General features: G+C 40.0%; 2 protein-coding genes across 14 annotated transcripts; one reads left to right on the forward strand and one right to left on the reverse strand.

Annotated features, from left to right (window-relative positions):
- Positions 1 to 36466: 36466 nt before the first annotated feature.
- On the forward strand, positions 36467 to 87062 carry CEP162 (centrosomal protein 162). Of its 6 annotated transcripts, XM_042803156.1 has the most exons (31): positions 36467 to 36638; positions 37638 to 37726; positions 38579 to 38669; positions 43694 to 43832; positions 47372 to 47482; positions 49570 to 49719; positions 52481 to 52633; positions 52898 to 53084; positions 54026 to 54075; positions 56232 to 56299; positions 57283 to 57313; positions 57703 to 57825; positions 58499 to 58690; positions 58858 to 58939; positions 59787 to 60051; positions 61232 to 61499; positions 63223 to 63365; positions 64181 to 64408; positions 65082 to 65219; positions 66130 to 66242; positions 66722 to 66827; positions 68494 to 68620; positions 69521 to 69684; positions 71190 to 71294; positions 72343 to 72567; positions 73727 to 74397; positions 75256 to 75397; positions 77952 to 78050; positions 81584 to 81718; positions 83883 to 84105; positions 84687 to 87062. In XM_042803156.1, exons 3-30 carry the CDS (start codon positions 38610 to 38612, stop codon positions 84099 to 84101), a joined length of 4494 nt encoding a protein of 1497 aa, XP_042659090.1. In that variant the 5' UTR covers positions 36467 to 36638; positions 37638 to 37726; positions 38579 to 38609; the 3' UTR covers positions 84102 to 84105; positions 84687 to 87062. The 6 variants fall into 6 exon arrangements, with proteins under 6 accessions (XP_042659090.1, XP_042659088.1, XP_042659091.1 ...); XM_042803154.1 differs by having other exon boundaries at positions 83883 to 87062; XM_042803157.1 differs by having other exon boundaries at positions 49573 to 49719; positions 83883 to 87062.
- Positions 87063 to 91076: 4014 nt separating this feature from the next.
- MRAP2 (melanocortin 2 receptor accessory protein 2) lies at positions 91077 to 113248 on the reverse strand. Of its 8 annotated transcripts, XM_042803164.1 has the most exons (10): positions 113084 to 113127; positions 110407 to 110493; positions 108282 to 108372; positions 107341 to 107443; positions 106190 to 106316; positions 104527 to 105713; positions 103485 to 103589; positions 102151 to 102300; positions 96873 to 96972; positions 91077 to 91647 (listed from the first exon to the last, which is right to left on the reverse strand). In XM_042803164.1, the coding sequence occupies exons 8-10, from the start codon at positions 102278 to 102280 to the stop codon at positions 91254 to 91256; spliced, it is 624 nt and encodes a 207-aa protein (XP_042659098.1). In that variant the 5' UTR covers positions 102281 to 102300; positions 103485 to 103589; positions 104527 to 105713; positions 106190 to 106316; positions 107341 to 107443; positions 108282 to 108372; positions 110407 to 110493; positions 113084 to 113127; the 3' UTR covers positions 91077 to 91253. The 8 variants fall into 8 exon arrangements, with proteins under 8 accessions (XP_042659098.1, XP_042659093.1, XP_042659097.1 ...); XM_042803159.1 differs by lacking the exon at positions 104527 to 105713; XM_042803163.1 differs by lacking the exons at positions 104527 to 105713; positions 106190 to 106316.
- Between the last annotated feature and the right edge of the window lie 28172 nt (positions 113249 to 141420).

Here is a 141420-nt window from a genome sequence, read left to right on the forward strand (position 1 = left end):
TCTCAGGCTACATGTAGCAAATGCTGTCTCCTTTCTGCAAGAGCCCTTTCTCTAAATTACTTTCTAGTCTTCAACAGGTTTTACCCCCTTTTTTGTTCACTTCCTTTCTTCCTTCAGTAAATTATCTTTCCCTGCTGAACTGACTGGTCTTGACTTTCCATTCAGCTTCACTTCCACCTTGAGCTTTCTGCACTCATTATGCTCTGCCACCCCTTGTCTTTGGCTGGGGGGCTCCTCTCACCTTTGCTGTCCCCTGTTCAGGGTCACGGGAGGCAATCTCTGAGCAGTGCCGATTTCTCCACATCCGCTCTTTTGCTGTTTCACATCCCAACCCGCCTCCTTTCCAGAGCAAGGGATAGAAAAACAAAGTAACAAATCATTTTCTTGACTTGGGGGTTTATGCATTGAACCCTCTTTGGTCCTGGCACCCTTCATCCTCCTTTATCTTATCCATAGCTCCTCCTTATGCCATTTCAGAAGTGAAATAAAATATGCATCATAAAATGCATATTTCCCTTGCTTTCTGCTTTTGCCAGCTTCCTTGCTCTTAGAATTTGAAGCGCCTGTGCTCTCTTTTAATGTCTGAATCTCATTTTTCTTGATTTCCCTCTTGGCTTCAAAATTTTTGGGTGTGCTGTCTCCTGTTTGCCTATGTGATGTATCTTACAGACACTGCTCACCCCTCCAAAGATAAACCACTAGTACAAGTACAGAGCAAACAACTGAGATGAATGAATACCTGGGCAGCCATGATCAAGTGAAAAAACTGGTCATTTTAGAAAAATAATACCATGCACTTTTAAAAAGCATTTGGGGTAAAAAAAAAAAACAACACTTTGCTTTTTACATAACTGTTCTTTCCAAAGACAGCTGCAAAGGACAGCTGCAAAGATAGTGGGGCTTTTTTTGTTTGTTTCCCTGGCTCAGATGGTAGATTCATGTGGTAACTTGAAAAAAGTTCATCTTGGCTTTAGATACATTCAGTTGTCCCCTACTGTTATACCCAGAGATAAGCTAGTAACGCAAGCACAGCTCTGAACACAGGTGGAGTCTGAACATAAATCAGACTGTGCCCAATGGTCCCAATACCATCTCTCCCCCATCTCAAGGTCCCATTGGCATCCCCAACACAGGCAATGCATGGGGTTTAAATAAAATGAGGAGGGTCACAGCCAGCCATGGATATTTCAAATACCTGTTCATATTGCCTTGTCCAAGATCATTGTCTTTCATAATCGCCATCATGTGTTACTACGTGCAATGTGACTGAAAGATAGCTTTACATCCTTTTGCTGTTTGCTTATCCTGCATCCCAGTATACAGAGCAGGAGTCTCTCACAGCTCTGAAAGTTGGGACCAAAGTGTCCACAAAGAAGCACAAACAGTAGCCTGGACTAATTTTCACTAGCAATAGTATTTTAGTCCTGTGTTTTGTGATGGGAAGTAGCTAAAACCAATTCTCCTGCTGTATTTTCCCTGCTGCAACTGTGTCTCTTCCTTTAACTGTAGTTTGGTTAAAGCAAAAGTAGACTAAATCGCATTGTAAAATAACATTTCTCTATTTTTTCCTCAAATGTAGCAATATCATTATTATTATTGTTGTTGTTGCAGAAAAAATATACAGTATTTAATTCTTACAAAGGTTAACATGAAATTCAATCTATGTACATAATTTGTCTCAGATTGTTTCACACACTACTGCCAATACTGCTTTGGGTTTTTTTCACGTGTTTCTTCATTTTGTTTTTAACACTCCCTAATCCCCAAATTGCCATAAGGAAAATTGCACAATTCTGTGTACTCAAGGAAATTTGACAATGTTACTTCACAAACAACATTTCTATTTTGAAGCTAGAATGAAGCAATTCTGAATGGATGGCAGGACTAAGTTGTAAAATGAAAGATAGTGTTGCAAACTTCACAGCACCATTATAAATCAGGATTTTTCAATATCTATGTCACATGATCACCACGGTTCCCTATTTCCTCAACAAATTAAGAATATCCATCAAGCTGTGAATCTTTCCACTGAAAGGGAGGAATGTCTCCAGGCTCAGTAAATACATATTCAGTTACAGAAATACAGCGATATCAAGAAGGTCCTGTGCATAAATAGAGATTAAAAGTATCTTACGTAGTTTCGTAATTTTACACAGTATCACACAGACAAAAGAAGATATTCCTGTGAAGTTAAAGGACTTGAACTTAGCATCACTCAGAGAAGAGTTCATTCAGATGGGGGACTGGGGCCTTGGGGTGCCATCAAAATGTTCATAACGGCTATGATGAAGTGCACTACTCATTCTTGCTAGAGTGCTCCATTAGACAGGGATTTTCATGGGTTAAACAATTCTGGGGGACCAGGCAAACATATCTATGCAGATCTCCATCTGCCTCTCATGGTCATCACCTTCTAGATTTCAGCAGAACTGTTTTCTTTCTGCATCAAACCATCAAAGGAGGCCAAACACAGTCAGGGAATCCATTAGAAACCTCAAACCTTGGTCCAACCTGCTAAATATTTATTGAATTTGGAAAAAATGTGAGACAAATTTAGACGGAACTTGGGCTGATTTATTGTGTTTGGCAAAACATGGTTGTTTCGTATGATTATGACTCTCAAACCAGACAAAGCTAAGTGGTTTCTTTTGAATGAAACTAAAGCTTAAGTCAAAGCTGGAGAGACATTACTGGAACAAAAGTTGTTGGGGTTTTTGTCCTTTTTTTTTTTTTTTTTTTTTTACAGGAACAAAAGTTATTTTGGTTTGGTTCCTTTTTCATCTTGAGCCAAACTCCATAAAATATTTTATCTGCAGCTTTAGTCTGCCTGCACATATACAAATGGAAAATCATGCTGATTTTAATTTTTTCCTGATCTTATTTACCTATCATCTTCACCAGAACGCAGGAAGTTCTCATAGTCTTCTCCAGGTGGATTTCTTCACAACAAATAGATTCTTACAGGACAGAGAACTCTTTTTGCCTAAAATATACAGAGACTCTCAACCAAAAGGAGAGAAATTCTCATGGTTTTATTGGAGAGGTTAAAACAAATTACTATTCCAAATGTTAAATTACAGGGAATAGGCAAGTGAAAGCAACAATAAAATTGCAACAGAAAGATGCAGGAAAGAGAGGCTAATTTTGCTATTCTGGAAAATTCCTGTGCTTTGCAAATTTTATAACACTTCCTTATATCATCACCATCATCATTATTATTTGGAATCATTAAGTGGAGTGTTTTTTTCCCAGACAGAAGACTTTTGGAGAATGAAAGCTGCAAACAGTTATCTCATAATTTCATTGATATTTTTACATAGACTTAATTTTCCTTAGTGAAATAATTCATTTGAAAAAAAAAATTCTTATCTTCAAGATAATGCAGATACATAGCCAACTCCTCACAAAAACAGATATTAAACAACAAAATGTAAAAAACTCAGGCAGGTAACAACACATTTTTTCCTCATATGTTTATACAAAATCATTTCCTTTCAGGTTTGAATTACAAAATTCACTAAATCAAACACAATTTTTGCTTTGAATTGCAGAAGTTTTCCTTGACAGAAGAATGCATTTAATTTAATTTGCAATGCAGTTGGTTGATGTTGGAGTAAATATAGCAGCAGTTGTACTACAATTTTTCTTAAGACAGAATTAAAATATATTTAGTATTTTCATCACTGGAGAGTAAAGTAGAACATTTTGGTATCACAGTGGCCACGTAAAGCATAATGCAATGTAGTTATGAGTTCATTTACACATAATCTCTAGCAACTGAAGGTAGAATCAGGGCCTTTTGGGTGTCATTCAGGAAAATCCAAGGATGATATTTAACCCCGAGAAAAATGCAAAAGGAGGGCACAGAGTACTTTAGCGCAGGACACAAGCAAAGGTGAGAAATAAGGTTTAATAATATATAGTGTTTTTATATAGATAATAAGACTATCTAGAAATGCAATGGGAAATACTTAGGAGAAAGGTTGTGAGAGACATGCACCTTGAAGCTTCATCCTGGGATTGATTATCCCTCTAACACCCCATAACCAAAGCATGCCCTTTGTGGGGTCAGACCACTTGCGTACAAGCTGGCTGTGCTCCCCAAGCCCTCCTGTGCTCCCCTCCAAGGTGGATGGGGGACACCAGCCAGGCACACCGCAGGGGCAGGGGGTGACAGCAGCTGCTCCGTACTGACGAATTAAAGACAACGGTATGGGAGTAGGGCTGTGAGAAGGACAATGTAAATCAAAATCCTGCGAAGTTTCAGGACGGCAGATGCAAGAACTGGATCTGCTCTGCGGGCAGCTGCTGGCTGAGACCTAGCCCAGCCGGGGTCTCCCCATCGCCTTGCCCGCTGCCTTGTGCGATGCCGTGCTGCTCAGCCTGAGCGACATTTCACAGCCTGGCCTTTCGCAGGGTCTCCCCAGATTAAGTGTTTGCAGAATAGCACAGCAGAAGAGTAAAGCAGGGCGATTTTTACACTCCACCACCAGCACATCTAAAATAACGCCCACTCCCACTGTGGCAGGAGAAAACAGCTAGCTATAATTAAGCTGCTGAAGTACAGCGCTTTCATTCATTAAAAACAATTCTTTGATTTTAGCGCACAACACAAAACACCCACAGACCACAGGAAATCTCTAGGCTAATTCTCCTGCCCTTTCACCTCTCACACATTCGAGCTTTCTGCTTTCTTCCTCCTGTCCATCTGCTTTAATCATTAGCAAAAGCCTTGTGCAACAGCCCTAGCAAGTAAAGTCAGCTGTCATCAGAGCATATTTAAACTCTGACTGTTAGTTTCCACTAAATCAGCTCTATGCCCACAGGCCTCATTAAGCACAAAGAAGGGCAGTGGTGCAGGTCCCAAAAAGCTCTAGGGGGAACCAGCCTTTCCCAGAGAAAATTGTGGTCCATGCAGTCCTTGGACCAAGTTTATCCTTTCTTGAGTTTTCTGATAGATTTGAAGTGGAAAAGTGATCAGCGCAGAAAACAGTTGCTGTGTGACTGGTGCACGGGGGCTAGGTCTGAGGATGGTGGATTTGCATTGTAGGCATTCAAATGCCAAAATATACTATTATTTGGAGGGTAAAACAAATGCAGCTCTTGACAGTGATCTAATAAGTTAAGTACAGAGGACTGCAGCACAAGACCTGGAGAGGGAATGATTTTGCTCAGGAAGTGAGCTCCCTTTTCTTAACATGCTTGCCTTCCCATAGAGCAATGACTGGAGAAAGAGAATGAAGTCAACGGCAGGGGAAGGTGTTGATGTCTGACCAGGAGAGGTTCATGGGCAAAGAAGTTTGGAAAAGTCACAGTGCTTGCCCTTGAAAGCAGCAACTGCATTCTTAATAAAGCAAATAAAATGAAGATGCAGTCCTGTGTTATGAAAACATTTACACACTCGGATTATCTCTGCTGAAGAATAGCGTATGAAATTCAGAGATGCAATTGAAACTACCAGGTTAGAGCAAAAAAACAACTGGCAACAGGTAATCGGGCAAGCTGAAGGGATATCAGGGCACTTTAGTTTCCATTGTCTTAGAAGAAGCCTTGGGGTTTTTGTATGCGCTCCTATGTGTACATACACTATTTCCTTTGTATGTATGCTATCCTTGAGAGTGTTAAATCAACCATTAGGTAGACCTAGAGACCAACACATCAATGGAATAAAGTGAAAGAAAATATTGAGGCATTGGTCCTGGATATTCATTTTACATGTACACATCTTTGGACCAGATCTTCAACTGGTGTGAAATCTATGTTAGAATTAGAGCGAATACAAAGAGACAACCAGGACAATCATACATAGAATCACAGAATCACAGAACTATTTTGGTTGGAAGGGACCATCTAGCCCACCTCCCTGCAATAAGCAGGGACATCTTCATTTAGATCAGGTTGCTCAGAGCCCCATCCAACCTGACCTTGAATGTTTCCAGAGATGGAGCTTCTATAACCTCTCTGGGCAACCTCTTCCAGTGTTTCACCACCTTCATCGCAAAAGATGTCTTCCTTATATCTAATCTGAATCTACCCTCTTTTCATTTAAAACCATTACCCTTTGTCCTATCGCTACATGCCCTACTAAAAAGTCTGTTATCAACTTTCTTATAAGCCCCCTTTAAGTACTGTCAGGCCGCTATAAGGTCTCCCCAGAGCCTTCGCGTCTCCAGGCTGAACCACCCCAACTCTCTCAGCCTGGCCTCATAGAAGAGGTGTTACTTTGCTGTGGTCATTTCTGTGACCCTCCTCTGGACCTGCTCCAACAGGTCCATGTGATTCCTGTGCTGAGGACTCCAAAGCTGAACACAGCACTGCAGATGGGGTCTCATGAGAGTGGAGTAGAGGGGGAGGACGCCCTCCCTTGATCTGCTGACCACACTTCTTCTGGTGCAGCCAAGGATACAGTTGACTTTCTGGGCTGCGAGCACACATTGTTGGCTCATATTCAGTTTTCCATTTACCAGTACTCCCAAGTCCTTCTCTGCAGGGCTGCCGTCCATCCCCCAGCCTGTACAGATACTGGGGCTTGCCCTGACCCACGTGCTGGGCCTTGCACTTGTCCCTGTTGAACCTCATGAGGTTCACATAAGCCCAGTTCCTGAGCTTTCCCAGGTCCCTCTGAATGACATTCTTGTCCCTCAGTTGTGTCAACTGCAGCACTCAGTTTACACAGCACCTGCCATTCAAGGTTAGGTGTCCTCAGTTTGGAAAAATGGCAGCAGAAAACTGACATTACAGAACGACTAACAGTATTGTAAGTGGCATGGCAAAGAGGAATAAGAAATCATTATTTACTGTTTGGAGGTAGCTGCACTGTCTTTGAACCTACCCTTTGACCTGTGAAACCTGTGAAATTTTCAGATGCTTAAAATGCCTGTACAGAAGTAGTTTTTAATGCTGCATGCAGTTAAGTTATGGAAACCAAAAAGAATCAGACAGGTTTATGAGAGGTAGGTCTATTTCAGGTTATTAATCATAGTGGATGTCAGTGTAGGGCATCACTAAGTCACTTATTTCTAGAGGCTGGGAACATGGGTGAAGCTCTACATGCCTAGCATTAGTATTCTATCACTTCATGCCTGCTGCCAAGAACCATTAGAAACAAGATACTGGGTTTGAGTGATCTTCAGCTTTTCACAACAACAAGAACATGTTTATGTTCTCCAGAGAGCTTAACAACTCATAGGACATCTTGCCAGATATTGAATTTAAACATTAAAGTTATAGACTGAAACACTACAAAGCAAACAAATGAATAAGCAGTGAAAACTCCTGTTCCCATCGCGGGATTGCCAAATTATCACCTGGTATCTTGAATAATGTTTTTAATCTCCAGCGTACTTTAGTTATTAGCTGGTGGAAGGATGGCAAGTCTACAGAGGAAATTACCCTGAGCTTCAAAAAAATAAGGTATGCTTCCTTTAGAGTCAGGTTACCCTGACTATACACTCTATAAATGGTTATATTTAATGAAATAAGTTTGAATGTTTCAACAGAGCTGAATCACTAGCATTAATATAAGCGTAATTAAAGTTATTTCAACACCTTTGTTCTGAAACTGCATCTTAGCAGGTCAGTTTCAAATGTGTATTCAGGACAGAAGTTTCATCAAGTTAAAAAAAAAAAAAATCTGTGCTGAGGATGGCCCTAGAGGCAGATCCAGAGGGTGCAGCTACACTCAGAGCTCCTGAGTTTGGGCTCCAGGTTCCTGCTCTCCTCCTCCCTCCAGAGGAGCCTGGAGCTCTCAGTGGTTAGAGAGCGAGGAAGTGCCTTGGACCAGCCTCCCAACTAAGGCACCCTTCCACATGTCTGCTGAAATGAATCTGGCTGTTTTCCGCCTTCTTACACCTCTCTAAATGGCCACATTTTAAAATACACACATACACAGCGCACACGAGAACATTTCACATTTGGTTTTTGCAATGTAATGGTTTTGCTTGCTTTGTTATGGTTTCTTGCACCAGATGTAGGAATGCTGAGACATATGGAAAAGAAAATCAGCTACAGCAAGAGTAAGCTACCAGTCATTGTTGCAGGTTCCTTGGAGATAGGTGAATAAGATTAAAGACAACATCAACCACTGCCAGAATGATTTAGAGAACCATTAGTGTTTCCTTCTTCCTTATCAACTCCTTCTGCCCAAAACAGTGTAATGCTGGGCCGTGCTTGCTTGGTTTTTCAAAGGAAGCAATTCCAGAAAAAAATCCTATGTTGATAGTCAGTAATAAAAGATCCTGTTGTGAATGTTGCAAGATTATAGCAATTTAAAGAAATGTAAACCTCTTCACAGCCTGGTTTGGGTCTTTTCACCGAACACTTGAGGGGGGTTAAACTGACCTCTTAAAAGCAGTCCAGCCTTAGAGATGTTACACAGGACAAACATCAGAGGGTAAAGTTTTAAAACCTCTCCATACTGATGGAAAACTTGGACATAGGATGGAAGAGCTAGTGAGGATCTGCTTACTCCTGGTTTACGTGCTAGCACAGTGCCCTCCACTCCACCCCAGTCTTACTAAATGTCATCAGTTCCTCACCCCTGTCTGCCTGGGAGCCTCAGCTGAGACAACATGGACACGCTTGAACTAGCTTTAATCTCACCAGCCTGCAGAGCTGTGGCTGGGCACTGGCTTAGGCACGGTAGCGGCTGGAGGGAGCTGCATGGGGTGCAGAAGGTACCCACAGCCCTGACATCTGCCCTGCTCAGCTGCTGCTGCCCCTCAGGGGAAGACATGTGGGCACACAGCCCTGGTCCTCCTCCTCCTCTTCCTCCATGCAGCAACGGCGCCGAGTCACGCTGCTGAGAAGCTCGGAGGTGGAACGACATGCGCAAGCGGCCGTGGCGGTGCAGAGAGCAAGACGGCTGGCTGCCTGCAGGCTTAGCCAGCCTCTCCGCTGGGTTTCACAGCCCCGGCCACTGGCTTCCTCCCAGTAACTCAGCCACCTTGCTTAAAAGTAGCTTAAATATGCCTGCACCGCACCAGAGTTCCAGCTGCACTCACTGTCCCAACCACATCACTCTTGGCTCTGGAGATAACCCACTGCCTGCGTGGTCATGCACAGAAAACTCTAGTTTTCAAAAGTGTTGACTCGACCCTTCAAGCAGGCATTAGGATCACTTACAGAAGCATATAGAATACTTTGTTTCAGTGCTCACTGGTCTGTTTGTGTGTTTACCAACTGGAGGGGGTTGTAGCATGCAATTTTGCCAAGGCAAAAAGGTGTTCCAAGAAGAGCAGCAGCAGCTGTAAGCAGGCTCTGGGAATTAAATAATGGCATCTTATAAAACCTCACAAATTGAGCCAATAAGTGTGCAATAAGTCAGTTTTGAAATTACTGTCTTATATCAAGTTTCTCTAATAAAAGTCAAATTTGTGCTTAGAAAAGCTTAAAGCCCATATGTAGGAAAACTTTATAACTCTAATGGGAGCCATGATAGAGCAGCATGTTAGTAAATACATGTGTAAGCAGCACAGTACAAAGAGAAAAGTAGCAATATGTTAATTATCTCCCTCCTGTATTATTTTTGGTTGTCACTGTGTATGCAACTGCAGCAAAACACATGCACGTTCCTGACAGCTGCTCTGTTCCGTGAGGAATAAAATGGCAGGAAGACTGGTAATGTGAAAGAGAGAAAACAGAGGCTTTTCTTCTATAAAAATTCATTACATGTCCATCCAGAGATAGATATAACCTTTTTATGTTCTCAGTGACTGATTCAGAGGCAACTTTTTTAAAAGAGATATATGGGTTGGAAAAGAAAGCTGTCTAATGCTGGAGAACTAGTCTGTAGGGACAGGCTCCTTATTAACAGCCATAGGTTCTCACTTAGCTTGGAAGGGTTGCAAACGGTTGTGCCAGCATTGACAGAGAGGTAGTCTCTCACATCCCGGAGGCCTTATGGCCTCTGGCAGGCTCACCCAGCGAGTGTGGAGCCAGCCTGGAATCCAGTTCTCCACCAGACAAAAGGTGAGCAAGGCTGCTGCTGCTTTTCAGGTGTGAGACTTGGACACCGTGCAAAAGACACGTCCTGTCACTGGAGAGGTTCCAGACATGCCGTGTGGAGCACCGCTGAGTAATGGCAACTCAACCAGTGGCTACCTGCATTTGCCAAATGGGCAAACTTTCCATTACCCTAAATAAAAGTGGGCAAACTCTTCTTGCTTGCATTTTTCCTTAGCCATAGTACAAAGCAGCACCACTCTGTCCTGTCTATATGAGGTAGCCACTGCTCTGCTGGTTAAGGTATAATAACTAAAGTTCAGCTGAAGTGAGCCTGGCAAGGTCTTTAAGGACAGATACTGGTCCTCTCATTTCAGTTTTTAAAGAAAAATAAGCATCGAATAATAGAGCGCCAAGATAAAGGACACTTTAGGCCTTTTTCCACTGAAAGCGCATACCTTTAAATAGGAAAGGTGGAAAAACAAAGGAGCAAACAGCTTGACAAGGTGGTTTCACATGCTGAGTTAATCCAGGAAATTATGGGATAAAAAGAGCACATCACACATGCATTCATCCCTGCATCCTCCAAACCTCACCAATCTATCCCACCACAGAATCACATTCTCATCTAGAAGACATTAATCACAATGGGGCAAATAAATAGAAATGTTTACAAAGTTACCAAAAAACTACTCTGGCCAATTCACAAAGGTGTGGGTGACTAAAGTGGAGATACTGAATAAAAAGAGTGTCAGAGTACCTAACTCCAAAAGGACATTCAAGACTACAGGTCTTGGTGGGTCCAAAGTTAATAACCTAAGTTCCACAGTAGGATGAATCTTTAAGATATAACTCTCTTTTCACCATTTCTTAGTTTATATGACTCCAGTTCAGCCTTTTGGATTTTTTGGTTTCTGTTCTTAGGCACTTGATCTGTACACTGCACTGCATAAGCACCAATCCTAATAACTTTAAAAGATAATGTCTAAAACGTGGTAATTACAATGCCTGCTTCTTTTTATGGAGCTAGACTTGGGATTAATGTAGTAGACCAGGTCACCTGTTTAACTTTCTTTTAATCGCTTTGAGTTGTTAGACAAGGCCACTTCAAAGATTTCCTTTGCCTTTGAGAACAAAAAAAAAAATGTAGCTTCTATAACCTTTCCTTATCACCAGGTCTCCTTGAGACCTACTGTTCTTAAGATTACGGCATGCGGTGTTTTTAGAAATAGAAAAATTATATCCTTTTCCTGTGATATGGTGACTAAAACTGTATAAACAAGCATTTCGGATAGCAATGTATAAACAACACTGCAGGTCATCCCAGTGTGCAAATATAACAGGAATCCAAAATTTCCTGGGCCACAGTGAGGGTGTGAGGTAACTCCTCAAATACAGAGGATCTCGACTTGGAGGCCACAAAAATCACTTCACTTGTTGTGTTCATAACTTTGTTCATCACAAGAGTATGCAAGCATGGCAGCCTCTTACCTTAGCATGGTACCTGTTATAGATGGCTGGTTTTCTGGACAAGAGTTGTGTATATGGCAGCAGTTCGTTTTGCTTGTGCTTTTCCTTTTGTGTTTTGCTTTTTGGGTACACAGAAAGGTTAGAAGTGTTGGAGAGAATGGGTCATGTATGCACACCCAGCTTGTCAGTCAGGTGTGGATGGTCCTCCTTTCTCGTAATAGGTTATTCCATGGATACAGATGGTCCCTGTCTCTGCCAGAGTCTTCAAGGTGAAGACAGGCAGCCATTCACAGTCTTCCTTCCCAGACCTCTTAGCCAGTTCTCTGGAAAACCTGAGCTCAGGTCCTGTCTTGTTTTGAAAACAAGCATCAACACCTTGAACTTGAGTCATAACTCAGGAGAAAAACAGTTGTCTTGCTCACCCTTCAGAGGGAAGAGCTGCCAAGAGCTCCTTGGTCCAGATTTCGGGAAGCCTGATTCCATGTAAATCCCTGTCCTTAGGGTTTCCTGTGGCTGACTCTAGGCCTTCAGGCATCCAAAGCAATACAAAAACACTAAAAAAGGGGTTTTAGAGGCCAGTGAATCTGACTGAATCTAGGCCTGTAGGTTTTCACTCCTAAAGGTGTTTTTTTCCCCATGTTTTATTTTAAAATATAACCAAGATGGGCAAGAGGTATTCCAGTTGAGAGCAAATTACACAACAATCTGCTGCAAATAGCCTGAGCTAGAACACATGAGTTTAACAGGGCTTTCAACTCTAGCACTCTGGATCCAGCTGCCAGTCCTCAATTCTAGCTGCAACACAGGGTGGAAAGCTGCAGCCTCAATTGAATGCAATAAGAGGAGCATCCAGAGGTATTTTTGTCAGATGTTATGAGAAGGGCTAAGGTAAACAGAGTCCCAAAATCCAGTACCTGAAATAGCAACTCTTGCCTGCACCTTCACAACACTTTATCTCTGACGTTGCAGATTTTTCACTCATCCTCTTGATTTTTCATATGTGTGTATGTATACTACAAAGTGAAAGAAGGTTCTGGAGCAAATAGTACAGTTTAGTTACATATAATAATTCATCCAAATCCATAAAGCTGTAGTAGAATTTAAGCTGAATTCTGTTAGTACAATAAATACAGAGAATTTTCAAAATTACTTGTATTTTTCCATTAAAATATTACAGTCTATCTCTAGCTTTTGAAGCTCTTTTGCCTTTGAGATGATAAGGCTCCACAAATGTGTAACCACGACTTTTTTTCCTAGAATTTCACAACATGCTCTGCTCCTAAATTAGAAAACATCATTGTCTCCATACTTGATGATATTCTGGGGAATACGAAGTAACCTCTTTTATGGACTAGGACAGAGGGACATTGGAACAGCATGTGCAGGAAGTCACAGTGTGACCACTGGGGATATGGTGAGATGCAAAAAACTCACATTTCTACTTACAGTGCTATCTGGGAAACAATTTCCCAATAATATAAGAAGATATATGGATAGTCTGACCTATTTTTTTGTAGAGACTCACTGCAGCTGAGTATTTCCTGTACTGACCTGGATCCAATATCATAGAACCTAATAAATCAGTTAATATTTCAGGTAACTAAAATATTAAAAGATGCCTTACAGATTTAAAATTTTTCTGCACATCATACTCCAGCTTAACAAAGGCAATGTGAAACATGTAAAAATTCCCCTCCTTTATTAATTTTTCATTCTTTTTCCTTTTTTTTTTTTTTTTTTACTTGAAAGCTATCCAACTAAGCGAGGGGAAGCCATGACCTTAGAAAGCACTTTTCTCTTTACCAGAGTGTTCAGAGACAATGTGTGTGGCACATTTAAGTGATACATAATCCCCAGTTCTTCCCCTCAGTCTCTAAGGAATAAAGACAGAATCTCTTGTTGTGGTAAGAACTATTCCCCAGAATACAGATTTCATCTATTCGGTTCATCTAATGCTGTTCAGTTATTAAACATCCTGTTTAGTTCTGATCTTTCCCCAAATATGGACTTTTCCTCTGCGATTTCACTCAAGAATCCAAATTTTCATTTGTGTCCCATAAGTTCCATGGTGACCCCTCAGTTCCACCTATGTATGGAGACTCCATATAACCACCCCAGGAATAAATATACTTGGAACAGACCCAACTTCTTTCACTTTGTTGGGTTCTGCTGACCATGATTTAACTGCACAGGCATCATGATGCTTATCCCAGGAGAATCTGTCCATTAAAAATGAAGAAAAAAAAATATATGGAAGCCTTCCTATTGTTTTCCCAAAACAAAAGAATCTCAGTTTCATAAAGCCAAGGCTTTTGTATTAATCAGAGAAACCATTGGTCTTTGCCAGCCACTACATTTCTTGAAAGTTCAAGGAGCTGAAAGAGTTAATTCAATGTGCTCTCTTAGAAAGAGCCTAGTAGTAGACAAGGGTTGGCTGAAGGCATTTTCCTGTACTCACGGTTTTGGTTAATTTTATACACAACAACTAGGCTGACACGCTATTATGGAAAAGGTCATAATTCATTCCAGTCCATTTGCAAGCCAGGAATTCTAGGATTTGTATAAGTCTTTTGTAAAATGGCCAATTTCATGTAGAGCATGCAAACACTCAGAATTGCAACTGTCAGGAGACAAAATTCACCAACAGCCAAATGGCATTAAACTCAAAAACATTTCAGTTACTCTCTTCTGTACTAGATAAGCACAAAATGAAACTTTGCAAAAAATGGTTGTGACACCAAAATAGTATTTTGTCATTGATCCATAGGTATGAATTCAACCCAAAATCCAAAAAACTCAAGGATTTGCATTTTTTCATGAACCTCTGATGGATGCTTCTATGCTTTTCAAGTTATCATGACTCTCCCAGCCGTGTAGAGAAACATGCAAACTACAAGTCTTGGTGTAGCCATAGCTAACATCCTAGTTACTGAATTTAGTCTTTTTTTTTGGCATTTGGAAATATTCTATAATCAGGCTGTAATTTGAATGCTCATTTATTTAATGTAGAGTAATTTCATTTTCAGATTACAGACTGGACGCACAGTATTCACTGCAAGTATTGAGCAAAATCCAAGATTTGAGGTAAGATTTCAGGTCATTATTGGTATGGCAGTAGACAAAGACATAACTTTGTGTTTCCATGCTGAAATTGAACTATATAATGTCATTATGCTTACACATATCCCTAATGCTAGAAGTTATGTAGTTAAGCTTGCAGCTGGATCAAGGAACGTGTCACAGGAGAAACAGCAAAATGCTCTTTGGCACTGCTTTTACTTTGTAATAAAGAATAAAAGAGGGGTTAATTTCACTTAGTTAGTGAAATTGATTCTTTTTTTTTTTTTTTGCATAAATGTGGACCTGACAACATCAGGTTATGAACATATCAGGTTTGTGAACACGTTTTTTATGAATACATTTTAGTTTTAGCAAATTACTTATATATTGGGAAATGTTAAAAAAAATCCAACCAAATGCTAACTGTCCACAATTATATTTTATAAAAAATATTTTTATGTTTCCTAACTAAAATAGGAGATTTCATTCCAAAATATCCTTCCATTTTGATTTTTAAACAAAAGTTTAAAAAGTCCTCAGACCTATATGTGCCCCCAATGTTTTAGGATTTTAGCTGTGCTATCCACCAAAAATCTCTGAATGTTTTAGGTTTCGGTTAACTTGATTTTCGCCCTGAAGTGCACACAAATCAGCCATCCTGGAGGAGCTCAACAGAACAACAAAACAGTCACAAACTTCAGTCTGAAATTAGCCCAAATTTCAGTCCCCCTCCATGCCGAAATCAGGGTGGGAGCTGCCCACGGGCTGGTGGTGGTACCTTCCCGCGGGGAGGCAGCCCCTCGGCTGGCCGGCGCACGTGGCCGGGGGCCGGAACCCCTTCACCCACCCGATATTAATCCACTGCCGCATGTGAGTCAGAGCCCGAAGACTCCCCGGGGCAGAATTGCCATTTCATAGCAACATTTCTCAGTGCACTCTACACTTGGCCAAGTCAAGCAGCTGCGATCCTACGTTAGACATTTGGCAGGCAGGTTGATCCTGCAATTTGTTGAGCACACGTTGCAGCCCTTTAATGTAGTCCATTAAACAAACCTTGATGCATGTGAGCAGGCCTCAGATTCAGTGGGAATACTGCTGCAATCGAGAGATTTTGGTTTCCAGAGTCCCATCCTGGCCAGTACATGGGACTTGTGCCATTGAATTCCATCAGTTTGGGGGGGATACTCTTGGATCAAGTTGATTCTGTAACGACATGGAGGAAAAAATGCTTTTATGTGTCATGTGTGATTTAACCTGGCATTATTGTTGTGCTACAGAAAAGTATTTTGAATGCAAAATCTGCATTTTCACTTTGTAATGTTACAGTTACAGTCTTTGCAAGTGTCTGCTTTAATCCACTATGAAAGTGGGGGTAAAACTGAAATTACTTGAATTAAAGGTGTCACATGCTTACAAAGGCTTAAAATGCCTTTTTTCTCCTAACTCCACACAAGACACATTGCTCCTGGCTAACCCTGTGAATCCAGGGAACAAAAAGCCACTTCACACAGTCTGGGTCATCTGTATAGTGAAATATCCAGAGGAATTAGGTCTGGGGAAATGCTCTGATTTGTAGTTGTTTGAAGGCAGGACAAGTTAATAGTGTCACTGGTAAAGATAATCCAAGGAATTTCAGAGATAAACAGGAGCTGAAATGTCCCTGGTTTAATGGATAGCTGATGTTACACCTTGTTGGTTTTTTTTTAAAGTCTGTGCTTATAAAGGCTGTCAACAGCAATTGATATAGTGGACTTGAGCCTCCTCATATTCACCAGACAATCCTGTTCTTACCCAACTATCATATATTCTTTGACTTACAGCTACTTTTCAATGTATGCTGCTACACGTCAGTGCTGACCTACCTCAATTTCAGTGCATGTGGCTATTGCTGTTCCCAGAGCACTGATAGCTGGCTGGAGGCTCTACCATGGAGCATAAGAAAAGGTCACTACTGAAATAGCTTTCCAACTACAGGCCCTGTCTGCAGGGGCAGATGCATCTTCTCACACACACCCTGCATCCCTCTGCAGTCGGGGAGCTCCAGGAGGAGCAGACAGATCTACCTGTAAGGAGAAACATTTAAAAAAAGCATAGATACAGCCCTGATAGGAGAGAGACAGGGAAATAAAAGAGCACTGGAATAAGCCTTGCTCATTACAAGGGTCTGGAAGCCAGTCTGGGCGATTTTTTTCCTCTGACCTGTAAATGCCTCTTTGAAAAGAAGACATAGAAGCCATTTAGGAAAAGTGTATTTTAAGGAAGCGGTTAAAAGAAAAGAATATGGAGGCAGAGCCAGCCAGTCACTCCAGGCAAAGGAGACCGTATTTATCAAAGTTGTTTTAATAGCAGAAAAAAACATAACTATGTTGGTCAAGTAATTTCTTCCTGCTGAAGACGGCAAAAATATTAATTGAACAACTTGACAAAAAACTCTGGCTATTATTTAGTCAGCTGTAGTTGAAGCCTAATTTATGTCTGTTTCCATCCTCATTGTTATGAGAGTATCCCTCAGGAGCTAACAGTGTGAGATAGTACAAAAATGCTTTTATTTTATTTTATTGCCTACACCCAAATGCTTGCTAATTGTACTAGGTTTTCTCAACATGACAAGAGGAGGACATGCTGAATTTTAATAGCAAAAATTATTTAAGAAACAAAAAGTCTAATTTCCCTCAATTCTCAACCTCTTGGACACCAGCAAATAACCGAATAGAAAAATGTCACCCAAAAAGTATTCATGACCCAGCTAGTGCATTTACTGGCTTTAATGAGATGACAAAGTACCTAGAATCCAGCTGTCTACAGCAAATCTTCCAGGCCATCAAGGTGGGGGTATTTCCAAGCCATTAAACTAGTCTAGTATCCATACGGCAGGCTTCGAGATCCTCACCCAAAGCATCCCTACAACCTCCTCTTTGCACGTACACACAAGGCATGCACGTAGTTTTTAAAATGCCCGGAAAAGTAACCTCGGTATGAAACAAAGAATGCGACAAAGCCAGCAGGTGTTTGGGGACACTGGAGTAGTTCCTCCCTTTATTCTTTTGCTTTTTCCTTCTGCTGTTATCCTCCCTCTCCTCCCGGCAGCAGCCCATTCTGTGCTCAGTCCTTAGCCATGCTATCCCTCTGCCACAGCCCTCCCATCCCCATACATCCCTGTACTTTCCCCTACGTCGCCGTGCATTGCCATACGTCCTGTGGCAACCAGCAGTGCCAGCAAATACTCAGCAGCTGGCTGTGGCCTGCCCACCCAAAAGGAGAGGGAGCAATTGAAATATCCTCTCCAGGATTTCCCTTAAGCATCGCCATCAGGAAACTTGCTACTGACAAAGTCACTGTGCTGGCCCCAGGAATCAAGCACCGGCCCGAAGAGCAGGGGCTGTCGCTGTAGCCCAAACACAACTTATTGTAATCCCTTGCTGCCTCCTGTGCTTATACAGTACAGACCTTCTTGGGTTACAAGACACTTTGAAGATCTCACCTTCTCCCATTACTTGTCTTTTACATAAAATGTCCACAGATGTGTGTCTGCTAGTGTGTCGGTGGACTGCGGTTAATAATTTATAAGCCAATACTTCCTATTGGGCATATTGTTTAATGTAGGGGGGTATGGCAGAGGGAGCAGGCTGCCTTGCTGCAGGAGCACCCTCTGCTGACTCCCACGCGGGGCAGCAGCCCTGAGGCGGGGTGATGGCTGCCATGGGGGCCTGCTGGAGGCCAGCCCCCGGCTGCAGGGACGCTGCACATCAGCTTCACCAGGACTGTGGTGACTTAAACCCCTCACTCTGCAGCAAATAGCAAGGCTTAATGTCCCAGTAAAGCACAAATGAAGAGGACTGTAATGGAAATACTCTGATGCATAATCCTTGGGAACCCCATGCAATGCACCCCCAACTCGTGAAGCATCACCTGCAGAAAGCCCAGTGTTTTTTCTCTGTGCATGCTCCAGCAATTACACTGAAAAGACTGCTCTTGAGCCAAAGCCACGAGGAAATGGTCTAGACAGCTACACCTGAAAAATAGGCACAGGAGTAGAGCACAGGAGAGGATGTGAGCAGATAAATTTGCAATGTCAAAGATAACTCTCTGCAGGTGGGACTGATGCAGGTGGGACCAGCAGTAACAGCCTGAGAAGAAGGGTCTTCCCTGGGAGTGTGCACTGCATGGACCTTCTTCAACACCCTTCCCAACACTGAAGGTTCTGGAGCTGGAAATGCCAGTAACAGTGGTGAGAACAGTCGAACAGCATCTTCCTGCAGGGACGTGTGGACTAGATCATCATAAATAAACATGTGGCATAGCTAGCAATGGCTGCTCAATAAAGAACCATTGTGTAGATCAAGAGCACTGGTGGCAAGTGGTTGTCCTTCCTACTCATACTATATCCTTCTCTATGAACAGCAAATCTATTTATTATTTCACTTTTTAAAAATACTTTTTAAAGTTTCTAAACACTTTTAAAGTATTTGCTAATTAGTGAGCTAGTGGTTCTTCACATCATCAGGAATCCTTGAGAGATTTTAAAATGATGATTAATTTCAGATTCCCAAAATGCAGTAAGTGGTATAAATGTTACAGAAAAGCTTTCCAGGGCACTGTGCAATTTCAGCTTGCTTTCAATTTTGCTTATGTCTTAGGTCATTTTTATTACCAGAAAAGTGATTACAAAACCAAAACGTTCATTGCTCTCTAGACATACCTTTACTGACCTGAGGAAGAGTTTGTCTGCTGAAAGCTTGTCTGCTTTTTCAGACTAGTGTTATAAAAGATATTGCCTCCCCCTGCAAACCTTTCCTCATTGACTGATCAAAATGTTGCAAATGTTAGTTCCAGCAGTGTTTTATCGTTCAGATTAGAAGGGCAGATTTAAAAACCTACCGTAGAGGCATGTCCTTATTTAGCTAGAAACCAAACTGGCATCCTCTTGCCTGAAACTTTTGGCTGCTTATCTTCAGTCTGTGGCACAGGAGCCCATTTTTACACCAGCATGAAACATAGATGGCTGTTGGAGGCTCTGCGCTAAACACCCTTCATGGCAGGACAGAGGCCAAGGCCTCCGTGTCCTTTCACCACGCACCAAAAATCCCATCTGGGCTATTTTTCCCTCCACACTGGTGCTTGTGAGCCCCAGACTGCCCTTTCCTACTGTCCTCGTGTTGGGGATGCTGCCGGTTGATGCACAGCGAGAGGTGTCACCGGGCAGCCTGGGCAAGCGGTGGGACACATGGAAGCTGCTGTGTTGATACTCACGCAGAAGACTGTCATAGACTCCTTCACACCCACAGCACGAGTCCTCACCTGAGCTAAGCTTAGGCTGGCTACCTGTCTTCACAGGCTGCTGCACCCTCAGGAACGCCCACAGGAACTGCTGTTACCAAATTTCATTACTCTGCTTTCTTGGATTATCATACAGCATAGAATTCGTCTTGGTGGTCTGCTGTTAACAGGGCAGGGATACAGGCAGAGGTGGTCTTGTGGTAAAAGATGTGTTCTTCCCCGTTCACTCACCCAGGAGGAACCAACACCTTCACAGGGGCAGACCTGAACCATTGCAAGGGCTGACAGTAAACCAAGACTAACCCCTCTCAGAGACACTCTGCGTGTTATACTGTCACGGAGATTCAATTTATTGAGCCCTGTTTCTGTATATCAAGACATTTCATATTTTTAAAGGAGGTAGAAAAAATACAGACAGCCTCCTTCTGCCAAAACGTACCTGGTAAGAGATCCTGGGCTATATTTAGTTGGAAAAATGTTCTGAATGAACTGGGCTTTGGATTTTACTTCCAATTCTGTTAGAGTTATTGCATCAAAACTACACACACCATCTCTCTTCCACAGCTATGTAAGCATCTTGATTTCCTCTCAGTGACCTCACTTTGTCTCTTTTCCTTTTCATATGTGTGCTTCGCTCTTCCGTTCAATAGGGAGGAGGAGTTTCCTCCAGATAGTCATTCATGACACTGACCAAAGTTTGGTTCTGCAAAGTACCAGCCTTAAGCTGTCGGCTGTAATGTCACAGGGTGGACCATGCTTCTGTGAAAAGGCCGAGCCTTTGGGGTTTTCATTACACCCTCATTTCCATGTGACAACAGAGAAAAGATTGTCAGTAGCAATCTTGGGGATCTTGAACGTCACTGAGTTGCAGATATCTGCACATAGCGACTTCCAGGCTGTTCTTTTAGTTGACCGCTTTTAGCACAGCCTTGGGCCAAGGAAATCCTCGAGCAAAATCAGTGGAAGTTCTTTTCACTGGAAACCAGGTGTTTCTTCCTGGGAGATGCCATGTTTTTCTGCCACATATAGGGTTGAGTTTTGTCTTCCAGGTGCATCCTTACCTCACAGGCTCATCCTCTGTATTTTTACCATCTTTTGGATCAGCAACAGCTTGCTGTTATGTGTGTGCTTGATATTCATCCTCATTGTGGCAGTCAGTCATCCAGTATGGATAAAGAGCAGGTTTTAACTATATGTTGTTTCACTAGTGCTCGTTACAAAGCAGCATCTAACAAACTCCCTGGCTCACTCAGCCCAGCATCCACAGAGAGTAAGGCACATGCCGTCTGACAGAGCAACCACCTTGGAATATCAGTAAGTGGATTTGTTATGAAGGTCTTTTATTTAGGAAGAGGAGCAAAATGTTAAGAAGTGCCAAGATTTTTCTTTTGTGTATAAATCCCCTCACTTTTTATTTCAGGGGTCATGCACTGCTGAGGTATGTGGTAAGGAAATAGCATCCTGAACTTGCCTTATACTGAAAAATGAAACAGATCTTCAATATTCCATGGAGAAGAGGGTGTGCATCGTTTCTTGAGAATAAGCCCTTTGTGTCTCTATTATTTTTACAATGCACTTTAATGACCTGAAAGCATGTGTGTGCCTTCTTAAATCATCACATACAAAACTACATTTTGACTGTAAAGTATGTATTAAGAATCTTATAGAAGAAGTTATGCCATGTGTGAGGTTTTTTCTGTTTCCAAAGATAGGATGAGTTTTGCCCATATTACAAGGACAAGCTTCAAAAATGAAAAAAATAAAGTGGGAAGGGGAAGGTATTTTTTTTAGAATAAATCGTACCCCTAGACACCAGTGTTAGAAAAGTCACCCTTACCAGATGGCTAATACAGACAAGGGAAAATAGCCAACTTGATTTCAAATGTGAGAGTGATTTTTAAAATGAATGATAGAAACTACTTCAGATTCATTATTTTAAGCAGGGAAACTCATGTGTTTAGCTTATGGGTCTGGTTTGAATAAAAGTTTGTCTTTCTTGAATAGAAATCATATGTGATTCCAGGCAGTGGCCTGGACCATTTGCTAATACTAATTGTTGCTGGTTGAAAGTAGGGTAGAAGATTGTTAAAGTCTTCCCTGGCAGTAACTTGATCTGTGGAAATGTACTTTACAGGAACTGTGATGAGGTTTACAGCTGGCAGAAGCTTGTGATAGGATGGCCACATGACTTTACATCTCCTTTTTAATAACGGAATAACAGTTCACAAAAGACAAGTTTGGTAAGTAAAGGATGGCAGAGATTGTATAAACTGAAACAGTGATACATATTTTTATAAACATTTCACATTTTGAAAGATACTCGATGATGTGGCTATTTTGAAATAATATTATCACAATATGCTGAAGTAAAGCTGGCAAGTTAGAAATCCAGGAGCTGAGGCCAGATAGGCTGTTGAAGTTCTCACACGAAGCATCAGTGGTGAAAAAAAAAAAAGTGTCAGATCATAATCCTATCAGTTTTCCCTCACCCAGTCTCAAGTGAAACCTGGTCAGTTGGTAAATACTTCATTTGCTGATAAAGAAGAGCTCTAACCTTAGTTATATAGATAAATGTGTTTATTCTGCATAATTTACACATTAGCACTGGTATCTTGGTAAATTCCAGAGTGAAACCTTATCTTCTGTTTCTGAAATGCCAGGGTTACACTATTTTCAACCTTCAGCCATAACCCATAGTGCAGTGTTGTTACTCACATTCACATCCAAGCTGGCTGCAACTTACTGCTGTGTGAAACACCTTGGCCATGATTCAGATGCCCAACAATAGGTCTCAGCGCCCTTCGAAATGCCCTGACATGTCCGAGACATCCTTGATGGGATGGCAGATGTGGTGCACAACCCACCACACCCCACATCCCTGCGTCCCCTTCCAGAGTGGCAGCCAGCTGCCTCGGGGAGACATCCCACGGCATTGCAAACAGAGCCAGACACCAAAGGTTGAAGAACTGAATCAAGTCCCCTACGTGCGTGGTGTAAGCCTGCTCAGATACCTCAGGATCAGGCGCTACAGGGACCCATAACAGAGCTCTGGCTAGGGAGCAGAAAGGAGCTATGGCTTGGATGCCCAGGCAGGATGCCATGGCTCCTTCCCCATGGGGAGCACGCCCGAGTTGTAAGAAAAGCTTGGACTTGGTCAAAGGGATGAGTGGCATTTGGTTGGTGTTCATACTGACGACATGTCACTTGTGAGTTCCTCCAGAAGAATTTCAGCCTGCAGTTCCAGTCAGAGAATCGCACACTTATTTTCATTGCACATCCAATCAGTATCAACGTGTTTTCTGAAGCTTTGTCATGCTCGGCTAGACAGAAAGTATTCTTTTCACTAATATTTGTATTGTTTCACATCTGGTTCATCATAATTCTCATGCTATTGTCAGTGGAATTGCTCTGCCATTTCCTTTCATGATGTGCTTGATGACTGCTCTGGAAAACAGTTTATTTACAGGTTCAAGAAGATGCCATTGGGTGTATTTTCCATTTGGCAAACTACAAAAGTAACATTCACAGTTATAAACACCTGCATAGACTAACATGTATGTCGTATAACTTTCTTCACAGAGAGTTATACAGTGTAAATATCATGTAAACAGCTTTCCATAAGTCACAATGAATGCAGAAAAAAACTGAGACTCAAAGAAATACGAAATAGAGAAGTGCAAAATTTTTTAAACCTTTTAATTTCCATTCCTTCCAAGTCCCAGTTATAGTAACTTCACATTTTGTCCAGTGACTCTCTTTTGGGAATAGTGTACTTGTTTTATATTCTATTGAAAAATCCCAAACCTTCACAACCACTGATTATTTTTATTCATTATTTTACTACTCTATTTGCAGAGTAGCATCTGGCTGTGAAAATGCTCTGTGTTGTGCCCTGTTCTGTGTGTCCCTATAAGAAGTTTCAGCTCTACTTTGGGGAAAGCTGAGCTCCTCGGTTCCGCAGCCAAGGCTGGCATGAAGTCCTTTCACCTGTTGCTCGTTCTCACCTCAGCACCCTCTGACATTTTTTAGGCAGCACAAAGTCCTTTCCCTAAACACAGCTAATCAGTTTTCCAAGCTGTTGCTCAGCTGGAGAGCAGATATATAAATTTTAGAATTAATATTCTTGACACTAAAATGTGGGCTTCAGTCATGCCATTGTCTGGTCTAACTCTTGCTTTTGCTTGGCAGTTCATTTTGGGATTCTTGGCAACCTCTTGTGACAATGATAACCTTACAAATATAGTTCTAAAAGAAGACTCTTCTAATTTCTTCACAGTTGTCAGGTGGAAATAAAGGTAGAAGTTTGGAATGTACAAGAATGTCAATATTTCCATTGTTCTGGTGTGTTTTGAGCAGTGTATTGCAGCACCAAGTATGACTTTCATGGACAAGCACACAATGCTACCCATATAAATATTATATTTGGGTACGTAGTGGCCACTTGTGTATAGACTGAAGATTCCATCACTGTGGAGTTTCCAGAATATTGTAACAAACTCACAGCTGCCCACAGCAAAAATACCTGGGAGAAAGCTCAGCTCTTACACACATAAACTTGGTATTACAGACTGAAACCTGTCTCCTGTCTGTATATCTCTCAAGAGGAATGGAGATGGCTGTGGGACAGACCTTCTCTTCTCTGATTCAAAGACCAATGCAACATCCCACTTGCTTTTCTGGCCCTCGTGTTCCTGAGGAAATCAGATTTTCATTCCCTGCCCCTTGTATGCCCTTCAGTCCTCTTCCAGTGGAGGGCACGAGGGAACCAGGCACAAAAGGTGCAACAAAAATAATTTTGCTGCCTGTGGGTGGGTGGATCCTTACCCTTTAGTCCTCTCCTGCCTCTGATCCTGCACATTTCTAGAAGGTGCAAAGCAGCTCCAGTGGTGTGGAGAAGTAGATCACAGGACCAGCAATTCATAGCTGTTCACTATGGACAAGGCTGCACCATGGACCCCTGGGCAGATTCTTGGAAAGGGCTTATTTAACTTAACTGGGTCTCCAGAACTGCCAAGGTTATGCAGAAGACCACTGAGGCCACCGAAAAAGGAGAATAAGATCGATTGAAGCCACCTGAGACCCACACTTTCTAAGCCATGCCTCAGAGTTTCTGCACGTGTCAACCTTTCACAGGCAGTTTGGTGCAAACGCAGAGCAAATGTTGTTGGCTTTTGCCAGGAATAAGCTTAAGAGAACAGCACAGACAAAGGCTAAGAAAAGCTTTCACAAAAAGCACAGAAAACAGGAATTAATGGAATCTCTTCCCCAGCTGTAATTCGCGTGTGTTTTAAATACTATTAACACAGATAAAAACAAATTCTCAGATAGTTTCTGTAATAGCAAAAGCGGTTGTTATTACAACAGGTTATGATTCAATGTTTCATTTTCTTTTATGCATTATAACTTATGTCCAGCCATCTTTTAGCTGGCTCTGTCACCAAGTCCTGACTCCCTGTTAAGCCTCAATCTCTGGCACTCATAACTAAAGCAACAAGACCGAGTCCTTAAACTTATCCACTAAATGTGTTGGCTCTGAGAGCTTTTTCCAGAGTTATGTCAACCCTCCACTTATCACTTATCTTCCTACCTTCTGCAAGTGCCTCTATTCACAACACTTTGTACATAGCCTGGGACTTTCAGAGACCATCATGCAACATATTAAAAACATTCTAATCTGCTGCTTCACACATAACCCCTCAATCACAGCTCGTACTGATTCCAACCATCAGGCTCATAATCTCTGTAGCACATTAGCCAAAAAAAAAAGAAAAAAAAAAAAAGGAAAAAAAAAAATCCATTTTCATTCTATCTTATCCACAACATGTGCAAATATTACCTCATCCATCCTTGAGCTGGCTCCAGAGATTAACCCAAAGCTGACATGATAGATGTCTAATTTAAAAAATAGTCCATTTCCTGGCAGTTGATTTTATTGTCAGTTTTGTTTTAAACTTCAGCTTTGGGTGTGACATTGCTACCAGAATTTCATATTTTTAAATATCATTTCACTTTCAAAGGCTGAAGCCAAGGATGATGTCATGTGTGCTAGTAGCTTAGCACATATCTGCAGTGGGAGCTGGGAGATTAAAAAGAAAATTTTCCTTGCTGAAACAAGAGCAGGACACACAGGAAAAAGATTTTTGTAGGAAAGCAACGTGACAATATTTAATCTTCTGATTAGGTAGAGCATTACACGAGTCTCTTTAATTGAGGGAACGTCACTTAAGCAGTTTACTAGGCAGGAAGTGGCTGCTGATGCCTGTGGAAAGCAGGCTGCATAAGGTTTGAAGCAGCACCCTTTGAAGTGAATGGAAAGAGTTTTACTGAGCTCAGCGGAGGTACTCTGCATTTGTACTAATGCAATTCCGAGTACAATTTGACCCATGGGGATGAAGGGCACCAGCTAAATGAAAAAATAGCATGAATCCTTTGTTTATGTTACAGAAAAGCTCATATTGTATGCAATATTACTAAGAAATAAAATATCCTTTGCAGTGAAACAGTTTGTTCTTCCTAATCCAGTATTATTGTTACGCATGTGTTAAATCATAGGATACACATGGTTGTAAAAGCTGATTTATTAACTAACTAAAAATCAGAGGCATCCACCCAAGCGCCACCCAGCATCTGCTGGGACTAATGTCCCTCAAAAACGTCCCATATGTCAAAGAAGGGTATAGGCTCAGAAAAACACTAATCCCAGCTGGTCAAAAGGAGCAAAAGAAAAACAGGTTTTGCTTTATAGACTACAGTATTTTGTTTGTTTTCATTAAACACTCTTACTGATTTTAAACATCTGTATTTGTTAACTTGTTTAGTTCTTTCAAACTTAAGAGTACAAACAGTGCCATATGTGCTGACTGCTGGCATTTCTGTTCCCCGTGTTAACACTTGACTCCAGAGCCAGGCTTATCTCTGACAACTTGGTAAACACGGCTCACGATGAAATTTGAACTATGAGAGGTAGTTTGCTGCTTAGAGGAGGCAGAAGGGACACGTGGAAACCTCTCTCTTAAAACCTACGGCAGTGCCTGCGGCTCAGCTGAAGCAAAGCTGACATACGGGGGGACTGCATGTGGCCAGCTCCACTGTCTCTGGTCGTTAGCTTTCTCATCGTTTGCGTTTGCCGGTTGGAGTCCAAGCAGGCAGGTGGAAGGGTAAACTCCAGTGGCTTGAACATCCCACTGTTGTATTATCATGGAGGATGGTTTAAAATGAAAGGAGCAGCTTCCCGTGGTTGCACGAAGCAAGTCTACTTGCCACGAGTCACAGCTGGTCAACAGGAAGATTAAGTGATTTGGCTTCGACGTATCAGTACTTTCACAGAGATGAAATAGAATGCAACCAAGGGCTCTTTAATCTAGCAGAGGATGGTCTCACAAGTGGAAGGCTCAAGCCAAACAGATATAGCTGATGAATTAGATGGGTCTTTAACAAAAGGAGTAATCATTATTACTGACTAGAACCAGTTACTAGGGAAAGCGACAACTTTATGGCTGCTTTCCTAGAGGGCAGGTCACAGCCAAACAAGTTACCAGTCCCAGTCCCACAATACTTCCAATGGACAGATTAGGCTACATCATGTGCAGTCACCTTCACCCTGTATACCCCAGGAACCCACCAAGCTATGGATATGTCACTCACACTCCTCAGAAGTGTAGGGAAATGCCAGTCATGCTTCTTCTTCTACTGTGGGACCAACTGAGAATAAAATCCCTTAAATTCTACTGATTTTTGGCAATTTGAGCAGCTATGCTCAGAAAAAAACAGACTCATTTAAGGCATTTCCCATAGAGTGCCCCCATTTTGAATATTCAAGCCACTTTTTGTAACCATTAATATAATTTCAGGCCAATTCCTTTTTTCAGAATATTTTGACTTCAACTCTTTTTTTTCCTATGATCAACTTGTTATGTCTAATTCCAATTTGTAATATATGTCTCCTTGAAAGGTGTACAACCTTGGAACCTGGTCTGGAATTAGCCAACCTAATTTTTGGCACCCATGTTTCCTGCAGAATAGTTAATACAAATGGGGACCTCTCAATCAATGATTCTTATCAATGAAATATCTCAAGAAATCTGGCTTTACTCTCCTGTGTGTGGACTGTGGTATGTATACATTTCTGAAATCCGGGGCAGGTGCCTGAGAATGCTACCGCAAATAAAATACACAGGGGGGTCTAATTCATATCATTTCACATCCCCTTCAGAATTTGCACCTCTTTCCATGTTCAACTATTGGGTGTTTTTTATTGTTTATTACGTTTTGAACTCGACACTGTGAAGATCAAATAAGCAGCCAGTCATCAATTAACTTTCCAAAGCAAATACTTCAATATTCACAACACATATGCTTTGCAGGCATAAATGTTGCGGGGGGTGTTGTGTTGGGGTGTGTGTGCACATGCAGAAGGAACTGGGGAATTGGGCTGCTCAGTTGACACACAAATTTCCAAACGTGGATTATACACTGTTCTTGTACCTCTTTACCCCACAACATCTCTTTCTCTCCAAATGCAGGCAAAATACACACACGCGCGCGCTCACCTTTCATATAAAATTGGGCCTGGCTCTTGCTGTGAATGTAATTTTCTTCTGCTCAGTGGCTCTGCTACGGTCTTCTGTGAGTGGTCTGAAGGGGCCACCAGGTAAGGAGAATTTTGGCCCACCATCTTTTAAACCTCATCATATGTTAGGGCCAGAAGCAGCAATACCTTCTCATTGTAAATTGTGCCTGTTATTGTAATTTATCAGGATCAAACAGTTGCTGGCAGCCCTTTCCATAGGATCTTGTTGCAGTGTCTATATCAGCATCAGGCAAAATCAAACATGGCTTGCGAACAGAGGTTTAGCGATAAATAAATCACTCAGGGAGCTTTTGAGAAACAAGTCTTCACACACACCAATATTATGGTACTTGTCTTTATTTCTCTTCCAGCTTTCTTTTCTTTTATTTTCTTTTTTTAATTTGATTCACAGTGTTCGGATGACATGTGTTTTGCCTTATTCAGCCATTTGGAATACAGGTGCATGACTGTGTTTTTGATGGAGTGTTGCTATTCTGGAGCACTCCATCCAAAACACAATCCCACACATGTAATCCAAACTGCCGAAGATGAGTCAACCATCTTCCCGTTGCCATGATAATTAGACATTTTTTTTCATTCAAAGTTGCATAGTCTTTATTATTAGTTGCAGATGCCATGCTTGAACAATATTGTTGAATCTTAAAAGGCTTTCACACCGGGCTATTTTATCCCTCAGAGGGGAGGAAATTAACAAAAAGCCCAAGCTTATACAAACTTAAATTAAATCAAATCAAATATTATTACACTGCAAGAAAACAGTGACACCTAAATACCTTTAGTATACATGTAAAAATTGTAGCTTAATATTCTATTAAGTAAATACAGCAGCTCAGCAGGGAAGGTTTGTCATAATTAAGGGATTCGTGGAACAGCAGCTTCGTCTTACTAATCCACGCAGGCCACACATCTAAGTGTCTTTTCTTTGAAAACGTTTCAGTCTCTTATCACATTAAGAAAATGACCACTTCCCAGAAGCCTGTAACAACAAAGAACCTCACTAGGTTTTAAGTCCTTAAGCTAGGTATTATTTTCCAGACAAACTCTCGCAAAAGGCAGTTTTCACAAGTCTTAATATACACTGCCTGAACCCTGGGACTGCTGGTGTTTATTTCTGGTACCTTAAGAGCTAATAGGCGATTAGTGGGGTAGAGATGGAGAGCAAGAAAAGACACGGGAAAGCAGGTGTCACAGTCCTTCGAGGCTAAGCCTTAGGGACTATTGTAGTCCTTCGACAAGCTGATCTCTTGGTGGCAGTTTTGGTACTAGGTGGGTGGCAGACAGACACCAAATGTTCATCTGCTGGAAATCTCTAAGTAATGACAGGTCATATCCCTACCTAAAGCACTGTTTACAAAAGAAAAAACAAAATAAATAAATCTTTTGCCTGTCCACTTTTGAGAGTTTCACAGTGATGAGGTTTTCCTTTCCATGGAACCTATCTGGCTGGCTTTTGTTTTCTGCACACAGAACGTCAGTTCAGATTATCTTTATTTCCAGGTATGAAAAAATAAACCAAAAAGGAGGCCATGGGCTGACTCCAGCAAGGTTGCTTTGCCTGGTGGAGAGTGAGACCTCCCTGTCACACACCACCAGCACAAGGCAACATGCTGTAAATGTGTTGTAGGTGAGGGATCTGTGTCCAGCCAAAATGGCCCCAAACAGTGCTGGGGATGTGGCAGTAGAGAAGGAGACCTCAGATTTCTCTGACTTCCCATCCCCTAGCTCTGTACTAACAGCATGTGTACAATCAGCATGGGACCAGGCCCTGCATCTCCACGAGCGAGAGGATGACGAGTGAGACAGATACATTAAATCGACAAACACATGAACTTGCTTCACACAGAGAACAGACTTGAAATACCCACGGTGTCCTCCATCATCGATACCAGTTAATACATCCCAGGGTTTTTGTTATTATGCGTGGAACTGAGTTCTGAGGGATTTATTCCTTCACTGGCCAAAGACAAAAAAAGGTATCCACATGTACTCATCTATTTTTTGTCCATTCACTGGGGGAAAAGGGCTTGCTACATATTCACCTGGGCAGTCCACGGAGCAGGCAGTGGAGCAGAACTTGTATAGACAACAATTCCTGGCAAGTATCTGATTTTGGCCCCTCAGCTTCTAAAACCCAATGCTCATTTCCCTGTGTGGGAATGGAAGACTGAACCTCACAGCATGATTTCAAAGAAAATAGAGAATGTGGGGTAGATTATTTTAGGATTAAATTATAATGAGAAAAAAAGCTTGAGGAAAAAGGTAATTGGGATAAATTTCACACTCCAGGTCTCCTGTCCAAATGTACACTGTAACTACCTTTAGCCTGCTGAAAATGTCATAGAAATACCACTAACAAGCCACTTGGTTCACAGGAATACTGTTTATAGCAGACATGAAGTCAGGAAAACTGTGAAATACATTATTGGTTAAAAAGTTAAATCAAACTCCTGGCAAATAAATTAACAGTCATTTCAAATTTTCTTTCTAAAAATGTAGGCTAGTATACGGTAAAGCAAGTGATCCGTTCACAAAGCAATGACCTTTCAAGCCAGGAGACAATCGTGTCCAATAACTAACGGCTCAATTAAATTATTACCTCAGCATCATAATGACAACAAGCCTTTTGCCAGAAGCTGCAAAGAGTCGAGTAGACCCTGCCAATCAAGCTGGAACTCCGGTGCTTACAGCTCTACTGCTCTATTTCAGTGCAAAGAGCCTGTGCGAGCGTGCTGAACGCCCTCAGCCGGGCATGGGAGGCTGAACCACTGGAGCAATGAAAACTGGTACTGGAATGGCATTAGCTATCACACACGGATGCAGGGGCCGCTACGCCCCACGCCTGCCCCAGGGCAGACAGACCTAGAGTTAGCAGGGAAATGCCAGCAGTTACACACAGGTTAAAAAGCAGGTTGGAAGGACTGTTCTCATATACCTCTACACAAGGAACGAGCGCCCCGTTCCTCAGCCACAGCCACCACTGGTGTGGGGCACACTGAGCAGTGGGCTTCAAACAGGCAATGCTCCTGGCCCCTAGGAGAGACAAACCTCAGTACTGCGGATGCATAGCAACTTTGAAAACACTCTGACTGGTTTTCCTGAGAAGATGCACAAATCTTTCTTTTTAACTCTTCAGCAGAGATTCCAACCCAAAATAAGCATCCTGCACTGAAAGTACGGAAGCATGATCTTTGGCCAAGTGGGTGTTCCAGGTTCCCACCACTCCAATAACAGATCATTTTTAAATCAACCCCCCAAAAACCTGAAGACCTCCCAGTTGCACTAAACACAAGAGTTCAGTCATTTTTCAGCCAGTAGGATAAAATGTGATGTTATGACTAGTTGTTTTTCAGGGAGAAATCTCCTGTGACAATCCTAAAGCTACCTTACTTACAGAGGAAAATGCTGAACATTGCAAATTATCACTTAAGATCTTATGCTGTTCTTGTATCGACAAATGTAATCACACTTGCCATACTGCACTTTTTCGGATACTTATCTGCAGAGAAATGATGTTCCCCTAAATTAGCTTTTTAAGATAAACACACATGCATGTGCTGTTTATTGTACTTTAAAAATGCAAAAAAAAAAAAAAAAAAAAAAAAAAAGTTGAGCCCAGAGAAAATTCTTCAAACTGCATTTGGAGAGTGACCTAAGATGTGGGAAAGTTGTCTATTGCTTATGTTATTTTTTCACCCACTTTTGAGTGCTTTGAGGCTACATTTCCCCTGAGTTATGACAGATATTGCCACCCACCTTAGTTCTTCCTGCCTCTGCCCTAACAGAACCTCTTTGTTGTTTTATCTAATCAGATTCAGAGGCCCTGCTAGAGTTGGCTCTTTCAGACTGTTCAAAGCGGTTATATTTCTTATTTCCCAGGCTTCAGAAGAACTAAAAATAACTAAGTGAAAATCTGAAATGCAAAGCTAATATTCTTGCCAGTGTTAAGCAGATATGCTGTGAGGATTAACAAGATATTTTACAGATCTGAAAAATTGGAATAAACCAGAACACTTAATTTTTCTTTGCTGAGTTTTCTGAGTTTAATCTTTCCTAAGCCACTAAGAATTTTTTACAAAAATATTTACCTTAATTTTTTCTGAACTGAAGATATGTGGTGTGTCTTCATGCAAAGCAAAAAATTTGTTATAAAACTTCCTGTATACGAAAGAGAATATTCATGACAGATGAGGGTTTGCAGTTCAAATAACTTTGGGGTGAAAGAGACCCAAGTTGTTTCTCCAGTCCCCGTGGAGAGTAGGAATCATAGGTGTTTTGCCTGATCCCAAGTACGAAGAATTTTCACTGGCAGAGAAGGACCTGCAGTAGGCATAGGGCAGGTTCATTAGGCGAGTTCAAATGTGCTATGGTTGGTCACACCAGCCATCTTAGTATCTATCTTTGCACAAAAATTTTCCCAGGATTTGTCAAAAGCTAAAGCTCTCAACAGGAGGGATCCTGCTCCACTGACTCGATTACACAGTAGAGCAATGTTTCCCAACAAGTTTATAGAGAATAGGGAAATGGTAGAAAAATCAGTGTTAAATGTTGGCAGATGCACTTTTAAGCTGAGGGAGTGAGAAGCAGCTATTATTATTGACTGCAAACATTCGCCCTCTCGAAGGAACTTTTAACTGCCGGCAGTAGCAGTTTTCTCTATGATGGGGAAGAGTTTACTCCTGCAGCCAGCAATTACAGCAACTTTGCACTCCCCCTCTTACAGAGGAACCAAAATTTTGGCAGAACAGGGCACAGCACTGAGGCAATTAAGCATTTACACAGATGAGCCAAAGGGAGGATTCGTTTTGAAAAAGCCTGAGAAATGGTGCGTGTCTGCTAACTTCCAGAAACCGGGAAATGGCCAGCAACGTGACAGCCCAGCTTCTAAACCTGCAGCTCTGTTGAAGGGACAAAAGCATGAAGCAGAAATAAGATTAGTGACTGGTCTAAGCCTCTGGAACAATTTGAAACACAATGCAGAATTTATTTCTCAGCCCATGGAGAAACTACGTGACGGAAAAGAGCCGGCGGGTGAGATGCTAAACTGAGTTCAGGCTAGCTACCGTAAGGCAGTCAACGATAAATCTGGCCCTCGGCATCTGAGGACTATGGTTAATCAGTGGCAGAACAAAAAAAGACCTGCAGTGAAACAAAAGTATTAAAAATAGTCTTTTAAATTTAAATTAGGTGAACTACTTTGTAACTAATTACAATTTAACAATCCCAGACTACTGTTTTCTCTTGCACAGTTCCACACTTTTCCGTTTTCTGTGCAACTTGTACTTTTATGGAAGGCTTTTCCTTTTTCTGATGCCTATATGGGAAAGGGAGTTTTATTGCATAGTCATGTAAGGAAGTATTATCACAGTGGGCACGCACAGAGAATGCAGTTTTAACTTCTTAATTCACCACTGTTTGTTTGCTTTTCATTCAGTATGAAACTGTTAACCTTTAAAAAAACATAACCAAGAATATGGCTAAATATTTATTATCATAATCTCATATTTCACATATTTGCAAGTTCAGTACTGAAATACTATCTAATGCAATGCCTCAGCCAAAGTGGATGTGGCAGACTTTTTGTTTCTTTTTTATTTGATGTCTTTTTCTCCATTGACATTTATGGATGATACGAATCTCAAATTAGACGTGCAAAAACAAAAGTATGGATATTTTATCCCTTTTAATTTTACCATTAATTGCTTGAAATTATATACTAACACATTAAGCCTTATATTTTAGCAACCTGGAGAAAAAAAAAAAACGCGTTAATTGTACACATGCCACACATTTAAATGAGAAGCCCATGACTACATTGGCAAAATCTGGTTTGAGAGTCAAGGAAAGCTTCCCACCCATGCCAGCAGAGCCAGAATTTTACCTTATAATTTGAGGCTCTGTCCAGCAGGATCTATTTCAGAATTTGTGACCATTCTTCTGCCTTATTAGCATTGCTGCCCAAATTGCCACGTTCCCAGATGAAATTCATGGCTAGTCCTGCTCTCCATTTTTTAAGCTCTGCTGTTAAGAGCTCTTGAGAAAACTGCTCCAACTGGTTGGCATTAGAAGGAAATGAAAATCTTTTAAGTGGCTATTGTGCATGTTATTTGAATGCACTGGATGACATTTCAACACCAGGCAATGCCTCCTCTCCACCACAGTCATCAAGAGTGGTTTGGGTTTTTTTCCCTTCCCATATGGGCACTGAGGTTTCCAAGAGCATTGATCCCTCTGCACATTTTTCTATACTTTGTACAAGCCTCTTTGAACATATTTCTGCAAACAGAAAGGCTTCAATGTGCAACAGTTTTTTAGCAGCTTGCAGGACTGAGCCCTTGATGTGATTATTTGATTATATATGAAGTAACTCTCATGATCAACGAATGATGTCACGGCTATCACTTTGAAGTGAACAGCAAAATTTGCATTGGCTTAAATCTGAGCAGGATCAAGGCATGCAGCCTCAGACTGACATCCCTTAATTAACTTCCATATTTCTCTTTAAATGCTCATGCCTCACTTCATGCTTTTTCATGAGACAAGAGAAAAGAACAAACACTGGAAACCGATGTTTTCACCAGCAGCAGGCTGTCACGCTTAACAAATGATTCTAGTATCTTAGTTTATGTGGCCATTCTGTCCTTGATCAGCTCCCACATTTCCCATAGACAGCAGCAGAAGTTGCACACAAAGACAAAATAAACGGCCCATACTTTGCAAATGGGAATGCAATACCCCATCTGCAGACAAAAGGCCCGATTGATTGAAAGAAGTGCTGCAGTACCTTCAGCAAAGCAATTCCTATAGACCTGGGTGGAAAATACAGAGCCTGTATCCCTTTGCTTCTTTGAATTTAAACTATAATTTATACTTGCATTAAAAAATCTGGGATACATAAAGGCCATATTGGAAGCACGGTCTTATCTTTCAAGCTAACAGGAAATGAGAGACAGTAATGGGATTTTAACTAGTTTCTCACTTGCGATGAGTATCCAACACTCACCGAAGAAAACTTCCTTTCAAAATCTTTTCATTCCAAGTCTGCTCAGCAGAGAATCAAAACGTGTGTGTGTGAACAATGTTCATTTGTATTCTTAAGCGAGCTTGTTTTATTTTGCCATTTACTAAATGCTGGCGTAAAAATTCCTAAAGCAACGTGACTCTCACAACAAACACAACTGACAGACCCTAGCTGGAGAGCACATGCAAGCACAGACTGCAATTGTTCTGTGGTTATTTGAGAGACAGTGGTCAGGGAAACAGGGGTCATTAATTTCTCTGCATATTTTAAACATTTCCAGAGATGTGCTAAAATGTATTAAAAGCACAGCAGCCGTCATCTGAGGCCGAAACGTTAGAAAAGCCTTAGAAGGGGATTTCTGTGGGAGAGAAAGAAGGGATGGTCTGGTCTTGACCTTTGCATTAGGGAAAGTAACGCACTTTTAACTCTTTCCACCTCGCTTTTCCAGAAGGTCGGCTGAACGACTTCTGGCGAAGCGCATCCCTCAGAAGCCTGAGGAGGAGGTCTTGGCCGCAGGTGGCAAGAGCCCCACACCCTCCGCCAACAGGAACACGGGTGGCGGCCCTCCGCACCGGCCTGCCCCCGCCACCGAATTTAGCTCACTGAATTAAGTTAACTGAACTCAGCCGCCGTTCCCCCCGCCCCACCCGCGGGCTCCCGCGCAGCTCCTGGAGGGCAGACGACACAAACAACCCGCGAAGCCCCGTCCCGTCCGTCCGCTCCCGCCGGCACCCCGGGGCGGGGGATGTCCCCGAGCCCTGCGCGGGGGGACACCCCCCCCCCCGTCCCCACACACACCCCGCGGGTGACAGCCGGGGGCAGGTGCGCGGGCAGGCCTCTCGCTGGCTCGGCGGGTGGCAGCCGGGGCCCGCTGCGTTATCCTGCCGTGACCTCTCATGGTGAAAGCGGTGAGCGGCTGAGCGGCGGCAGCAGCGGCGGCGGCCATTCCCGCCCCCCCCCGCCCTCAGCCAGCGTTGTCCGCCCGCCGCCCAGCAGGGGGCGCCGCCGCCTCACGTCACCGCGTACGTCACGCCGAGCCCGCGGCGGGGCGACCTTTGCCACGGTAGTAATGGCCGCCGGGGAACCGTTCCCGCCCGTCACGTGTCCTCCACGCGCGGCGGCGGCGGCGGGGGAAAGCCCGGCGGAGCTGGCGGCGTCACGTGACGCGTCACCCCGCCGTTCGGTTTTGGCGGGCGGTACGGTGGCCGGGAGGGTTTCCTAGGCAACCGCGCCGCCAGCCAGGGAGGCGGCCATGGCCGAGAGGGGCCCGGCGCGGCCCAGGTACGCTCCCGGCGCCCCGAGGCAGCGCAGCGCTCGGCTCCGAGCCGCTTCTCTTCCCGGCCCCCGCCGCTCTCCGGGACGCCCCCCCTCTCCGGGCGGCGGGAGCCGAGCCCGGCCCGCCGGCAGCCCCTCTTCCCCCTCCTCCTGCCGGCCGCCCGTCTCCGGGCGTCTCCCCCACGCAGCCCGGGGCCGTCGCAGCCTTCCGCCGGCGCTCGCTGGGCCCGGGACGGGAGAGGACGGGGCCGGAGGAGAGCGGCGGTGTCGCGGCTGGGGTTGGGAGGAGCACGGCCCGCCGGCCCCAGAACTGCTGCCGTGCGCCAGCTCTGCCGGTGCTTCGGGGGGAGCCGGAGGAGGATCAGGGCACGGCTGGTCCTAGCGCTGGGTTGATTAAAAGATCACGCGAAATGTGTTGGGCTGTTTAAGCTTCCCTTCATCCCTGTGGTTTAGCCATACCTTCCCCAAACCTCAGTTTTCGGCACTGTGTTAGAGCATATATCCCAGCAAGTGACTTTGTTTTATGTAAAAAGTCATTTGTGAGCCTCCAACTCCAAAGGTATGGCAGTAAAATACATTTGCTGAGGGTAATGTTTGCCTGTGATCTTCTGTTATGGAAATGGTCTGACATTTGTCCTTTTGAAAAATAAAGTTTTATATTGTTAGTTTTTATAAAAGCTGTAATTATAAAGTAGGCAGAAGTGCAGATAATGTCAGAAGAATCAGTTTTTTTTTTCTGGTATGGCTGGATTTAAGTATTCTCCACTTGCTGAAATTGACACAGCTAGGAAACTGTTAAAGCATCTATTGTTTAGCATCTAGTGTTTGATGTGAAAGTATAGAAGGATACTGGATTATGTGTGTTGTGAGAGGTAATATTCTTAATGTTTTTACCATGTTTTCAGAGATACTGTCCAAGTGCTTACATAAGGATATCTTATTCAATTCAAAGTCTGGGCGGTCTGCTATAACTTTTTTTTTTTTTTTTTTTTTTTTTTTTTTTAGCTGCCAAAGTGTCGGGTGGTCTATGGATGAATAAGGAGTGAAAGCAGGAAGCAGTTGTCACAACTCGCCTGTCAAAATCAATTTACTAGGTAGGTAACAGTCCTGTGTACTGAGAGGGCTACATATTGGGAGAAGTTTTATTTCATGGTAAAAGCATTTCTGCAAATGTTTAGCCCTTTTATGTTTACATAGCACTTCTCAGCCTGGAAGATGCTAGGGTAGTTTAATGCTGCTGTACATATGCAGTTTTGAAGGTAGCCATATGTGTTGAGCAGTGGCGTATACAAAAGCTTTGTAGCGTTTTGAGTGTGGGGCATATTTTATACCTGGTAAGTCAACACAGACTTTTGGGACTGGGAGGGGGGCAAGTGCCATTGGCTTTCTGTGTCAGGGCAGATCAAACCAAGTGTCATCCTCTAATCTTAAAAGACTTTCATGTATTTATTGTTTATTGAGCCCTAAGTACAGCAGAGATGATGAAACAAAACTTATAATGCCAGATGTCTCCAGTTTTGAAGAAGAAACATAGAAAGGAATTAAAAGCCCTTAAAGTGGATGGGAAGTATCACTGCAATAGATTCTCGTTTGATCATTGACACAGTGCTTAATTGTGGGTAGCTAAGAGGGCTGTCTTTTGAAGAAATATATAAAGAAGGTGTACAGAATCATATTTATCACTCAGAGTTTAAATGCTGGAAGTGTTGTTTTGGAAATGAGTATTTTGATTATAAAGAATTTGGGTAATTCAGGTATGTTCGCATTAATTGTTTCATTCACTAAATAGTTTAGATTTGGGTGGGAGGAATGAGATTTGGCATCTCTTGAGATTTTTTTTTTTTCTTTGCTTATAGCTCTCTATAAAAGCAGTAAATCACCAGGCTACCTCTAATTTCAGAATGATTCTCAGTAACTTAATTTTAAATCTTACCTTTTAAACACAGTTGTTTGGAAGGTAACATCCAGTTGCAGATTATGGCTCATCGATTTTCAAAAGAAGAATTAGATGAGCAGTTTGAAGAGTTTCTGAAAGAGGTATGTTTCAGAGCAAGGTTTCTCTACTAAAATACGGGGGAGAAATTGAGTATGGAAGAGGATGAATTGGAAGATACATCTGTGCTTCTTTTCTCGTATAATTCACATAGCTGTCATATATGGGTCTTTGCAAGGTCTTAACTTCATTGCTAAACTTAATTCATACAATTTTGCTGTATTGAAATAAAGATAACAGTTTTGTGATTAAATAAATATTTTGTCTCTGCTAGGTTGTATCTTCAGAAAGAACCCTTGCTTATTGATCTTTGTTTCAAGTTAATTGTGTTTGTTATTTAGTAGCAGAAGCTTCAAATTGAAAATGAGATAAAAACTTTTCCTGCATGGTGGGCACAAGTTACTTTTTAAGAATTTCCTTATTTTTCTGTGCAACACCTAATTTCACTGATTTCTGTTTAAAAATTCTTATATTAATCCTAACAAAATTAAGTATCTAGTGATTAGAAAGTTTTAATTTGATTTCTTTTATTCCTCATGATTCTTGATGATTTTGGGTGCAGGCAAAATCATGCAAGTCTATGGGTTATGACTTAAGCTGACAATTATTGGACATGGTCAAAATGCCCTAACTTGGTATGGTTTTTTTCACTGTGTATAGACCTGTAATTTCAGAATTTGCCCTCTGGTCAGTCAGACACACAGTGTGGTAACCCTAAGATATAATACCACATACATAAGGCCTTTACTATATTCTGTTACTGTATATAAGTGTAGCTAATGATGGCAGTGAATATTCTTGGGGTCTCTGTTATATGCAAGGTATGCTTAATTTTTTTTTTTTTTTGATGTAGAGCCTTTTTTTTATTAATTGTGGAAAATGTAGGAGCTGGATTCTGTAAAAATTGGATTTTGTACTGTGTACTGTAGCAAAGATTGTTGTAACCAGAGGCTTCTTATTCAAGATTTTAGCTCTTCCAGGTAGGTCTGTAACTGTTGTGACCGTGCAGCTTGTGAGGTGTTTTTACAGATACAGAATAAATGTAGCTTCACTGAACAGTGCTAAATTGAGAGAATAGAAAACCAAAATGCCATCTGAAAATTAGGATTCAAAGATAACTTAAAGGTAGATTTTGGCCTCTAATTTGATGATGTAATTGAGTTAACATTCTTGAATTCACTGAAATGATTAGTTAGTAAAAATAGAAAATTAACTTCTGACAGAAATGCAGAGCCTGTTATTGTTATGAGGGCAGTTGCTCTGTTGAAGAGAAGGGAGGTTTATTATTTTATTTATTTTGAGCATCTGTCAAAACTGCATATGATTGCTTCTAGTATTCTGTTCCTGATTTGATATGCTCTTCTTGCTCTTCAGCTATTGCCCCCATTGAGAATGCTGAAGTTAGAAAAAAAAATCAAAATAGCTGTAGTGAATTATTCTAAATGGTATTTGGCATGTTCCTGAGAATGTAACTTTTAACACCTCATGTCGTAATTGTGTTTTATTGTTTCAAACTAAAACTGTTTGTAAAATGCTTAAGAAAGCTTAAAAACATATACTGCAAATCCAGTCATTAAAATATGCATTGGTTTATGTTTTGCCAGCTAAACACAATGCAAATAACAATGACATGATCTACCCTCTGTTACTTTATATGCATGTACCTTCTATTATGTCCCTCCCTTTGCTTTTGTTTTTTATAAAAAAGTGTGCAGCTTTTTAATGTTAGAAAGATGAGAAACTGGTATGCTCCATTGTTTGAAATCACTGTGTAGGTGATGTTTGTGTTGACAGTATGAGAGGGGGCAGGCAGGAAATAGCAAAAACTGTTTCTTGGTAGTTTGAGGAAGACTTACTATTGTTTAAGCAAATCTTTCAGAGAAGAAATGGAGCAGGATGTTTTTCCCTTCATAGTGAAACTGCCTTTGTTTATGGAGGGTGTGAGTATATGCATGTTTGAGATTAAAACATAAAGTTAAAATAAAGACTGCTTATACAGTTGGATAATGCAGGTCTAATATGAGGATTAAACTAAAGATTTTTGGCATAAGCACTGAACTTTAAAAGCTACCAGTGAAGAGGATTTTCTAGGCTTTTACCATTATACAGAAGGAAACACAGATGCATAGTAGCAATTACTGCAGGATAGGACTTTTAATGATTCCTCTGCCTGGTCACACTAATTCCCATCCCTTTGCCAGAACAGCCTGTTGTCATCCACGATTCTTCTCTTCCTCCTCCATTGTCTGAGTGCTTGTGATCCTTCCACTCCCCACCACCAGTATCTTGCTTTAGCGGCTTTCCCCTATTGTCACTTTAATTTCCCTTAAGCATCATCCGTCATATTGCTATAGCTCCTACGTTTTCAGTGTTGGCTATGAAGTTCCCTTGGGACGTGCAACACGAGGAGCTCTTTCTAACACACAGCGCTTCAGTTAATTGTCTTTTTGATGACACTTCAAGCAAAGCAGAGCTATGAAAAAGCCATTGTCTGCTTCTAGTCTTCTAGGTTGAGTTTTCTTGTATTTGATATTCATGGACAGCTGAGAAGGAAGATTTTCAAAAGGAAAGGCTATACCATCTTTATTAGAAAAACTGTAGAATAGTACGTGAAGAGTGACACTACACATTAAATCATTTTTGAAAAAACATTTTCATTTTTATTAAATGATCAAATATATCAAAATACTATTTTGTACTAAAATTATAATTTGGAGTAGACTTGCTTTTTTGAAAAAGACTTGTTTCATGAAATAATTAGGACCACTGATTGTTAAAGTCTGAGTGTCTTAGATTCAATCCTGTATTACCTACCTACTTTATTTATTAAGTTCCTTCATGTGTGTAGGAGGTGGTAAGCTGATTATGTGCCGTGTAGTTGTCCCAGTTCTTATAACTGACTCTTTCAGCTTTTATTTAAGTTGATATTAAACAACCGACGCTTTTTGTAATTAGTGTGTGTGTGTGTGTGTGTGCCTGTGCTCCTGAAAAGTTGACAGGCTGATAGAGGAGGGGAAGGAAGAAATGAGTGCCGCTTACTGGCACTGAAAAGCCATTACTGGTCCAAAAAGTTTAAATTAACAAAGAAAATCTGTAAGTTTTGCTGTTAAGACAACTGACATGTTGGGAAAAATGCGCTAGTATTTTTGTGTCAGCATTTCTTTTCCAGCTGCTGCAACTTTACTGTCTGCAGTTGACAAGATGGCTGGACGTAGAAAGTTTCCAGAACTTGAAGACAACCTGTGGGAGTTTCAGTTTCTTTAGTTACAGTACTCTAAGGAGTATGAGCATCATTGAAGTTCTGCTTGCAGAGTAGAGGGTACTGTTAATTGTAAAAAAACCAGCAAGTGGTAACAGAGCTTGCATCAAGCACCTGTCGGTATTTCTAGCTAGGAGGAGACAATCTGACCTTCGGGGACATGGCACTGGTACTTCTGTTGTGACTAGTGTAAGGAAGCTGTTATTTATAGGAAATTTATTAAAAATGTAAAGCTGTTTTCTTCTCTGTCACTGAGCCAGCTTAAAGAAATTGCAATACATACTGTTGTCTAGCAGTTTCGTAATTTTTTAAAATTGTATTATATTAAAGTGCAAAGCTCAGAGCACTTATATTTTCTTTCTGAGACTGTATGATAGGCATTTATTTTTCTCAAGTGAAACTGTAAGCTCTAAAGATCTTATTGGTTAGAATCATAATAATATTATTTTCTCATATTTTTTTTTCTTAAATGATAGTTTTGGATAATTGACATTTGATTTCTGGATGTTCTTGTTAGGCAAATAGGAATTGAAGCATTAGATACATAGTAAGGTAGCTTTTCATAGTAGTGCCTTTTTATGCAGTTGGAATCAGACAGTGGACTGCAGAGATTTGTTTTAATGAAATACCCTCTTGTATTTTATATATTAAGTACCCACAATCCTGTTGCCTTTACTATTCTGTGTATACTATCACATTTTATTATCTGTGACTATTACAAAAGTAAAGCTTTTGAATTTTTCCCAAATGATACATCTCATATGTGAATGGTTTTTACGCTTTATGGCTTTTGCTAACTCTATTTGCTGTGTTCTTTAAGACACTTTAGGATAATTGGTTTCAACAATTATGGCTAAAAAATTAGGTAATTATAAAAAGTATGGCACTCCCCTTAACCCCATGTTTACAAAGTTTAAGCACAAAGAATACCTAGCGCATAAGATGGCAGTGCACTAGCTTAATGAATATAGTTTCTTGTTCAGTGTCTGGATAGCTAACTGGCTGCTGTAAGCCACAAAGAGCTTTATTAAAGGAAAAGAGCAGAGATTAGGGTTTCTTTCTAAAAAAAAAAAAAAAAGCTGCATCACATCAAAAAAGTGCTGTTGTCTTATGAGGTTTTTGTAGGTCTTTTCCTTTGTTACTCTTCAATAAGTTGAATTCATAGACTGTTCAAACACGTAGACTTTTTTTTTCTCCATTGATTTAAGCCATCAATGAAAATTGACATGGATGGCTAACACATATGAAAGCTTAATACACAAAGTTGGGTAGGAATGGCTCTGGCATTACTATTAATTTCCATGAACACAAAGTATAAAATCAGTTTCTGAAATCTGATTTTCTGGGAGCTAGAATGTTGCTTGTGAAGGTTTGTTTTCTGAATATTAATAAAGTTGTTTATGTACAAAACAAGGTCAAGGCAAAACTGTTTCTGCTGTACTTCATTATCTTCAGGGATGTAGTCAGGATTTTGGTTCTTATGTGTTGTAACTAATTGAAAAATTGCTGATTATGCTCTTCATTTGAATATATACTAAGCTTTTGACTACTTTTTTAACTACATATACTCTACTAACTTTTAGCATATATAAATTCTGGCAGTGGGGTTGTTATAATATGTGGTATTATGCCACATGAATATAGTTATTGTTTCTTACTCAGCTTTGTCATGCATATACAAAAAAGGCAGACAGTGGGGGAATAAAGGGAGGCATCTGAACTTAGAAGTCCAGAATTCAGTGGCTGAAAGACAGTTAAACAATGTGAAAATGTAAAAGCTGTCCTTAATCTTGTATGCAATTGACTCAGTCTCTTTCAGATGATTCACTTGGAAATTCAAAGAAAAAATCCAGCATTCTTGAGACATTGGGACAGCCCAGGAAAAAAGAGACTAAGAAAAAGGATTCAGTGCCGTGGTGGATATCTGAGGAAGATTCAGATGATGGTGGTAAATTAGTTTTGAAATTTTTTGGCCACAGGGGGTCAGGCTAGTTCTTTCTCATATTTCATATGGGCCTGGTTTCAGATTAAGGTAATGCCACTCAAATGCTTTAGAACATTACAATACAAGTTTGTAAAGTATAAAACTCAAATTAATTGTTTGGGTTTTTTTTTTTTTTTTTTGAAAGGGAATATGTTCAAGGTTTTTGTCCTGTCGCTTTCAAGTTATTAAAACTTATGAAGAGAAAACACATTATAAATAGTAAGATAATTAGAAAATGTAATTTATAAATTCTACTGAAATATTTTTAGGTGTGTTTTGTAACTGACCTGTTCCTTATACTAGCTTTTTATAGATTTCTGTTTTCAAAACTGGAGAGGAAAAAGACCAATTTTTGTAATCTTATTCTAATTGCAACATTTTTAATAGGTTGGGGAAGCACAGAACTCTTCGACAACAACTGATTCAAAGATACATGTCTGTTAGTATTCTCAGCATTTCTGTTGCCAAGAACCATGGCTCAAGGGGAGAGAAGGGCTGTGATGACATGATTGCTAGTTCAGTATTGATTTGGTCACATAGTTCTGAAAGAAAATATATTATTGCTTGCAAGCTTTCCACGTCTAAGTTTTGCATTTTTTCATTGTTTCCATATTGGGTAGTAAAGCTTATGAGTAGTTAGTTTCTACAGAGTCATTGCTTCTTGTTCTTGTAGGAATTGGTGGCTTCTTATTTTCATGATTTGTGTAACTTACAACTGGAGCTTAAGGGAAAGTTTCAGAAATCTGTTTTTCTTATTACAGAGTTAAGATACTGCTGGTAGTCTCTGATTTGAAGCATAGCTCTATCCTGTCAGTGTTGTCATCGTCAAATCTTAGTCAGCACTTGTGCCATTTAGGCATAACCTTAATAGGTGTTGTCTGGACTGCGTATTTGTCTCTGGCCTTTTAAGGTATTGCTGGAAAACTCAGATGGATATGAGAGTTCCTATCAGGTATTTATGAGATATTATGATTTCCTTACAGCTTTTCAAAAAACAGAAGGGCAAGGTGTTCTTTCTAGGCAAAGTGTGAGAATTATGTGATTGGTATGACCTCATTTTTCTACATACTGTCAAAGAAAATTTTCAGGTTACTTTAGAAGTTCAGCATTCCTACATGTTTTTCCTGATATGCTTTAGTCATCCCATAAAGCACTTTGTTTCTCATGCTACTTAAACCAAAACTCACTGGAATAGGTTCTTAAAAGGCAGGGTGATTACAAATTTTAGAGCAGTGCTTGTATGAGTTAAGTTCAATGCAAAGCAGAATCAGAAGAAATAATGTGCTTATATCAAGTTGTTTCCATCCAAACCAATTCCATCACTTTTTAAAAGTAAGAATATCTTATCAGCTGTGTAGTTTGACTAGAGGTAAAGCTATTAAAACTGAAATGTGCTTGATCTGCAGTTTATTGACAGAAAAAGAGAGTTCTGGTAAACTTTTTAAGGTTTTTTGTAAAAAAAAAAAGCTTCTCCTTTAAAAGGAAAACACGCAGGTGACCCTACTCAGTTTTGTCTGTATGGAATCCATTTACTTGCAAAAGAAGCTAGCCTGTTCATATTCATACTCTTGATGAGGGGCTGGATTTTTTCAGAGGGAGTTGAAAGTAATCTGTGTGTACTGCTTTCTGAGTCGAAGCTCCAACACGTCTTGGTGGTTGGACATAATAAAACTGAGAATACAAGAACGTGGGGCAGATATGCTAGATCTGTGCGCTGAGTTCTTCCCCAAGCACCATTTTTGCCAGCCAGATCATTAGTTTTATTTCATCTACACCTCTGTCACCTCTCTCTGGATAGAATTCCGTGCTTGTGGGATATATGCAGTAAGCCATATCCCACCTAGTACTTTAATATTGCCAAGCAGAGAGGCCTTTAAGTTTTTACTGGAGGGCTTTCCAGGTTCTGTCTGGGAAAGAAGAGGATAGCTCAGTGGCATGAAGCAGAGCTCCGAGTTGTATTTTCCCATGAGGAAAGGGCTGTATTTGTCACACTGGACACTCACAAATGGTAGCAGTTGCATTAACAGATACTGTGATAGATCAGGAACTGTGTAGCACAGAAGCAATCTATACTGTGATGAATGCCATTCTAACTAAATTCTAGTTGTAGTGCAGCTAACTTCGAGTCAAGAGATCCATCTGCAGAGGCCAGCTGGACTACCTTCAGTATAAACTGAGTTTTCTCCTGCAGTTGCAAACGTAGATAACTTCTATGTGGCTCTAACTGAGAATGATGAATCCCACACATAAAGGGAGATTTATACATGTGTGTACACACTGCAAACTATGCTGTGATTTTAGTTCATGTAGATATACTTGCAGTGTTTTAAAATGACAGATCAGGTGGCTGTAAGGACTTCAGTGTGGATAGGCTTCTAGAACTGCTCCTTTTTTCCTCTGTGTGTGTCTCTGTCTTGCATTCTTCCAAGTACTTTGTCAAATACAATTTTGCGAGATCTGATATACTTCAGGAGGTGTATGTTGCGTACTGTTGCTCAGATGTATTAATAATGGATAAAGTTACAGCATCATTGTAATGTAAGTTACTGCACAGGGCAACTGGGAAGCTGATGATTTAGATTTGTAGCTTTTTGTAAAATAATTGTCCTATGGAAAAAAATAATAATGTTGCTGTGATGGTAACAAATATGGAAATAAGCTGAATTTAATTTCAGAGAAGTGTAATGTTGGCATGCTTTGAAATTTTGTGGAGATCCTTGTGTATTCTTCCAGGCTTGAACCTCCACTTGATTGCAGACAGGACTTTATTAACAGACTGTCAGCTAATACAATTATTTTTAAAGTGTTTTTTCATCATAAATTAAATTTATGTGAATATATAAGTCTTACTTTCACCCACAGTGCAGCACTGAATTACAAATACATGCTCCATATGTAAGGATTGATATGTTTGGGATGCACTATATAGAGATATTGTTATATTAATAAAATACAGAGTCTGGCTAATTAGCTTGAGTAATGCACCAAGTTGATAAGTTGTTTCCAGTTTGAGGTTTTCAATTTTAGTTACTTCAGTATCTATATCATGCTTTCTTGAAAGACACAAAGAGAGATGGCTGGAAGACTAAATATATGCTGTGCATTTATTTGTTGTCTGATTGTTTTGTTCCAAGGCATCTTGTTACAGAAGTGCCAGGTAGAGATTTAAACTAATAGCCTATTTTCACTTGGTTTTATAGATTAATGGTAAACAGCATAGACCATTTCTGTTCATTTGGCTGAGAGGTATAAAGTACATTTTAAATAACTCAATTTGGTATTCTAGGCACGTTTGAACTCTCTGTTCTTCAGCTTTAAACTGAAATGTGCAAATTGTGATGCAAGATACTGTCTTCCATATTTGATCGGTTAAAGACCTACCTCTAACTAATGTCCTTCCTACTTGCTTTTGTCATTTAAATGATAAAAAGAAATTGGATAATAAGAATTCCTGTCCTGTCTTGCTTGCCTGTCTGTTCTTGCTGTTTGTCTTACTTCTCAAGATTTTCAAACAAGATTTATAAAGCTGAGAAAAGAGAAGAAACTGATGGAAAGCCATGTTGAAATAGTGGAAAACAGTGAACAAAAGAGTCCCCATTCAGATTCTCAGTCTGGTATTTGATTAAATATGTTTTATTTATTCTGTATCAGCTTTGTATTACTAGTGCATTTCCTATAAAAAATCCTTTGCAAATTGTCCATTTGACCATAGTGTTCTCACTGAAAGCCAGCTGCCACTTACTTAATTTGTCATTTCTAGAAGAAACTAATAACTGAGTGGACTTTTGCTCAATTGTTGCTACGTCATACATCACTAGCTATAGTGACATCATACATCACTACCTATAGCACAGTCAGTATTGAATGTAAGCCAATGGAGGCATGGGAAATAACTTGGAAAATCTAACCAAAAGTCAGTATGGTTAGTAAACAGAAAATCTCTTGCACTTTCTGTATTTCATACTCAAGAAATATTAATATTCACTGTTCTACTTGTTTAATTTCAAAGACTGCAGTCAGATAAGTTTTCTACTTATTTTCTATTGATGTGATTTTTTTTTTTTTTTTTTTTTTTTTTTTTTCCTTCCCCTCTGCTGACCAGTAGGCTGCTCTGTGCATGCTGCCCCTGGAATGTAAACAGTACAGTTGGTATAATAATGACAAACTAAATTGTTTAATCTTCAGGATTATTGTAGTCACTTTTTATACTATCTGAAGAGAAACTCTAAAGAATAATTAAGATTTATAAACATTGATCCATGAAATACTTTTGTGTAAATGACAATAGCAGTTAATTTGTGAGTACTCATTTAAATGTGACGTTGGTCTAAATCAAGCAGGTTAAAAATATTTTGGAGAGCCATAACAAAGAAGTATGTGGCACTTGGTCCTTAGATTATGTTGGTGATCTACTATGTAGCCAGTAGAACATTTCCCTATGTTAGATTTCTGGAGAGTATAATCTGCCCTGTTTTCATAAGCCTCATTTGAATAGAATAGCTATAAAGCATCTCGGTCTGGAAGATAAACACTAAAACTGAATCTATTTCTTGAATTAACATAATACTTGAAATGTGAGCAATAGGAGGACTTTGGTAGTTATTTCAAATTACTGATTTAAAAGGCATCAGGTGTTTGCATTATTTACAATGGAAGGCATGCTGTCAGCACTTTTAGTTTCCCAGTACACATGGGAGAATATAGATCTAGAGAAGTGATGCCTCATTAGAGAACTTGGACATCAGTCGAGGGGATAAAGGACCCATGCATTGTATCAGAATGGATTTCATGCTGTTTCTCTTTTTGCACTGCACCTGCCCTATGCTCACCAGCTTCCTTTAGTCATCTTAGACATTTCGGAGTTGTGTTAGCTTCTGGTCACATATCTCCGTAGTCCTGTCTCTAAATAGCAGAAGGATTTGACCCGATTCTCTAGACTAGTGTTGTGCTCTCTTGTGTCAAGGTAAATGCAAAAGACCTGTAACAGAGTTTTCTCTAAATTAGCCAATTTAGAAGCCCCCTCCACCTTGACAATTTGAACAAGGAAAAGTCTAATACAGCGTGTCTGGCTAGCCTAAGGTATATAAAGTGTGCAGCGTGACTATCATCTAAGTAGCATGAGAGAGCACAGTTTTCAGCGTAGCTACTGGTATCTAAAACTTAATTCTACTAATGTGAATGGAAGGTATTTGGTTGTATTTGCTGCTAAACACGTCCTCACAAGGGTTTGAGAAAACAACATTCAGATCTTGTACCTGACAGTGATAAAGGCAGTAGTGATTCACATTTATGTACCTATGTTTTTCCACTTTGAAGCGATCTAGATGCTTTCTTTCAAAACTTGTAGTACAAAACTTCTTTTATTATTGAAGTAGTTATACTAGTTTTTTTTGTTTTCAGGTAATATATTGAGCTCCTAGAATGGTGTATTTGAATGCAAGGTATATATGGAGCAAGAAGGAATTTCCCTATTTTAAAGATTAAGAAAAAGAGGGGAAAAAAGTTTTATTCTCAGAAGTTACAAGTATTAAATTTAATTCTTAGTTATGGCTAGAAAATTTTAGATAATTCAATATACAAGGAACTGAACTGCATTATTTTTTCAGAAGTGTGATTTTGAATTTTCCTTACGTCTTGTTTTTCTCTTTATTCCCTGTCCATTATGTATAAAAACTTATAAATGTTTGTGTACGCTTAAAAGTAGTTCCCCCTAAACCTTCTTCCAGTGCATCTCACAGCAAGGCTTTGTCTAAATTCAGAAAGCTGGAAAAATTTCATAAGGACAAGAAAGATTCATACTTAAACAAAGAAGAAGGAAGCCTCACTTCTGACAGTCCAGACAATTCTGAGGGTAACAAATTTATTGTATTTTATGTGATATTGAAAAGGTAAAGTGGCTCAGTTCTGACAGTCCTGGTCAGATTAAGGAGAAAAGAAGTTACTTTTTAAATACAAGTTTGTCGTTGTCTGTAGGTTTGAGTCCTGTGTATTTATGTTTTTAAACTCTTCTCTGCAAGTGTGGTCATTAGAAATACTTTTCTAAGCAAAACTGAGGTTCTTATTTTAATTAATTGCAAGTGGCAGGACTTTAAAAAATAATACTGTATATCATTAGCTTTACAAAATATTGCATGTGAAGATATGAGTACTGAAATCTTTGGAGTTCAAGAAAACTGCAGCTTCAAGAAGTTTTTACGAAAAGTAACAAATACCCCAAAAAATAAATCATGCTCACAAGCCCCACAGAAATCAGTAGGACTATTCAAAGACCCAAAAAACAAAGTGAAAAGAGACTTTGAAATCCATCCATGTTGATATTTTTTCCAAGTTTGATAGGTTTCTCACAAGGGCAAGTAAAAGTTTAGGGCAAGTAAAAAAGACATTCTTGGCTTCATTAGCAGTATTCCCTGTACTCAGGGGAGTGTGTCTGGGAATTGTAAGTGGTTGAGTTGCAAAGCTCAATTTGATTTTCAGATTATTGCGCGAGGTGCTTTTTTTAAAAAGCTCTGTTCTGGTTTGAACTGGCAAAATACTTCAAAAATACTAGAGAGTTTACATAAATCCCATGAAGCCTTCAAGGTCAATGTAAGTGTGTTCAGAAAGTTCATTGAGTTTGAGATGATTTAAATAAAACAACTTGGGGAAAATATTTTTCTCTAAAATTTTGTTCTGGTAAATGTTCTGGTTGTCTTTTTATTGAAGTGTGTTACCTTCTCCTTTCTTGTAAATCTTACATAGGAGGAGAGTGACAGTTTAGCTTTGATTCAGCTAACATACTCTCATTGAAGAAATAGGGTGTTGGAGGTGTGCTGAGGTTATTGTTAATCTAAAGCTCTGCAAAAAACTTGTGATCCAGCTGCAAACAGACTCCTTTTTGCTGTTTTGATAACTAGAATAGAGAGCTATCTGGGTAAATTACTTCAAATTATTGCATTTAGCTACCAGAGAAATGAACTGTTCATACTTTTTCACTTCTGTTCAGCACTTGGAGTTTTACATTTTACGCTTTTCAATGTAGTAGCAAAATGTATTTATTTAGACATTAACTTTGTATACAGGTAAGTGGAGCTTGACCTTTAGTCAATGTCTGACATTTATTTGTTGCATGCAGGCCACCTCAGTCAGAGCTCTGTGTCAAGAATGGAGCTGAAGTTAGATACAGGAATGGGGAAGTCATTCTCAAGATGTAGCATCTTATGCATTTAGCCTCCCCCCAAAAATGTACAGTGGGACTTTGTAATTGAAATTAAGAAGAAAACCCAAACAAACAAAAAAAAAAAAAACCCAAAGCAAAACCAAAACTGTTCTGCTTCTTAACAGGAAAGCTTTTATAATCAGAATGCTTGTGCTAAGGGCTGCCCAGTATGGAAGGAAAAGGTGTTCAGACTTACTTTCCCCACCCTGCCTCACCCTGGGTATGTTTTCAGTACTGAAGGGAGAGGTTTCTCCATTGTCATGATGTAGGCAAGTATGGCATTTCTTAAAAGGGACTTGGTTGGACCTTTGTAGGGGACAGAGTAACAGCCGAGGCACTTGATCAGCATGTGGAAGACTGGTTCAATGTTCTTAATGTGAAGGGTTATTGTTATACACATCTCCTGCAGGAAATGAGCTGCTGTCAGTGTCTTCACACCCCTCCGGTATGTTCAGTACAAGGACACAGCTACAGTCATTTGGCCAGGCAGAACAAAAAATTCTGAGTTTATTTTACCATCTGGACATTCATGTTGGAAAAGATGGACATGATTTTTATTCCCTTCTGGGAGAACTGTTAAATCATTTCATGTCATTGGATAAAATGCATAAGCAGCTTTTCTCTTAGCCCTTTTCCTAAGAGAACCTCAAGAATCTAAATATAAATATATGTGTGTGTGCTAAGGGCAGGCAGAAGGGACCTGGTACTGCTTTTTAACTAGTAATGTACTGCAATATTTGGCTTCTAGTTTTCCATAAGGAAGTAGATAAGGCAGCGTTCTGTCTGAGAGGAGAATTCACACATAAAGTTGGTAAGGCTCTCACAACAATGAAATTACAGTAAGGAGAGCAACTGCATGTTGTAGTTGCATAAACATACCGATGGAAGAACTGGGTGTTCATCAGTGATCTTTAAGTAACTTTGGTTACTATTTTTTTCCTTAAAGCATTTAATTTGCAACAAATGAAATAAATGTAGCTGCTAAGCCAATGGCTACAATTTCCAAAAATCTGTGGTGCTTTCTCTGGGTTAGTAGATCAAACAAAATGAACAGGCTTTTAACAAAGAAATGTTAATTTCTATCTAGGGTTTGCGTGTGTGATTGTCTTCCATGAATAACACTACAGTAAGACAGTTTTTACAGTTGTTGTATTTGCCCCATGCTGAACTTTAGGCTTGTGTGCAAATATGAAGGATAGGAAGACAATGTATATAATAGCCTAATTAACTCTAATTAAACAAGATTTACGTATCTCATAATAGAAATGGAAGTTAGATTAATGTAATGTGTGAGACTGTATCTTTGCAGTTGCAACAGCAGATTAAAGTTGGTGGTGCTACAAGATGACTAAAAGACTGAAGCGTCATACAAATAGCTTTTAGAGAATAGTCAATAATATTGCAACTTTTTTCCTAGGACTGCTTGGAGCCAGTGGAAGCTTTGTCAAGATACAGAACACTTCACAGCCTATGGGAGAAAGTTATGAGAATATGCATGTGGAAAAGATGCAGCTTCAGAAAAGTAACGGGGCTGCTGTGTCTTTAAGTAGAGACAGCCTAGAGACAAATGGTGAGAACTGAGAGCGCAACCATTTCATGAAGTTAGCTAGATCTAAATAAATTGCTATTACAAGCAGTTTACCTTAATTCATTGCAAACTGGGATTCTTCACTTCTGTCAGCTGCATCTCAAAAACTGAAGGCTCCTAGTACTTGTTTGTGATGATTTGATACTGTTAATATTTTATGAGTCTGTCTATAGTTGTTGTTAACTATTATGACTATTCTTTGTGGCAATACAGCACAGACAGTTTATTCTTTGTTTTGAAATTTAGATTTAGTTTTAGCTTCTGGGCCTAATCACAGTATCATGGGAGTTGGATTGGATACCTTGGAAGAACAAGAAGAAAAAGAGATCTTCTTTGCCAAACTTGAACGAGAAGCTTCCTCTACCATTGATTATTCAAGATTAAATAAAGAGCTGGATTCCAATGATTCTGTCATATTAGCACCATTTGTACGGTAATTTAGAGGGAAGAAAAGTTGTGGACTGTATTAGTAGGCACATGTGACTTGGGTATGGCCACTGAGATTTTGTGGGTATGATTTCAATCAGTTTGTTGTATATTTGTTGTGGTTTGGTTTTTTTAGAAGACAAGAATAGAAATGAGCTTAATAAATAAAAAAAAAAAAAAAAAGAGTAAGCTGAGAGCATGACTTGGTGATGAGTGGACATAGCTACACAGTCATGTGCACAACTCTGTAGTAACAAGGTGAATTAACATTCTTAATTGTAAAGTGCAACTAAATGAAGAGTCAGCAACTAATAATAACAGGGAAGTAGATCAGAAAAGATTCTGTGTCCCCTTAGACAAGATGTTACAAATGAATTTGGGGGAAAGATCAAAATCTTCATAGACTACTGCAATCCATTTATAATCAGTTATATGAAAAGTAGGTTCAAACATATGTGAGAGAAATGGATCAAGGGGCAATTCAGGCTGCTGTTGCTAAAAATGCTGCCTGCAAAAGAAACTTACAGTATGAAAATAGTTGGAGGGTCAGAATTCTGGAGAGTTTCAGGTATGGACAAAACTTTAACCTTAAAGGGGAAAGAAGGGAGTTCTTTTTACTTGCTAATGCAGAATGAGAAGGTCAGAACAGGAAGCAAACCTGATGAAAAAAATTTCTTTGAGAAGCTAGTGCAAATGTTGGAGAGAATGCATAAAGGGACTGATTTTTAAGAGCTAGATTGAGAATTTTAAATATGGACAGTTGTAGAAGCTTAAATATTTATTTTAATAATTGCTGACATTTATCTGCCTTTCTTACTTATGTTTTGATACAATGGACAAATTCATTTTATTGCTAATTGTGAGAAGAATCAAAATTTGGAGTTAGGACAAAAAAGCATGCTTATTTGCTGTCCAAGAAGAAAGTAAATTTTTCATTTTGTTTCTCAGAAATGAAAAAAATGAAAAAGAAGAAGAATCTGCACATGAAGAGAAATCTGGTAATGCCATCTTCCTAAATCATTTCAAAATTCCTACCTTATCTTTTGCTTTGTTTTTTTAAGTGCTGTGTGTTTAGTAAGAATTGAGAACCTCATTAAATGGAATAACAGAAATGAAAGCTGTGGATTAGTGCTTCAGTTGAAATTCAAAGTCTTCAGAAAACATCACAGCAGGGTGTCAGAGGATAGTGTAGGATCTTCACGTTTCTAGTGGGATGTAATTTTAAGGTCTAGAAAGAGGAAACTATACTTGCAGTCTCATAGATTTTGCTGTACTTTGTGTTGCCTTTGGACCTAGTCATAAAACTTGACTCTTACTCAGTTTCTGATTCACAGGACACTCCAGCATCCTCCCTGAACTTTTTTGTTCTGAGTAATATGTAAACCAATTGACTTATGTTCCCATATTACTCTGACCATTGTGGGTAAAGCTTTTCTTTATCTGAAAGATAATGTAATTTTCATATTAATGGTTTACATTTATCTGTAGTTCCCACATCAGCCTTTTAGGCTGCCTTTGCATTATGACTGTGCAGCTGTTGTTCAGACAGAGGAGTTTAGGCATTTGCTTTCAGTTTTGCGTTTTTGTTTTTTGATTTTTAATCTATTGTGACCTAAAAGACAAACAGAAAAGAAAAAAACACCAACCAACTATGAATCAAGAAATGAAACAAAATGACCCAGATGTTGATATATGTCTTAATGTTCAAATTACTCCAGTGATTTGACTGTCATCTGTATTTTTGTACCATCTTTTCATGTCTGAGTTTAATCTCTGTAATCGGCAGTATTAATCGTAGCTGATATTTTTCCCAAAATTTCCATGCTAAGCTCCTTCCATCTTGCTTATTTGTCTTTCACTTGTCATCTCTATTTCACTCTTCATTGCTAGCATATGATAAACAGTGTATTCCTGTAATTTAATCAACAGATTGTATTTTTAAATTTATGCATATTTAGCTGAACTTCTAGGAGGTCCTGTTGTCAGGCCTGAATTTCCCAGACATAAAGAGTGTGTATTTGTAAACTTTAATCACAGGAAATCTTTTCTCTTTGAAAGCTTGATTACTCTGTAGATGGCAACAGATCATGATTGTTGTAGCAGAAATGCTACAGCAGTTTTGTTGCCTTTTCTTAACAGAGGTTGAAATTACCTAATTGTTGCGGTCAGTTTTAGGAAACTGAAACTTCTGATTTTTAAGAAAACAGTTTCTATGGAATACCTGGAAGGACTAATCTGTGTGTTGTGCGTGGTTTGGTTTAGTCTTCATCAAACTGCTATTTCATTAAAAAGTTAATGTAGTAGTGGATAATATGTTTGCAGGAATAGTATAAGCACTCTGTGTGTCTTAAGTCAGTATGAGAAAGCTATTTTCAACTAATCAGACTTCTCATGGTTCAAAACCAAAGAGAATGCTGAAACAGTGACTTTTCATAGAGTTGTTTTTATGTATGAGTGTGTTAGACTGTGTGTCAGTGGTATTGGTAACAAAACACAGAAAGAACACATTATAACCCAGTGTTTTGCAGAGCTTCTAGATTCAAGCATTGCAGGTAATGCAGATACTGAAGCCCGTAGCCACAGGAGCTGAGTGGGGGAGATAGAGCAACAGGGAATCAGAACTTGTGGAAGGATCTAGGTAACTGAAGGAAAAGCATTTAGCTTGCTTGTAAAATTCATTCTCTGACACACTTGTGTTTTTAAATAATGCTTACTCTTGAGAGTGGCTGTCAGGCCACCAAAGCAGGTCAGAGGAGGCAGAATTACAGATTCTGAGCCTTAAAATTGCTGAAGTTATCAAGGTGGATGTACGGAGTGCTTTTGTCTGCTAGGGGGGCAATTGCATCATTTCACCCCTAAGTGAGAGAAAGTGACTGGATGAAAGGCATCAATTCAAGTATGCCTTGAGGAGAGGGAGGCAAAGTATATCTGATCATAAAACAAACTTCCTTTGGATTTAGAGATACTATGTGTGACTTTTACTGTAGTTTTAGTACCACACCCAGTCTCAAAACCTTTCTGTTGCCTCTGTGAAAAGAGTAATAGTGGTAGTAGCTGTTCTTAGATGAGAGATTGGAGAAAAGGAAGTAGCTTTCGCTTACTGTTTTATCTTTTTTGAATATTCATTCTGTTTGACGTTTATTTTGCTCTTCAGGCAGCTACAGTGAAGATTTTGAAGAAGAAACAGATGCTAATCCTGCTTTTAAAACTGAGGGAAGTCAGGTGAGTCAGAATATCATGTCAGGAGTTGATTTAAGTCCCCAGGAACAAGTTTAACTTACCAAATGTTTATATTACTTGCATGAATTGTAAGAACTCTGCAATGTATAACTGTAAATATAGTAAAACTTTATATAGTAGCTACTCTCTGAAAGAAAAGAATATAGTGGTCCTGGGACTATATTGTTCTATTAAGGATATACACTTTCCTGTGATAAATTACTGAAAGGATTAAGTTCTTCACAGGGTTTCCTTCTTACTCCTTCTTTGAATTAACAACTGTGGGTGGGCATGCACAAATGATGATCTTAGGTTGGAGCCTCTGCCTCAGAATAGGTAGTGATTAATCTCTCTCTTGGAGCTATTATAGTGGTGTCTGCACCAAGTGACGCAGAGTGAGGGAAGTAGTTCTGTACAGAGAAGCAGTTTGGACAGAGGACCCAAAATCTATGCTCTATGAGCTTTTGGGGGTATTACTGTTGACTAGCTTAGTTAGGCCTTTTGATACGGAGCATATGTGTCTGGCACACATGTTCTGATTTGTTTTTGTATGAAAGGAGTCTATAGAGCGCCACGTGTTCATCCAGAATAGATAAATGGCTTTTTAAAAATTATTTTTAAGTAAGTTTATTAGGGTAATATTTCTAATAAATGTTTGTAAAGAACAAGTAGAACAGAAGTGTAATGTACTTACTGCTACATTATTTTCTTTTCTCAAATTACAATATAAGAGAACCAGGGAGGTGCAAAAATATTATTCCCTTTATGTGAAGCAGCGCTTAGTTCCCGGTCACTTGTGAGTACAGGATGTTGAGGATCTTTTGGCATCCTAAGGAGAGTTTTAGAGAAGTGCATATTCTTGGAGCACCAAGAACTGCTTATTTCTAAGTTCTAAGAACAGTTATTGGTTTTGGACTGACTTTTAAAGGTTCTATTTTTCCCCCTGAAATTTGAACAGTAATATTTTGTTTCTTTCTTTTTGTTAGGAAGTAGCAAACACTGGCATGCTGGCTAAAGGTAAAACATAAGTTTTGATCAGTAGGAGAATACAAATTGTAACTTTTTGCAATTTTCTTATCTGATTTTTACTATTTTGATATTTTTCACCTGATTTTATTGTGTTCTACTGGAAGTCTGTTGGTCTGAAATGGTTAAAAGTTAGTCTGCATGTTAGCACTTCAGAGTGATCATCAGTGTAATTTTTTATTTTCCTGCATCTAGTCAGTACTCAGATTTTGATGCTTGCAATCAGAGTTAATCAGTTTACCACTACTGGCATTAGAATAATCTGTATAGCATTTTTTGCATGCTTAGTACATCAAGATAAGCTTTGGTATACTTCTAATTCCCGTGTAGACAGTATAATTAAGAGAATTGTGTTTTCTTTAACATCATCTTGGTTTTAGTTGTATTACTTGATTCACAAGATTCAACTACAGAGCTTCAAACGGCTGTTGAAGCATCAGATGTAGCTCTAGATGAACGTTATCTGCCTGAAGAAGTCAGTGGAATTGAAATGAATGAAGAAGGTAAGGGTTGCTTTAAAAAAAACAACAGCCAAACACACAGCAAAACTCAACCCCCAAAATATTATTTTAGTAGAATAGGTGGCTCTGATATCTTCATTTGTTCTTAGGTTGTCAGTAAACATGAAGGCCTTGGCTTTTAGTAACAAATCTTGAAAGGATGAGGAAATATTTCAGGAAAAAAATCATGTTTCTGCTAAAAAGACCTTTTTACACTGGGTTATTGTAAAGTTGCTTTTGACATTGTGGTTTGATTTATAAATACCATCTCCGTTATTCATCATTGTTAAAATTCTTCTTTGACTGCATTGAACAGAATTATGAAATACATTCTCTCATTAAACTTTGTACAAACAGTGTATACCACTGACATCCGGAGTATGGCTCTGATGGCATCTGTTAAAGTAGTTATGTCATACTGTTAGTTTTAGTACTGATAAAATATTGAGGTGGGGAGAGAGGCATGAAAACTGTGGATGAGGCTGTTTAGCATGTACTAATTAACTTGGCAACTGTTTATAGTAAAAATGAAATTTTGAAATATTTTTTTCATAACTGAAATCACTGTTCTCACTGCGTAATAGACCAAGCCAGTAACTGAAATACAGGCTCCAGTGAGATGTTTCCCAAAACAGAAAACCTTGTAGTGTCTCTTATGAGCCTGCATTTTTCACAGGGACTTCCCATGGACAAACCACCAGTGACATGGAAGCATTACATCAAGCATACCATCATATTGATCAGTCTTTGGGAGACACTGATGAGCAAAAACTGCACGATTCTGCAATGGCAGTCTCAGAATGCTTAGTGCAAGGGGGTTCACAAAATAATGACATCTGTTCAAAAAACATGTCAACTATTGAATCAGGTAAATACCTCAAAGGTAGGCATGTGTTTTACAAGCATGTAAAATGAGTGAACTGGTAACATCTTTTAATACTGCATTTATGAAACATTTATAAATCTTGTCCTTTTTACAATACTTTTTCTACATTTTGGGTTTTATTTTTTAATTTATTTTTTTGCACTGATTAGATTTACCTACTGTGGAAGAATTGATGAAACCAATTAGAGGACATTCATATAATATCAGAAATTTTGAAGTGGAGCCTGAAAGGTATTTCAGAATGCATTGTAAGAATTGTAATAAGTCCATTAACTATTTGTGAAAATCAGCTTACTAAATAACTCATCTGTCTTTTTCCCTGATTAAATACTGAAATTTCATTATGTCTTGACACTGGCATTATGGCATTTGCAGTGAATTGTAAAATGAATATACAGGTTTAATTGGTTTAGACCAGGGATTCCCAAACTTCGCTTGAGTGATAAGCAGCAACATTTGCCAAATCATTTGGAGGAGTGTTCCTCACTCTCACAGCTACCACAGCTACGATCTCTGCTTTCCTAGTCTTCTCTTTCCCCTCCTGCATACGTGGATTTCAGCCCACATCCTATGCTAGCTCTCCAACCTCCATAATCTAAGATCAAATCCTGTTTTTCTGCTTACTCTCATAATTCTTACTGACCTGTGTTCCATACCTCCTTCTGGTTTCCTCCAGCTGTTATGTCTAGAGCAGAAAGAACAGGCCCCGGAACTGTCCGAAATAGGTTAAGCTTAGCAAATGAGTTTTGGGAGCCTATTGTGTAGCTGCACCCAGCAGGAATTACCATTCATTGTTTTATTAGCATAAATTGCGTGCTTGCAGGTGTTCATCTTGTGGCCGAGTTTGGTACCTCCACAAAAACAGTCACTGCTGGGAAATTGCTCTTGTTCCACAGCGTGGGAGTAAATCTGTGTAACTAAATCTGCAAGATTGTTCTTAAAAGGAGCCTAGTGGCTCTTTCAAATTCAAGCAGTCTTTACAGCTGATACCTAAAGGAAAAATGATCTACTTTTTCCAGACTGATAGAAAAGCAGAAGGCAAAAGTATTTTATATATGACTATTTCTTTTTCTTGTAGTCCTGTGAAACTGGTAGGCAGCACAGCAAATGACCTCATCAGCCACTCGCCCTTTAAAGAGCACAAGAATAATACAGTTTGGGAGGCAAACTTACTTGAAAAATTTAACAGAGAAGAGAGCGTCTTTCTACAGACAGCTGTGAATGATGGTAGCTTTCAGAGGGTGACCGAGAAAGAAATTCAGATGGGTGAATTACAACCTGATGTACTAAGAGAAAAAATAGTACAAGACTCTCTGCTCTCACAAGACAGCAAAACTACACAAGTAAGTAATATCAACCAGATTTTATTATATGGAAATACATTTAAAATATGTGTATTTTTAGACTGCCTGTCACTTGGTTATGCTCGTGATGTTTAGAAATTGAGAGTCTGTTGCTGTTTTCTTGAAACTCATGTTACCATTGCTATTGCTAGAGGTAGCCAAATCCAGTAAACTTTGAGACCAGCGGGATTCTTCCTGTCCCAGCCCAATACGTGCAGGGCTGCTGCGGTTCCATATCCACAGCTCAAGACAGTAGCAAGTCTGAGCACGTGTTCCCACTGAGGGAACATGTATAAATACACACAGGCTCAGAATAGAAAGCATACCCACAGAGAGGACAGGTGGAAATACCGTACAGTAAGAATACAGGAGAGACTGCAATGATCAATGTAGGGCTTAGACAGGTGTACTGACCAGCAACCTGGTCATGGTACCAGCTGCTTTAATCTTATTTTCCTCTCTATTTCCCACACCTGTTCCTAGTTGATCCACCTTAACGTCTCCCTTTATTTAGTTTTTGTCCTTTCCTTAAACTTCCTCTAAGTTTTACATATTCTCACAATCCCCTCAAACATTCCATAACAAGATTTACACAATCCCAGATCTTCTTCCTGCATCCCCAAATTCTCTTCTTTTTGCGTCCCCTAAATTAGCCCTGCATGCCTTTAGTCAATCACCTCTTTGGCCTGCAAGGTGTTGCAGGGAGAGAGATTGGTTGGCTGATTCATCCTGGTGGATTTCCCACCAGGGCCAGCAGACAAAGCTTTCTCATTTGCTGGTCTTAGGAGTTGTGTGCTCTGGTTTTGATCATCAAGCTTAGTAGGGTTCTTCTGCCTGCCAGTGTTCCTCTCTTCATCTCTGGGTTTCTGTGTTCACTGTGATTAGCCTGTAGTCATGAGCTACCTGCTTGGGTAAGCTAAAGATCCTGTAATGTAATACAGCTTCCCAGAACAATTAAACGGAGCCAATACAAAGTACTTGCACTAGGTATACTTCTGAAGGAATAAAATTCTGCAAAATGGCATACTATTAATTTAGTTTAAAATAATGCTTCCTGTCACCCCAGGTCTTACAGCGGTGTAATTCTGTTAACTGGTTCTGTGTTCCTTTAGTAGTGAAAGCTACCTCCAGATTGTACTAGAACCTAAAACTTGTTTTAAACAAATGTGTTCTATCACAGGCTCTTCAGTCTTGTTCCTTGAAGAATGAAAGATCAGAATCAATGACAACTAAACCAACGTTATACAAGAATATCAGAAGTCCAGCACCTTTACATAAAAAGAAATCTTCATATAGTCCTCACGGAGTGGTTAAAAGTTCTGGGTATGGGAAACCCACTTCACTGTCAAAACAGTCTTTCCCAGTTAGTGAAAAGAAAATGCCAAAAGAAGCTTTCAAAAAGACCAGTGTGAAAGCCAAAAAATCTGCAGATAGAGCAAGACCTAAAGGTAATTCTGTCATAAGAGGTCTGAGTTTTAAGAGCCAGAGAGCTTTGCTCTTCATGCTTCACATTAAAAAGAAGAAAAAAAAAATTATTTCAAAATGTTGTAGAAAAAATCTAAACCCAAATACAGAAAAAATTCACTACTTAATTGTATAAGCATGAAGTTGCTGGAAGAGAGACTTAAATAAAGGTTTGCAGTGTAGTTTTGTTTCATTTCCACTCACATATACCACCACTGTTTGAGGCTTATCTGTTGTTCACCAGTAGGACCAAACAGGAGAAGAAGCTGGTGTTCAAAAGTGAATATCTACAAGTTACGTTTTTCATTACAGTAAATGCAAAGATTTGCTGGCCCACTGACTTCTTTGTGTGATGCCAAATTTCTGTTCTCAGCTTCTTTTTATCTTTGCTTTCCTAGAGTACAAAGAAAGCACTAAAAAGGACATATGTTCTGTTCATGTTTCTTGTAGCACTAAGGGAAGGGGAATACCAATGCAGTCCTGTGAAAACTGAGTTACAAGTAAAGGACTGGACTTACTTGTTTTGAGGTGAAGCCTGAGGAGTTTCATGAGATAATTCATCTTAGTGTCTTTGCAGACAATGTTTGCTATCTCTGAGGCATTGGAAAATAACTAGTTTTTTTATATAATAACTGGATGCCCAGGTTTTAGCACACTTCTAGCATATAATGCTTTTAAAAACCCTGCAGGTAGTGTTGGGAAAAGCAGTTTAGGATTACATTGCCCATCTTAGGGAGATGCTTCAGTGGCAGCTGTCAAACTAAGGGCCCTTAGCTCCTCAGTGCCTCGCTGTAGCACTCCCGGGAGAAGAGGAGGGTGTACAGCCAGATAGAGGTGGTGAAGTGAATGGCGAGTCCAGGGAAAATGAGGCCACCAGCCTCATTCAAACACGTTCTTCCCTCCCTAGCTGTAACCATTCTCCATAGCAATTTCAGGTGATTTCAGAAGTTAATCTCACTGGGAGGTATTCTGCAGGGACCTCTAAAGCTAGGAAGAGAATGGCATTGAATCAAACAGTATCCTAATCGTTAGTGCCAAGGGAGCACCTTTGCGAGGGGACAGTGTGAGAAATGTGAAAAGTCTTAAAATTGGACAGTGATCATTGCTGGCTTGTTTTCAGGTATAACATTCCTAAGCAGGAGCTCTTATCTTAAATTGCTATAGGCAGAAATTAAACGGCAGTTGTAGGTACTGTCTGTATTTCAGAAGACTAGGATGTGAATAGTTCCATGTATGGTAGTTACTCTCTAGGGGGAACTTCCCTCATTTTTAATTGTCAGGCAGGTTGCTACTTGATGCAACAAATAAATGTTGCATGTGTTTGTATGCTGTCTGCACTCCAAAGACCATTTTGAAAATTGCTGTGTCTTCACCATAGCTTGAAATATGTTGTTTCTGTATACTTAGGTAACTGGCCACTTCTTGAGCAGAGAACTGAAGTTACCCAGCTACTTGTTTCAGTTGTTCCCTTGGGTTTTGTATTTTCTTGTCATCAGTTCCTTACTTGAAAAAAAAAAAATTAAACATTTTACATAATGATTTTACATAATGTCTCATTGCTCTCGAGTTTATATATTTAATTCAAAATTCAGGTTGTATTTAATTTATACACCTAAGGGGTGGATCATGTGAATAGATATATTTTTTTTAAAGGACATTAAATTCTGAATTTAATTTTGCTCTGTTTTACTTCCTGCCTAAATGAAGAAGCCTTGTTTGCTACTAGGATAATAAGATCTGCAACAAATGAACCAACTTTGAAGGAGAGTATTAACAGAGTTATGCCTCACCAATCAGTTGTTAATAATCTTGGACACCAGGCTGTGGATTATTGCAGGCAGTATCAGCATGTAAGTAATAATCAATGATGCTCCTAATTATAGTATGTACAAATTGGCTTGCAAGCCTTTTTTATCAAGACTTTTAATAGTTATCATAAAATTGGCAAATCCTGAAATATTGAATAAAGACTTTCCTTTAGTCAGATTTTGCTTTTAAAATATGCAAGTTTTAATCATACTGCTTTTCAGTTGCTTGGATAATTCTATTGCTTGGATGGTTCTGTATACTTAAAGTTGGAACGCTTATTAATTTCTAAAAAATACTATTTTGTGGTACAAAAGGGGAAAATTTTAAATAAAACTTTTAAGTAAAAGTATTCTGTTATGAATGTTAAATAGTGCTACTGTTTGGGGTTTTTTTTCTGTTTGCATTGCATCGAATATTTAATTTTTGAATTAAACTGAATATTTAACATCTTCTGACTGTTCCAAGATGACTAAATTTGTAGTACTATGACGGATTTTACTTCTTCCTTATCAAATGTATAAAAAATTATTCATTGAATACCTAAATCATTACTGCTTTTCAAAAAGATTCATAATAGAATAATTCTGGTAGCTGTGTAGTGGCTCTCATATGAGAGGTGTTTGCTTCTTGTTGGTTTTTGGCTTGTTTTCCTCATACATATTTTGGAAATGAGAAAGTAGCTCATTAAAGTAAATGCAGGATGTTTTGCTGTTAGAATGTTGGGGGTTTTTTTCTTGTCAAGTGCATTATATGGTTGCTGAAAGCCAGACAAGCCAGTTAAATAAAATTGATAAGCAGAAATTTTGATAAACAGTCCAGTCAGTATAATGTTTCCCTGCATTTTTCTCTTCGCTAGGATTTATCATTTTCTCCTATCAAAAGTTGTGATAGGGAACTATATCTGCTAAAACGATTACAAGTTGCAGAGGATGACCTGAACTCAGCTCGTGATTTGATTCAACAGCTAACCAGCACGGTTTCAGAAAAAGAGAAAGAAATAGAGACAAAGATAGTAGAATTGAAAACACAGCATGAAAAAGAGCTTTCTCAGTTGGGTCAGGAAAACTATGTACTTCAGAGTAAGGTACTTTATCATCTTGTATCCCATTGCTACAGAACAGATGAAACATTGCTTCTGAAAATTAAATTATTTTACATGAATTGTTAATGAGCAGAAAATCCAGATTTACACACACACTGCTAGTTTGTAAGTGCGTACCCGCTGTTACATTTATTGCCCATAAGACATGATTTTTTTTTTTTTACAGAGATAAACTATGTCATCCTGATTCCTTTAGTTTGTTATTTTGAGAGTCCTGTGGCAGGTTTTTTTGCAAAGATTTAACTCACTCTTAGGTTAGAAAAAAATGAGTAAGAGATGAAGAGGTACCACTTGTTATAGATAAGTACTATATGTTGAGATATTGGGCTGGGGGGCGGGGTTGATGCATTTTTCAATGCTGTGTTCTGTCTATGAGCATATTCCTGGGGTTATTCCACTATACCCTCCTGTTTAGATACATAGGAACAGAAGAGGGAGGTTAAAACTTTGTTAACTTTTCCCAAACTTTTTATAACTTGTACCTGTTTTGTAATGCTTCTGTAAAAAAACAATAATAAGATTGGCTCATTGGTCTGTTTTCATATCTTAATGAAAATACTGATTTATTTATATTATAAAAGTGTAGTCTTGTGGATAATTCCATATTGTTAACAAAACTTTCTTATTAATAGCATGTCTTTTTTCTTCCTGAAAGTTAAGAAGTATGGAAGAGCTGACTCAAGAAAAGAGATGGACCCATCATACAGCAACAACTCCTGTCACTGAAGAAAAACTAGCACAAATAAAAAAAGAAATTGAAGATCAAGAGGTTATTATTCAAGGTTATCAACAGGTATACCTCACAGCATATTGAGCTGTGTTCTAGACAGTTTCAGAAACAAAATTTTGTAATGGTTACTACTTTTATGTTGAAAACAGTTGTCTTGCTATCTAAAAATTGCATGAAATTTAGGTGTAAAGGGCAAACCTGTATTACACGTTTAAAAAGTATTTCAGACATGTATAGTTTGGGCTAAGTTTTTCCACAATTCCATGTAACTTCTAAATTGTAAAAATATGCTGACATGGCAGCTGAGAATGGGGAAAATACTTTATGGCCAATAAAGGACTACAAACTTTTTTCCCCAAATGTAGTAGAAAACTAGTATTTTTAAACAATATTAGAAATCTGAAGGGTTCTGTTTTTAAGATGTTTTTCACAGGATCTATGTAAATGTTATTAGTGTGCCTGATTTTTTTTATCACTTACTTAGATGTAGAAATAGATAATGCAAGCTTAATAATATTTTTGAATGCTTGCAGCTGTAATTTGAAATAGGTTAGTTTAACTAGCTTCCAGCTGGTGCACAGCAGCATTTCTTGGTGTAGGCACAATGTCTTGCCAGTATGGCTGTGAGCATCCCGAATTGGTGACGGTGTGTGTCTGCAGGACTGGAGCATGGGCAGGCTGAGCTCTGATGTATCAGCACCCATCCTCGTGTGGGATTTTCGAATATAGTCGGGATGGCTTTGCAGAGGAACTCGCCTCGGTTCTCCAGAGTGAGCAGACACTTGAACATGATTGTAGAGGCCACTTTAGCATAAAGATAATGAAAGTAGATATTTTAGAAACCTAGTAATAAGATCTTTAGTCCTTGCTTCTGTTGTTTCAGTAGGCTAACTATGCAAGTTGTAGACAGTTGGTTTAGAACTAGATAAAAATACTTTATGAACGTTCTTTATCTTTGTCTGTCCCAACTTAGGAAAATGAGAAGTTATACAAACAAATGAAAGAGCTACAAATCCAAAACAAAAAAAATGAGGAACGAATGTTTAAGGAAAATCAGTGTTTAATGTCTGAAATAATAGCCTTAAGGTAGGCTCATTTAAACATCTGACCTAAAATCTCTGGTGTTTTCAACTGTGTTTATTATTTTATTTATGAAGAATCACTGTGGAGTCCATCAGGTGCATGTTTTCCAGTGTTTCTTGGGTTTGTGATTTTGTTTTTTCTTTTGAGAATTTCTTTGTGTTGATTATGGGTACTTAGTCTTCTTGCTGATGTTGCAGACCTGTGAGAAGACTAGAGTATTTCATCTGGAGAATATTTCAGTGTTAAAATTCAAATACTGTTATTCTTATCAGAATGTATAGTACATGTACTACACTCGGTATTAGAGCTCTGCTCATGTGTCGAAATATATGTACTGCATAGTTGCTTCTTTCTTTGTTTTGAGCTTGCATGGATTAACTTTGTGGTACCATTTGGGGTGGGGGGTTGTGTTTGTTTTTTAGTACACCACTGTTAGTATGCCAGGTCACCACATTGCATAACTTTTTGCTGTTGCCATTTAGAGAAAAGGTACAGAAGACTAATTCCCAGTCACAAATTGTGCAGGATTCTGAACCAGGCAGAAATCAAAGTTTCACAGAATTGATTTCAGAGCTTCGAGCAGCACAGGTAGGTATATACCAAGCCTGCTTTTCATGTGTTCTCACAAAAAAAACACGTAACTATCTGTCATGGTTTAAGCCCAGAGGGCAACTGAGCACCACACAGCCGCTTGCTCGCACCTTCCCCCTGAGGAATGGGAAGGACAAAATAAAGCAAAAGGCTCAGGAATCTACATAAGGACAGGGAGGGATGGCTCACCCATTTTTTTCATGGGCAAAAGACAGACTCATTAGGGGAAGAGGAAGAACATTAATTTAATTCAGACAGTAACAACAGCAACACTTAACAGACAGTTAACAGATTAGGACAGTGAGAAGCCTTATCACATCTTAAACACACCTTCCCCCTCAAGCCCCTCCCTTCTTTCTGGGCTCAGTTTTGCTCCTGATTTCTCTACCTCCCCTGCAGTAGCAGTGCAGGGGGCAGGGAATGGGGGGGTGCAGTCAGTCCTGCTGTTTCTTCCTCAGGGAGGGTGCTCCTCACATTCTTCCCCTGCTCCAGCATGGTGTCCCTCTGACAGGAGACAGTCCTCCACGAACTTTCTCCAACATGAGTCTTTCCCACAGGCCACAGCCCTTTCTGAGCTGCTCTGGTGTGGGTCCCTCCCACATCTTGCAGTCCTCCCATCACTGAACTACAACAGTAGGGGCTTCTTCCCATAGAGTCCCGGCCTCCTTTGGGCGCAGCCACCTGCTGCAGCATGGGGTCCTCTATGGCTGCAGGTGGGCATCTGCTCCACGAGGGCAGCAGCGGGGCAGCCTGCCCTCTCACCACAGGCTGCAGGGGAGTCTCTGCACTGGCACCCTTCCCCCTGCTTCCTACTTCTTTTTTTCCCCTGACCTCTGTATTCCATAGGTGTCCTCCTCTCAACTCTTCCTCACAACTCCCCACTCCTCCTCCCAGGTTCCCCTTCTTAAACACATTATTGCAGGAGCACAGCCACCATTGCTAATTGGCTCAGCCTTGACCAGCAGTGCATCCAACTTGGAGCTGGGGGAGCTTTTGAGAAGCTTCTCAAAGTGGGCTGCTGCTGTCACCTCTTTCCCCACTACCAAAAACCATGCCACAGGAATCCAACACACCTTTGCTGGCCCTAGACACTTGGTCTATTTACTGGCTGGCCCCAAAATCTCAGTCCTCTAGTTGCTGCTTCCTGTACCTGTGGATCCCTAGGACTAGGGGTCTTCATCTCCAGAGGTGGCACTGGCATTGAGCCTTTCATCCTCCTTAGTCTTGAAGTTTGCTAGTGATCATGCATAAACAAACAGAACAGAGAGTGCATGCAGAAAACAGCAAGAAATAGAATATAGTAATATCTGTTGGACAGTACATCAGTCCATTTAAGCTACAGTCTTAAGTCTTAGAAATAAATAAAGCCATTTTCTTACAGACCCTCTCAAAATGCAGGTATTTTCTACTTCTAGGACAGTTATGTAACACTTATTTTAAAAAGAAATGATATTTTTTTTTATATATTTAGCCTGAGTTTTCCCATGCTGTGCTATAGCACGGCCTGAGAATAATAACAAAACTAGAAAACCTCATTGGTGCTGTGATCTGCTGTGCAACTGTTGTGATTTAATCATTTTATGGTGAAAAAGCATGCTCAGGTTTTTTGTATGACGGTGTGTGTTTTAGTTTTTCTTGTCCTATTGTTTTCTCTAAAACTCAGAAGGAAGAAGCTAAATTACAAGAAGAGATAAGACGTCTCAAACAAGATAAGCAAGCTCTTGAAGTAGACTTGGGACAAGCAAAGAAGGAGAGAGATATAGCAAAAGTCCAGATTGCATCCACATCAGGTAAAGTGCCTTAATTTTGCTGAACAATTTTGTCTACTCTGTGCTTCACTATATAAAAATGTAACTAAAACTTGTTTCTTACTAAAATATTATTTAGTCAAATTCATCTAGACCGTTTCCAAATATTGTTTATACTTACAATAAAAGCATACAGTGAAGGACATGCTACAGTACCTTTGGCACTCTATGAGAAAGCCTGTTCTTGTATCCAGCTAAACTCTTTGTTGTTGCCTATTGATTTCTTGCCCATCTTCCACTGGCCGTGGAAAACAGAGGATTCCATTTACATGACAGCTGTTCATAATGAAAGATTTACTATATCACATCGCAGTCTTCAATTTAGATCTTTCCCATTTTTTACCTATAACTTACGTCTTGTGACTTTTTTTCAACACTGTTATCAGAACTCTTTCCAGTTTGACTTTAGCCTTCTTAAGGCAAGAGGGCCAGAAATTGGACTCTTTCTCTTCCATTCTCAGGCATCACAAATGCTAAGAGCTGTAATACTTACCTCCATGTCTCCTCTCAAAATGCTTGATCCTTCAATAGGAGTAGGGTCAATACATATCTAAGCATATATTCTATATTGTCATCCATATTACTGAATACTTGTTTACTAGAACGTGATCAGGAACAGATCCCCCTGGGATTCTGTTTTAGATACTTTCCATGGTAGACTGAACCATTGAGTACTACTATGTATGAGAGAAAAGAAGTTTTTTTCAAATACTGTTGCATTTAAAATCCTAATTAGGGTCTGGTTTTAAAACTTTGCTGCATTAACAGGATTGTGAAGAGAGTAAATATATGAAATGTGCTGAGAAGGACAGTGTTGACTAATTACTTTTTTCAATATGTAATTACTAATAAAATAATACTAAGGATGTTTTATTCTTGTAGGTGAGAAGTCTTATGAATTTAAAGTTATGGAAGAATCATACAAACAGGAAATCACTCATTTAAAAAGAAGACTTCAGTGGTACGCAGAAAATCAAGATCTTCTGGATAAAGATGCAGCCCGTCTTAAAGATGCAAGAGAAGAAATTGAGAAGCTAAAACTAGAGGTGATAATATCTAGCTTTATCTAAGAAGTTGGAACTTTAAATTATTTTTTTTTCTGGTGATGAGTATAATGTAATTCTCTCCTTCATAATAATCGAATTTATTTCAAGAAAAAACATGTAAACTCTTTATAACCTCTAAATCAACTGTGGAGTCTTTTGATGCAAAATGTATATTACTGCTTATGCAGTGAGAGTTGCAAGTGCAGAATGCTTAAAAACCAGGTTTGCTTCTATCGGATATCTTGATGACTCTTCTGGAAATGAAAGTAATGTGTTTCCTTAAAACCTGTAGATTTCTTGACTAAGAAAAGGAAGCACATTAACAGCTTGGAACATCCCTCTTGTCATTCTCTTTTCCTCCTTTTTACTCCATGTTAGCATAGGCAACACTTACTTTTTCTCTTAAGTACTGGTTCTAAATTCTTTCTTAGAAAAATCCTCTGGTTGCTGTAGTAGGGAGGAAAAAGTCAAAATACAAAGCAAGCAAAACTAATACACGAATCTTGAATAGTTCTGAGATTTGCATTGCCTGCTTGTCAGGACATTTGACAGGATTCACAGAAATAATTAATTTTACCAATGATAAAATATAATTGATCTTGGAATTTTTTCATGGTGTTTTATTAGGGAGATCAGAGATGAAAAGAGGTGGTTCTGAAGGAGCACCCAGGAAAGGACATCCCTTAAACACCACCATATCCAACTTTGATCGACATATCATTGCTGTGAAAGAAAATATTTTTATTTGAATTTTCTCCAGGATGGACTGGTGTTCAAAACCAATGAAGAGCTTTGACTTAATAGAAATAATCAAATTAGTCAAACTATGCTGGCATAAAAGCATTACTTACGCTAACATTGCCAATGTGAGAGGGAAATCAAGAAAGGAATACTTCCAACTATACAAGGTGTAATATCCCTGTACAATGATCGCAGTGGCTGATAAAAGTAGGAAATTCATTTTAAGGTTAAAGCTTTGAGTCTTTGTGGTTGGACGTTATGGGAGGGCAGGAGTGTTAGCTATCCAGTTCCTTCCCCTGATCCTGGGAGTCAGCATTTATTTAGGTACAACGTAACACTGCTTTTTGGCTGTTTCTATATCTCATCCCGGAGCATAGCCTTGCATATCACGAACTATTTCCTTAACTCACCCTGAATGCATGTATTACACTATAGTACTTTATAATATAGCTTATTAACCAAGCCTGCAGACTGGAAGTATGGGAGAAAGAAGCAGATTCACTGGTCTGAAGACAAGAATGTCCCAGAGCTGAAGTTCTCTTCTAGATTTCCATAGCTAGTTTCAGCTCCTTTGATCTTAAATTGCTTGAAGAAGCTGTAACTTAAAGAACCTGAAGAATGAGTTAATACAGAAATTACTATTACCAGTTTTTAAGTAGCAGAATACTTCCATTATATTATGTGTCTTTGAATTACTTGCTTTTGTACTACAGGACAATATCTCTGAATATGTATTTCAATTTATTTTCTCATAAATTGGATAGGTTGAGAAGCTTAGAGCCGAAGCTGGAGATCAGTGTATGCAACAGAAGAAACGTTTGCGAGACAGAGCAGCAGATGCTAAACGGATTCAGGATCTTGAGCGACAAGTATGCAATAATAGAACTGTGTTTCATTTACCCTTTATTTCAGATAAGGTCTCTTAAAACACTTATCAGCCCTTTCATAAGGATAAAGCATCGAATGGAATGCCCGACACAAAAAGCTGTGATTATTTACTTACAAAGGGCTCTTCTGCTACTATGTTATAATAAGTTATTTACTGATATCCCTTTTAAAACCCTTTAGCAGCAAAATAATGTTTAGAGTTTCTTCAAAAGGGGCAAGAGGACAAAAGCACACACAAGCTTGCTGTTTATCTTCTAAGACTCCTTCTGTCTATGTTCAGTAATCCCTTAATTCTGTGACCAATTTTAGCCAAGGTGATTCAAGAGTAGGGGTTTAAATTTTATTAGATTTCCACAAGGTTCATCAAAACTGGGGGAGTAGAGACCTTAAAAATGTATGTTTCTGCTAAGGAAAAGTCAGGTGGAAGTGGGCCTTTCTGAATCTTAGGAGATGGCAGCTGCATTTGGTAGGGATGTGGGACAAACAGTAAAGAGCTTCTGCAGTATTCTAATGTGAAAATATCTTCTCCATAGGTAAGAGGGGCTTGTTACTAGTCTTCCATGCAAGGTGTTAGTTTTACTGCAGACTGCAAAATAAAACACGTATAATGTGTTATTGGGAGAATAATTTTAATAGTGTTATGAAATATCTCTCTAAGAGTTGGAAAAGTAGAACATGAATGTAAGTCCAGAAAAAAAGCAAATACTTTAACAGCATTAAGAGCCATATACAATTTAAGTGCTAAGAAAGTAAATAAAAGGTCCATTTGACATAAGCCAATCTGAAGATCAGAGCAGTATTTTGTATAAGATGATAAGTCAGTCAGTAAGAGATGATGAGTCTTGTTTTTCTGTAAACAATAACTTAAATGTAAACAATGTAAAAAATTTCTCAACATATGCAACTCTAGTTTTCATTCTTCACCCAGCTTAAGTGGATGACATTTGTTAACATTTTGTCCCTTGTTTCAGTTAACTTTTCATTAGAACTTCATTCTTTTTGACTTTGGTTTAATTTTCTTTTTGATAGATCAGAGAAATGGAAGGAATTCTAAAGAGAAGGTATCCAAATTCTTTGCCCGCTTTGATTTATGCTGCTGCTGCTGCTGAGAAAACTAACGATCTTTCAGCTAAATCAAACACAGTTGAATTTTTGGAGAGAAGAATAAAAAAGTTAGAAACAGAACTTGAAGGTAAAGATGATGAAGCTAAGAAAAGTCTCCGTGCAATGGAACAACAATTTCAAAAAATAAAGGTAAAAGCTGCAGGCTTGTTGAGTAGTCTTCTCTGCACGTAACTGTCACAAGGTTACTGGGGTCTAACACAGAGTAGTGGTGAAAACTGAAGGCAACGACTACATTCAAGGGGAAAAATATTCAAAGAATTTACATCCAGAATTTCAGTAGCTACAGCACCTAAGATAAAAAGAGCACTGAAATTGTTAGTGTAGTATTGAAACTGAGGAGACAAGTTCTTGAGGCATAATTTAATTCATACAACTAAGATAAGTGGGTTTCATTTTCTGAGTCAGAGCAGCTGCTTACCTAATTCCTTGTTCTACCAACGGCAGTGATTTCAAAGCTGACCGAGCATTTCTGCAGGGAATGTCTGGGAACACTAAACATTCTATCCAAAAATTACATGATAGCGAGTCTTAAGACTTGTGTTAGGAAGCATGGAAGTCTGGCACATTACTTGAAGGAAAAGGTGAACTGCACAGGTGCTTAATGAGCAGGAAAGGAAAGCATTGGCCAATTATTCCTCCATTTCTCCGTATGAATACCTCATCCTGCTTTCCTCAGAGGCTATACAGGCTATTAAGAAGGGTTAAGTGTTCCTCAGCTCATTAGGAAGAAAGATTCTGTGTCTCTCTGAATTCAAACTTCTATATTCACACTTACAAATAAATAAATATAAAAATCTGACCTGTTAAAATTTAAGGTGTTTTTTAAAAATGTGAAGTAAAACTTTGAGGCATGTGACGGTAATGTTTGCAAACTGACATATGGCAAGTACATAATGACATTTTAAAAAAATTAAAGACTTCTTGCTATATTAAAATGTTACTTTACCATCTGAATAGGTAACATCAGAAGAGAACTCAATTATTTAAAAATTTAATCATTTATTGTAAATTTAATCTTCTTTCCAATAGTTACTGCATTCATTGTGAGTAGAGGATTACTTTATATGAAATGTTTTGAGTAATTCTGACTTAAGTTTGCTTCATGTAATTTTTTCACTAATTTCTGAACTGCTTGAGGAGTGTTGTTAGCAATATTGATGTGTATCCTGTCTTGTGAAATCATGCTTCAGATGTGCAGTAACTTTAAAGAATGATAAGAAAAGCTAATAATAAAAGTACACTTGAAGAAACTGCTTTTTCTTCCCCTCTTCCTGCTCCCCTCCCTTAGGTACAGTATGAACAAAGACTTGTGGAGCTTGAGCAACTACTCGCCTACAAATTTATGAGTGAATCACCAAAACTGAATGTTGATAAAGCCAGTTCTACAGAGCTTGAACAGGAGCTTCAGAATCTAAAGATGACCCATCAGATCACCATTAAAAACCTCCAGACAGAAATTGAAAACCTTAAAAGTCAAAATTCCCAATTAAAACTCAGAAGTAAAAAAGATAATAAAGACATAGAATCCACAGACTGTCAAATGAAACAAGGTAACACAAAAGACAGACTGATAAAACTAAATGAAGAACTGGTCACCAAAAATAGAGAAATACAAGACCTTACAAAAACTGTAGAGAAACTTCAAAAAGAAAGGATGGTGATGTTGTCTGATAATAATTTAAGAAATAAAACTGATAATAAGGAAAACTCTACAGAGATTTTGAAAAAGAATACGTCAACAACGGATAAAAGGAATTCCAGCAACAGTGAACCCTTTCAAAGCATTTTCAATGATGACAAAATATACCAACCGCATACCTTTTCTGATTCTGATCTTTTGGAAGTTCTGCAAGAAAATGCACAGCTGAAAGAGGATATAGAAAGATTGTCTCTAGAAATGAACCAGCAGAGGGTGAAGTCTCAAGCAACACTGGCTTATTCTGAAAATAATATGCGAAGGTAAATGCTTGACATGTGCCTTTAAAAACCTTGTTAAAGTGTTGGCTGATGCAGGATTGAAATGACACATTAACGTCAACCGTGTGTGAAGCTAGCTTATACTTGGCCAGCGTTCTCTATAAATTTCTTTTTTACTGTTTGGTTTTGGTTTGAAGGGTTTTTTGGAGTGGGGTTTGTTGGTTTTGGTTTTGTTTTTTTAGAGCACAGCACTGTCACGCTTCTTTCTACAGGCAAACCTATATTATCCTTCTTATTAATACTACAGTTTGTCATGGTTTTGAGTGAGAAGATCTCAGTGTAAATCGTTGCATCTTAGGTGCTTTGTATTTGTGTTGTATGGCATTAATATTCAGTACACATACTTTTCTTCAAACTGGGGTGTGCTTTCAGTGGGATTTACCTGACCAACTGTAGAAACTTTACACTTCACCTGGTCTCCCTTACATCCCTTCATAGTTAAATTAGAGGAAATTGGCATATTTAGATTGTAACACATTCTGTTTTGAAATAGATACCTGAAATAGGACAGCTGCATTATGACTTAAAAGCACCTATTTTCTCTTCTGTTTTTTCAGAAGACAAACCAAAAAAGATGATTGGCTGAGTTTTCTGTATTCTAGCTGCATCTAGTTAAATGAGGCACACATCCAACATTGTAGGCTTCCCACCTTGTCATCCCTCCAGAACAGTGGAAGCGATGGTGGTGCAATCTTGCGATGTTTTGTTATAAAATTTCAAAGACGTGCCACCTTCAACGTTTTTGATATTTTATATGTTCAAGTGAGAAACTTTGCTGCATTTTTAAAGAACTGTCTGTAGCTACTTTATTACATCTTATTTTCCTCTCACTCTGTTCAGGATACAGGAAGACACAGCAGAATACATTGCATCTCTGGAAGCTTCCCATCAGAGGGAAGTGGAGAAGATTCTTTGCCAGCATGCAAAGGAGCATTCTACTTCTAAAGTAGCTGAACTAAACAGCAGAATTTCAACACAGGAGGTAAGATACAGTAGATACATTCATTATGTCTAGATATCTGTTAAAGTTATTTCTTTCTATATTACCAGAAACTTTATCTTTCTTTGAAGTAGGATCTATTGTTTTAAAAATGGTCCCTTGCTCCACTGTATTCACAGAATCACAGAATAGCTGAGGTTGGAAGGGACCTTTGGAGGTCATCTTGTCCAACTCCCCTGCTCAAGCAGGATCATCTACAGCCAGTTGCTCAGGACCATTTCCAGATGGCTTTTTAATATCTCCAAGGAGGGAGATTCCACAACCTCTCTGGGCTTAAAGACCCAAACAAGTGCTTGGTTACCCTTACAGTAAAGAAGTTTTTCTTCTGGTCAGACAGAACCTCCTGTATTTCAGTTCATGACCTTTGTTGCTTCTCCTGTCACTGGGCACTACTGGAAAGAGCCCGCCTCTCTTGGCTTTGCACCCTCTGTTCAGATATTTGTAAAAATTTATGAGATCCCCCTGAGCCTTTTCTTCCTCAGGTGAAACAGTCCCAGCTCTCTCAGCCTTTCCTTATATGAGGTGCTCTCAGTGTCATTTCATCACTTTAGTGGCCCTTTGCCGACCCTCTCCAGTAGCTCCATGTCTTGCACTGGGGAACCCAGAACTGGACACAGTACTTCAGGTGTGGCCTCACCAGAGCTGAGTAGAGGGAAAGGGAACCACCTTCCTCAACCAGCTGGCAACTCTGGTACTAACGCAGCCCAGGATACCATTAGCCTTTTGTTCCACTTGTTCACCAGGACACCCAAGTCCTTTTCTGCCATGCTGCTTTCCAGCTGGGTGGCCCCCAGTATGTACCGGTGCCTGGCATTGTTCCTGCCCAGGAGCAGGACTTTGCATTTTCCTTTGTTGATGTTCATGAGGTTCCTGTCAGCCCGTCTCTCCAGCCTAACGAGGACCCTCTGAATGGCAGCACAACCCTCTGGTGTATCAGCCACTCCTCCAAGTTTTGTGTGGTCAGCAAACTTGCCCCATCATCCAGACCATCAATGAAGATGTTGAACAGGATTGGACCCAGAACTGACAATTTTACACACCACCCACCCCAAGTTACTGGCCTCCAACTAGACTTCATTACATTCATCACCACCCTCTGGCCCAGCCATTTAAGTCAGTTTGCAATCCACCTCACTGTCTGCTCATCCAACCTTCCCAGGTATCGAGGTGAAGCTGACTAGCCTGTAGATCCCCGCGTACTCCTTCTTGCTCTTTTTGAAGGTAGGAGTGACATTTGCCCTCAGCACACACAGCTGCATCCTGTCACGGCCACAGACTTACATACATGCAGTTTGCATAAGTATTCCCTGACCAGATCCTCTTCCACCAAGGGTCTTTCTTTCTCACTGAAACTTGTCTCCTAGTCTCTGGGGACTTGGATTCCAGAAGGCCAGGCTTGCTAGTAAAGACTGAGGTGAAGGTGGCATTCGGTACCTCAGCCTTTTCCATATCCTGGGTCACCAGGGCCCCTGCCCCGTTCATCAGCAGGCACACATTTTCTCTAGTTTCCTGCTTGCCACTTAGGTACTTAGAGAAGCCCTTCTTGTTGCCTTTTTCAGTCTCACCTGGTTCAATTCCAAGTGGGCTTGGGCTTTACTAACCACATCTCTGTACACTTGGACAGTGTCTCAGTATTCCTCCCCAGTTACCTGTCCTTGTTCCCACCATCTGTAGGCTTCCTTTTTATGTTTGAGCTTTGCCAGGACTTCCTTGTTCATCCATGCAGGCCTCCTGGAGTTTTTGCCTTGCCTTCTTGCTTGTTGGGATGGACTGCTCTTGAGCTTGGAGGAGATGATCCTTGAATGTCAGCCAGCTTTCTCGGGCCTGTCTTCCCCCCAGAGCCCCATCCCATGGGACTCTTTCAAGCAGATCTTCGAGGCCAAAGTCTGCCCTCCTGAAGTCCGGGGCTGTGGTCATGCTTTTCAGCCTGCTCCCTCCTCAGGATCCTGAACTCCACCATCTCATGGTCACTGCAGCCAAAGTTGGCTTTGACTTTCATGTCCACAGCAAACCCTTTATTGTTTGTGAGTTTAAGGCTCAGCAGAGCACCTCTCCTCACTGGCTTTTCTGTCACTGGGGCCAGGAAGGTGTCATCAGTGTTTTCCAGGAACCTCCTGGATTGCTTATGCCATGCTGTGGTGTTCCTCCAGCAGGTATCAGGGTGGCTGAAGTTCCTTGTGAGGACCTGGACCTCTGATTTTATTTGTGCGTTAAAATTTTGGGAGAAGTTTTACACGCGGTATGAAGGTAGAAAGAGATACTGCATTCAGATTATTTCAGAACTTTTTTTAACTGAAGAACATAACTTGAAGATTGAGATTTGTTTTCTTATACTGTATATGTACATGTGTGCTATTTAACAATCCATGTAGAGGACAGTTAAACACATACGTTAGAGGTAGTATTGTTAATACACACCTCACACCTGCAGTACTACAATACTGATTATATTTTTGGTGTATTTTTCCTGCATAGGTTTTCACACGTTGTCAGGGGTATTTATGTTAATGACAGAATACTTTTAATCTTGTTGCAGATAATAATAAAACACCTCCAAGAACAAATCGGTGAACAACAGAGACATCAGGAAGCCCTTTTAGTTTCACAGATGCGAGAGGAACTCCTACAAAAAGAGGTATATTTAAATTTGGATTGGAGGCACCTTATTCTAATAAAAGGTTTTCACTTTCATCCTTGTAAAGCCCCAAATAATATATAGTAAAATAAGTTATAAAGACAGTATCTTTTTCAGTTGCTTCTACATCAATTACACCTAAAGATGTAATGTATTTCTGATGTGAACAAGAGAACAACACAGAACAGAAGGTGGAACTTTAACCTCTTTTTTTTTTGTTTGTTTGTTTAGTTAGAAATGTCTGACCTCTGTATGAAAATTGATCATCAGGTTAATCCAAGCATTCATAGCCTCTTTCTTGAGAGCTGTGATGGGTAGTAAATAGACCACAGGACTTTTTCTGTATTAAGAGGACATTTTGTTACTGTTTTCAAATTCTTTGTTCAGATAAAGCCTTCCTTTTTTCATCCTTCACTGCCATAAAACTTAGACAATTATATTCTTGGTTTTCTGCTTTGATATCTGTGAAACTTAAGGTCTCTTAGGAAGAGAAGGTTAGCTGTATAGTTCTTCTGAAATTCACTGGGTTTTGAGGGAGGTATCTGGGTTTTTCCTAATCTACTTCTAGTAATAGCATATAATCTAAAAATTACACTTACTCATGTTTTAATTTTTGGGTTAATATTGTGTAAAATTGCTGTCCATCTTTTAGCTCAAGGTTTTTTAACTACTGGCTATGTTTTCATTGCTCTTGAAGTGCTGCCAGTTTTTTTTTTTGTTTGTTTGTTTGTTTTTTTTTATCACCTCCTGTTTGGGAGGAGGATATAGCCCGTCTTAGCATTGTGCCTATGCTTAATTCACCATCTCCTTGATGTATGAACATGGCTAATTTTAACTTAATTTTGATAATACAGTAATTAACCTGCAGGAGTTATTAAAAAGAATTCTCCTATTCTGTAAGGGACTGAGAACTCCAGACATTTAATCTTGTTTGCTGCCCTTATTTAAAAGAAATGAGAGAATTATCAGTATGTGTTTAGTATGTACTTAATGTAATTAATCTTAATCTCACTAAACTCACTCAGTATTTATCTTACCCATGCATAATGGGTTGTGAAGTATTTATAGAAAAGTGAGGGTTTGTAGGGAGAGAAAAAAGATCTCCTCTTAAACAAGCTCTGTATTTGCAGAATATTTGCTGAGACTTTGGGTTCATATTATGAATCTAATGGTACGTGTTGTCTTTCCGTACAAGCTTGTTTCACTTCAGTGATCTCAGTGTATATAATACTTCCTCCTAGTAAAACGGGGCAAGAGAACAATGAGAAAAATGTTATTAATTTGTTTCTTCTGTGGCTACTTTACAGATTATTAATGACAGTGATGGTTAAGAGAACGATCGTCCTATCTGACCCACATATTACAGGCTGAGTTCAAGGTGCTGGCATATAAGAAAATGTAATGGAGTGCCTTTTATTAACAAAAGTCACTGCAGGACTATACAGAGGAAAATGACAAAGTAAAACCTTGCATTTGCCCTCTAGCATGATTGCTGTGCTGCTTATAAAATACATTTTAAGCATTAATTGGTGTAAATAAGTTGAGCCGAAAAAAGAAGGCAACCAAACCTACAAATGGAATTAAGTCATGATAGGGAAAAGCACTACCACTTATAATGGGATTGAGTCCTCTGCCTAAAATGGTGGTACCTCAAAAAAGGCAACCTTTTTTCCTGAGGGCTCCTTGGAAGATTGTTATTTGATTACTAATTTCAGAAATGCTCTTTATGGATGTTTTCCATTAACTATATACTTTCCTAGCATAACAGCTTGCGCGTAGCACAGCTTTGTATTTAGCAAAGTTCTGTTGCTGGCAAATTATATGGAGCCCATTTTCTCCTGGGGCTTTTTTCCCCTCATAACATCTTTCCTGAATGATTTTTTTCTTGTATTTAATTATGTACTTGAGATCACACATCAGCCCTTGCCTTCAGTGTGGCAACCTAGCAGCCAGGCTGCACTCAGTTTCACAGACCTTATGAAACTAAAGACTTTGGCTTCTCTGACAGATGTGGCTGAAATTGGCCTGCAGGTTCAAAGCTGGTGGAGTAATGGACAGGCAAAAATGTAATAACATAGGCCTTGTTATTTGTCGTAGAGGCTTACAAAATGAAATTAGGCAGGTGACAAACTCAAAGGAAATTTATTCTAACCAAAATTGTTTAACAGGTGATAAACTAGGAATGAAATTTGTTCTAATCAAAATCATTTAGCACTCTGAGAAACATTAGCAAACTACAGCTTCAAGATGCCAAGCGGAATTGATACTACACAACCAACTTAAGAATCCTTAAGTTTTAGAAATGAGGATCCAAAATGTGCAATCACTGACCCAGTAAGGCCTCGAGGAGCTACTCTGGGCGGCGTCCCGACCCAAGGGGAGAGACCCTGGCTGCAGGCCGCTGCTCCGGGGAGGACTGCCTGTGTTTGCCCTCTGGCAGGACTGCATTTATACCCTTGGTCAAGCCTGAGCTGTGGTGATACATGGTTAAGAGTCTAGAAGTTTCTCTCGGCTGAAGCGTTTCACTGGCTGAGGGCCTTGCCCTTCAACTGAAGTGCCGACATGACAGTCGTCACTAGGGAGAGCTGTGGTTCAACGGTCGAGAGGGTTCCAGTGGTGTCGGGCGGCGGCACCTGCCACAGTAGTTTAGAAAACCCTATTAACCAATGGAAATAACAGTAAGCCATCTTGGAGCCACTTCGCGGGAAGAGTGGTAACACCTTACAAAGACACAATGCTTCCAGCTACTTGAATTCAGCAGCAGAGAGCCAAGGATGGCTCAGTGCTTGAAGAGCATTAGCAGTTCCCAGATATACCGAATAAGGGGAGCCAAGGGTTGTAATAAAGGATAAAGACTTGAAAGCTTTCACTTCAGTTTACTTCTACACATTAAGAAGGTAACCAAAAAAGACTTAGGATGTTAAATGAAGAAACATCAAGCTACTTAAAATAATCAAAGAATGAGAATAAAACAGTCGGGTTTATACAAAAGCTTACCTGAATTTCTGGAGGATTAGGAAATCGGTTGCAAGTCATTAGTAGAGTTGATTTGACCTGGCAATTACCAGATGAAAGGGGGTTTGTAATCATGTCTGTTAGCAGCGTTTCTTTTCTCAATTTACTCCTTAGAAAGGCACTGGTACATTTTATATTTGATCTTTATCCAGGGTGTGAGAAGGGACTGTGTAAGAACATCTAATAATAATATTCGCTAATATTTTTTTAGTATCATTAGAAGTATAAAAATTGACTGTGAATAGTCACTTCATAACATATTACAAGCAGGCTTGGATTTATGTAAAAGGACTAGATTTTCATATCTTCATGATCACTTCTTCCAAATGAAAGATCCTAATCTAAGTCCCTGAGCTCCTGTTTAAGCTTTTGAATAAAGGAGATTTCTCTTTTATGTCTTCCTTTCTGCAGCTTTTGAATGGAATGATTAAACAACGCAAATACACTTTGAAAGGAATCTGCTTTATACTTTGTTTAACACAATGATAGCAATTTTCATCAGTTCTTTCAAACTGTAGGTGGCGAAACTGTTGGAAGAATTGAGAGAGGCTAAGGAGAGCCAGAGTCCTGAAATGAAACATTTCTTGTGCCTGGAAAAGAAAATCAAGCATATGGAGACCAGACATGCAGAAAGAGAGCAAGAAATTCAAAAGGTACACCAGAGTGTATCTGCATTTGCTTCTCGAGCAATTTGTCAGTTTAAATGTAATTTTATGATATTTGCACAGGCTCGTTTCGCTCACGCTGCAGGAGGGCAAGTAATTTTTGATACAGCCATGGTTTTGTCTTTGCTGCCTGCTGATGCACGTGGATGTAGATGCAGTCCCAGTCAGCACATCCTTGCTGTGGTAATTAAGATTACTTGTACATGACTTGCATATCAGGTGCATAACCTCCTCACAACCTGATCTAAGGAGGCCTTGCTTCTGCAGAGGGCTGGACCACATGATCTCTGGAAGTTCCTTGTATCATTCAGTTATTTCATATTTCAATTATGCAATGAACGCTAGCTATTGAAAAATTGATGAGAGTTTGTAATGCAGGGTTTGTTAAGCTATGATATTTCTCAACTGAACTGTAATTTTATTTTCTAGTCCTAGAAGTCCCATTCAGAAAACCTGCATTGAAAGTATAGAAAAATCTTGTAGCAGTCTACCACATACTGGTTTTAATACCCGAAAATGACAAAAAAAAAAAAAAAAAAAACCAAAACAAAACACAACAAAACAACTTTATCCTCCACAAACTAAAAATTTTGGATTTTGAAGGTTGGATCAGATTCTTGTACCTGACATTGGTATCCCTTGAATGAGTAAAACAATTTTGCACTGAATTTTTTCTTCTTATGTCATGGCCTCCATCCTGATTTTTCATTTATCATGGGAACTTCTATTATCTGGAAGCAGTTTTCTAGTTTGGCTAGATTTTTTTTTTTTTAACACTTTCATTGCTTAAATATATGACTGTCTTTCATTAGTGTTTTCCCTTAGGTTTTACTTAAATACATGAGGTCAAAGAAGGGCGGTTGGACTAGAAGATCATCAAACCTGTAGTAGTTCTAAGTTTGTGTAGTTTTACAGCTTTGAAACCAGATCTCAAGAAAGATGTACAGAATTGTTCATGGTTTTATTCTCAGACATTTCTACATCAGATAATTTATTTTCTTTCCAAAAAGAGCTGTGTATAAAACAAGTCACTGGATTAAGAACAAACCCTGCCACCACTGATCACTTTATTTTTGTTCACATTCTGTCCTGCTACAGGCAACTGTCATACAGTTACTTTTTTATACTGTTCATTTCCTTTTGTATAATGTGAGAATTTCTTTACCATTTCTGTAAAGTGTGCGCTGCTGCACAGTCCGTGATCTGTCTCCACTGAATTCATTACCTGACCTACAGTATTTACTAAGATGTTTTGTAGTGTATTAAAAAAAAATAGAAATAATAGTATATGAAATAATTACTGCTAAGTAATTTCATCTTTCCTGGTGCTACGAGACTTGTTATGTATTAAGCTTTGGGTTTTGTTTGTCCTAGTTTGGAAGCTTTAATCATCTGCAGTGGGGCATCAAACAGTCCCCCAAATGAATGATAATGAAATTAACTAATTACTGAGCCAGAAACTAACAGGTTATCTTTAGTATCAAACTACAAGTACTGTAATTATGGCCTTTAAGTGATAGAGCTTTCCTGAAATAATCTATTACAATTAATAGTGGTGTGGAGATTTTGATACTTTGTGACACATTTTTGGGGGGGTAATTTAATAAGAATATGCCATGGATTCATGTCAAAATGAATTCAAACTCTTATCTGCTGCAGCTTCCAACGTTTGTGACTACAGCTTATTTCCTGATAATTCATAGAGCTTGAAGTACAGTAATAGCCCAGAACATGTAATTCAGCTTTGATTTGTTTGTCTTGCAGAGCATTCTTTTAATTAACGCATTTAAATGGCAATTCAAAAGGTTCATTTTTATTATAGAGGGTTTTATGTTACATGCTCAGCTTTGTCTTAAATACTCAAACCTTTAATTGCTGCTTTGGAGAGGAAGAGTTAAACTCTCCTGAGGCTTGTTAGTCAATAATGGATTTTACCCTTCTGCCATTAACGCAACTATTTAAAGGAATTCATTGCTATCAGAATGAGTTTTGTAATATTCAGAACCAATTGTTTCCACTTAATGTGTGCACTGGGCTTTGAGACTGAGCATATACTTAAGTTTATAATGAAGTAGCATATTTTTGCAAAGGGGCAACGCTGGCTGCGTGTTTGACGAGGAAGTCACAATACTGACTTGCCTCTAATTTGCAGGCAGCCCATGTAACACAACATATTACTGAAGCAAGGCAAAGCCAGGAGGCTGCGAAGTGGCGAAGACTGGCACAACAGAAGAATCAAGAACTGGAAAGATTTCGAGTAGAATTGGATTCAATACTCGATGTTTTACGTGAACTGCAGAAACAAGGGGTTGTTATTCCTGCACCTAATTCCAGTGGATTCAGCATGACAGACAGCTGTTGGAAGACATAACTAGGTAGGAGTTGATTAGAGAAGCGGAATTTTAATATTCAAGGTTATGTATGGAAAATATTGTTGAAAATCATTACTGCAAATTGAATTACATTCTGATCTTGTCTGGAATCTTGCTTGTCCAAAGGTAGATTTGTATTGAGCAACACCCCAGTTATATTGTATGTCTTCTATTTTGTTAGTAATAAAGTTACATGCATTTTTTTAAAAACTATTAGGAATATTGAGGTTATTCCAAAAATTCAATTACCATTGAAAAATTCCATTTGATGCTTTTTCAGATACTGTAGAACATGCCTGAATATTCTTAATTTTTGTTTATAACTTGTCTTACAGTGATTCCTTTGTGAACAATTTAAGTAACGTGCTGTTTGGCTTGTATTTTTAGTGTATAGAGTTGTTATTTTTCATACAGTAGGGCATGAAAATCCTCTTTTTTCCAACATTTTGCTTCTCTCCCTCTAATTCATAAAATGTTCCTTCCCTTAAGACCTCTTTCAACCTTGTGAATGATGGGAAGGCTGGAGCAGAGCAGGCATTCTCTGGTGATGCTCAAATTCAAACTATTCTATGTTTACTTTGCAGGTATTATTTCCAACAGTGCTGGTAAGAACGATGGCAGAGTGGTCTAGCTGAATTGTGATGGGGCAGAGATGAAAAAAAGTCTATAAACCTACCGTGTGAGAGTGCTCACTGGTATCGCTTTTAAGAGGGAAGGCTGAATTGAGTAACATTTGTACAGTGGGCTGTTCTGGATCCTACAGAGTAGTATCCTTGTAGATGATCTCGACAGAACAAAGAAGCCAGTCAAACATGAAGACAATGTACTAAAGCTCAGACTGCAGGGATACCTTGGTGGGCAAATTTAAAATACTGATAGGGGACAGAAAACCACTCCAAACTCTAGTCTCCAGGAGTGACAAAGGAGGCTGGTATGTTTAGGGAGGAATAATCCACTAACCCAGTACTGACTGTGGATAATAACTCCGTGCTGAACCCACAGGCACCATTACAGGTGAGAGACACCACTGCTTTCTGCCTCTCCTCTCATCTTCTGCTAGTTACACATCCAAGCACAGAACCTGTAAGATACTAGATAGATAGATAGATAGATAGATAGATAGATAGATAGATAGATAGATAGATAGATAGATAGATAGATAGATAGATAGATAGATAGATAGATAGATAGATAGCAGAGGAGCAATTCCTGCTACATCATTAATGTGTAACAGTGTGCTAAGCTTTTGGTCCTTTGTTTCAAGAAAGAGGTGGACCAAGTGGAGGGAAGAGAACAATAAGCAGCCTAGAAAATGTCACTGTCACCTTCAGAACCCCTGAACCCACTGGGGCTGCCCTGCTCTAGCAAGGAGACATTGTGAAGATGGCTATTACAGTTTTCTTATATGAAAAACCTGCTGTTAAAAGGGGAAAAAAAAGGAGAAACAATAAGTCAAATTGAAGAACATTCCAGACAGATAGTATTTGGTGGGCTGGAAGGATAGATTTACAAACAAATCAGGAAATTACTAGTCTGAAGTCCCAGCACTGCAAGTCCTTAAGAATTCCAGAGCGCATATATTGGGGTTGTAGCTCAATCAACTGCACTTACTTAGGAAAAAGAGGAGATAAAATCTAGAACCTACTCCTCAGGTCCCTGTTGTGTGGGTTGAAGCTAGAGTTTAAGTGAAATTTGAAATCATTCAGGTCTCTCTAAATGTATTTATGTATCATGCTTCGCCAGGTGCCAGCAGTAAACATGCATTTTGTCTTCTACAGCATGTGACTGAGCATGCATAAAGAACAAAATAGTGTAACAAATTGTAACATATAGGCACAGACACTAATTAAGTGCAATGATTTTAATTTTTTTTGAGTGTACATATAACAAGAATGAACATATACACATATGTATAGATTTTAAAAAAGGATGGTCAGCTGGCAATTAATATGGTAATCTTGGCTGTTTCATATGCAGGTATTCTCAGTAATTTTATTATGGATGTTTTGTTCCCCAGTAATGAAGTATTAATCTGTATTCATGAAATGTGTAAATACAGTAATGCTTTGTAAAAAAATATCAGCTATGTGGAAATATGCTGTATTTTCTTGATCTAGGACTGTTTTACAAATGAAAAAGATAAAATTGAGTAATTTCAACTTACTGTTTATTTCCTGTGCAGTTCACTATACCTGTAACACTGTGTTAAAGTGTGTGACCTGAAGTGAAATTTTTTAAATTACGGCAACCCTTGTGTTCTCAAAGAGGCCAAGTCCTGGATGTAGGTATGCTGGGGCACTGCCTAGGACAGGAAGGCCTCGAGGAAGCATTTCTGATTGCTAGAAACTCTCTCTCTCAAACATCTGATCCTTAAGTCATCAAGAGGAAGTTGTCTTAGCATTCATGCAGTTCTTTCAAACACCTTTAAAAATTCTTCTTAACAGTTCTCAGCATATGCTGGTACCTACTATGAATTGAATTTAAAATCAAATTCTTTCTCTGGGTCTATTTTACTGAGCAGAGTCAGTATTATTTACCATTATTGTAAGCTCTAATATGGTTTACACTGTGTGTTGATGTAGTTGTACACTCACTGAAGCATGGTCTTTAGTTTTTAAACATTTACCCTGAAGCAGGCACTCCACGCAGTAACAGACTATCTCTGGTCTTGCCTGGCTGTAGTTACGGTGCTCTTTTTGGAGAACTAATGTCAAAGTTTTAATTTCTCTGCTAGAGTTACTAGTTCTTGACTCTCCAGCAGTCTTAACATTACAGAGAGGGGAAAATACCCTGAAATGGAACAAAGGGTGATCAGACAGGTCATTTGCAGAGGATTGCAGTGGGATCTTTCTGAGTTATATACTCCTTGTGTATGTTTTTCTTGTTCCCATGCCATATTCTTTCATCATGCATTGCCAGGAGGCATTACAATGGATGGATTAAAAGAATCTTAAACATAATTTCTTTGAATCATTGCTGTATGTTTAGCTGAAATTCAGTTGTTTACAGCAAAGCAGCTGGAGTATAATAATTTGAATTGTCAGGTTCAAAGCTTCTAGGCAATCAAGTGAGCAGCTGGCTGGGTGACTCAGTGACCCAGATTACAGAAAAGACATTTGCTTCAAGAAAAGAAAACAGGGTGTGCAGAAGAGTATCAGATCTCAGCATGGCACTTGTGGCAGAGACAGAAGCAGCATGTTCTCTTTCAAGTTCTCAGCACAATATGCCAGAATTGTTCATGTAACATATAGGTTATCATGGATGAAGACCTTATTTGATAGTACATAATGCATTTTGAAGTCTACCACTATATTCAGCATTTAACCTATCCTGGAAAAAGTAAGGAAAACAGATCTGTATACTCACACTAGCTGTGCAGATCCAGTTCTGCACAGAAACGGGGGCCATGCATCAAGTGCTACCCTGACTCTTTTGAGCAGAAATTCCTCTGATAACTTTGAATAGTAATGTTTAGCCTTTTATACAGCTAACTACATATCTTGTATCCAAAAATTAGAACGCAGGGGCCTCCACCTCTTGGACAACACGTGGTAAAAGGCTCTGGCTCTGTGCTGTCCTTGCTACCTGTCAATACCTGAGGCTACTGATTAAGTTCAGTCCAGCTCTGCAGGATCTCCAGTTGATGTATTTGGCTTTGTCATCTTCCCCTGCCAGAAGGGGAGAACAAAGTAGAAGGGGGAAAGCATAATTGAATTCCTCCTTTGCCAGTGGCTTGTGAAGGGTTTTATGGGTTTCTTTTAAGCAGATGGGCAAAAAATGTCAGTATTAAAATATTCAGTACCTACAGGCTCAGGTGCATAAATACTAAATTGTATAACAAATACACATCATTTACTTTACCTTTTAGCCTCAGAGACAATATATCACTGGATTTTAAGAGAGAAATTCATAGTTTTACCTTTCTTTTCTCTGAGCAGGCCATTTTCTTATTTTACATAGTAGGTTTTTTTTTTTTTTTAAAAAATGTACACAACAAACTTGTTTACACAGAAGAACATTTCACAAATATTCACCTTTAAAAACTGGAATACCTAACCTGATTTAGTAAGTTCTTGCAGAATACATTATATGTTTATGCAAACATACATATGTAATTACCTTTGGGGAATTCTCAATGAAGTTAAATCTACCACAGGTGATGCATTTAGAGTGAGTTTTGAGAAGAAGCTCTGAAACAGACAGTCCAAGCAGTAAGAAAACTTGCAATAATTCCATTTTCAAACACCATTAAATTCCAAGTACTTCTTTTGAAGGATTACCCTGGTTAAAACACTTTCTATTCACTTCATAGTCGGTTTTCAGGGTAAAGATGAATTTTTCTAAACATATACAAAGTTGGTTATTACACCAGTCCCCTCCCCCCTGAGGCAAAACATTGTGTCTATTAGTTCTTAAAAAGGAAAAAAAAAATATTTAAAATAATTGCTTTTGAAGACTGCAGAAAGTTTCTTCATTTCCCTTTGACTCTGCTCTAATGCAGAAGCAGAATAAAAATCTGAATCAGACTGTGTTACCACAGTGCTTCTGAAATCATGTGGGAACTGTGCAGTGGGGACTGCCAGGTTATTTTTCTGTAAAAAACAGCATGAAAGACTTTAAAGATAGAAGATGAAAAAGTAGAACCACCATCAGGGAAGAACAGAAACAGGAACCAAACACTGGAATACCTTCACAGGATTAATACATGCTTCAGAAGGACACTAAGAATACAATTCAAATGTACTGTAAGTTAAATTGGTATTATTCCTTGATCATTTTATTAAATACTTTTCATCTAGGTGTTCATTGTCACCAGCATCCATGCACATGAATATTACTCTTTCCTCCCAAAAGCAGCAGTTATGCACCCAAAAAGTCACAGAAGATTGAAGGTAGCAGTGGGAATGGCAAGCTTTTCTTTTTCTAAAACCAGACCTGCGTTATTTTGAAATTAGTTTTAAATGCTTTAAAAATAAGCTTAATTTATTGATTGTAGGAGATGGATTCTACATAGATCTTCCCCTCGTTTAACCATCATTTCTCTGTTCAGGCATGGCAAATTAAAGAGAAAAAAAAAAAAAAAAAAAAAAAAAGAACAGAACTCAGACATCACTGACAGCGGCTCACTCATCCAGAAATAGGCTATAAAAGCCAGAGTTATTAGAAGTCCCAGAGCTTATTAGCAAGAACAGTACTGAGCTTCAGTTCAGACAAACCTTACCCATGAGAATGCTAACAGTTGTTCGAGGTGCCTCGGCAGGAAGCAGTTGCCACATTCAGAGGGCAGATTTCCCAGATTTCTTCATTTGGGAAGAGAAAAGGAAAGTCCACAGCTACAGCCTTCGTGCTTGTGGCTGGGTACCTCCTGTGACAGGAAGCCTTTTCTGCACCTGAAGCAGCACACTGAAGGCCTGCGTTGCAGCCCACGGGCATCCGTAACAGGGTTCACTTCGGTCTTCTCTTGGGAGCGGTTTTCAGCAGTAATCTGCTAGTTTTAAACAGACTCTCCTTTGCTTTAAGTATAATCCCATTACTTTAAACACTAGGAAGTAGTGCAAGAATTGCATTTAAAACCAGGAAATGTAGATGCAAGTGGTTTATAATAAGGGCACAGGAAATAAAAACAAAAGGTTTCCTCTCTGTATTCTTTAAATGTATAGCCTGTTCTCTATTTTTTTTATACATCAGGTGAAAGAAGAACAAAATCATCAGTATTTAAGTGTCTGAAGAATGTATCAGCAAGACATTGCTACATTTTCACTCTGACACAAGCAGGTGGTATACAAAGCAGGTTACTTTCAAGAAAACCCAGTTAAGCACAGTATCCTGAATCCACTAGTTTCATTTCAGCTAAGAACCTCCTGCGGGGCACTGTTACTCTAAACCCAGCAAAGGATTTGAACCTGGCTCCTCTGTACCCTTTGTGCTTGTTCTAAAACCATTTGGCCATTAGTTACCATCTTTTGCAGAAAGCTGAAAGGTAATTTAAGCACTGGCTAAGGTTCAGAACCTTATTCTTTCTCTAAAAAATAAACATACGGGTTGAAATTACACCTATTCAATTCCATAACTAGCCTTTCCCTGGGAGAACAGTTGTGGTTGCAACACCATCCCAAGCGAGTACAAAAAAATGGAGCAACTCCAGCTCAGCTATGCTTTTGGAGCTGGTCCTCTCAACAACTCCCAAGCCCTTCACTGGCCCACTAGTCAAGAAAGGGTCATTTATAGAGCCAAAAGGCGTAGGAAGGTGCAGGATATAAGCAAAGCTTAGCACCAGCTTAACATACCACCACTGTTTGCATATAGTAACTCTATTAGCAAAAGAAGAATAGTTCTTACTGGATTTCCTGTGATTTAGCTACTGATTTTTGCACTTGCCACACTGGAAGTTTGCATCAGCAATCAAAAAAAAAAAAAGTCAAATTACTGGTTTTGTATAGAATACTATCACTGGGCAGCTATCAGAACGTCACTCCAAAGTACTATAATGACAGGCACCAATTTGCCTTTACTCAGCAGCAGGTGGTAGTAGCATTTTGTAAACATTGTAACTGAACAACTTAATATGCAAGGTGTATTCCCTCTGAAAGCTTCTCACATTGGGTTTAACCTGCACCAAAAAGCAGTTAGGAATCAGAAACTGAAGTGAATGCCAAGCAGATACCCACTGTGCTGCTCAGTTTCAGGTGTCCTTTTTGGGAGTGGCAGAAGCTGCAGAACCTCCCCAGGGGCTGCCTGTTTATTCTTTGCTTTAGTCTTAATTTGAGGTTTACATTTTTCTTGGCCAACGATTTTTCATACACCTCCCAGTGCCAGGCTCCAGCCTTCACAGTCCCCACAAATTATTATGGTATCCCTTCAGAAGCTGCACACAAGCAGTCATTTGAAAACAAAAGAACAAAACAAGAGGAAAAAAAAAAAAAAATCAGGAAACAAAAATAATGCTGGGCAAAAGTTTTAGACCACAGAAGGCATCAGAATAAAGCACTCAGTGTTTTACTCTTTGTCTAAATGGAGTTCTGTCAGCACAGCCAGTCTTCTATACAATAAAAAGCACAAGTCTGAAATACCTCCTATCAAAACACCAGAAGGCCAGGAAAGACTTCAAACTGGACAAAAACGGGAATGTTTACCTTAAAGTAAAAGACTTTTCAGTCAAGGATCCGATGGGAAGATTGCATGACTGATTTGCTTTCTAAAATGATTGGTGGCTCTGAGATGAGGAGATCATCCTCACCTAGTGAAGAGTTCTGCTCCGTGTTCACAAAATTAGGAATGTTAAATTTTGTAAGACAGTTTGGGTCCTCTTCAAACACCGCACTGTTCCTGGGAACTTCCTGGAAGTGGATATTACTCTCCAGACCTAGACCTTTCCGACTTTGTTTTGCTTTGTCCAAATGTTCTACTTCATTAATACAGAAATGGAAAAGCGACTGGGATTCTTCAGCTATTTGACGAGAAAAGACCCTTTCTGACTCCAGAGGTCTTCCAAAATCTGCCACAAAGCTATTCATGCGAAATCTTTTTTCAGAAGGTTCTGCATTGCTGAAGAGAAAGAAGAAAAATACAGTAAGCACAAAAGTAGAACTATCCATGTCCTAACAGAAGATTTAGCTTCAGCAACCGGTACGATCAGGAAGAAAGGAAACACTACAGTTTACCTACAGCAGACTTTAAAAGCCAGAACTATTTATTGTTTTCTGCAAAGCTGTTTTAAGTCTTGATTTGTCATGATAATTTTCCATGGGAGTAAGTTTATCAATGCCAGCACTCTGAAATAGCACTTCTGGTAATCCATATACCATAATAATCAGCTCACTGAATGAGCTTAGAAATAACTCTTCAGTATTTCCTCTTGATATCAAGTAGTAGCAAGTTTTTTTTTAAATGGCTTATAGAACACTGAGAAAAATCTTTGATAAAGAAAAATCTGAGACACAGGCAGCACTGCTGTCACTAAAGGCACAATTTGAGTGCTTGGTTGTCCAGGCATCAAACCATCTTTTCCACTGACTTCAGTCAGTGACATTCAGATTTTCCAGTTAGGAAAGCTGGAACTAAAGACTGCTATAAGGACTGGCAGTCTTAACAATTCAGACACATGGCCCAGCAAAGACATCTTAACATCTTTCTTGGAGTTTTCTAGAAGCGTTAGCTCAAACAAGCTCCAACCTGCATGGACTTGTGCAGGAGCCATGAACAGCTGGGGATGAAAAAAATCTCAACCTAGACAGATAGTAGTACATTCTTTGTCAGGCTGAATTTATAAGCTATCACATCACAAAATGCAAGTTATTTGCATCTGAAAAACAGTAGAGGTATCCAGAGGATGAGTAGTGAAAAATCTAGACATTTTCTCAGAATACAAGTTTTATTAAGATTTAATAAATCGTACTGTTTACACATGAACATATAGCAAATGACACTGAGCCAGATAGCTGGATGCCTAAAGGTGCGCACAGCACTTAGTGTTTCTCTGAAAATCTCTAATTCCTTTGAGTCTGCAGTAGGAGATAAGTGCCTACACGCGCTTTTGAAAGTCTCTGATGGCACCTTCAGAAATCTACCCCTAAAACCTTCAAGTTCACTGGATACCTACCATTAGTCTTTCGGTCATAGTCAATTTTAAAGATGCTCATTTATTTCCATTACATGATACAGGAATTCTGTCCTAACAAAATCAGTTACACTGGCCTTCAAATCAAAGCAGTCCTCCAGTTTGTCAAAACTGTATTGGCTCATTCTGCATTTCAAAGTGAAGCATGTAGAAGCACGTTTAAATCGATGCAAGGCGGACCAGGAACTGAAAAAATAATCTACTGTATACACACCGGGAGGCAAACAGACTGGAATAATATTGTGGTAGCCGTCAGAACTGGTGACTGACATTTACATATTTATAACGCAACAGAAAGTACCGCTCCAAATTTAAGTTGTGTATATAGTTTTGCAAATCCGTCACCAAGTACTTCTAGGTTGTATTGTGGCACAGACAGTGGAGGTGGCAAATAAGCAGAGAAAGGACAAGTGCTATAAAGCCTAAAAAGAAGTGGCTTCAGAAAAAAACTTAAAATGCATCCACTACAGAAGTAACACTAGTTCATAGGTGTGGAAAGGTCTTTATAATCCAGTGAGCTATGAAGGAGCAAAGGCTGACTCTACAGAGGGGCACACAAGACAGGCAACATACACTAAATGGAAGAATTGAAGATGCAAAGAAATTTTATTACCCACAATGTTGAGGACTTACAATATAGAACAATCCTGTGCTCATGAGTAGGGAATACTTGATCTAATACACAGTGATATTTTTGGATTCTGAAATTCACAAACACTATCTTTCTGTATTTTCAGGATTTTTTTTTTTTAAACTAGACTAGAAACTTGCATAGTCTTGCTCATTACAGTATGCAAGTACACCTCAGTACCTCAGTATGTATCTTTTCAGAACACTCAAAGTAAGAAAAGCAGCCTCAGAAATCCCAGTTTTGCTATAGAAGGAAGCACAATCACCTGGACAATCAAATCCCTTTGCAATATTTGGGCCAACAGCACCCTCCAAGTCTCAGAAGCTGCCAACAAGAGAGTAGAAAGGTGAATATCAGAAACCTTGAGCATCATACATACTGAAAACCACTCAAAACAAGCAGTTGCCAATGAACTAACCCAAGCTCCCTTTTCTGGGAATCTTCCAGCCTACGATGCTGGGTTCTTGTTGGCTGGAGTCAGTATTAACCTCTGGACTCTGCCCACTGGACTTGAGTGCACTGTCAGGGTGCAGACGTTTTGCCCAGTATACCCTTCTAACAGGGGCATACTGGTTTGGGACTGACACTTGAGATTCCTCTACCACTTCAGCACCCCTTCTCTCAACACTCCCTAAAGTGACCTGGGGTGCTTGCAAATCATGGAAAGGAATAAGTAGCCAATCCTCCAAAATAACAGGGTTTGGCATCCCAAAGGGAACTTGGGGGGATTTAAACAGATCCTTAGTACCAGTCCAGAACTGCTACCCTGAACCTAAGAAACCTTCCTGAATCTGAATAAATTTTAAATAAATGTGCAAACACATACATATATACATAGAAGTTTTTGTTTCAGTGGATCTACCTCTTTCTCTGGATTTCACCCCAAAATCCTTAACCAAAACCAAATGATTTCTAAAAAAAAAAAAAAAAAAAAATTACCAGTCATTTCACCTCTATTGCAACTAGTTGTACAACCTGCCTCAATAGCTGCATGAAACTTTGAGATTACATCAGCCAATATTTTGTACAGATAGGTTATATGAACACATGCATTTGTTGCACAAATGTATTTAAGGACATATTTAAATGCAGAAACAATAATAGCATACTATCTTCTCACGAGTGATGAATGAGAGTACTTCTCTGGCAGAAATTCAGAAAGGTTGTCAACAATTTTTTTTGTCACACAAGTTAATGTTCTACACATACTAATATGCAAGCAAAAGTGCAACAGACATCATTTCCATAACTAATTAAAATTCTACCTCTCCATGTCCATAACCTGACCCTGTTCTTCTTGTCAGAATGTACTCAATTCTAAACATCTCGTACAATTTTGAAAAGTACATGCTCTCATACGCTTTTATATTGAGTCAAGAAAAGCATACTACTAGAAAAATCAGAGTATTCTACTTTAGATCCATCCGTCTGAACCCAGTTACACTTCTCTCTCACATTAATGGTACTTTAAAGAACAGCCAAATTGACTTACTGAAGTCAGAGACACGTCCATCAATCAGGCTGGCTTTCTCCCAAGACCTAGGAATCCCATTAACATCTATTTCTAAAGGAAGGCAGTAAGACAGCCCAATAAATGAAACAATAAGTTATGAAGAATCCAGTCAGGTACAAAGACAGAAGATGCAGGCAAACTGAAACCAGTGCAGACTAGTTTCACAGGTAGGAATTTATGTTCTCCAGTTTTTATATACATGTATCAAAAAATAAGAGGAAACAACAGTATTCACTGCCCTTAGCATATTCCTGAACTATTTCCAGACACATAACACATGTGATTATCAAACCTAAAAGAAAAAAAAGTGCTCAAGTTTGTTAAAGGTGCCAACTCGGCACACATAGTAAGTGAGCAAGCATTTGAGCACACAGCTCCCAATGCTGCAAAGGAAGTTCAAAGCTAATACAGGAAGGAATAACTGGGCTCTCTTCAGCAACTGAAGAAAACTTATATTAAGATTTAGATTGGAAGGGACTTCTGGGGGTCTCTAGCCTAATTCCCTGATGAAAGCAACGCCAATGCTGAACTTAGGTTATTTGGATGTAGAAGCTGACCAAAGATGGAGGCTTCACAAACTCCCTAGGCAACCTGTCCCAAGAAAACTGATGAAGAAAGCAGAAAGACAGTGGGAGATATCAAGCAGGCCTCTGCTACCTGAAAGTACATTTTTACAAGTATACAAACTTTTGACAAATATCCATGTTAAATTCTCTTTGTTGCATGTTTGACTTTATCACTTCTTCCCCTCTCAAATTATTCACATAGGATACAAACTCAGATGCTCAGCTAAGAAACAAGATCTCCAAAGAAAAGAGGCAGCACACCAACACTTACAAGGACTTTAAACGTATTTGGTAACAAGGTCTGGCTACTCCATAACAGTCCATAAGGGAGGAAAAACTACCAGCAGGTCAGTTTTGGGAAGCTGAATTATTCTGTCTCTATGTCCTTCACAGAGAAGAGGCTCACAATATATGCACGTCCTCTCTAATTTGGCCCTGTCTCTAGAGATGTGTTATTACATGAAGTTTCAGAGCCAGTCAACATGTGGCTAAATAGCTAAGGGCCTTCAGTAGGCAGAGATAGGCAGTCTGCTTTAGGAAGTGAGAAGAACTAGCAATTGCCTTTCACAATCAGCTTCTCATCATTGCTACCTGCCTGCAAGCAATCTCACTCTCCAGAGAGGCTTTTTATTTCTATTTTATGGCACACAAGCCTGAGAGCAGATGTGGGTTCAAACTTTCTCAGAGGAAGGGACACTGACAGCCTGCATGCTGTGCAAATGCAGATAAATGGTTGAGGCAAGGCATGGTCCGCACATACTTAACAGCCAGAAAGAACAAGAAATAAAGTTTATGACTTTCAGAGGACCCTGGTGGTAAACAAGTGTGGAGCTGATCTGTACCTCAGCATCTACTGGAATTTCTCAGCAGAAATTAAGACACTCTAAGACTAGGGGAGCTACAGGGTGAAGGGAAGATTTTGTAAATACTGCTGATACCTACATTTTGGACTTGAACACACAAACGTGGAAACTTTCCAGACTTCAACTTCCTCAATTTAACATCTGTATCGCATTTTATTTGTATATATTCTGTCAATATTCACATTTCTCTGTTCCACTCCATCATACCATGAGCCTACCTAGAATAACCCCATTTATTTGTAGAACAGTAATCTAGAGCCACCTGTTTGGCAGCCTGCCCACTATCTTCCTTTTAGTGTGAAATTCATACATGCAGCTATTCCCCTCTCTTACTGCATGCCTACTGACCAGTTGCTAAATAGGAAACACATTAACAACAATTCTACAGAATAGATCTCCTAGAAGTGCTTGGAACAAAGATTATTTGAAACAAAGACAGGCTGCACCCTTTCATAAGGACTAGAACAAGATGGTGCCGAGCCAGTGCAATGTCGGCACTGTTGCTGCTTGTTTGGGGGCTGCAAAAGAACAGGCATGCCATTTGGCAGGCAGAATTTATTATTCCAGTTTTCAGACTCACTCTTGATGTGGTGCTCCTGTCTTCGTCAGCAGGGTCAGGACAAAAAACATGAAGATGACAAAAACCGCAAGACCGACCCAAAATCCAATCACAATGGAATCTGGCGAAAAAGAGAAAGCAAGATGATCAGTATTTCACCTGCGTTTGAAGAAAGTTTCCTTCCACATGCAGCACGACTGCAAATCCCAAGACTTTGCAGCTCATTCCCAAGTGGCAAAGAGGAAGGACAGTCAGATTTATCATTATCTATTTTTTTAAACAGAAAGCCGCCACTGAAGTGGTCATTTCTAGCCCAAATTTTGGTGACGTCTGTACAAACCAGAAACAAGCTGAAAGAGGCGAGACGTTGAATTCTCTCATTTAGTAAAATAAGAGCAGCACTATTTGTGATGCCTGGCCCATTTCCAAGCATTGCTTTGGAAACAACTTCAGTGCTAGAACTTCAAAGAGAAGATTATTTCATTTTCAGCAAAAACCGCTGTCTCTGTAGGACTGAACCCCTCCTATTTTAAATTATTTCTGCCCCAGACCATTAAGTTTCTGGGTTTTGATTAATTTCTTTGACACAATAGGTTTAAGAAGAGCTAGCTCTCATTCAGTGCTAAAATAGAGGATTCTGAAATAAACGGAACCACAGATAAAACTATCTGCTACCTCAACAAATACCAACAACCAACATATACAAGACATTTTCAAATAATTTTTAATTTGGGTTTCCAACTTACATACAGAAAACTGCAATACAATGTCAAAGAAGCCAAATGGATTTGGAAAAAAAAAAGTCAAACCACCAGTTAATTAAAAGGAAAACACCAATGTAATAGCCAAATATAGAAGCAACTGGGAAGAGCATGGGTTTTTGCCTGGGTGCGTTAAATGTACCTACTGTTCTCATTTATAGCAAATAAATAAATACATTATATAGATAAATCGCCAGTCCTACTTAAAACAAATCTATGTCCACTTACGACTTCAAAGTTGATTCACAGTTGCTCCTGAAGGAGGCTCGAAGATTCCAGGAACTTGATTAAGAGAGGTCCGAGTGGGACAAACATATTTCCAGACAACAATCAATTGATAAGCATGGCCCAAAGTTACAGAGCACGAACCCAAAATATGACCTGGCTCAGGTCTCCCACAGTACACAGGTACATTTTCACCTACCATTTCAGTTACATTATTTTTTGTTTATGCAAACATTCAAAACTTCCACTGTAAAAGTTAAAAAAAAAAAAAAAACAACGTACAAACAGGCAAGAAGGAAATCTTGATCAGAACAGGTATCCTATCTTCCCCCTTAACCTCTCATTACACAGCTATTACTGAACCTCAAAGATCTCTGCTGGCTGTAAACCTACATGAGCATCTGACCTAGTGCAGCAGGCACAGCACAGAACTTTAGCCAGCGTGTTGAATCTCATACAGGACTAAAGACACCAGAAACCAAGGAATCGGCTAAGCTCTCCTGCCTGGTGCCTGACCCCAGTGGTAAATCACACTCCCACAGCAAAATATCTTCCATGCTAAAAGGCGTACCTGGAAACTGGAAATCAATTCAAACCATTTGCTCTTTCTCTGCAAAGTCAAAGTGCCTGCTGCAACTTCAGATTTTCTCCCTGTGAAAATACTTATCACAACCAAGTCACTCTCTAATCCCTTTTTCTGGTAAGCTAAGGAGGTGAAGTTTCAAGTCTCCCACTGCAATGTTTATTCCATCTCTCCTGTGACACATCTCCCCCTCTCAACACCCTTTGTAAAATAACCAGAGGGTGGTTCAAGTATAGGTGTTTATGATTGGGGTGGGGGGGTGGGGGTAGTGAAGGGGGGTGGTTTGTAATACTCCTTTACCCCTTTTTGCTTAAAGGATACTGGTATGAGTTAATTTCTGTAATTCCATGCATTATGAGCCATAAAATGATTCTGAAAATAATTTAGAAGTACAGCCCTCATTCAGTGGTTCAAGATGCATCTTGTGTTTGGCCTTACTAATACACAAGAGCTCATGATTATCTACCCTCCTACTGGACTTTGTAGTACCTGACTATTTCATCTAAAAAGAAATACTCCTATTAAAAAAATTTACCACTTAACCATTTACAGCTACTTGCACCTACCAATGTCAGACGTGCTTCAATGATGTGCAACTGCACTGATAACCAGAATGTAAAGTCTGATCAAGTAAGATGTCTAAAAAATATGCACATAGATGATATTGATCAAGCTGCAAAACTAAACTCATCAACTAAGGAAAAAAAAAAGCTAAAGGAAACAAATAAAATTAAAAAAAAAATATATATCAAGATTCTGATAAACTACTACTCCCCACAAAAACCACACCTGCCAACCTTGCTTGTGTGCTGAAAAACATGCCTGTCTTGTGGTCGGTTTGGTGTTCCCCCACAACAGTATTTCTACTGAGCCTAAAGCTACATCTTCCTTGCTTTATTGTGCCTCCTGACACACTTCCAACCCTCTGCTGTATCAAATTCTTCAGATTTGTTTAAAATTAAAGCAGGTGGCCCGAGTTCTCTTCAGCATTTCATTCAGGTGTCATTTAGTGCAAATTATCCAAACCTATGAACTTCTAAACATTTACTGAAAATAAACAGTACCTAACAACATTTATTCAAAAAATATGAAACTTAGGACTACGTTTATAATACTGTCCCATGTTACAATACATTGGGAAAGTATCCCATGACTTTCTCAAGTTGCAGTATCAGCCTTCCTTTCCTTCCTAACAGACTCACCACATCCTGGCAGCAGTTCTGACTCCCTGGGTCATTTCTACCTATTTTACCTTGCTCTAATGTTACTGAGGTTTCTTCTGTTTCAAAGGCATAAAAAAAGATTTTGTTCTTATCTCTGCCAGTCACAGATATCTCCCAGATCTTTGTCTATTTACTTGATAAAGTTTTAATTCAGAAAACATCTGGTATCTACTTTTCTGGATTCTCTGATTCCTGCCTTCACTTCTCAGGCAAAACATACTTCTTACTTGTAAAACAGCTTTTTTTTTCTCTTTGCAGTCATATATTTGATAAGTCACTGTGGCATCTGAACACCTCATCTTCTTCCCACCTTTTTTTAAGAAACATCTTTATGTATTAGATTGTTTTGTCAATATTTTTCCTCTCAGGTCACTTTGCATAAATTTTTCTCTGCTTTCAGAAAGCAAGCTTATGGAATCCTCTGTACATACCTTAAATTATTAGGAACCTCCCCTTGCCTACAATTAAATCAACATTAGCCCAAAAGTGGCCTCCCAACTTTCTCTTGTGGAATTCATCTTACATCATGGTTCGAAATAGTGCCCTCTCAATTTTGGGCGAAATACCTTGTGTATCAAAAATAAATCAATCAAACCACACCCCTCCAATTTTAAGAAAGGCCAGTGATGTTTCACAGCTGGCCAAGTGTCACCATCAGCCTGCATCACCTAAACTGGAGTTCACTCCCCTCTAAGCTCTCCAGCATTATGTTACAGGCACTCATTAATACCCCTTCCCTGACAATATTCAAGGTCTCCCTCCTAATACAGCCTCAGTGTAATCTCCTCCTTCCTCCCCACCTTAGGATTTCAGTGAAGTTAAATGTCTGATCACATTGCTTCCATATTCCTCAGCAGTCTCAGAACGCTGGAAATAGCGAGAACAAGAAACATGCCAAGAACCTACCATGTCAATAAATACCATGCCATATACAACACAGACAGTTTCTTTATTATATTAAACTCAGAAGTTAAACAGACCCAACTCCAATCTACTGGTTAAAAAAAAAAAAAAAAAAAAAAAAACAACTGAAAAAATATCCAGAAGAAACTTCCTAGGTCACTGATTCAATATGCCTGTTAACCTCTTTTCATAAGATTTCAATGGCAATCCAAGATCTGTTTTGCCACCATACCGTCGCAATCCAGAGGTAACTATAATTCATATATTTTCCTTCCATCACACTCTGACACACCAAGCTAAAAAGAAGGAATGTGCATAACACTGCAGCTGATCTTTGTAATCAGTAATCTTTGTAATCAAGTTTGGCCTCTGATTAAATGGAAGAATGGAATATAAATTAGAAACATGATAAAAGGTAACCTACATTTTTCAAGTACATAACATTTGTAAAAATACAGACAGTAATCAGTAGACTTTTTTTTTGGGAAAAAAAAAAAAAAAGTACATTTTAGGCTAAAAAGCAAATTCTGCTCTAGTTTTTTTAAAAGTGTTAATAACTTCAAGTTTCTTCTGTCCCTTACAGAGCCTCCCCAAAACTTCTTGACTGTGCAGAGCCAAGGGATATCAGCCTTTCTGGGCTGCTGTTTGTCACTGCAGGCACTCCTCTGTCCCAGTCTGAACCCTCATCGTTACACTAGGCAGAAAGTCTATATCCTGCCCTGGGCCAGTGCTCCAGCACTGGATGGAGACCCTTCCCCAATACTTAGAAGATTGGTGATGAAACCCTCTTATAGTGTATCTAAGATCAGAAACAAAGTAACAAGGTGGTTTGCTTCTCTTTTTCAACTTACTCACAAAACATACCCACTAATTCTGAGTTAATCTTTTTGGTTTGGTTTGGTTTTACCCCCATAACCATCTCCCTCCTAAAAATATAAAAAAATAAATTTCATAAAAGCCAAAGCCATTGTCTAGATTTTAGATAAATGTTGGTCCAGCTGCACTTCCTTGTCCTAAACTTCCTTTCAATTCCTACCCGTGTTGTTCACCTGTCTGGTCTCCATCCTCCACTTGTTACTTCTACCGTAAAACAGCTCTAACATTAGCAGAACCCCTGAATTTAGCACATTCCTACAAACGTAGTCCCAAAGACAAAAATTTCTTCATAAGGAGAAATTTTTCCTTTTGTTTTAAGTCTTTTCAAAAGACTTAAATTTATTTTCTATTAGGAAAAACAAAAGCAGTAAGACTGCCCACCTTTTAAGCAATAACAGGAACAAGAACAAAGCAACATGGATCATACCAAGTAGTCACCAGAAGCAGCAGTGGCTGTATTTGCTGTTACAAACTGTTCCTCGCAGTCTGATATTCCTCAGTATTGATAAATTTATACCACAGACAAGAAATTCACGGTTCTCTCATGCACAAAGAAAGCAGTCAATAAAAAGACACAGACTAATAAACAATTACAATAATCTAACACAGAGTAATACCTCTAATTGCTGACAAACCAAAAATTAGGGCAGGTATTTTTATACAATGATCGGTTACAAATGAAGAGCAGGAACATTAGCATGGGGAAGCTCCGCTGCACCTGAACTTACATTTATGAGCCTTCAGGCCTTCAAATGACACCGGTCCATACTCATAGTACTCGTACTCCCAGGTGTAATCAGAGTTAGACAAGGCCTGCTGGGAGGTTCTGTTAGAAATCATCCTCAGGGCAGACATCATGCACCTCAATAAATATATACCTGGGGACACAAAATGCGTTAATGGAGACCACATACTTCTAGCACATCTTTTGATTCTAGAGATAATCCTTCCGTGTTTATGGGATCTCTTCCTCCTCACTGTTCCCAAGAGCAGCCACTCACACAAAGGTTCTCACCTGTTCCTTTAAAATCCAGACAAAGGCTATCACATCCCCTCTTATTCCTTCTCCACTGTTGGCTGGTCAACCACCAGCCCACACAAAGCTTCTCTTCAATGGAAAAGAAGAGAACCTAAGTTCACCTCCACAGAGATGCCTGTAAGTGTACAAAGTATCAAAGCCAGGCTCCTCAGATTGAATATAGATTTTGTAGCTCAAAAGTAGTAAATACCAAAGACCGTCAGCCACAGCACCTTAGGATGAATGCTGCCATGAACATCTGTATGGAGAACTGTCCAGACTAACAGGCTGAAAAGGGTTATGTTATATTATCCATAAAAAGTCCAGCTGGCAGCAGGTTACCAGTAGTAGCCCTCAGGGACCGACGCTACAATGAAAGGGAGTGCACTTGTAGCAAGGTCACGGATTATATGGGCAACAGTCAAGAGGCTGGAGGGCAGACTGCGACTCAGAGGGACCGGGACAAGCTGGAGAAGGGAACCTTGTGAAGATCACCAGTGCACATGCAAAGTCCTACAGGGAATAGCTCTGTGCCATAGTTCAGGCTGGGAGTTGATTGCTGGGGAGCAGCTCTGCAGAGAAGGACTTGCGATGGACCAGCCGAACACGAGTCAGCAATATGCCTTGTGGCAAAGGTGGCCAAGCATGTACTGGGCTGAATTAACAAGAATGTAGACAGCAGGTCAAGAGAAGTGTTTATTATTCTCTACTTGCCACTGGAAAGACTGTATCTGGGGTACTGTATCCAACTTTGGTATCCCCAATACTAGAAAGACACGGACGCGCTGGGGCAAGTCCGGTGGAAGGCTACCAAGATGGTCAGGCTGCTGAAGCACAGGACGCACGAGAGCCTGGGGAACTGGGTTTGTTCAGCCTGGAGAAGAGAAGGCTCCAGAAAAGCCTTAGTGCTGTCTGCAGTTCCAGTCAGAGGATGCAGAAATGACAGAGCCAGACTCTTCTCAGGGGTGCAGAGTAAAAGGACATGAGGCAATGGACACACACTGGGAAATGGGAAATATAAATTAGATACAAGAAAAAATTTACCTGATCTAGTTGAACATGGTTTGAGCAGGAAGTTGGACCAGATGACCAGCAGAGGTCCCTTCCAACCTAAATTTCTCTGCGCCAATAAACAGCTTCAATATGCCACTATGGAAAGGAAAATAAAACAGGAGTGATTTTTCCCACAGATTAACAAAAACTGCAATGCAACATTAAGCATCATTAAAGCATCTTGGTAGATATTTCTGTCATTACCACAACACTGCACCAGGGATTTCCATTTTGCAGAGTAATTTTTTTCAGAACATTGGACGGTTTTATGCACATCAAAAGAGAGCACATCTTTGCACAAAACATCTGCTGCAGCAGCTGGAGTCAGGACAACCAACTTGAAGCATATTACAAAACAGTTTTTGTAATAGCAAGTTGAGCTTTGGGTAATTTTGCATTCAGTTAAAACCCAGCAGGGTGAGGACTTCATGCAGTTCATAAAACTATCGCAATTAGTTGTTCTGTGGGCTATGAAACTTCTCAGAGCACAAAGTCAAATCCAGATAAAAATTCTTGGAAAGAAGGGCCCTAAATAGCCATGTCATGCAAAATAACTGACACTTCAGTCCTTCCTAAGGATAGTGCGACTGACTAAGGCTGTGCAAGTAAAGAACATCGTTCCAAATGCTAGGAGGGCCATACATAAGTAACAAGAAATCAGGCACAAAATGACAACACAAATTCACCCAGGGAATACGAACAGCATTTCAAGTTTGTAAAAAAGTTCTTTCTGTAACTATTTACAATAAGCAAATGCTGGCAGGAATGTCTCAAAACAGTTCTAAATAAATAGTGAAGTATGCCTGAAAAAGTAAACTTCATACCCAGTTACAACATTCAGAACCTTAAACACATACCAAAACTTGACTGGCAAGTGATACATCCTTTAAAACAAGAAATGGATCTATTTTTCAACTCAAACCAGTTTAGTTTTCACAATAAACAACTTGCCAATAGGACAGGGTGGGAGGGGCATGAGACACGATCAACCCCATTCCTGGGTCAGAATGAGGAGCTTTCACATTATCCTCACCTTCCTTTAGCCACTCAGAAAGCTCCCAGCAAGAATAAATAGGCTGAAGCACAGAGGAGGAAGAAAAAAAGATGGCTGTAAAGGACAACCCAGTTCACACCTGATTATGCTTCCTATCCTCTACTGCCAGCCCTTCAAGAGGGGCTAAAAGACAGAGGTAAGACAGAAAGAGGTAAGTCTAAGTGCCTGTGTTAACAGTAAAGTTCTTCCTTTGCTTTCCCAGTGACTAGAAAACCTTCTTATTTCCTCAAATCAAAAAGAGAATGTCTAAATTTTAGACAGTTTTTCTAGATTTTAATCAGCTAAAGTAACTGCTGCCTCTGTGGCAGTCAAACAGCACAGAGAAAAAAAAACTAAGATTCCTGTCCTAGTTTGCTCCCATCTCAGCTCTGTCAGTTGTCTGTTAAAAGATTTTGTGTTTCATTTTGTGACTGGGCCCTGAGAATACATGGTGCTGCACAGGGTTCCCATCATCTTTTTTCCCCTTCTCCTCAATGTGTCTCTTGACACGTTTTATTAGCACATTCTTTTTACGGGCTGCTTTTCTCTTCTATAGCCTTCCAGATGAGTCTTTTATTTAAATATTTCTCATATGGTATCACCAACGTTCATTGTCACCCTCTCGCTTTTAGTATTATAGAAAGAGCTGAACAGGAATCCACAGGCAGAAAACTACAGAATAGGGTATATAAACAGTTTCTTCCACCTCAAGTGCAGGCAGATAGGATTAATTGGGTCACATGCAGATCTGTCTCCCAATCTAATCACTCATGTCCATTTATGATTTATGGGAAGAATAGCCACTTCTAGGATGCAATAATCTGTCCTGGTTTAGTCTTGGGTTAGGACTAGAAGCTCCAGTGTTTCACTGCTGACTACAAGCATTTCTAGACTTACTTTCACTGTAGACAAGCCACTATCAGAGGGAGAGGTGCTAACTGAAACCTGTGCCTCAGGCTTTGTGGGACATATAAAATATGACTCTAAATCATCCAGTACAGTTAAGCGTAAGCATTGTCCCAAACTAGCTTACCACTCACTTGTAAGCTTTGTCTGTCCAAATGCTTTCAAAACCTCAGCATGAAACATGTTAAAACAAACCTTTTATTCTACTTAGCCAGCCAGCCTAGCATGGTGGAACAAGGATCAGTGCAGCAACAACAGTGAACATTAAGACCTTCCATCTCCTGAGGAAGAGCAAAGCAGGGTGAGCTGGCATGCTAGCAGGCTGTCAGATGCATTTGCCAGGGTGCAGCAGGTCATGGAGGGACTTCAGGTGCCAGCTAAAGGCTTCAGGGAAGGAATTCTCCCAGGAGATGCACTCAAGCACTCTTTCTGCCAGGGATGGACAGCAGTGATTCATCCCACAGCTCTGCGGCGCGACAGGGAGCTCCTCTAATTGACCTTGCTGAGGGTTTTTTGAGGGGGCACAGAAGTTGTTTGAGGCAAACATGAAAGTCCCTCTGTTGACCTTGACATGTATGGATGCAGACAGCCCTTCGCAGACAGCCCTTCCTCACTCTGTCTCATTTCTTACAGAAACAAGTAAACAAACAACAAAAAGCTTCAATTTGGTCACTCAAGAAACCTCAAAGCAGGGCTATGTTCTGTGCTGCCAACCACAAGTTTAGTCTCCTGGTAACTAAAAAGGTAAAGTGCTCACATCCTTCTGGAGCATTGGGTTGCTCTCGGCAGATAAAGGGTGTCAACAGGTATGCACACACTCCCCATGGAGACACGACTGCAACTTCTGGAGTTGAATTATACCTTCTTCAGAACTCATTTGTAACCTGCGTGAAAGTTTGTAATGTCACAGCTTGCCTGCCAGCGAGCAAGCCAGTTTGACTGCTGGGCTGCATTTGCACAAAAACCACATCTTTGCACTGCAGCAGCAAGGCATCAAACACTGCTGCAGTTGGACTATTTGCTTCAATCTGGACATCACAGACCCATTGCACAAAGTTCACAGCCACTTACCTTTCAAAATGAGTCACTGTAAAGGCAAAACTGGACACACACTGTATCTGAAGCACAACGTCATGGCTTATACCACCTCTGGAGCCACAAAGGCAAATCTGGTTTTGTGTACATCTGAAACTGGCTTTGTATGTAACCAGCAACAACTACCTCCAAACCTGACCTGCATGCACAAGAATAAACCCGTATGGACTGGTCAATGTACTGTGCATTTCTGGATCAAGAAGAACTATCAAGATGGTAGACACAAGCAACCTTGTAAATTTTCAATCAAAAACTACATTTATTTTCTACATACTTCCATTCCACTTACTGTCACAGAGACTAAGCACTCCATAGTCTTCACAGAATAAATGAACAAACTGCTGGTCCCTTGCAAAGTGCAAAGATCCCAAAAGCCAGGCAGGAAAACAATAAAAAAAACCTAATAGCAATATTTCAAACTGTGAGAAATCCTAGCCTAAGAAAGCTTAGCACTATACCCTGCTGCATCAACTCAGCAGTACAACTAACCCAGAAGTTGCTGACTATGAGATGTTTACAACTCAGGCTGTTCCCATATCCCCTAAGTCCCCACACCAGCAACAATATTCTGTCTGGAGTGGGGAAAGGGGACCAGTCACTTCCACGTTCCTTTTCACTCCATCCCACGGACTAAGAGGTATTCAGAGGAAAAGTCAATGAAAAAAACCCAAGCACAAAACTTACTTACTCTGCCCTGCATCAGCTGAAAAGTAATATGGACCCCATCTTTCTACAACCCTACTACATGGCTACTGCTTTGAACAAGCTGTGCCACTCCCAAGCACAGATGAGAAAGAAATCTGCAGGAAATACTTAGCCAAATGGTTCTTGCTTCTTGCTAATTCTCAAGATCCTAGATGGGCAGGATTCGATATCAAACTTATGGTCTTTTCAGGGGAATACCCAATCTTCCCACCTGCAATAAAAGAGGAAAGCAAGCTATATAAAACAAGTGAAATTTAGCAAGAAAAATAGAAAGATACCTGAAAACCGACTGTACAATTTAAAAAGAAAAAAAAAAAATCAAATCATATATGCCAACTTTGAATACATGATACCTGTGACTTTTCTTGGAGAAAAAAATAAAGTACCAATGTTAACAGTGGTTATGTTTGTGAATGATGCTCACAAACAGCATCATCTGCATGAGCTGTTACACTAAAATGACAAGAATGATATTGGATTTGTCACAAAAGGACTTTATAACAATGGTAAGGAAAAATGCTGGTTTAGTCACTGCTTATTCTTGGAACTACAGATGAGAAAGGACAAAGTTACAGACATCTGTGCCTCATACTACTGTATTATACAACATACATTTTATTAACATTAGAACTATGCAATGTAGACTCCAAAAATAAGCCACTTATCCACCTCACAAATTCTCATGAAAATGTCTTATTTTCCATGTACTAATGCTTAATATCTTGCACTGTGTGTGCTGCAGTGTGAAAGGAGGTCTCCAGACCATTATATACAATTTGTATGCTAATTGTATAGCTACTGTTTGTACTTCATTTAAAAGCGATGGCATTATGAATTTAAAGTAAATTTAACAAATAAGAGGCCAAATCAGTTTACCAAGGATTTTCCTAAAAATAATGATACGTACGAACGCTAATGCCCACTTAATAGTTCAACTCAGTAGGGGCCACCTGGAAGTTAGCCAGAAACTAATATGAAATCATACTGCACTATGAGTTCACAGACAATTAGATGGATCAAAAAATAGAGCAAATGCTATATAAACTCACTTATAAGCCTTGTCTGAGGAGACAGCTGAATCATACCTAACGTAGCATGACAGAAGCTATGTATTCCTTTTGCTCTCAAAAAGTTTCAGTCCTGCAGACAGCAGAGACATGGAACGGTTAGTATAGAGCTACAGGGACTTGCTCTCAAAACACCCTGAAACAAATAGCCTAGCTTAATTCCAGTACCAAAAACCTTAAAAATTACAGCCAGAATATACAGTCTTAAGAGACGGTATTATCTGCAAATAATAAAGATATACTATCCCATAATTCCATTTATTTCCTGCAGCTAGGGCAGAATTATAATCAATCCATCATCCAGCTTCAGTGCACAAAGTAGAGCTCAGAAAACATTTCATTTTGACATTCAGGATGGCAAAAATTGATATATTACAAGAATTCACTCTTCCACCCAAATAATACATCTCTACACACAAAAAATCCAAACAACTTGACAGTTGTTATAGTCACAGTAGAAAACACTTTTAAACAAAGAAAAGTCTATCTTTCTGAAGAGAAAATAACAGGTTTAAGTTTCAGATCATTTTTTAAAGAGGGAAGATTATCCTTTCCATAGCCTTTTCCCAGACATGCCCCCAGGGTGAACCTTATTCTGGACATGGCTCATGGGCAGAGCTGCAGACACGGCAAGGCTGTGGTCAGAAGAGAGCTCTGGGTACGGCTGAGCCCATTTTCCTCTCCCCACTAAAACTCAACCTCCTCCTAGATGTGCAGGTATGACAGCTTCAAAACCCAAGTTCCCTCAAGACTAACCAGACTAGAAGAAGACCTATGAGTAAGCACCAAAGTTCTGAGACCTTTTCAGTCCTACAGTGTTACAGACACTGGCACCAATAGCATATGTGAGCATATACACTACTGTCCAAAAGAATGGCTGCCTTTCCTTCAGCTGCTTATAATACTGCCAATTTTAACCTTTAACTTTCCAGTAAATATCACAAATAGAAGTCCCAGGCTGATTTGTTATAAAAAACCTTGAGGTAAAAGAGTGCTGGCGTATCCACTAATGACGAATGAGTAAACTGTAAAGGAAGTTTTCAACTGGCCTGCCCTGAATGCCTCTGCTTTTGGGCTGCACTATTTTCCTGAATTCTCCTGGCTTGACAAAGTAGTCCTTTTTATTTTATTAAATTTCTCTTTTTATTAACTTTATTCCCACAGAAAGCTCAGTGCTGAGATGGAGATGTTTTGGTTTTCTTGCTAACCCTGAAGTCTGTCAATCCGATGCCTTATTCTGAGAGAAAGGAAAGCTTTCCCGCCCTGCACATTCTTACTGATCAGCCCCCACTGCAGGGCAACTGGAATGACTCCATCAGAAAAGTTGGTTATAAGAGGTGTTTTTAAAATACCTTCTATTTGTGTTATCACATACAAATCTATAAAAAGACCAGCCTCCATAGTAGGGACAGAACAAACTTTTTTTTTTTTTCTATAACTAAAAGATAACATTAAATTTGAAAGCAAAAATATCTCGCTGTGAAGAGAATATATGTCAATGAATGTAACCCCATGCATAGGGTTACCAGACTAGATTTACTCAAATTGGCTAGTCTGCAAGTCATGAAGAAACACTGGAAGCATAGTGCTCAGTGTAGCCAAATCCCACAACAGAGGCACCTGGGAGCATTTCAAACAGCCGCACTTAAACCAACCACTTGTAACAGGGGCAAGGCTGAAAGAGGAAGCTACTCTTGTGTGATTGCTTGCTTCTGGGAAACTCCGCACTGATTAACAGCTCAAACTACCCGGGCTCCCTTCGTGTCGGTCACCTGGGCCTGCAGCCACCCCGTGTGCCACAGCAGAGGTGCTGCTGCTGCACAGACCGCCCTTACCAAACCTGCAGGGCACCCCATCGCCACGTGCCAGCCCTGGGCTTTACATGCAGAGCTGCTGTTCATAAGGTTGCACAGCCCAGAAAATGGACGAGTGTGTTCAGGCCTCCTGCCATAGCCCTGTTTTAGCCTTGCGGCAGTGAAGAAAATGCCAAAGCGCTGAGGCTGACAAGCAGAGTGGAAGCTGAGTACACTTCCCTTCTCCCACTACAAAATAAGACTCTAATCATCACGCAATATCTATCTGGCCTGAAGTACAGGACACAGCATACCTCTCATAGCACCTCTTCACTTCTCGGTGGCTCTCCCCACAGAAATAATTTTGTTCCTTGTCTGCGCTGAAGCCAACAGAAGATAAACTGGCAGAGATGGGAAAAACAAAAAACAAAAAAGCAAACAAACAAACCAAAAAAAAAAATTGAAACAAAACAGGTACAATAGATTATTTGGTCAGAACTACTCCCACACTCTGGTATCTCACAGCTGTGGTTTGACTGTGCTATGGTGGAAAAATCTTCAGTTTATGCTCTCATACACACAGGGTCTGTAAAACCATAATCTCTCAGACACAAAGTAACGCCTGAGTTTTTCAATTTGAGAAGTCAGTTATGTATTAAGTTTCCTCAAGAACTAACAAATAAAAAAATACAACTTTCCTTGAAAATTTCCACACTTAAATGACAAACATTTTCCAAACTTTTGTAGTTAGCCTACAATACAACGCAGAAATTTTGCCCTAATCGGTTCAGTAAGAATTTCAAACAGCTTCATTTTGGTGACTGTTTAATAAAAGTAAAACTGATTTGGGATTTTTTCAAACCAAAACTCTTTTTTCCTGTCTTTAAATCTAATTCTTCCCTCCAGTGCTGTTGAAGAAGAAAACAAAATATTGCAGTGCCTCAAATACAAATTTCAGGTAAATCAGACAGCAGTACATGACGTACACACACACCTGAATTCTGCCATTTTTAATTCCTGCCATGTCTCTGTGCTACACCAGGCTATAAGCAGGTAACTACATCAAGGAAACATCATTAAAACAGTACAACCAAAGCCCATTGCAGTGAGTACGAAGAATAAACCCATCATTTATTTGTACTAAAATCTGTACTAAAATTTTGCCAGTAATAGATCATATTATTGGTTCAAAGACTGCAAATTTTATTTAAATTGTTGAACAAGCTGCAAGAGTATCATCTGTGCTTTACCTTAAAACCTCTTCCACAAGAAAGTGTGTGGACAACCAGCAAAGAATAGGTAGTAAATTACTTTTCCAGCTCTTAATATTCTGGATTTTTTTTTTCCCTTACAAAAATAAAAAAGTATTCTCTCGCAATAGCTTGATTTATTTTGTATATTTTTGCTTGCAATTGATACACCTAGAATGTCTCATTATTTTCAGCAAGAATGGAGCCAGACTGTCCTCAGTCAATGGAGAGTTACCATTCTCCTGGCATCTTTCTAAGTATTTACTCCTGTGGTAAAAACTTATCTTGACTCTCTGATTAGGAAACCACAAATGAACAGGGAAAAACAAGCAGTATTTGAGACTATTACCTAATTATCTCCAAAGAGAAACAAAACCACCTATTTATTTCCACAGCAGTTACGTAAATCTGCATCCCTGTGTATACAGCCTCCAGCGAGCTCAAATGAGAACAGACAGGAGCAGAGGGAACGGCTACAGAACAGAGCAGAAGGCTGGGAAACACACCTGGAAATGGAAGTGCCTCAATGTTCTCACAAACAAACGCCAACCCGCCTCACCGAGGCGGTTTAAGACAGCCTTGCTACTGCTATCCCATCCCTCTACCAGCTACGCCTGTCACAGAAGTGGCAAACTAACAGCGTGCCTACGCTCCCAGCCACCGTCCAGCGGTAAGCGGGCGCTGGATGAGGCTGATAAGCCAGGACGAGCAAGGCAAGCGCCAGGGAACAGAGACTGTTCAGAGGGAAGTTTTGATGGCTTGTTATCATGGTGATCATCTCCAGCAAAAAGAAGGGCAGACAGGGACTGAGGTGCCTACCACACCAGTCACTGTCAACAGAGGCTGCTTGCCAGAGGAAAAATCTGCCAAGACGGGGGTTGTTAAGGGAGAAGGAAGGGGCGGGAAGGAAAAAAAAAAAAAAAGTGTATGAGAATCAGTAGATTGGAGAAGAGCACATGGGGGGTAAGGAAGAGGGCAAAAGTGACAGGAGAAGTAATCTAAGGCTGCATGGAGAGGTTCATCGTTTCAGTCTGAAAACACAAAGGGATGCATCACTTTGGAAAAAAAAAAAAAAACAAAACACAACAAAAACACCACAAACTCATCTTGCCTTTTTTTTTTTTTTTCTGCAAACATTTTACATTAAATGTTTAAGTTTATCCAAATGCTCAGCAGTCAAAGCAGAACACAACATACAATCTGGGGGGACTGAAAAAAATGTCCACGTATTCCAAGCAAGCTGTGTGCTTTCCAGCCGTTCTGCTTTTCAATACACAGACTTCCTAACTCGGAAATGCGACTTAAGCTTTCTGCAGGCAACATTTCCACACGACCCAAATGAAGACTCACCTCAAGCTTTTCTTTTCATTATTTTCAATAAAATTCAAAAAACTAAAAGGTATAGTCCAGGCTCGCGAAAAGTCACCAGGTCTCCGCGGCGAGACCACCCAGCCGCCTGTTAACGCGGGCTGAACGACGGCGCTCGGGGCAGCGGCACCCCACGCCGCGCTCGGGGACTCCCACACCGCCCGCCCACGCACCCACCGACCGACCGGACAGCCGGCGGGCCCCACCGCGGGGCGAGGCAGGGCCGCCCCGTCCCTCCCGCCCTCCGCCTCAGCGCCGTCCCCTCACCGCGCTCACCCGCACCGGCCACCGCCGCCCGCGCCCCCCCCGCACGCTGCCAGCCCCCCTCAAACCGCCACTTCGTCCCGGGCTGGCGGAGGAAGAGGGGTCGCACCTTTGGCCCGGGACGAGCCAGCGCCGCGGGGCAACCGGGCGGGATGAAACCGGCGAGAGGCGACGCCCGCCCCGACCCTCCTACCTGACCGGGCGGCGGCAACTGCCGAGCCGAGCCGAGCCGAGCCGAGCTGAGCAGAGCCAAGCCGGACCACGCCCCGCCCCGCCCCGCCCCGCCACAGCCAATGAATCAGCAGCAGCCGCGGCGCCCCAGCCCGCCCGGGCGGCATGGCAGGGCCACGTGACGCACCCGGGCCAATGGGCGCCGCGGGCGGCCGCAGGGGCGGGAAGGGTTCGCTCGCCCTGAGGGGATCCCGGCGGGGACGGGGGTCGCGGCTGCCCCCGGGCCAGCGTGCGCGTCTGCGGGCGTCGAGGGGAGGCGGGGGGGCAGAGGCAAAGTCTGAGCACCAGTTGGGAGTAACCTCCTTGTGCGGCTTGCCTCGCGGGAACGCGCACATCTCCGGAGGGAACGTTAATTGTGGAGGGTGAGGAGAGGCGAGAAGGGTGGCTTGCCCCATGCTGGAAGGGGGAAGGGCCACCGTGTTTGCACGTGGGTAGGCCCAAGGCCCCCCTCCCCAGGGGAGCCACTGCAAATGGGGCGAGTGGCCCTGGGTAGCCAGACCTCCGGCTCCTGGTGCTGGGCAGTGAGAGGTGCTGTCTCAGCTGCCAGGAGGTGAAGAGCTAGTGCCTTAAAACTACAGGGATTTGGACAGCCTCTCACACCATTCCCATCCTTGTGAGCTGCAGCTTCTTAAAAAGACCTTTTAAGACTATGTGAAATCAATACCTCTGCTGCTTGCAATTATCAAAGCACAGGAAATTACAGAATCATTGAGGGTTGGTAGGATGTCTGGAGATCATCGAGGCCTGCTGAAGCAGGGTCAGCTAGAGCATGTTGCTCAGGACATGAGTTGGGTCTACAGTATCTCCAAGGATGGATACTCAACAACCTCTGTAGACAAGCTGATCTGGTCTTTGATCACCCTTGCTACAGGAAAAAAAAGAAAAAAATTCTCATGTCTAATGGAAGTTCCTGTTACTTCAGTTTGTGCCCATTGTCTCTTGTCCTGTTACTGGACAGCACCAAGAAGAACCTCACTCCACCATCTTTCTTCCCACCATCAGTTATTGGTAAGAGCACCACTGTCGAGGTTTAGGCCTGATTGGCAGCCAACCACTGCCACCAAAAAACTCCACCACTCACTCAACCGAAGACAACCATGAACCTTCTCTAGGCTAAGCAATCACTGCTCCCTTAGTCTATTCTCATATGTCACATGCCCCAGTCCCTTCACCATCTTCATGGCTTTTAATCATCTTTACGGTAATCAAGTGCTTTAATGAATGGCATGGCTTAATTTTTCAATACAGTACTAGGAAACAACTCACACACCTGTGCAATGAAGTCACCAGCCTGCACCCTAAAATGTTTTGGTGGATCCTTTCTAGTTCTCTAGCACTTACTCTTTAGCATGATCCTCTCTGGGTGGTTCATATCCACTTGTCTTGCACTCGAATGGGGGTTGTGTGCAAGTCAAGGCGTCTGTGAAACCAACGGTTTTCATCATTTTCCTTCCAGGCAGAACTATGATCTTGGACAGTGCTGTCTCTCTCCAGCAATGGTCATAAAAGTTTAATGGTGCTGTCATCTTCCTCTCAAAAATATAGAACTGAAGCTTATGCATTGTCGTGATTATGATCAGAAAAGTGAGTAAGCACAATGACAAGTTGGGAGCTTCCCATCTCCTGCTAATTACACTGCTGTTGAAAAGGGAGAATGAGTCACACTTTAGTTCATTCTTCTTAGCCTTACAAAAAAAAAATTGCATTCAGATTCCCTCTAAAAGAAAGAAGCCTCATGTAGCCAATACCCCACTTCAACCACATCTCCTGTGCTCTGTCCTCTAAGGAAAGATTTTAGAGCTCTTATACCAAACGCAGAAGAGGCCAAACGAAAACCACAGCCAGACTAATGAAACCAAATTGTTGCATTTTCTCAAGATTCTTAATTTTGTTTCTAACACTTATTAGTGAAATTGCAGAATTAATGACTATTCAGTAACAGCAACATGGCTGAGATTGCAGCAGAAAAAACCTAGCGTTCTTTCCTGATGAGATGTGGAACTGCAGGTGCACAAACTCAAATTGTAGATAAGGGTGGTGCACAATCTTTTTTCCATTCCTCCTGCCACTTAATTTTCTGTCTCTTCTTGCACATCATTAGTGTCTCTCCCTCCTAACAGAGACAGCAGTGGGAATTTTTAAAAGGCAAAGAAATTCAGCTGAGGAGAGGCAGCATAGGCATTCACACTGCGTCTGACCAGAACGAGGATGGAGCTTCATCTGCAGCAGCTGCTCTCTTGAAGCTCAGCAGCTGCGGCATCAGCCCAGGGTTTAGTGGCACACAGCTAGAGGCTGCATTTACAATTTGTCATGGTTTGACCCCAGCTGGCAACTAAGCCCCAGCCAGCCACTTACTCAATTCTCGCCCCTCGCCCCCCTTGGGGTGGGGAAGAGAATTGGAAGGGTAAAAGTGAGAAAACTAGTGGGTTGAGATAAAGACAGTTTAATAGGTAAAGAAAAAAACCATGCACACAAGCAAAGCAAAACACGGAATTCATTCACTTCTTCCCATGGGCAGGCAGGGGCTCAGCCACCTCCAGGACAGCCAGGCTCCATCGTGCCTAACAGTTGCTTGGGAAGACAAACGCCATCACTCCAAATGTCCCCCCCTTCCTTCTTCTTCCCCAGCTTTATATGCTGAGCATGATGCCATATGGTATGGAATATCCCTTTGGTCAGTTGGGGTCAGCTGTCCCGGCTGTGTCCCCTCCCAGCTCCTTGTGCACCCCCAGCCCACTCACTGGTGGGGTGGGGTGAGAAGCAGAAAAGGCCTCGGCTCTGTGTGAGCACTGCTCAGCAATATCGAAAGCATCCCTGAGTTACCAGTGTTGTTTTCAGCACAGATTCAAAACATAGCCCCATGCCAGCTACTATGAAGAAAATTAACTATCCTAGCCAAAACCTGCCCACAAACACAAATTCTGCATAAATTCATTCCACCAGTCTTTCTCACTTGCCAGATCTTTAGATTCATGTATAGTTAGTAGCTGCCTGGGGTTTAGCAGCCATCTAGAAAGCAATAGCAAATTAAAAACAAACAAACAAACAAACAAACAAAACCCCTCTTCACTGTAGCTTAGTTAGAACTGACAAAAAAAAAAATAAAAAGTCTTGAAAAGGAACATTATTACAGAGTTAAGAGCTTTGCAGTTGTTCCAGATCTGCGCTGGTTTAAATGGAAGGCAACACAGGGACTTTCCTACACTACTTACAACATATAGGGCTATGTTACAAGAATAAAGTTGTTTGGTTGCATTTGTGTGTTAATAAAAATGGTATAAATAAAAAACTTCAGCATATTTACCATTTTTCTGTACTGCACTCTCAAAAAAACTTCTCAGGGTTGGAGATCTACCAATACGCTGCCCTAGTCCCAGTGCTGTTAATAGACAAAGATACTTACAAATTCAGGGCTGAAAGTTGCCAAAAATTGATTTTGATTTTCTCTCATCTCTGTTGAGTTCCTCTGTTTGTCATGTTTTGAAAGAAATAATATAGGGAGAAGCATATTTTATGTACTTTACAACATGAAAGTAAATTAAAAGCTAAAACTAAACCATCCATGGAGAGTGAAGTTTTTTAGTGAAGCCACCCATGCAGGTTCGATGCAAATCTATAGGTATACATAGGAGTAATAAAAAGCATGTGAGTAATGAACTATGTTCATGTCTTGCAGCCTTATCGCTGTCACAAGTCATAATTTTTAGGATGGAATTAACATTAAGTTGAGGTTGCAGAAAAACTACAGAGAAACTCCATGTTGTGCAAGTGGCATAGCTTCTGAGAGACCCTCCGTGCCCACAGTAGCAGTAGGAGAATGCACCTTCCTCTGTCGGAGTATCTTCCAGTGCTCTTACAACTCAACTGCTGAAACCGCTGTCTGTTTCCAGTTGGAGTTTGAAGCTCTTAGTACCATTTCTGCGTTAAAAAGCAAGTTGTTTCCTGGTATATTCTTATAGTAATTGTGTAAATAACATTCTTTGGATAAGGTTCATAGCCTTGAACACTCCATCCCTTAGAGTGTTTGTTTTTTTTTCCTTTTCGTATCCCATTTCAATTTTTCAATAAAGATAGATCAGAACTTAAGTGTTATCCCATCATCAGCCACACAAGAGGTAAATATCACCTCTCTATTGATCCTGAGTACTCCCCTTTTAAGTAAGGCACAGAGCTGACATAACTCCTTCATAACAGCAGTTATGTCCTTTACTGACGGTTTTGTCCTTTAAAACTTCTCCAGAATCACAAATTTCTAGCATATACTCCTTTTCTCTTTGTATGTGACCTTCAGTCTGCATTCCCCTCTCTACAGACTGAGTGTTCTGAAGTACCTTTCAATAATAAAAAAAAAAAAAAATCCAAGTAAGCTCATGCCTATGCTGACTTGCCACTGATAGCTGTTTGAAATCTGAACCAGCACTGACCCCACCTGATATGTTCTTATTGTCATTTTAATGTGATTGTTTTTCTTATCTGAACATAGTGCTGATATTATGTGTGATATGAGCTGAACTTGTAATCTAATTTAAAAACTGATTTATAATTGTTAGACATACCCTAACTCACTTAAAAATACTAAGTGATACTTAGGCTTCTAATAAAACCATGCCTCTTTCTACTGTCAGTGGTTAAAATAAACAGCTCTCTCTGACAGCCAGCAAATATCAGTAAACAGATTCTTGGGCAGCTGTCCCACCCCTCAACACTAGTAGTTACCTCTCAGTCAATTTTAACTTCTGAAAACAATGAATAAATTGCCCACAATACTTGCTTTAATTTATTAGATTAATCCTGTGCCACTCTTTATGCTCTTTTGCCAACATGTGGCAAGCTACCTAGGCTTTGCTTGTACAGATCCTCTCATCTAGTCCTTTTGTTAATGCATTAGCACAGCATCCCTTTTTCTCGGTATTTTGATCACAGAATAAAATATTTTTGGCTATCATGTTTCACCCTAAATTACGGAGCATCTTTTCTTGTTCCTGGAACATCTCTTGTTTCTGGGAGGATTAGAGGGGGAAAAAACCCTCAAAGGGTTCCAGTTCATTCTTGTATGCAAAGCAACAAGAGAGGGACAGGCAGACTTCATTCCAATAAATTCCAGGTATTGTTTTCTAAATATTACATTGGATAGGAAGCAGCTTTATTCCAACAGAACTACTAGGCATTACATCCTAGTTTATTTTACAGATTATGAATCTGTTGTACTTTAGCAAAATAATCTGTGATGCCTGCCAAGCCCAACATTAGTAAGTAACTGCACAGAAATGTGCTCCCTGTCACTGAAATGTGATAAGCTACAGCATGTAGTTCAAAGCTTCTGTATTTGATAAGCTGTGGCGCCTGGTGGAAATCACAAGTATGCCTAACTGCCCTAAGCAATAGCTCCTCCAGGTTACGTATACTTTATTTTACAGACTGAGAAACGGGTACTAACGTGCTTTTACTGCATGGACTCTGCTGTGCTGTGCAGAGGAGCAGTTCTGCAGTGGAAGCTGAGACAGTTGTGTCTTTCCAGGGACTCTGTACTGAAAGGGAAGGAGGGACCCTAAGTTCAGTTCTGCCTTCAGACAGCAGGCTCACAAGTGCTCACAGACCCTTGCATTGAAATTCAAGTGTCCCAGAAGCTGTCTGTGAGGAACTGGCTGCTCTGAGGCTGGAGGAAAGGAAATCTTTCCACTGAAAGTATCCCCAGACTTTCTAGCAAGGGCAGCTTTCTCTGCAGCTCTTCTCTTTTCACAGCCTCATATTTTTCCCTAGTCAGGGATGACCTGCCAAGCATACTAATATTGGCATGCCTTGCAGGTATTGGCAAAGAAGTTTTATGTTGTTGTATGCTTTACTTCACCCACTGTCCTGCTCAGTCCATGTTTTCCCTCTTGTATCTCAAGTCATATCTCAGGTGGGCCTGAGAGTGGTGCATTCTCTGTTGTGGGGGGATAAATTGGCATGTGTTCAGACAGGTGGAGACTGCAAAGGCAGGACATGAAAATAATTCCTCATTCCCTTAGACATGAGAAAGATGACATTCAGATATTCATTCTCTGGTCCTATACAAAGTCTGTCATCTTATGGTCAACCCTTAAAGCAGGTTGTGAAGCTTCAGTTGAGCCTCGAATTTATAGTATTTTCCTTCCTGCTGGCTCCTCCTTAGTAGAGGAAAGTACGTAACCTACAGTGGGTATCATTCTCTGCCAGAAATGTGTTTGCTCTTAGAAGATTCACAGGCACCTGTTCACTGCTGTAGAGAGGATCTTGATCAACCAGGGTGGTGCCTCTTGAGAAATAGCATCACTGAACCACCACACAACTCACCATAAAAAATTACTACCATACTTTCTGTGAGACATCATTTGGTGCAAGAGACAATTTCTTTTATTAGATGAACCAGTATCACCAGACAGGCAAACTAACACAGCCCTTCTTGTGGTCTGAAGGAGAAGCTACATCCTCAAAGCTAAGTACAGTTTGAATGAGATTTTAACTTGATTTATGTTAATCTATTAAAGGGTTTGAAAGAAAAGGTGGCTGATACCTGTAAAGCAGAGATGGATACTAGGAAGACATAAGGCTGTAAGGTTGGTAGCTTCAGAAACAGAGAAAGGAGTAGTTTACTCCTGACAGAGTAGATCAGTAAGGGGTAAACTGAGGGTGGGAAGTAGGCAGAAGCAGTTCCTACACCACAAAACCAGCTTTCTTTTTAGTCTGTGGTTTTCAGTATGCAATACAGTTATGAACTATACTTACCAGACTCTTCTGGTTAATTAAGGTAAATACCTTGAGGGTGATGAGAGAGGTGAAAGGAGCACTTCTCTGAAAAAGCTGACAGTATGACAGTAAGGAGGTGTTTGATCTGTGCTGATTGCACAGCAGCAATTTGGTTTCTTCCAAATTCGTAGACCAACACACCCACTTCTACAAAAACAGCAACTGTCCAGCATAACCTGTACGGATACTGAACTGTCACTGTAACAACAACATTCACTTAAGAAGGATGTTTCTCTAGGGTAACACGTCATGTTTTTGGGGAGCCCCTTAAGCAGAGGTTCCTATATTACAAAAACAAACCCTGTTTATGATACATGCACAGTTATCACATAGCATCAATACTGGTGGGTGTATGAAAGAATTATGCAGTCAAGAGTGAATCACCATCTATAGTGAAAGAAAGAATATTGGTGGGAAGGAATTGCTTCCTTCCCTCAAGGTGATCGATAAAGACTCCTAAAATTTTAACAGTTTCCATTTCTGTTAGGTACTTAAATACCAAACATAACTTTAGAACTCATCTATCATTTAATCTCCAATAAAAATTTTGCTCTTTAATGGGTTTGATGTTTTAAAAAAATTCATTTTTGATCCTCCGTTGCTATAAAACTACAGCTCACTGAAACCTGCATGTAACATCTTGGCTTTTAGCCACCTTCAGCTTTGAGAAGTTTCCTTTGATAAAACTAGATGTACTTCCACTACAATTAGGTTTTTTAGCCTCTAATCTTTGTGAGCCTTGTTTCTTCAAAGTAATAATCTTTCTGCTTGGACTAGGATAGGGCTCAGAAATAGCAATTAATATTTAAGTAAGTGCTGTTTGAATAGCAAAGTAACTTTCATCTGGAGGCCTTGGACTTTTGCCCAGCTTCAAAACTGAGTCTTCAGTTCAGCAAAGTACATTCAAGTTGCCTACTGTGTCAGAGAGAAGACCACACACTGTTTTATCTTCTGCATGATGGGAACGAAAGAGCTCGAGAGACCAAACAATCTCAGCAGATGGAGAGCATGCAGAACAACGATGATTGATACAGGAATCCTGCTGGCCAACACAAAGACAGGAGATCAGAACTTTTTACCAGCAAGTAAATGAGGAGTATTCGTTCCATCTCCTTTGAATGAGGCTGGCCCATCGTGGAGGGCTTGTTAGTAAATTGAAAAGGCTGAACTTTCGAACCTGCAGGCCTTTCTTCACTGAGGGTGTGGCACTTGAATCATCCAACAGCTCAAAGTTTATTTCACAGTATGGAAAAGTTTTGTTCTGAAGCGTTGAAAACCTCAATAGGTAGCATGCAGCCTTACTTCAATGAAAGTCTCTTGTGTCAGAGGCTATGCAAGAATGGAGTTTATAAGCCTGTACTCAATAAGAAGTTTTTGCATCCATCCAAGATCTCTCTTCGGTAGGGAAAAAACACCTCTTCAGCTCACTTAGGTCAAAAACTCAGTCCAGTGACTCTGCCAGACCTAATACAATCAACATTGTGTTCCCAAGTCAGCCCTGTTCCTGGGATTCTCATGGGCAACTTGTTCTCAAATGTGACTTAATGAGTTAGAAGAACGAAGGACGGAGGTGGGTGCCATTAGGTTCGAGCACCATTCAGACCTCTGTGTACTCAGGACAAACACATTAACAACCATTCCCAAGAAAGAGTAAAACAAAAACCACTGCCACAAGAACATGCTATACACAAGCATATGGTTTACAAAGCTAAGCCAAAAGTTTAATACCAGATATGTTTAAACCATCAAATATGAAAAAGCCCTTCAGTTACAATAAGCCTGATACACTAGTTTTTGTGCTAGGGTGGGCTCTGAGAAGGGAGTGAAGTTCAAACAGCTCAATAATATAAATAATAAGCAGCTTTATGGAATCATACTATACACCTCGTAACAAAACTAACAGTCCTTATCTGTATTCATCAAAAAAAAAAAAGATTTTAATATTTAAAAAGAACATAACAGTCATAAATTTGCATCAGCTTGACAGGGATATAACTGTGAAACAATTCACAGTACTGGTTTTATGATTAGTGTGGGTGGAAGTGATATGCCTGAAGTCTTCTCATGAGAGACACAATTAATGCTGAGGTGCTTCTCTCCAGCAAGAGCTGATTATTAACTTCTTGCCACTTTTGCATATCTTCAAGAAGAATAGTTTTTGGATTACATGGGAGGGAATGAAAGCAAAACTGATAATATTCCTACAGCTTTCTTATAACTCAAGTTCCTGGTAAGCGAGTTATCATCTTTTAAGAGTCCATTACGATAATGAAAAGTGACTGATGTCCTCTGAGCTTGTAGAATACAACATCCAGAAAAAAAGCTTGACATACAGCAAAAGAGTGCTAAGGAACTTCAAATGAAGTTGAAGAACCTCAGTTCTTAATTTGCTTTTTTTTAACATAGACCTTGGCAGTAACTTCAGGTATTGAAGTTTCATTGTAAGAAGCATAACTACAAGTCCATATAATGGGGGAGGCCCTGTCCTGAAGCAAGTAGAGGTTAAATGGGAGAGGGGGGATGATATAGCAAGATGCCCAAAGAGAGAACTGAGAAGCCCAAAGTAGAAAAATACAGTCATGCTTTGTGTCCAGGAAAGATACATCAGGTATCAGTCCCAAGGGGGAAGTACATAAATGCACTAGAAAGTCAGTTCCTAAATCTTACCTTGTGAGTATGATTAAATCCTTCATCATTAGCAGTGAGAAAGTAAACTGGTGAATTGCTGATGGATGTATCCTGTCACTGTGCTACATCGATGGGTTTCAGCTGGTATCAAATATTTCTGTGACTTTCCAGGAGAAAAAAAAAAGTCAAATACAGGAATACAATATATTGAAACTTCTTTTTCTTGCCCTCTTTATCGAAGCAACAAGGGCACAAAAGCAAGGTATGCTGGGAGAACATAAGGCTGAAGATACCAGCACAACCCTGTGGTTAAGAACACCTCTCAGATTTTGGGGGAAGACAGGTCAACCTTTCTTTCTCTTATCTAAATGATGACACACAAAACTGCCTTTGCTGCAAGCCAGGCCTGACTACCTCAAACCTGAGATCACCGACCTTTACACTGCAAGTCTGAAGCATAGCCTCAAGCTCACTTTTCACTCTCTTTGGATCATGAAAGCTTTGTCTAGCCTGTCAAGTGCTCATCTGAAATCTCACTGCCCACATGTTGTGGGTTAGGCCTGGTAGGCAGCTGAGTCCCACCCAGCCACTTGCTCCCTCCATCCCAGTGGGACTGGGGAGAGAATGGAAAAGGTAAAAGTGAGAAAATCCATGTGTTGAGATAAAGACAGTTTAAAAGGGAAAGCAAAAGTTGCAAACACAAGTGAGACAAAATAAGGAATTTGTTCACTGCTCCCCATTAGCAGGCAGATGCTTAGCCATTTCCTAGAAAACAAAGCTTCATCACGTGTAACAGTTACTTGAGAAGACAAACGTGATAACTGAACATTTCCATCTTCCTCCTTCTTTCCCCAGCTTTTACTGCTGTGTGTGACATCATATGAGATGGAACATCCCTCTGGTCAGTTGGGGTCAGCTGTCCTGGCTGTGTCCCCTCCCAAGTTCTTGTGCACCCCCAGCCTAATCGTTGTTGGGGCAGCATGAGAAGAAGAAAATACACTGTGTAAGAACTGCTCAGCAACAGCTAAAACATCTCTGTATTATCAACACCATTTTGGTCACAAATCCAAAACCTCAAATCATACGAGCTGTTGTGAAGAAAAATGGCGCTATCCCAGCCAAAACCAGCAGGGAGAGAAGACTGGGACAGGTAAATGCACGTCTACATGCTTTTTGCATACAAAAAGACCACAATCTGCCAGCTCACTGATAGCCAGAAATTATTTGACCATGATAGTATTATCAGTGAACATGAGCTAGTATCTCTTGGGAGCTACATAGAGCTTAAGTGAGTGGTTTACATTAAGTCCACAGTATAATATATCTATCAGCAAGAAGATATAGATCAAGTTCCATGTGTTTGATTGCAAGAGCAGAGACTTTTCGCAGTTCTAAAGACATCTCCAGACATCGTCTGTATTCAGCAAGGCTTCAGCAAGTTACAGCATCCACCGAAATGCACTGAGACCTAATTTGTCCTTATTCTTATTTTTCTTACTTGTGTCTTCTGAGATACATCTCTATCTTTGGGAACAGTCTTTTCAAACTTTGCATTTGGTATCAGGAAAGAAACAAATGTGGTGGCTGAAGTAGTCACGACAGTACTAGCCAGTGCTGAAAATTGCGGGGGTGCTGGCACAAAGTCTGTTTCTTGGCTGAGAAGCTAACCTGGAGGTTTCCAACACTGATGGATGACACCAGGAAGAATTTGTCATGAAAAATATTCATAAGCAAAATAATGGACAGCAGCCAAGAAAGATGGAGAAAAGATTGCTAAAGCTGGGAAGTACAATGTGTACTAAGTATTAAACAGTAGGAGAAATTTTTTCTTAAGTTGTGATGTAAAGATTAAGAAGCTGCAGTTCTGTTAAAACATTGCTTTATTACAGCAAAACTATCTCTTTTACCTATCAATCAATACCAAGTTTAACTCACAGACATTTAAATCTTAAAGATTGAGCTTTTCAGCTAGTAGATTCATAGGGCAAAGATTTTCTATCCAATTTAGCAACAAACAGTAGTTGTCCACTTGTCTGCTTGCTGAATATGATCATTTATCAACCAAATTAATGGACAGTGTCTGGGTACTGCCTAACATATAGCAATGGCAGATTTACAGGTGTTAGCTGTCAGAAATAGCTACAGGATACAACTGTCAATAAGTAAGAGAAGTCTTGAGGATGTTAAAAAAACTAGCTGGTAAAAAGGTTGTGTGTGTCCTGGCATATTTTTGCTACTTCAGCGTTTTCTTGCCCGCATCCCATCTACTTGTCCAGACTGATCTGTTCTGTGCTTGCCCTTTTCACTCTGGAGAATATTGTTAAAATTACAGATGGGAAGGGAACATGGAAATCAGAAGCAACATCAGTAAGCTCCAGGAAAACCATGACAGTTGCAAATCTACCCCAAACTATGGTTTACCTTGTCAATGAAGGCTCACAGAGGCACAGACTTACAGAACAGTTAGGTCCAGGTTGGCAAGACTCAATAAAGACATTTTCAGTAGTCCACACTACAGGGCAATGATCACTTTGGAAAAAATATCTTGTCTTGAAAGAAGACAGAAAAAAATTAGCTAAAAGAAAACTTCTTGTAGATGTTGCTCTTCAGCAGTGACCTATCAAAGTCTGGTTTACAAGAGTATCATGCTACATAGCAGACAAAATAACAATTTAAATATAAATACCAAGCTGGTGTTTCTTGAACAGAACTAATGGTAATACCAGCCAAGTAATTTTATTTACCAGATGTTTCAGAAAGTGACTTGCACAGACAATGAGGATAGGTGCACAGTGACACTGATAACACTTCAATGGTAGGTTGTAGAAGCAAAAAGCAACTTAAACACAGTCTTGACACATTTGCTCTGTTATGTTAAGTTCCTTGCTGAGAGTGAGGAGTGTAGGGGAGACACATAGAGTAATTGGAATAAATATAAGACAGCTTTCCAAGTGATGTAGCCACAAGGCAGAATAAAGATGTTTTGGATCTAGCCTTTTGCAGAGACACAGAGGCCAATAAACAACAGTAAGCAGGCAGGCAGGACACACAAGATGCTCACCTCAGACTTCCAGGCCCTTTGAACACATCAGAGTTTCTTGACAGCAGAAATAAAATAAAATATAATATCCAAGAACAGATTTGAAGGGAAGATGGAACATATTACACAGAGAAATCTTCCATCTCTCATCATGCCTTACAAGTGGCTGTGGCCCAAGACTGCCGACTGCCACTGCTTCAGGACAACAGGGCTTACTGAGATCTCAGAGCAATAGCAGAGACTCTGCTTTAGAAGACAACGTACACAGAGCCAGTTTTCTGCAAATAGTGTATATACATTCAGATCCCTGCACTTACCTGCAACAAAAGCTGAAACGAAGGCCCCGCACCCACATCTCCCTGGGGTTCACAAAAACGAATATGTGTATGTTTTGCAGTGCTCCTTGGGATGAGGTCTGTCACTTGCAAAGAACTGAATTTAAGAAAATTGTTCTTGTTTTAAGAAGTCTGCACTTCCCAAATAATGGGAATGCTCGTAATCATCAGTTCTTTTTCTTCAATGAGATAAAAGGCTTAAATTATACAATTCTGATAGGGTCTGTGGTAATTAAACATCTACAATACAGAACAGATTATTTTCACAGACAAGGTAGTTTTTATTCAAAAAACAGTTTTGGGATTTGTTTTCGACAGCAACCTAGACTTGAAAAAAAACCCGCCATGCTTACAAAAGAAGCAGGGGAGATCTGAAACAAATTAGCAGTTTGATTAAATTCTGTCATGTCAAATATATTTTTGCCCAAGGGGAAGAGAGGAAGGAGAAGACATATATTTATTGCTTATGTTCATCCTGCAGGCCCAGATGACAGCAGCAGAATATGCGTTCAGGGCCTGACCTCGGGCTCACTGAAACCAAAGGAAAAAAGAAGGTAGTATTTTGCATCTTGGTGTTACCCCTGGATATCTGCAGGCAGATTACAGAATTTCATACTGGTTTCATTTTCTTTTTTTTTTTCAAACACTTCTTAGAGCATCACATTGCCATCTCTAAACACCCTTGTGAACATGTCAGCAGAACAACACCCACTGGTCAAAACATTTGCATTTAGCTCAGCTCTTTTCTCTGGTTATTTAGCTTGGCATTTTTTCAAGCAATGCTCTGAGATACTCTGAAATTGGGGGTTGTGTTTTCCTCAACACCTGTATTTCTCTATTACCCTGCCATTCCTTCTCTTCTGTGAAGGTTGAGGTGGAAGAGGGAGAAGGAATAAAATGTTTGCTGCCCTTCGCCTCCACCAACACAGGAAATCAGCCCAAGCTAGTAATAAGACAGTGGGCTCTATTTTCAAGTCCATGTTTTCATAAATGACAGATACTGAAGAGCCCAAGTCAGCTTCAGATAAGGGCACTGCAGCTCTTGTTTCATTCTAGCTTTAACTACCACTCAGGTTGGGTAGTACATTCAGTCCTAGCACAGGCATCTATAAAGTCAATTGTGTTTCTCCAAAAATAATTCACCACAGTCAGTGTGCACAGCAGGAAACAAGCTGATCCCATAGATGCACATGAAGCCAACCCCTCTCAAAAAGGCACTAAATGAGGGAACACCACGTCCCCTAAGGAGTCACAACCATGGTTCCTCAACTGAACATAGCTTTCCATATCTAAGCCAGCACAGTCCCAGGACAGAAGCCACACTTGGACTGTTTTAAGGTCACAGGTTAGTCACTGCTGCCCTACAACTCAGTGGCCAGGACCGCTTTGAGAAGCAGAATATGCTGATCCTGTTTCTCCACAAGCAGGAGGGACTGAAGGTGTCCTGCATTTAAGGATGCTGCCCTGCTCACTAGTGGCTAATAGGTTTCTTACCCCAAAGAAGAAGTGTTTTTCAAACTTAGCAGTTTCAGAAGTGCTAAGATAGATACTCTCACAGCATCAGGCAGAGGTATTTTTTTGCAGTGCCTATGAGTTCACGTTGTAGTTGCTGGTGCCACCATTGCTAAAACTATTTTCACCACTTTGCAACACACAAACCTGGGTTGGAAAGAAGAGTTCTGACCTTACAATCAGGAGCATCTTTTAGTTCCAAAGGGATGGATGACTAGTGGACGTAGAAGTAGGCTAATACCATTATAGCTCAGTTTGCTTTTCCAAGAGTCTAAAGCCAAAGTATCTGCTGAGGTAAACAACACATAGGCTGCATCCGTATTTGGTCAGGACCATTCCTTTCTGAAAACGGTGTCAGAGAAGAAGTGTGGGCCAGCCTTATATTCCATCATATAGCACAATGAGTACAACATTTGCTCTGTAAAACTCTTGAGTAATGTTTATTTCCAGCAGAAATAGGACATGCAGCTTTGCTAAGAAACAGCATTATCTTCTTTGGGCTAATGGAAGCAGTCTTTAACAAGCCTAGGGAAGAGGCCTTCTCTACAACAAGGCTGTCTTCGAGGATCCTCTTCCCAAGAGACTACCCACCTTCCTTCTACTAAATTCTTTGCCTGGGGCTTGGTTCCCAAGATGTTTGTCTAAGTTCACTGACAGGATGCAGGTCCCACCCTCGACATATCTAATAGACATAGAAGTAGGCTAAGCCAATTGTACCCTGCATGCTGCTGGAGGGCTCTTACAGCCTTGGCATCCTGGCAAAGCTCCCCAGTATCTGCTGGGCAAAGGAGGGCCAGCACTTTTCCATTTTGTGAGGAACAAGTAGTTGATTTGATGGGGGAAATATGAGAAGACTGAAGCATCTTCATTAAACCAAGTTCTCAACCTAGCTTTAAATCTGAGATATGAGCAGAGGGTCAGGACTGATGATGAAAGAGGAATGTCCTGCTGATGTTGTGGCCCCACAAAAGACCAGCAAGGTCAGAAAGCCCCATCAGAATGGGGATAACCCTTGCTTCCTAGACTCAATGTCCATTGAGCTGAACGTGCATAGAACCCCAGCCTATGGGGGCTTATCTGCAGTTGCAGGTCACCTCCAACGTATAACAGGGAGGAACCCCTGTGCCTGCGTGATGGATTTGTCCTGCATAAGGCATGTGCTCACCTGTCAAGCAGCATGCATTAAAAGATACTCCTGGACAAACCCACTTCTCTGGGTCTTGTTCTGTCAGCTCCTTTTTCTGGTGTTCAGGTGGTATGAGCATTCCAATACACAATTCAGAAGCATTGTTCCTGTGCTTAGAATTAGATTAACTCTTAATAGCTTTACCACGAGGAGATTCCACTACATTAAAAAATTTATATAATCATTATTTATTGAGTAAAAATTCACTGTCTTTGGGTTTCACTGTACACAGCCTAAAAGGATATAAATTCTGAACTTGCCTCACACTCATACTCTCTTGAGTACATAAAATTTATTTGCAAACACTGCCAGGACAGCAGTCTGTTTGAAAGAGAAAATAAAAGCAAACACGCTTTCACTTAGGAAGCTGGCTGGACTACCAAAACCACTGCATGCCATTAGCAATACAACTGTACATGGAACACAGACAAAAAATGTAATCTGTGCCTCTTTCTGTAGGATTTTGCCCACCTGAGACATACTTTGGTTTTGACAGTGTCCCGTTTTATTAAACATGACATTCTCCTGTTGGCTTTATTCCCAGTGAGGGGAATCTGAACTAAGTGTTGTTCCAAACCACCCCAGGCATGGTCCAGCTATTTTCTCTCTCATCCTGAACAACACTTTCATTACTATGGTAACTATCCAGTTGCTACAGGATTAAGATAGCAAACCACTTTTGGTAATTATTTCTTAATTTCTTCAAGTCCAAGGGAACTCTTGCTTATACTGCTATATCTACATATGTTCTGGGGAACATAGCTATTCACTAATTACTGAACCTCTATACAGCCACGCCTGCAAAAGGAAAAAAAACACCCTGCAACTGGTAAGAAACCCAAATCAAATGCCATATGCAGAGGCAAGGCTACATGCATTTTCCATGTTCATGGCACAAACCTGGTTTCAGGGTTGGACTACAGAAACTAATACTGAGAATCAAACCCAGACACCTTAAAAAAAAAGCTCTGATGCATACAGCTTGCCCTGTCAGATCAGACACCTCACTGTCTTGTTCTGATACACCATTTGGCTTTTTAATAGATTAAACTGTTCTAGCACAGTCCAGGATGTCCATCAATCTCAGTTTAGGACTCCCAGTGTAACAACTACAGTTCAATGACACCACAAAATGAACCACTATGACACAGCACAAACAAAACCAGGAGCATTAAATCTGCTGCCTGATTTTGCTGGAGGACATATTGGGATATCAATGAGCAGTTCACTGTAAGTTCTCTGAATGGCAACTGGTGGGATGATCAAGCTGAAACAGGTCTTTGTAGTACTAGTAGTCATTAAAAGGTTAATAATTGATGACATTTCAAGCAGTATTTCAAACAGTTCAGTTATTTTTAATCATCCTTAGCTTGCAGTACTCAAATTTCTGCTACCTTGAAGAATAGACAAAATTAGAATTTCTAATTGAGAAATAAGCAATTATGCACAGGATTCATGGGCATGCTTCACTTCTGGCAAAGGATGAGAAGGGAAAGGAGCCATATTCAATTTTTCTTTGCAGTCACTTTGAAGTAGTCATAGTAAAAATCAGGAAGAGACTGCATAAAAGTTCGGCCTCTACTTACAAGTTTTGTTGTCAGATCTTTATTAGCTATGAATGTTTAAGAAATTATTTCCCAAAGCAATTATTTTCTGGGCTGGGAAAAACTTTAGTAGCCACAGATACACTGACACATTTTATTACAAAATTATCCTTATTTTACTAAGAGAACGCCAGGGAACGCTAAACGGATTTGAGTGTTCACCAACATAAGTTACATCTTTATTACAGGGCCTTATCAAGAGAGAGATTGGCTGATCTCTCCCTTACATAGGCAAGACACCATGTTCTTATGTCCTCAACATGTGCTAAAAGGTTGTGGGGTTTTTTTGAATCTTAACAAGGTGTGGTTTGCTGGGACATGCTATTTCTTCTTTTAGACAAAGTGAAATAGGAGAAAAAAAAAACGAGGGCACACCAGCTTTATGTCTGAAGCAGAAAGAGGAGACTTCAAGCTGAAATTTGAGATGGTTGATCTGAGTTTAACTGATTCTGTTCATCAGTTACTTAGCTTAAGGGGAAAGGAAAGAGAGCAGAGTGGAGCAGAGGAGAGAGGTGCTGAGGGGAATGGTGAGCACAGTGTTAGTCACAGGGGACAGAGACACACACACAAGTCATTAGTGCCATGGAGCATATAAACCACGTTCACATATATAAGGTGTTTGGAGCCTTTAAATTGGAGGGAGTAGGTGCAGAGGGACATTTTGAGACAACAGCACTGATGACATAAGCTAAGCTAGAGATTAGTCTCACTGGACAGAGTGATGTATAAACAACAAGTCGGAAAAACAATTCACTAAACATCCTGTATAAGCAGAAACTGGTATGTTATCAGTACACAATTCTCTTCCTTGCCCTTGCCCACTGACCATTTGCGGTTCTGCAGGACACCATTGTGAAGGGCTGATCAAAAGTCCTCTTGAGTGGAGTTTCTGAGAGGCTACATCTCAAATATAAGTAAAGAAACTCTTTCCATCCGAGCTAAAGGTCAGAGAAGATCCTAACTGCTTTCAATGTAGTGCTACTGTCCTGCAAAGAGAGGAGAAGCAAGGTAATCAATTTCTTTCTGAAAGGGGATTGATACAACTCCAAAACCATGGTGACTGCCCAGCTGGTCCAGTCTGCCTCCTCTCCCACGTAGCAGGTAAAGCCCATTCAGCAAGTCTTGCTGACCCCAGTGGGGTTTAGTCAGTGTTACGACCCAGACTGGGAGCCCAGAGAGTCGTAAAGGTTTCATGAGCTCCCCAGGTTAAATTAGGGTGAAACGACACCAAATGACTGGTTAAAATGTTTTACTTGCAGTAGAAACAACTTAAACTTTGAAAGGTTGGTAAGAGATGTGGCCTCTTATTGATAAATCTATAAGAGAAAAAAGAAAGGAAGTAAAAGAAAAGGAAGGGAGAGAGAGGGAGCCAAAGAATCCGGATCGCCACCTCAGGTTTCAGCATTGTTTCGGGTCTGGTAATCTTGGGTAGTGGGTGCACACCCAGCAAAGTTTTCTGTTGTCTTTTAAGTTCATTTTATTAGCTGATTTGCATACTAGCAAAGAGAGGCAGGTATCTCACAAACTCATTTGCATGAGAGACAAGGAAAAGGTGGAGCACAGATTCTGAACTGGGGGGGATGAGGTGCATTAACTCTTCCGTCCAATTGAGTCAGTGGTCATGATCTCCCCCTACCACCTTTACATTTTCCCCAGTTTTTGCTTCTTGGGCAATTATCCAGCATTTGGCTGCATCTGGGGCCAGGTGTTACCAGTCTTTTAGCTCTTCAAGGATATAGTCATAAATTAAAGTATAGGCATTAACCCAAACATATGGTTTCACTCAGTCTACATCTCCCCGCTTTGGGCCTTATCTAGGCAACTTGGCAATACAACTGCAAGGTAAACAGTATCATTTGTAAAACATCTCTTAAATTGTCCTTGTGCAAGTCTAGGAGATGAGTTCAAAAGGTAACCAAAACCTCATAGGTTCACATTTTAAACAACAATTTGTTTTGTTTTGTTTTGTTTTGTTTTTTTGCTGTGAATAAAACACCTGATAAGGCCTTAGTATCTACTTGTATCATCAACCAAAAGAAATGTGAGAACAAGCTGAGTCCAGTTAGGGGGGAAACTAAAATTATATGACTGAGAATTTACTAGGTCTGGTCTTTTGAAGGGATGAGTGGTTTGCTCAAACCAGAGCATATGGTGGGCCAAACACCTGCTCTGCACACTGGATCTCTGCAAGAGATGACACACTCCACGTGTTCTCCTGTATGCATCGGTCCATAGACCCCGAGGTCTGCAAGATGAGCCCTGCACTTCTCCTTACACAACTGACCACTCTCCAGTAGATGTAAGAGGAGGAGAAGGATTGCAAAAGCATTTTTGACAGGGCCCATCTTTACTGTATTCACAAAGTCCAAATTTAGTGGAGTGCCAGTCCTATAGTATCACTATCCCCCACATTAAGAGCCCGAACAGAGCCCAAGCGGTCTCTACAGAGCTGTGTGGTTTTCAGGATGCAAGCTTGGGAGGGCTGGTCAATCCTCTGGCTGTTTCTCAAGAAGAGGACATAGCAGTAGCTCAGCATGTAAACTCTGAAGCTTTGCTGACAAGCTTTCTATGGTTTGTGAAAAAACAATTGGGAAAATATTAAATTATTAAACTTGTTTCACTAATTTCAACTACCCAGGAAATATTTAAGATTTCAATATCCAGTATTCTTTACAGGAAAATAATTTCAAAGGATTTTCTGCACTGAAAAATAACATTGTTAATTTAGCAAGTGTAGCGAAATCCTGTTCATAGACTTAGTTTTCCTAGGAGGAATGGTGTAGAAACTTGAAGGGACAGTAAATAGATTCAAGATGGTTATTTAAACACTTTTTTTGGACTTCAACATGCTGCCATATAGAATCTACGCTGCTTTTATTCATTCATCTTGTTGAATGGCTAAGGGCACAGGTTAGCTGAAGGCTACCTTACTTAAAACTCTCAGCGACTGTGGCATTTACAAGTAAACCCCACTGCTCCAAACAGTCTGAGCTATCAGAGGCATTGGATGCACTTTTGAAGAGCGGCTCAGCCTGCTGTGAAGGTAGGAGATAGCTCTTCAGTAAGACACACATGTCAATTGCTCGAGCCGGTGGGCACTGAGGCGCTCAGCTGCTCTTTGTGCCTCTTAGAGTCAGCTTTCCTGCCCCTGCACTTAGGTACCTACCTTCAGGTTCCTACTTTTTAGAAGTCCTGACCCAGAAATTTAACTCAGTTACATCTTATGTACCCTCCTTTCTCTCTCATCCCACTAGTCTAAGAGCATCTGTGGAGGCCTTTCATCATTTAGAGCATTAACAACTGTATGGAACACCCAACAGAGTTAAGGCATTTTTTTCATTTATAGTGCACAGAAGCACCTAGATTATAACATTCCTGGCCATAATTTATTTCCTTTAATCTCCCAAACAGCTGACATTTAGACCTGTCACTCCTATCTCCCTTACTGCCATCTTGGAGCATGCATCGGTACACCACCACCCTGGCGTCTCCTGCATGCTTCTCCTTGCAGTGATCACCATTCGGCATGTAGTTTTCATTACTTTAACTGAAGCAGATGACTCCTCCCTAAAATGGTTTGTCATCCCTTCACCTTTTTTTTGGAACCGATGCTCAAAATTTTGCTTTGTGTTCTGCACTGACCTACGTTTCTTTGATCGAGGGGCACACAGTTCAAAGCAGGGATCAACAAGGGCAGGAGGGGAAGCAAGACGACCCCCTTCTATCCATCCTGAGATGGTCAATCAGTTTAGCAACTTCTTTGCATCTTTATTGGGAATGAGTCAGATATTTCTTCTGACTTGGGGGAAAATTGATATCATGCTGTGCTTTAACTAACGTACCTGGCTTTAAATATAATTTGGCAAAAGTTTCTCTTGCATGACTAACAGTCTAGTCAATTTGAGCAGCATGAAGTTATTCCTCTGCCACATAATCTTGAGTCTTTTCCCACCCCACCTCCCTCCCCCCCCATTTTCTGCCAGGTGGATATATACATATCTGTGTATCTTCCACAAGTGATTAGAACTTCTTGTTTTACATGCTTTTAAATTCACAGTGACTAGATCTTCCTTGCCTCGTCTCAGTGGTTTATTTTAAATAAGAAAGATATTTCCAACAGGACTTTGTTTTCTGCTTGCAGATACAAATACAGACAGGAATGCCAGCATGTACACTTCAGTTAGAAACATTTGCAAGTTGATGACAAAAACCAGACCTCTTTGACCTCTACAAGCCCAATAATTGATAATAGAATCAATAAAACCCTGGGGAAGCTACAAAACACACGAGATAAGCACAATCCTCATGGTTAAATGCAGAAGGATGTGCAAGCTGGGAGGAATATTCTGCTGTTTTGAGGTTTAATACCATCATCTGCATCCTAGGGAACTTTTTACTCCCTTCTGGGGCATCCAGCAGCGGCTCCTAGCAGATGCCAGACGTTCAGACTTAGCAGCCAGCACAGACTTGACACTTTTCTGTACCTACTAGAATTTCTTACCTGTGTTGCCACAGCAACTCAGCATGCCCAGTTTCTGTGAAGACAGTCATCTGTTTCCATAGGAACAAGGCATGCAGGCCTTCGCTGAAATTTCAGCTTGGGGAAAACATGAAATTTGACTAATAAAAGGAAAATCAAAGATTGAAAGGCAGGTAGTTAACTGAGAGGAGAATCTGTAATGCATATGCAGAGAACCGTATGGAGAGACAGCTGGGGAATATTTCCTCTGGCCCAGGACTTAAATAAGTTTGGACTCTGACGAGAATATTAAGTCACTGATCACACACACTAAGACAGCTCTATTCTAAAAACATGAATTGAGTTTTTCCTCCCAGTGATTGACAACCTTAATATTTACTATATCTTTTCAAGAAGTTGAAATGTTGGGACTGAGCTACAGAGATTTGGGGTTTTTTTCAATCCACATTTCTCCACATTTCTGCTGCTAGCCTAGGAAAATCACATAGCCCCTGCTCTGAGTAGATTTATATACCTGTAGAAAGGAATAAAATGAAGCAATTTTATTCTTGGTAATGACTGTGTGAAAACAGGTATGTTAATAAGACCATTTAAAGTAAGATCAGGAAAATCATAGAACCGTTAATCTTTTAGTAGTATATAGTTAAAAAAAAAAAATCAGAAAAACCTCAACTGAAGACAGTTAGAAAATTTAAACCCGATTTCACAGCAGTTTGTAAGTATTGTCACAGAAAAACTCCAAAGGATACATCCAGACTACAGCTACACTTGGAAAAATCTCTGGTTCAGTTCTAATCAGATATTATTACTTTACATCACTAGTGATCAAAGACCTAAGAATAATGAGACGGGAGATTTAGGTGGACAGCTGGACCTCAGACATGTAGAAAACATTGTCTCACAGGCATGAACTGATGGAGAAAAAAGAAAAAAAAGACCCTGTATATAGGTCTGGCTCAACACTGAAAATCTCAGATGGCACTGGGCACCTTGAATCCCACCCCCAGCTCAGCTGAACCAACTCTCTGACCTGCTCAGGCTGTGCTGATTTGAGCTCTAGCGATTATAAAGGGAGCTCAGAAACTTAGCTCAGATGCAGACACCTCATTTTAGGCATCTCAGTTCCAAGCTAAATCCTGCTCTGGGGAGACTGTTAAAATAGACAGCCAAAACTCTGAACTGTAAGGTGTTTAAATTTTTTTTTTTTCCTGTTATTTCCCTCCATGACCCATTACTTTTAAATGTGTAATAATGTATATGGATAAAAGAATGGGAAATGTCTCAACTTGACAAAAACAGTCATGGTACTTTCAATACCATCCTACAAAGAAAAAAAAAATGCTACAAGTTAGTGCTTGTATGAGCAGAGATAATTGTTTTACGTGTAAAACACATGCTGATATTCATCTAACTGCAGAACATGTCTCATACACACACGAAAGTGCCATTGATTAAATCACAACTGAAAAGCAGCATGTGCATTGCATTTCCCTGCCTTCTGCTTGTTTTATTGCCTTTAACTCCTTGGAATTACACTCTTCCTGGGCTCACGATGAACCAATCAGACTTTGGTCATGGATCCTAGGGCTGGGAAAGCCTCAGATGAGCTTGGCCATGAGACCATCTTGACTAAAACGTGAGAGCTGCCAAGAGGAGAGGTTCTGCCTGACCAGGGGCTGGCAAGAGCTACACCACATCACTTACAGGTTATAAGCACAGAGATTAAATTAACTTGTTGATTACAGTTGTGGTGTAGCAGGCTATCAGTACCTGTGTGCACACCCACTGCACTTGAACCTGTCACAATTAATTGACCCATCGTTACAGGAGCTCAGGGGGTGGGAATTTGGGATAGTTCCTGAATCTCCTCCAGGCAGCTCTCACTGTATCTCATCCAGTTTGTGTGCTTAAACACGTTGATTAACATCAGGGGTGGTCCCTGCTACAAATTGATCAACTTGTACAGAGATAAAATGCTTGTAAAGAATTGATAGAAATTATTCCTGCAGAAACAGTAACGTAAGACCAAAGAGAGTCTTTTCTGCATAGTTAAGATATTTAAGAGACGCTTTGTTCTGAAGACAGTCTATAGTAATGATGTCATGCACGTTGTGGAGCATTCATGCAGGATGGTGGATTGTAAGAACTGAGCAGAACTGGTTTCGAGAGTCTCACCTGGTCCAGCTGATAACGCTGATGCAAAGCCCACTGCACGAGAGACTCTTGTCACCATCCAGTCAGTGACTGACCGTCCTGGCTGGGAGATCCGATTCCCCACTGTGAGCCAAGTTCCCGCTAAATTACATTTTATTTTCTAACAAACACTGGCTATGAGTATCTGAGCAACCCCAGCTATATACTTCACCCTTTCCCTTGTGACAGCCTCGATGGTCATCTCACTCCTCCTGGCAAGCTGAATCAACTGAAGGTGGTAAAGAACTTATCCAAAAGAAGAAACAGATGTAAAAGCACTAGTTTAAGGGAGCATAGATGACCTCCTAAAGGTGCTTTACTGAGAAGAGTTGTCCACACCTCTCAGGAAAGGCCGTGGGGGACAGTACCACCCCTTTCCCCAGTGCCCAACTATGGGCTCAGCACAACCATGTGAATAAAGACAGGCAGCCGTTCCCCTGCTGCAGCTAACTGCCATGGGCTCCCACCAACGGTTGTCATTGCTTTCCCCTACTCATTAAAGGTGCACACGATTTATCCTTCACTGTTTATCAAAGGAAAACTGTTCAGCAGAGTCCACTGACTTCACTGATAAGGTTTCTCCCCCATCCCTTATTTGTAATAGATGAGTGTAGTTTCATATAAACACCCTGCTTTCCAGCTATATTATTTGATTATTCCTGTTTCTGCAAGCTTTCACCTGTAATCTCTAATCTCCCAGTTCTGGTCTATTAGGATTTCCTTTTGTAAAACCCTGTTATCAGTATACATAAACAGTATCTGCATTCTATTACTTTCAGCAAAGAGAAAGTTACATGAATTAAGTTTTTTTTTAATTTCTCTAAGAATACTTCTCCATCTTCTAGTAACTATTTCTACCTCTAAAACCATTAAATATGATACGTAGTCTTAATCTGATTCACAGGTATTAAAAAAGAGTAAACAAGCCAGACAGAGCCACTGAATATCCCTACAACTCTAAATCAAAAGAAATCATCCTTTTTATATGACTAATTTTTCATAAGTTGACTAGCTACCATACCATAAATAAAGGGATGGTGTGGAAAAAACTGCTGGATACTTAAGTATCCAAATTTTAAAATTTTGTCCAGTAATCCAATACTGTAGGCAAAGTTGCTTGTTATTTATTTACAAAAACACACATATGGCTACAACACCCCAATGGCTGTATGCTTCAAGGAAAAAACCAGCTACTGCTGCTGCTGTCACCCTTACTGCAAAACAACAGGTTAAATGAATACACCTGTGAAAAATGATGATAAACAGTGAAGGTATGTGGTCTTCAGAATGTGATGGCTGGGTTATGCTCTTCAACAACGATCTGCATGAGACTGAACTATGGATTAACAGGAATTGTTACCATGAAAAAGTAAGTTTGCACACACATTCATAGAATCAAAAGATAATTTGGGTGTGAACAAACCTCAGGAAGTTTAGTCCAGACCAGGCTGCTCAGGGCTGTATACAGTCAGGTCTGGAAAGCCCCTGAGAACAGAGTCTGTACCACCTCTCCAGCAGGCTCTTCCAGCCAAAGTTTCTGCAGAATCCTATTCAAGAACCGTGCTGGAAGCATTCCTCTGAAGATCTGAAGTACTTTACTTCTCTGGCACGTTTTGTAAGTCACAGAAGCTGCTTTGTAATACACCTTAAAACACCAGTTCACACAGTTGATGGAATGTGCCTGTTTGACCACATCACTAGCAATAAAGATTAATTACAAGAGAAAACCAGACCGTCAGCAGCTCCATTTTAACAGCCACATAAGGCTGTGACGCTACCTAATGCAAACAGGCCGACCATGAGCATCACTACCTTCAAAAATACACTTTCACTTGTTAATATAAATTACCTTTGATTTTAGATTTCAGGAGTTTATTATAAAATTTATAATCTGCAACAAGTCTTTCAAGTATGAGAGCTATGTAAGTAAAACTTAAAGTTATAATTCAGCCACTTTTACCAAATATTATCATATCTAGATTAGAAAGTTGAAATAATGTCAAATGGCCATTTGTTGCTAAGCTACTCATGCAAAGCAAGTTATGAGTAATAACAGATCTATTCAAAACTTCCAAGGAGATCAGTGGCTTTTAGAAGTATGACAATTCATCCTAAATTACATCTTAAAAATCCTCAAAGTACCTGAAGTTTTGAGAGTCAATCCTGGGGAAAACAAGCAACTCTGCTCATCCCACCAGAAAGTCCGCTGCAGAACTTGGAAACAAGTGTCCTTCCACTTATCTCCACTACACATGTCAAATTATGACTGCTCTCAACCACACACTTGTATGTGATCTGAATTTCAATTGTTGAAGAAGATGCTTAAATAGGTATTTTCCCAATTGGAAATGTAGAATGCCATGCTTAAAGAGGTCTCCTCAAGTGGTCTAGAAAGAATCATTGTGGGGATCTCATCCTTGACAAGGTCAGAGCAATGAAGACTGTAGGTAGAACTGAAACATCTGGGGACTGTTCTCCTTTTCCCAAACCATGCAGTTCAAAGAGCTGCATGACAGACCTCTCTGCAAAAGAAGAATGAGTGCGGAAATGCATGTCATCTATAACAGCATTTTATGAGATAGTGAGTCATAAAAAGTAGTTTGTTTCTGAAAATTCCCATTGAAATTGTGGTTTAATGTGCAGATTTTGAGGTGTAACTTCCACAAATCTGCATGGTGGGTTTATCTTTTAGTTTGGTTGTGGTTGCTTGGTTTCTAAAACTTCAAAACCAGGATGCAGCAATCTGATGTAAAGGGCAGAAGATGTATTTCCAAGATATCGATAATATACCTTCTTGTGAGGGAGGAAAAGAAATTGTTTATTTCAGCTGCAAGCAGTGTGAGCCACTGATGTTAAGAGGTCACTGACACATAAAGTTTACAACTGACTTTTAAAAGAAGGTGGGTGTTGCACAGTTTTGTAATGCAGGAATTTTTCTAGAAAAAGAGCTAAGGGTTAGTATGATAAAAGATACACCTACTTGGAGGTTTCTCTGGCTTCTCCCCAAAATCAATTTCACTCAGAAAAAAAAAAAACTGCATGGGAAGAGTCAGTAGAGCAAATTTTTCCACTGTACTATGTAATGAATCTCCTCCAAAAGTCTCAGAACTGATGCAGTGAAATAATAAACACTCTGTAAACAAAATATTGGAATGTGGCTTTTTGTTAATGAAGACCTACTGAATGATTTCAAACTCCTTATATTTACCAGGTGGTTTTATTAAGGATGCTTTTCTATAAACAATTATTTCTTAATGAACAATCAAACATCTCCTTGAGCTGCAGCAGAGAAATGATCAACTAGGCCACTTCACATTGGCTCCTCCGACCTTGTTTTAATCAGTCTTTGAACATGTAAACATTTCAGAATTAGAACTGATATATTTGCAAACTGGATTTTCCTATAAGCAATTGTTTTCCTCACATTTACTACTAAAGGCAACAAAACCCAAGAAGCTGAGTTTTTAAAAATACAACTGGCAAATAATTGTTACAATTTATCACCCCTTTTCACTATCAGCAGCATGCAGCAGCTAGCTATAAAGCAGTCTTACAAAGGGACTACAAAGTCTAATTGGGATTTCAATCTGTGTCTTCAACAACAAAATGCAATATAAACACTGTATTAACTATTGTATTTTCCGTGTTTCTCATGTGTGGACAAATGTCAATATTTTATGAATAATGTCTTGGCAGAATTAATAATATATTGTACTCAAGTATTTACTTCCTCAAGCTGCTATTTTAATTACACAAAATACCTACCTACAGCTGTAACTGTAACAAATTACATGAATAGTTTATCCAATAATATGTTCCAAAGAAAGAGCTGGGAGACTGCAGGTATCCCTTTTTCCCCATAAATGATTTTCCATAGAAGTTCCCTGTTTGACCCTGACAACACAGTAATTAAGCCAGTGCCTTTTGAGAAATGTTTTAAATTTCCTTTCAGAAAACTAAAAAGAGGTTGCTTCTTGGTGAACCACCATACAGAGGTGGCACAGAACATCAGTTCAATAGAATGTTTATCTGACATTAACCAGGTAACAGGAGGATATTCTTCTGATGTCATCATCTACTTATTTCCCAGGAAAATGTAGCTCTTTTCTGGTCCATCTCTGCACAGCACAGGAGAGCTTATTCCCTCTCTGCTCTTCTCATTCAATAGCTCTGAATCTGCAGGCCAGCTTCAACAGAAGCTGGATAGTGTATCATTTTGCTGAGTACAAACTTATTGTACAGGTCATTTTAACCTTTATCTTATGAGAAGATCCATTCAATTTCAACGACGTAAGTCACTGAACCAATACTAAAGAACTGAAAGTTGTATCAGTACAGGACAAGAAAACCCCTATTTTGGGTGAAATTAACATGTTGCATCCTCAGAGATGTGCAGATTCTTAAAAACTTACACCAGAGGCTGACAATCTAGCTAGGGAAACATCAGTTACAAATACTGGATATAAGTA

This window comes from Tyto alba, unplaced genomic scaffold (assembly GCF_018691265.1).
Source record: "Tyto alba isolate M040663 unplaced genomic scaffold, T.alba_DEE_v4.0 Super-Scaffold_40, whole genome shotgun sequence".
NCBI lineage: Eukaryota > Metazoa > Chordata > Aves > Strigiformes > Tytonidae > Tyto > Tyto alba.

Coding starts and splice junctions, on each gene's coding strand:
- CEP162 (XM_042803154.1), top strand. CDS start 38,610: ATGGCTCATCGATTTTCAAAAGAAGAATTAGATGAGCAGTTTGAAGAG. Junction 53,085..54,025: donor ATATTAGCACCATTTGTACG/GTAATTTAGAGG, acceptor TTTGTTTCTCAG/AAATGAAAAAAATGAAAAAG. Junction 72,568..73,726: donor AACAATTTCAAAAAATAAAG/GTAAAAGCTGCA, acceptor CCCCTCCCTTAG/GTACAGTATGAACAAAGACT.
- MRAP2 (XM_042803160.1), bottom strand. CDS start 102,280: ATGATGTCTGCCCTGAGGATGATTTCTAACAGAACCTCCCAGCAGGCC. Junction 96,973..102,150: donor AGGCCTGAAGGCTCATAAAT/GTAAGTTCAGGT, acceptor CTTTTTCGCCAG/ATTCCATTGTGATTGGATTT. Junction 91,648..96,872: donor ACAGGAGCACCACATCAAGA/GTGAGTCTGAAA, acceptor CTTTCTCTTCAG/CAATGCAGAACCTTCTGAAA.